The sequence below is a fragment of the Lutra lutra genome, chromosome 12 (assembly GCF_902655055.1).
Source record: "Lutra lutra chromosome 12, mLutLut1.2, whole genome shotgun sequence".
In the NCBI taxonomy this organism is placed as follows: domain Eukaryota; kingdom Metazoa; phylum Chordata; class Mammalia; order Carnivora; family Mustelidae; genus Lutra; species Lutra lutra.
Window position 1 is genome coordinate 23,726,702 of NC_062289.1, and position 140,630 is coordinate 23,867,331.

The following is a 140,630-nucleotide window of genomic DNA, read 5'->3' on the forward strand; positions in this document are numbered from 1 at the left end:
TGTCAGTAAAGGCTGCATGGAGAGCCTTGACCTCCCACCCCACCCGCCACATGATGGATGCTAGGTCCTCTCTGTACTTCCCTGCTGGGAGATGTAGAGCAAGCCTGATGGGGAGTCAGCCTAGCTGTAATGATGTCGTGGGTTGTCCCTGTGCAACATCATTGGAGAACACGCAGGAAGCAGTAGCAAGGAGCCTCTGCCCCTCCCAGCTAGGATATAACCGGTAGGCCTACCAGGAGCCCTGAACTCTCACCCCCACCAGCAGTAACAAGGAACCTCTCCCTCCAGGGGTCAGCACAGGCCAGTGGGGAACAGGGGCTTCTAACTATCCCGGGAATTAAGGAGGCAGTGTTTCTTTTCCCTGCCTGAGCAGTGTCCAAAACAAAACAGAACAAAAATAAAAACAAAAACAAAAGCAAAAACAAAACACCTGCTACCGCCATAGATTTGACTAAGATTCAGAGTCTCATCACACAAAATCCAAAACAACCAGGTTTCAGCTGAAAATCATTTGTCATAACAAGAACTGGGAAGATCTCTACTTGAATGAGAAAAAGGGGAGGGATACTGTTTTCAGCAAGATGGAAGAACAGGAGTTCCTGGGTCATGAAACGAGTCTTAACAAATTTGAAGGTTAAAACCATGCCAAGTAGCTTTTCTAACCACAGTGGATGGAAAGAAGAAACAATAACATAAGGAAAATGGAAAAATGCACAAATATATGGAAATTAAACGGCACACTATTCAATGAACATCGGGTCAAAGAAAAAACGCAAAGGGGGATTTTAAAAATACCTCAAGAAGGGGCACCAACCTGGTAGGTTAAGTGCCTGCCTTCGGCTCAGATTATGATCTCAGGGTCCTGGGATTAAGACTGACATCAGTCTCCTTGCTCGCGGGGAACCTGCTTCTCCCTCTCCTCCCTGCTTGCGTGCTCTTTTGCTATCTCTCCCTGTCTCAAATAAATAAATAAAATCTTAAGAATAAAAATACCTCAAGAAAAACTAAACTGATCACTTTGGGTTACCTGGGTTACCTGGTGCATCCCAGCCCCAACGACAAGCATCCTTATAAAAACAGGAGGGAATGCATGAACGGAGAAACAGCCCTGTGAAGGCAGAGGCAGAGATTGGAGGGTTGTAGCCACAAGCCAAGGAGTGCTTGGAGTCACGCGAACGTGGAAGAGGAAAGGAGAAACTCTCCCCTAGAGACTTCTAAGGGAGCAAGACCTTGCCGACCAGTTAATTTCAGATTTCTGACCTCCAGGACGGTGCAGGGGATTAATTTCTGTTGTCTTGAGCCACCAACTGCGTGGTAATTTATTGCCCTAGCTCTAGGAAACTGATTCAGGTGCCAACGCTGAGATGTTAGAGCTGCTGTAATTATCAGACAAGGATTCTAAAGCAATCCTTGCTTCATTGAGCAACTACCAAGACGCTTGACACAAAGGAAAAAAAGGAAAGTGTCCACAAGGAAGCAGAAAATATAAAGAAGAACCAAATGGAAATTTCAGAAGTGAAAAATACAATAACTGAAATAAAAAAAAAAAAGGATGAGCTTAGCAGCAGAATGGAGATGACAAAAGAATGAGTGAACTGGAAAATAAAATGATAAAAATCACCCAAAAGAAAAAAACAAAGGAGATTGAAAAAAGAATGAATGGGAGTGCCTGGGTGGCTCAGTTTGTTGAGCACCTGCCTTCTTTGGCTCAGGTTAGAATCCTGGGATTCTAGGATTGAGCTCCCTGATGGGCTCCTTGCTCAGTCAAGAGTCTGCTTCTCCTTCTCCCTCTCCTTCTCCCTCTGCCCCCTGCCCCCCTGCTCATCCTCTCTCTCTCAAGTAAATGGATAAAATCTTAAAAAAATTAAAAGAAAAAAAGCATGAACAGAGAGCGTTCCAGGGACCCATGGTACTATTATAAAAGACCTACTCTGTGTCATTGGAGTAACAAAAAGAGAGAAAGCAGGTGGAAGTAAATACCATTATAATTTTAAAACAAACAGGAAAAAATACTTCCTACGTAGTACAGACAAGAGTCACTCTTCCTGTGCAAGTTCTATTTTAGGTCCCTCTCCACCCACATTCCCTTCTAGGGGATCTTACACGCTCACAGACTCTCTTCCTCAGCCGATTCTGTTGAGACAGGGATGGTCACCCTGCGCTAGAGTAGTTTTCATCAGTTACCAGTGGCGGTGACACAATAAGGAGTAGGTGACAATTATCGGCTGAGCCAATCAGTTTCTCTTTAAATTTGTGGTATAAATCACAGGCTTTAGAAGTGAAAGTATCAGGTGGAGTTGGGGCTAAGATGAGCATAATGACTGAATTAAGATAAAACTTGCACATAACTGACAAGAAACTGTTAGGAACATACTGGTAAGTATTAAAAAAGAGGTATGAAAAGCCAAATGTACAGCATAATCCCATTTTGGGGAAAAATACATATATATCAAAAACATGAAGAGTGAAGCAGAGTTAAGTGAAGGGAAGAAATCACCAGAGATGCTCTGGGTTTTTTGTTTTGCTAACTTGTACCTTTTAATATCCAACAACAGGGGTGCCCGGGTGGCTCAGTTGGTTAAGTGGCTGCCTTCGGCTCAGGTCATGATCTCAGGGTCCTGGAATCAAGCCCCACATCAGGCTCCTTGCTCAGCAGAGAGCCTGCTTCTCCCTCTCCCTCTGCCTGCCTCTCTGCCTACTTGTACTCTCTCTCTATCTCTCTGTCAAATAAATAAAATCTTTTTAAAAAATTCAAACAATAAATATGTATAATTTTTAAAATAAAAATAAGAACTTGAAAAACTAGAATAACCTCTGTTTTGCTTTATTTGGGTTTGATTTTCATTACATAACCTATCAATTCTGGTCTGGTGTTACCTGAAAAATTAGCCAAATCTTAACTCTAAATATTGAGAAATATACTAATCAGAAATATCCACACACACACACACTGACCTGACACCATTTTTCTTAAGTTGTATGTTGTTCATACATACCGCACCATTTTTCTTAAGTTGTATGTTGTTCATTAAATTATTACTACCAGAGAAAATTATAAACAGTGCACAAACTAAAGGAGAACATGCTTGGAAGAATATTTGCTGGTTAAAAAAAATAATAATAAATAAATAAATATATATATATATATATATATATATATATATATATATATATGAGGTTGGGGAGTCTGGGTGGCTCAGTCGGTTGAGCAACCAACTCTTGGTTTTGGCTCAGGTCATGATCTCAAAATCTTGAGATCAAGCCCCCAAGGGGTTTGTGCACTCAGCAGGGAGTCAGCTTGGGATTCTCTCTCCCTCTGTCCTCCCCCTACTCACGCTCTAAATAAGTAAATAAATCTTTTTAGAGAATGAAGTTTACTTCATTTATTTTCTTCTTGACTATAACCAAATAACAGATTATGAGGTCAAATAGTAAAAGCAAAGTTGAGCCATGTGCCCACATGCATGCACACACATGCATACAAAACACACACACACACCCTCTTACACTGTTGGTGGGAATGCAAGTTGGTGCAGCCACTTTGGAGAACACTGGAGATTCCTCAAGAAATTAAAAATAGAGCTTCCCTATGAACTTGCAATTGCACTACTGGGTATTTACCCCAAAGATACAGATGTAGTGAAAAGAAGGGCCATCTGTACCCCAATGTTTATAGCAGCAATGGCCACGGTCGCCAAACTGTGGAAAGAACCAAGATGCCCTTCAACGGACGAATGGATAAGGAAGATGTGGTCCATATACACTATGGAGTATTATGCCTCCATCAGAAAGGATGAATACCCAACTTTTGTAGCAACATGGACAGGACTGGAAGAGATTATGCTGAGTGAAATAAGTCAAGCAGAGAGAGTCAATTATCATATGGTTTCACTTATTTGTGGAGCATAACAATAGCATGGAGGACAAGGGGAGTTAGAGAGGAGAAGGGAGTTGGGGGAAATTGGAAGGGGAGGTGAACCATGAGAGACTATGGACTCTGAAAAACAATCTGAGGGGTTTGAAGGGGTGGGGGGGTGGGAGGTTGGGGGAACCAGGTGGTGGGTGTTAGAGAGGGCATGGATTGTATGGAGCACTGGGTGTGGTGCAAAAACAATGAATACTGTTATGCTGAAAATAAATTAAACACACACACACACACAGAGGCCCAAGTGAACTATCTGTGTAACTTGGATGGATCCCAAGAATAGGACTCCCCTCAGACAACACCTATGTAGATTAAATGAAAGCAACTGAATCTGTTAAAAGTCAAGCTGTAGCTTCTACACAAGTTTTGTGGAGCCTTTCTAGGAATTCTTAAGACTAAAAAATCTCTTGCATGGCTAGAACGAAGCTGTCATGGATGCTAAGGTCACTGGCATGGTGGAAAGTGCTACTCCCAATAATTCACACTCAAATGCCATTTGTCCCTCTGTTGTAGGCATTGGCCCAAGTTACCCAGATAAATACATGAGCCTTTCCAGTTGTCTGGAACATGGCACATGCTTGGCGTTGTAAGAGAGTGAAGAAATGGATACAGGCTGAGAGGATGGCCAGGGTAACTGGAGCTTCCTGCATGTTAGATCTCTTAATCCCCACATTAACCCTTTGAGTTTTCCACTACTTCTTTTCTATAAAAGATGACAAAGGCTCAGAGCAAAGGAAGCTTAGGGAATAGAAGAATAGAATACAATAGAATAGAATAGAATAGAATAGAATAGAATAGAATAGAATAGAATAGAATAGAATAGGATAGGATTCAGTTGCACATAAGAAGAGCTCTCAGAGGGCACTAGGTGGCTCAGTCAACCTGCCTTCAGCTCAGGTCATGATTCTGGAGTCCTGGGATGGAGTGCCTTGTCGGGCTCCCTGCTCAGTGGTGAGTTTGCTTCTCCCTCTCCCTCTGCCCCTACACCTGCTCATACTCTTTCTCTCTCCCTAACAAAATCTTACACACACACACACACACACACACACACACACACACACACACACAAAAGCTCTCAGAAAAGCAAAGAAATTTAAAGAAGTCTTCAATATAGGCAGCTTCCAGGCTCCCCTGAGATGGCTTCCTGGATTGATGCTACTTGTCTCCCATCCTAAGCACCAGGTATGGTCCAGCAATCTCTCTCTGCCCTTATTAAAACTTGCTCCCAAGAAAAACTGCTGCATTTGGCTCTTTGAATTTTAGCAGGAATTTAAACCACCCCTCTTTCCTAGGGGAATCTACATTTTAATCCTTAGCTCCTTTTGGTTCCCAAGCAAAAGAAAGATAGGAAGCCACAGGGAAGAAAACAGCTCTTTTCAACCCTTCTGAAATCCTGCCAATAGAGGATCACCAATGAACATGGTGGGGTAAATGAGATTTTAGAAAACCCCACTCTCAGGATAGCCTACATAATTTGCAGGGCTTCATACAAAATAAAAATGCTGCATTCCTATTCAGAAATTCAGAATTTCAAGACTGCAACAGCAAAGTGTAAAACCAAGCAAAGGTTGCAGCCCATAAAGCTGGTCCTGCCCACACTGCACTTTTTAATACCATGGCCTGGGCCCCCTGCTTAGGCCCAGAGCTGCACCACGGGCTCTCTCTTCCTTGGAGCTATAGGCTCACATGCTCCCCCTGCCTTCCTCCCCTCTGCCTTGGCCACCCACCCACTTGAATCTCCATCTTCTCTGGCAATCCTGACTGCACACAAGAAAGGGCCTTCTCTTTCCCGCCCCCAAGGACAAGTGCATAAGCCCTTTTCATGTTAGGGATTTCACTCTTATTTCTGTGCTGCAACAGACAAGGGGCGACAAAGATAACAGAGGGGATATGGAGTTTACAAAAGTTCTCATCGTCAGACTCTCCAGGCTCCAGGTCCAGATTCCTTTCTCAGATGTGTCAACTGAGATGCCTCCAGCGTGTATTTCTAGAAGGGGAGCTCACAAACCAGCCCCACCCTGAGGGAAGTTCATCTAGAAGGCAGTTGAAGGAGTTCAGAACAAGCCTCCCCAAAACATGCCACTTTGGCATGTGGATTATTTTAAGCTAAAGAGAATGAAGGCCCAAAAGACCCAGGAAGAGCTTTTTACCTCCCTCTTAACTGCCTGTAAGAATTTAGATAGAGGGCCTGGCCCAGGAAGAGAGCTATCACCAGAGATCAAAGAGTGTGGTCTAGGTGTGGTAAGCTGGGGGGATTCTCAGCAGGGCTTACTTGTTTGAATTCTTCTCTGTGTCTACCTGTCTCTGCACAGCACAGTGAACATTTGTTTACCAAACATTTGCTCTTCCCATCTTCCTGTGAATTGTCTTCCTTCCCTGCAGAGCCCCAGACCCATTTCCCCTTCTTAGCTCAGGGTGGCATATTAGCATCAGTTGCCTAGCTCTGAGCCTCTGACGTCTTTGTAAGTCTCCCATATGTACAAAATTAAATTTATTTTTCTCCTATTAATCTCTTAAGTCAAAAGAACCTGGAAGGGTAGAGGAAAAATGTTTCCTCCCCTACACAGTGTTACCTAGTGATTACGGCATGGGATCCTAAAGCAAGGGAAACCTGGCTATGAATGCAAGTTCCACCATTAAGAATCTATCTGACTTTGGGCAAGTTACTTACTTACTTAACTTCCACAGGCCTCAGTCTCCTAATCTTTGATGTGGGGATAATGGCACACAATGAGCTGGGAAGTACAGTCCAAAGCCTAAGACTCACTTTGAGGAGGATGTAGCTAAAACCATAAACCCTGGAAGAATCAACCTCTCTCAAAACCTCCCCATCTAGGAGTCTCCACAATGTCCACAGTTTCTGATGAATAAGACAAAGGATGAAGAACAACAGAACTTGATTTTAGGATAACCGTGTAAGGGTTACCATTTGAAGCCCCCAAACAGCCTCCTGTGTCAGGCATCTGACCTGAAGCCAGAATAAGGAGGCTCCAAGAGGGTAGTTAATACGAATTTCAGAATTAAAGGTTAAATGTTATAGTTTGGCAGCCCCCCCTCCGCCATGGTACCAGCCCCTACAACATCTGAGTAAAAGTTAATACAGGGTTTCTCGTGGTAAGAAAGGTACTGAGCCCTTCTTGGTAGGACCTGGAGAGCGGGGAGTGCCAACACGTGCTGCAGTAGAAGCAGCAAAGAGGAACACTTGGCTTTAGAAGCTTCCCATACTATTTGTCTAGTCTGTGTTCCCCACCACTGCCTGACAGCCCAGAGCAGAGCAGGAGACTGGCCTACAGAGAGTACATTTGGAAAGAGATCCCAGGAAGCAGTCATAAGGGACAGGAAGAATGGAATAGGGGAGGAGCATTATGTTGTCAGGATTGCAGGTAACTGATGCTCCATCTCACTAGGTCCTTCTCAGGAGGCTTGTGAAATAGGTCTCAGAAGAGTCTGTCTGGCTAATGAAAAGGGGAAGCATCTATCTACTGACTCTTGTCCCCATTGGTCAGAGGTGGCCACATGAGCATTAACTCCTGAACTTCTGGGCTGAGTTTTGCATCCCAAGCCCAGATGTCAGAAAATCCTCAAGGTAGGAAGTAAGAGGTAGGAGGCTTAGGCCAAAATGGGGTTCCCTTTCAGTGCACATACACAAAATGGATTGAAGTTTGCTTTGAACTAGTAACTACCTTAGGGACTGATGCAAGATGTGAGACCCAGAGGATTTGCAGTGTCCAAAACAATACTCATCCAGGAGGGTTTCCATGGGGATGAAAAGGGGAAGGAGAAACAGAAACTCACTTAGCTCTGAACCTAGCACAAAGCAAGTGCACAAAGAATGTCAGCTGTTATTGCTCTAAGTGGTATTAGTCCTCAGATCCTTCCTTAAATCTGAAGATCTTACCTGTAGAGGGACACCTGGGTGGCTCATTTGGTTAAGCAACTGCCTTCAGCTCAGGCCATGATCCCAAAGTCCCAGGATCAAGTCCTGCATCAGGCTCCCAGCTCCACGGGGTGTCTGCTTCTCCCTCTGACCTTCTCACCTCTCATGCTCTCTCTTACTTGCTCTCTCTCAAATAAATAAATAAAATCTTTTTTAAAAAAATAATAAATAAATAAAAGATATGACCTGCAGAAAAGCAAGTGCCTCCTTCCCTCTGCTGGACAGTTTGGATCTTGGAGCACCTCCAGATTTGGTGACATCCAAGCCCGTGGACTCCTAGCTACTCCGATATGACCCCCCCGAGTACATGTCCTTGCAGAGTGATCATTCTTGTTGTTCTTGCCCTATGGAAAGCCCTATTTGAAAATAACCCAAAGAGCACAAAACACATGTGCAGTTGAGCAACTGGCTCAGAAGTGTTGGACTTCTTTTACCCCTTTCTTTCCTCTCTCAAGAAGGCAGCTATTAAAACAATGAGGTCATAATTACACAAAGATTTCTCAGGTCTAAATGCAAAGTAAAATAAATAACCCTCTGACTTGGGACCCAAAAGGGTATCCAGGAGGAAAATGAGAACGCTGACCAGCCCAAAAAGACCAAGAAAAGCTTCCAAGATGCAGCTTGAAAACCACAGGAGGCATAGTGATCATTCCCAACACTGTTACTCTGATGTGAAGAACTCATGTAAGGCATTTGATTTGAATTCAAAGTCAATAAAAACTTCAAGCACAAAGAAAGAGTCCCAATCCTAACAAGATAATTTATACTCAAAACCCTTGGGATGCTCAGAATTTGCACTGCTCATTCTCTTTCCCCAGAGCAACCCCCTTACTTTTTCCCTGTGGCATGTAAAACAGCAATTAATAGGAGCATATGGGGAATGGAGTGTTCTAGTTAATTGAATTTTCTAGTTAAAGAAAGGCTAGTTCCTAACAACCCATTCTGTCCCCTAAGTTTCCAAAACATCTGAATCCACTTTCCTACATTACAAAGTAGATTCTAGAGGACAGAATGGAATCTTTGTTTTAGGATCTGGTCCTATCTAGATTTTAGGCCCTCTCCAAACAATTAAGAGAAATAGTATGGTGAACAGGAGGCAAGATGGCTGAGAGTCAAACTTATATTCCAATCCTCAGCCTGTCACTTGCTAGCTAAATGGTGTGACCCAACTTATTAAACTCTCTGAGCCTCCCTTTTTGATTCATGTTTTTGATTACTTGTGAAATGGGGATAATGACATCTATATCATAGAGGTTCCATGTATCTGATACATGTGAGACACTCGATGAATGACAGCATCGTGATTTTCCATATGGCTCACTATTTAGAGCTACAGAGAAGATAAAGGAGGTGGAGGAGATGCTGCTGAATCTGTTTTGATGCCAGGAGGCCCCCCAGGAGTTTCTTTACCAAAATAAATAAATAAACAGAAACAGAAGGCAGCTTCCAGTCCATTGTGGCTTATAAAACCTGACAAGGCCCTACCTGTTCAAATATACCCTCCCCATATTACTTAAATCTCTTCTGTCGAGGTTATCCCTATGGGTTAAGGATCTATCGAAGGCTCCATTGGTTGCCAAAGAGAGAAACTTCTTCCTTCCAAAGATTTGCTCAAGAATTCGTTTACCATATTAACTAGTATTCAGGAGAAGCCTTGGTTGTCTGGTATTGCTTTAACCTGCACCCTGTCTAAAGTACCCTCATTTATACCCATGGCTTGGATCACCAATCTCAACTCCAGCCTAAGCAATTCCTCCAATGTCACACCCAGACGTTCAATGGCTTTAACATCTCCAGTCAAATGTCTTAAAACACTTCATAATAATCAGGCCCACACTACTCCCACACCCATCCTTCTCCAAGGTTCCCTATCTCAGTGCTTGGCACCACTGACCATCCAATTAATCAAGTCAGAGACTTAAGACACATCTTTATGAATACCTCTCCTTCATTTCCAAAGTATAAAGTCCTGCTGATTTTACCTTCTAAGGATCTCTGGTACCCACCCGCCACTCTGAATCTCCACTGTTATTCTTTTTTTTTTTTTTTAAGATTTTATTTATTTACCTGACAGAGAGAGAAATCACAAGTAGGCAGAGAGGCAGGCAGAGAGGGGGGGGGGGGGGGGGAAGCAGGCTCCCTGCCGAGCAGAGAGCCCGATGCGGGGCTCGATCCCAGGACCCTGAGATCATGACCTGAGCCGAAGGCAGAGGCTCAACCCACTGAGCCACCAGGTGCCCCTCTCCACTGTTACTCTTAAATCCAACCCAACATCAATGTCCTGCCTAGTCAGTCACCCTCCAAATGATATCCCCTGAAGTCTGCTCTCCACACTGGAGCCATATCTTGTTTTTATAAAAAATCAGATTAATCCATATCTCTCCTCAATTCAGATCATTCTATGACTTCCCACTGTTGCTAGGATAAAGTCCCAAATCTTCCACATGGCATGTTAGGTCCTATGGGATGGGGACTCTACCTGCATCCCCGGTCACATATCTCACCACTCTTCCCCTCTTTTTCCTCAGTCACTCTTGTCACCTTCCAGTTTCCCATACACATCATGCCCCCTCTCACTTAAAGGCCTTTGAAAAACTGTTCTTATTGTTTGAAATGTGTTTTCAATCCCATTCCTCTTTGTCTAATTAATTCCTGATCAAGCCCCAAATATTAGCTCGAACAGCACTTCTTTAAAAAATCTCCCATGGTCTCCCAAAGATGACCATTGATTTGGTGAGGGGAATAGAGTACACAACCATCAGGGGATATATTAGAATTGACTGGAGAATTTTTCAAAATATATGTATTTTGAAAGATTTATTTATTTATTTGAAAGAGAGAGAGCCTGAGGGGAGGATCAGAGGGAGAGAATCTTCAGGGAGACTCTCTGCTGAGCACAGAGCCCAATCCAGGGCTTGATCCCATGACCCACAAGATCACAACCTGAGCTGAAACCAAGAGGTGGATGCTCAACAAACTGAGCCACCCAGGTGCCCCAAAATATATTTTCAAAATATATGCGCCTCCTGACTCCACCCTGATTTCTCATTCATATTCTCTTTCCCTCCCCCCAACAAACACAAACACATACACACACACACACACACACATGCACTACCACTATCACCAGATTCTTATTTGATGTTCTCATATGCCCCCGTTAAGACACCATTAATTGGTATTATTATTAGCCATTATTATGAATGGGAGTGTGTTATGAGCCTCAGAAGCATGAAAGTGGAAAAAAATTGAGGATGGTCTGCAAGATGCCTTCCACTGCCCATCTGTAATTCTCTGATGTGCAAAGTATTATGTTCAGACCCATCAGCACTCCCCTGGAAGCGCTGGGCACTAACACAGTAGAGCTGGAGTTGCCGGATAAATGACAGGATATCACTTACATGTGAATTTCAGATAAACAATGACTCGTTTTTTAATATTGTTATGTCCCATGCAAAATTGAGGATATCCTCACACTAAAAAGTGTTTGGTTGCTTATCTAAAATTCAGATTTAGCTGGTATTCTATATTTTTATTTGCTCCATCTGACAACTCTACCTGGGGCAAATCTTTGATAAATGGGACATAGGTGGTGGTTAAATTTTTTTTCCTTCTCAAGGACTGTCCTGACACAGAGTAGCTCATACAGCATGATGTGTCCTGAGACAGAGTAGCTCATACAGCATGACACGTCCCACAAGATGAAGCAACCAGAAACCCTGGACAGCAAGCAGTGGCCAGCATCACTCATCACGTCAGCTCCCCTCCCTTCCTGACTCACCACTGTCTTTCTCTCTCGCTCTTGCTTCCCTGGGAGCAAACTCCCTAAGCAGCTTTGACTTCCATGGTAAGCTTGGGTCTTCGGTTCTGCTTCCTAGGAGACCCTGCCCATCAAGAGATGATAGAAAAATAAACTGTGGTTTATTCATATGATAAGAGAGAATATATATGAACTAGATTTATATATATCAACATGTATAGGTTTTGAAATTGATGTTAAGTAAAAATAGCAAATTGCCAAAGGGCACAGATGGTATTTTACTATCAATATGTCTTTCTTTTTTTTTTTTTTCTTTTTTTTTTTTTTTTTTTTTTTTATTTGACAGAGAGATCACAAGCAGGCAGAGAGGCAGGCAGAGAGAGAGGAGGAAGCAGGCTCCCCGAGAGAGCAGAGAGCCCGATGCGGGGCTCGATCCCAGGACTCCGAGATCATGACCTGAGCCGAAGGCAGCGGCTTAACCCACTGAGCCACCCAGGCGCCCCTCAATATGTCTTTCAATACAGAGAATAATACTTATACTATTTATGGAATATATTAAATAGAGTAAAGAATAAAATTATGGATAAGAACAAAAACAAACTCGAGGATGTTGGTATCTCTGGTAAGGGAAAGAGGGAGGGCACACAATGGGGATGGTTGTAGAAAGATTATAAAGGTAACATTTCATTTCTTAAAGAAAAAAAATCTATTGGAAGCAAATATTGCAAACTGTGAATATCCGTGAAGTATAAATTGTGGGTATAGGCTATATACATCCTTACATTTTTCTGTATGGTCTGCATTTCATCCTCTTTAAAAACCTAATTACATTTAAAATCAGCTGCTTCTAACTAAACAAAGGACAAAGCAAGTAGAAACGGATTTCAGCTACACACAGAAGACAAAAGAAAAGGTGCGGCACCAAAATTTAATTGCCCAGGGAGAATGTAGAGTCTCTTTTCTTCTCTCACCTAGCATCCATGGAACACCTCTCCAGCATAGGTACTTTGGAAGAGATGATTACATGTAAAACAGCCCAAGACCAAAAGTTGAAAATCTGGGTGGTCCTACTTACAAGAGAATTGTATTCTAAATATTTATTTGTAAGTCTGTTGGTTAGAATTGAAGCCTCAAGGAAGATTTCTCCATAGAGGAAAAAAACATTGTTATCAACTGTGGTTAAGTTCTTAAGTTAGCCCCCAAAAGGCCTACTTGTTCTATAATATAAAATTATTGAATTCCAAGGGTGGAAGGGATCTTAACATAATTGAAATTCTGCACATTTGCAATGAAAAATAGTAGAAAACAAGAAGTTTCGAAACTGGTAATGAAACAGCGCAGAAAAACAATAGAGTTGAATAAGAAATAGCTTTTTTCATTATCTTGAGTGCTGAAGTTTGAGGACAAGAAGAACTAATTAAAGGCAGGTTGGAAAGCAAGGGAAGCTTGCAGAAACAGGGGGGAGTCGTGGGCATTCCAAGGACTTTTAAGGTTGATGGCACTGGCTTTCTTGTCGTTTATACTCTCTACATTCACTTCAAACGAACAGCTGTTACTTCCCTTGGTAGTCACGTTATCACGGATGATCTCATACACACTGTTCTACCATAATTAGGAATCTATGATTCAATGAATCGAGACCAGAAAAGACAGTGTGTGCACATGTATTTGTGCTTGTGCGTGTGTGTGCATGTGAGTGTGTGTGTGTGTTAGTTAAAGAGATTGCTTTCGGGGGGTCTTAGCTAAATTCTGAGTGGAGCAGTGCAGGAAAAAGAACCAGCTGAAATGTACCATGGTTTTGGCACAATCCTCCTAAGGGAGGAAAAAAATAAGAAACAAATGTAAATCATACATGCCCTGCACTAGCCTGAGGCTTGTTTGAACAGAAATCAAGTACAGAATAAGCACACATCCCCCCAAAACTAAGAACATAATTACCACATGATCCAGCCATTCCTTCTCTGGGTACATATATTCAAAAGAATTGATGGGATGCCTGGGTGGCTCGGTTGGTTAAGCGTCTACCTTCTGCTCAGGTCATGATCCTGGGGTCCTGGGATTGAGCCCCATGTTGGGCTCCCTGCTTAGTGGACAGCCTGCTGCCCCCCTCCCTCTGCCCTGCTTCTGCTCTCTCTCTCTCTCTTTCTTTCAAATAAATACAGTCTTTAAAAAAAAAAAAAGTTGAAAGCAGGATCTCAAAAAGGTATTTATAGCAGCATTATTTACAACAGCCAAAAGGTAGAAGCAACTCAAGCATCCATTAGTGGATACACAAAATGTGGCATACATCTACAATGGGTTATCATACAGCCTTCAAAAGTAAGAAAATTTTAACCCATGCTACAATACGGGTGAACCTTAAGGACATGATGCTAAGTGAAATAAGTTAAAGAATCACCAAAAGACAAATACAGTATGATCTCACTTATATGTGGGACTTATCCTAGTCAAATTCATAGAGTCTGAAAATAGAATGGTGGTTGCGAGAGGCTGAGGGAGAGAGGAATGAGGAGTTATTGTTCGATGGATATTGAGTTTCTGTTTTGCAAGATGAAAAGCATTCTGGAGATGGATGGAAGTAGTGGCTTCCCAACAGCAAGAAGGTACATAACACTACTGAAAAGCACATCTAAAAATAGCTAAGATGGTAAATTTTATGTGATGTGTATTTTACAACAATTAAACATTTAAAAATAAACAATGAAAATAAAATAAATACGCCACAGTGTTGGGGAGATATTGGTGGGGCAAACGGAGTGGCCTTGAGGAAGATGACAAAGGGACTGAGAGCTATAGTATCAGGTGAAGCCTCCTACGAGACAATTACTACTTCCCTAACAGCACCTGCTGCTTTTTCTTCTTCACATTTATGATCATTGCAACCAGGTATTTGCACGGCAATGTTTTAACGTCTCTCTCCTATGGATCCCAAGGTCGATGAAGGTAGGAGCCATAACTGCTGTGCCCACTACTCCCTCCCAGGCCATCATTAATGACTGACACCTCATGAGACTTAGTAATACTTATGGAATGAATGCATTTGTAGTCACAGAAATAACCATCCCCTAAAAGTCCAATTATAGTAAAAGAAAGCAATTTCGAAAGATAGAATATAATGGAACAATAAATGCAAAAAATGGTAAGACACATGAGTACCAAAGTAAGCAATGGCATTGTGTCTTGGGAAGTTTGCATGGAGAAGGAGGACACTGACTCTAATCCTAACCCTGCCCCTGGCTCCACTTTGTGTGTGACCCCCAGCTGGGTTGTGGACACATCACTGCTATTCCATGCTGAATAGAACCCACCTGCTAATAATTAAATACAGACAATTCTACTTGCAAGATCCTCTGATTTTATTTGCAAAGTTTCTCTTTTGTCCTATGGGTCTGTGATTAAACAGGAGAAAATTAAAGTGATTAATAGGACATTTAAGTTCTGATTCTGCAATACCCATTTCTCTGAGCGGCACCTACTTCCTCTTTAAAACTGGCATGGCCCTAACATTAAACCTTTTGGCACCTGGGCCTGATGAATGTCTAAGAAAGTAAACTGAAGCTCTTTATAAATAAAATACATATATATGATGAGAATAACAGCTCGAATTTACACAACAGCTCCAAAAAGTGTGCTTTGTTTATCTACCGAAAGAGAGAGAGGGAAATAAACACTCTCTTTGGGTAGCAAATAGGTAAATATAAGCAGTAGTCTTGTCCTTGACTATAAAATGAATACGAGAGGCAAAGAAAGGTCAGGCAACTTGCCCAAGGTCACTCTGGAAGTCAGTGATGGAGACGAGAAAAGAACCCAGGCTTCCAGGTTCCCGGCCCAATGGTTTCTCTCAGGGCAATAAATTACAAGAGTAGTTAGGTTCCTAGAGTCTCCAGATGTTGCCATCCCCTCAACGTCCTTGCACCGCCACTCGATGCTTTCACATTTTTTATGGAGTTAGATGAAAGTCTCCCTCCTCCTGACAGCTTTATTACCCCAAGAAACCATTATCTCCCTCTAACTCAGAAAGTTATATGCAATTGTTGGTGCCGTAACCAAACAGGAGTCAAAGACATTTCTATGATTGATGTACCCTTCAGTGGAAAACAGCTGAAAATATTACTGCTTTGATATTCCCATTTTTTTTTTTCAGGCCTAAAGGTTAATCAGTTGACAATGTTACATGGGGAGTCTTTTTTAAAGCCCAGCAACAAAGAGTCTAAGTTGGAGAACACTTCCGAGGCTAGGAAGAGTGGTTAATCCCCAGAAGAGAAGATTGAACAAAACAGGGAAAGGTAAGTATTGTTAAATTCACAGGACCATTTGGTGGCCTTTGGTGCAAATGGAGAGGTCAGAATGGAAAGAGCACCAAGCAGGACTAAAGTTTCTGAAGAACAATGGCCAGTCCAAAGGGGAGAAGAAGAAAGCATATTTAAAATATAGGAAAAAGAGAGAGATTAAAAAATGAAGGAAGAAGAGAGAAAGAAGAGAAATATAAAAAGAAAGAGTAAAAGGAAAGAATTCATAGTATACGATATTCATAGTATTCATACTATGAATTCATAGTATATGAATTCATAGAATTCATAGTATACGATAGCTGTAATATTTACAGCTTATAAAAGGATTTCACATGTATCTCTTCATGTAATGCACTCTTGCACAGTAGATAATATCAGCCTGGTTTGAAGAATGAAGCTCAAATGCCAAGATCAGAAAGTTAGGAAATAAATAAAAGACAAACTGAAATACAGGACCCAAGGAAGCTTGTCCTAGGTCATACAAGGGGGAATTAAACCTAGACTCCGGTTGTGGCCCCAGGGACTATGTGGGAACCCTACCACACACCATAGTATAAAGAACCCCATGAGCCTTCACTCCAGACCCTGCATAAGTTCCACCTCCTCCAAGAATAAAAAATGCTCAGAGGAGGATAGCAGAGAGGCCTACTTCCTCAAAAATGGAAAGGAATAGAATAGAATTTTAAGTGTTCTTCTTTCAGAAAGAACAGCACATGCAAAGATCCCACAACACAAAATAATGTCCAATATTAGAGAGCCTGAGTGAAACATGGCAAAAGATGTCAAGTAGAAGATGATTCTGGCTAAGTGCTTGAGCGATGGGTCCGGGAATGCCCTAGAAACCACACTAAGGAACATAAGGTTTATCTTATTGGCAATGGGGAGACTTCAAAGGTTTAAAGACAAGAGGAAACATTGCAAATGACATCATCAAATCTGTCTTGAAAAAATTACCCTGACTACAATGTGGCAGAAGAGAACAGTGTCAGTGAAAGAAGAATGGGGTGAAATTCAAGCATGGCAATATGATCTTAAAGACAGGGGCATCTGGGGGACTCAGTCAGTTAAGTGTACAACCCTTGGTCTCAGCTCAGGTCTTGATCTCAGTGTCATGAGTTTGGGCCCCATGTTGGACTCCATGCTGGGTACAAAGCCTACTTTTAAAAAAATGAGAAAAAAGGGGACTCAGTCAGTTAAGTGTCCAACTCTTGACTTCAGCTCAGGTCGTGATCTCAGGGTTATGAGATTGAGCCCCACATCTGGCTCCATGCTAGGTGTGGAGTCTGCTTAAGATTCTCTCTCTCCCTCTCCCTCCAACCCCTGGGTTGGGTCCCTCCAACCCCTCCTCTTCAAAAAAAAAAAGGAGACATGTTCTAGAGATATTTTATTTTATTGGGGGTGTTATATTTTAGAAGTACAGTCAGTACATGGAGCCCAGGGAGGGAAGAAGTTAAAAGACGATTCTGGGAATTCTGGCTTCTATAAGCAGATAAAGTAAATATAATGGCACCCATCAAGACTGAGAAGATAAAAATAGTTTTTTAGGGCATATCGAATTTGATGTGTCTTTGGATATAGGTGTAATGTCAACTAAGCTGATGGAAAGATGGTCTGAAGCCCAAAAGAAAGTTAGCACTAATAAGATAAATTTGGGAATTGTCAGTATATAGATGATGGCAGAAGTCATGGCAGGAGAAGCAAACGTCAATAACCAGCCCATATGAACTTTCTGAAAATTCAGCCTTCAAACAGACCTTACGTTGGGATGCTTGAGTGGCTCAGTCAGTTAAGCATCCGCCTTCAGCTCAGATCATGATCCCAGGGTCCTGGGATAGAATCCTGCATCGGGCTCCTCGCTTAGCAGGGAGCCTTCTTCTCCCTCTCCCTCCCGCTTCCCCTGCTGTTGCTCATGATCTTGCTCTCTCTCTGTCTCTCTGACAAATAAAAAAACAAAATCTTTAAAAAAAAAAAAAAAAGGACCTTAAGTCATGTAACAAAGAAAGTGAAATGCCCACTAGATAATCAGCTTTCATAGCCATACCATACCGAAGATATAGTAACCATATAAGGGGTTTCTAACCAACTGGTTGCTAGACTCACCACTATTTATCTGCAACCCCTGTTCACTCTCCACTGTCTCCCCTGCATGCTTACAGAGTGGCACGCTACTTGTCATGCTTCTCAGGCTCTGGACCCACCTGCTTTGTTTCCCAAATTCTAGCTAACACTTTCTTCCAGCTGCAGGAGCTCCAAGGAATGATAATCCAGTGACTGCCCCAGTTATCCCATAGCGCATATACTCTTCTGGGGCAGCATGGACCTGCCTTGAACACCCTGAAACTAAAGAAGAAAAATCTCCACAGCCAAAAGGTAGAAACAACCCAAATGTCCACCAACAAATGAACAGATAAAACGTGTTATATCCATGCAATGGAGTATCACCCAGCCTAAATAAGAAAAGCAATTCTAAGACATGCTCCAAAATGGGGACATTCCAAATGCTACATTTGAGGACATTAATCTAAGTAAAATAAACCACTTATGAAAGACAAATACTGTATGATTTTGTTTATATGAAGTACCTAGAGAAGTCAAATTGATAGAAACAACAAATAGAACGGCGGTTGCCAGGAGCAAAAAGAAGGTAAATGGGTAGTTGGTGTTCAGTGGGGACAGAGTTTCTGTTTAGGAAGATAAGAAAGTTCTGGAGATGGACTGTGGTGGTGGTTATACAACAATGTGAAGGTACTTAATGCCACGGAATTGTACACGTAAAAGTGGTTAAAATGGTAAAATTTATGTTATATGTATTTTAACACAACAAAAAATGAGGCAACCAAAAACAAAAACGAAAAGGTATCCAACCTAAGAATAGCTGATTGTTTTATATTCACAACACAAAATACAACATAGCAGTGAAAAATGCTAGATACAAAGACATAAATGCATCTCACATACACAATGCAAAGCACAAAGAGCCAGATACAAAAGGGTACATATTATATCATTTCATCTATGAGAAGTTCAAGAATAGGCAAAACCGGTTTGTGGTGACAGAAGTCAGAACCGGGGTGCCCTAGAGGAGGGTTGTTTAGTGGAAGGGGTCAAGAGAGGACCTTCTGAGTGTTGATGTCCCACATCAGGCTCTGAGTCTGGCTACATAAGTGTGTTCATAGGTAAAGTTCATCAGGCTGAATACCTAAGATGTATGCATTGACTCTAGGTAAGTTATGTCTCAAATTTTTAAAATTTTAAAAAGGGGACCCTTGACAAAAAGTGTTTAAATGTTTCCATGTGTTCTCAACAGCAAGCCAAGAGCAGCAGCAGCACGGGAACCTGAGTTGTGATTGAAAGGGAAAGAAAGTAAGAATGGGGGGGGGGAGGTAGTACAAGGTACATCCCCTTTAGGTTTTGGAGGAAAAAGCACGGGAATTGCCATCACAGTGGTTACATGGCACAGAAAAGGAGGTCGGGGGTTACCATTTCACCTCAAAGTTCAGTTCAATAAAATCCAGTTAATAAAGAATGTATTGAGTACTTAGTGCCAAACACAATGCAAAGTTCTAGCGCAGTATCTCAAAGTAGGCCAAGGGCATGGGAATTGTGTCAGTCCTTTAAGTGAAGATTCCAGAGCCCCACCCCAGATCTACTTACTCAGGGGTTTGGGCCCTGGAATCTCTTTGCAACATCACCCCAGGGGACTCTACAAAGATGAATAATAAATACTTTGCTCCGCTCTAACCTCTCTGCCCTCAAGGGGGGTCAAGGGAATGGAAATGAAACAAACAGATAATTTCCATGTAATGCGGCAAAGACAATGATTAAGATACACAGAGACTGCCACGGGAGCTTGGAAGGAGTATCTGAGGGCGGAAGGAAGAGGAGGTCAAATCGGGTGAGCTCATACCTGTACTGAATCGAAGAGGCAGGGGAGCAATTAGCAGAGCAAATTAGGGTGAAGAAGGCGGAAAGGTTACTGGTTTGCAAAGTATGCTTTCCAGAAAGTAGAATCCGCATTGCCCAGGAACTTGTTTAAAATGCAAATTCTCAAACCCTATCCCAGACCAGCTGAATCCGAAGTTCTGGGGGTGGACCCAGCCATCCGTGCTTTCAAGCCCTCAGGGGATTCCGATGCCCACGTTGGGTTAACCGGAAGTGGCTGGCAGGGGGCTTCCAAGCCACGCTGCCTGGGTCCAAACGCAGGCTCTGCAGCTTCCTTGCTGGGTGATCTGGAGGGAATTGCTTAATCTCCTCAGGCCTCAGTTTCTTCACCTCTGTAATAATAGTGCTTAACTCAGAATCATTACACGTAAAGTGCCTGGCATGTACTAGGTGTTCATCTTTAGCAGCGGTGGTGGTGTGGGCAGAGGGACTGCAGCGCAGGGGCGAGGCTGTGTCTCAGGAAGCTGTGATCGGAGCCTCAGGCACCCAGGAGGGTGGGACAAGAGGTCAGCCGAGGACGGATGATGGCATTTCATGTTCAGAAAAGAAAAAGACACTGGGAACTTTTGCTTCCAAAAAGATGGACTCTGTGTACTTTTTCCTACTCCTCCCATCGAGTACAATGAAAACTCCTGGATAGTATACATCAGGCTCTGAAAAGTGGAGAGGAAAAGGCAGACCAGGGAGGGATCTCAGGTCCTGAGGAATGAATGACCCAGCGATGAGTTCAGTGGATTTTCTGTTTGTTTCTTTCAGCCTCGCATATCCCAGACTTGAGGCTGCTGTACCTGGCAACCCAGAACAGCAACCCCCCCCACCCCCATGCAGATAGTAGGAGTCCCGGCAAAGGCATGCTCTCTTAGCCAAAGGGCCAAGAAAGGGGCAGCCTAGAAAGATGACGTTTAGGCGATAACTGTTCTTCTAGAGCCAAACACCACAGAAAACCCTGTGGCCACCTATGCCAGCAAAGGCTAGGTAAGGAGGCCAGATTCCATTCCAGTCAGGCTGTAACATGTTGCCCCAAATCCAACACCAGGGAGCTGTCAGAGAGGCTGGGACCATGTTGCCATTAGGAAAGAATGAAACCCTCTGCATGGCGTCAGTGGAGACCACGTGGGGGCCAGGAGGAGCACCCACCTTCTCCTGCCAGGGGCATGTCCCCCTTCTGCATTACGTCAATATCAGATGGGGGGTACTGTACTCTAATTTTGCAAGAGGTACGGTTGGGGAGAACTTTACAAAAGTTACAGGGGCTCTCATGTTGTTCTTTAAAACTGCATGTGTATCTACAATGATCTCAAGATTGAATAATTTTTTAAAAACTCAAAAGAAAACTCTACCAAATCATACAGCCAAGGAGAGCTGTGGATTTTAAGCTCAAAGTTACAGATGAGATTTGTACCATCATCAACCATTTCTGAGTGCGGTTTCACAAAGGGCTCGGATCATGACAGCTTCCAAATATCACTGAAATTAACCTGAGCCTTTAGCACAGACGCCACTGCCTGCTCCAGAGAAAGAATCTTCCATTCGGCATCATCAGAGCTCATGGCTAGTCTCCCAAAGAGGAGCCAAAGGACAGTTTGAAGTTTCTGGATCGCTGGGGTGATGAACCTAAGCCTGTGGGAAGTCTTGAGGGAAATGCCCAGGGGGGCGGAGGAGGACATTACTTACAGAGAAGCAAGATCATGCTTTGAAAAGCTCTCGTTTCTGACAAATATGCTCGTGTACCAACTCTATTAGCTCCAGTAGGCTCTGGCAGTCTGAAAGGGTAAACACAAATCAGTATGATTGGGGACCAGAGGACGCTGTGGGACACTTTTCCAACAGGAGAGATTTTTGAAAATGAAAACCATCAGATGCTCCCTGTGCAATCAGTGTGTTTCCACTTGCACAGCTCTGGTTCCATCATCTCAAGCCTTGTACCCCAGTGGGATGAAGCGACCCTGGCCAGAAACAGGGGCCAGCATAGGGAGGAGAGGAAGAGAGCAGCTTGGTGATCAGTAAACACTTGTGGAACCCTGCAAAAGAAACAAACGACTTGATGAGTATTGAAGAAGGGAAGATTAGTCCGAGAGCACTTGAGCTCAAAGAAGAGGGAGCTCCCAACAGACCGGGGAAGTCAAGGTGGGCTTCTAGGAAGAGGTGGGGTTTGTGCAGAATCCTGAGAGAGACCAACACATGGGGCCTTAGGGAGGGAGGAAGGGATATGGAGTGGAACAGGAATTCACTGTTCCAGGTGTTTAAAACACAGGGTTTAAAACACAGTGCAAGGTGTTTAAAACACAGTGCATTGTGAAATTACGCCTTTTCAGCTCAGCTAGCAAAAACGTGAAGCTAATGATGCATGAATTGCAAAATGAATCTCTGAGGCGATTGGCTATGTGCAAAAAATAACAAAATTAGTAAATCAATTTAAAAAAAAAAAAAAAAAACCTGTTCAAGGTCACAGACTTGGCCCTGGAAATACAGATGGCTCAGCACAAACCCATACTCTCAATCCTGGCAGTGAAGGACCTCACATTCCCCGGTGGAGATGCACAACTACACGGGCGCAATGAGTAAGATGTTTTCTCCTGAAGGTGGGGTGAGGAAATGTCAACATTCTCATATAGAATCTAGAACAACGTGATTATGTCTTTCCTGTTTAAAGTGTAAGTTTTATTATTATTCAGGTATGGCGATGCCGGCAGATCAGGAGACAATTGCCACTAAAGAGATAGATTGTTACTCACGGTTTCTAAGATGAGGGGGCATCAACGTGCAGAGATTACTCTGGAGGCTGAGGAAGCAGGAGGAAAAAGTGGGCAAGAGCCTTTCCTGTGGTTTCCACAGGAAGGAATAGGCGAGGAGGGTATGCAGGTTTAAGCATTGGCGAGCTGCAATCATTTCAGCAGGCTCCAGGGGGCAGGGGCTGTCCTCTAGGTGTCTGGTACCTGGCCCGGGGGCGATCATGGCAGCAGGCTACCAGCAGAGTTGAAGAGCTGATAGAGGAAGTGAGGTGGGGAGGATGTGGGCTCTGGATTGCTTAGTTTACATATGAAAGGTGTTCTGAAAGTGAGTCTTGGCAGTCTCTAGGAATTGACTAGCCCACCAAGGGCCTGTTAGTCCCCAGATGTCAAAGTGTCAAAAACAGAAAATAAAAAAAGCACGCTTCATACGTTCACCAAATACCTGTCGGGCATCCTCTGCAAGCCCAGCATTGCCAGTTGTGGTTTTTCAGAAAACTTGTACACAGGACCTTCATTCCCCCTGGGAGAGCTAGTTCTACCTTAAGAGGTGGGAGGCAAACTCACAGAAGAATTAACAACTCAAGAACTAGTAATTTAAACAATGTATCGATATGAATACTGCAAATCAGTGTTTCCCAAACCTGAATAATGTATGGATCCCTTTTAAAGAAAGATATTTTTTGCAGATCCCCAGGGCTGACTTAAATTATGTTTGATAATAATGTAACTTACATCTGGACAAACATGAAAGTGGTTATAAACTTCTTGCTTACAGCTATTACAGGAAAATCAAAACAAAAAATGAAATACAAATAAAAATACAGAACCAAAGAAACTTAAAATGGCACTCATTTAATGTGATAATTGATGATATTTTACTTAAACTTGATTGATCCTGTGGGATTTAATAGTGGAAAAATATGCTTGAGCACATCCTATTTTACTTGTTACCGAGATGAGTCTCTGATTCTGAAAATGACAAATCATCATTTGAATTATTGTCGTTGAGTTCTCTGCCATCATACTGTGCTCGATTTCAATGACCTCACTTTTAACCACTGATGCACTACTTTGATAGACCAATCAACTTAACAAAATAATGCAAAAAATGAGGAAAAGATCTCCTTTGGTCTATTTTCTTTTATATATATATATATATATATATATATATATATATATATATATATTATTTATTTCTTTGAGAGAGAGAGAGAGAGCGCGCACAAGCTGGAGGGGCAGAGGAAAAACAGAGAGATTCTCAAGCAGACTCCACACTGGGTGTGGAGCCTGGTGTGGGGCTGGATCCCAGGACCCTGAGATCATGACCTAAGGCAGATACTTAACTGACTGAGCCACCCAGGTGCCCCTCCATTGGTCTATTTTCAAATCTACTTAGTGGTAGTGAAGTACTATAGTTAAGTGGATATAAGGAATGAATCCACCTAACAGATCTGCTCACAAGGCCAGCACAGTGCTGCATGCTGCTGCTCAAGTTCTCATACAGCTACATGCCCTCTAATCATTCCATGTCCTTCTACTCTTTTCTGTGCAACCTCCTTCAAAGCCATTGCTTATTCAGCCTGCCTGGACCTCATTTGGCCTTCAAGTGGCACCACTGAGGCACCAAAATCAAAATGAAACCCAAACAGGTGCCCCTAGACGATGGCCTAAGCTTAAGGTATTTTAAAACTTATCATTGAAATTGAAACATTTTGGGGGTGCCTGGGCAGCTCCATCAGAAAAGTATGTGACTCTTGGGGCGCCTGGGTGGCTCAGTGGGTTAAAGCCTCTGCCTTCAGCTCAGGTCATGATCCCAGGGTCCTGGGGAGCCTGCTTCCTCCTCTCTCTCTGCCTGTTTCTCTGCCTACTTGTGATCTCTGTCTGTCAAATAAATAAAGAAAAAAATCTTTAAAAAAAAAGAAAAGAAAAAGAAAAGTGTGTAACTCTTGATCTCAGAGCTGTGGGTTTGAGCCCCGCATTGGGTGTAGGGATTACTAGAAAAGTAAATAAACTTTAAAAAAAGAAAGAAGTTAAAACATTTTTGTGAAATCTGAGGATACCTCCCCAAAGATAAATCTGGGGGTCTCCAGAGATCCAGGGACCCCACTTCAAGGAAGGGAGCAGAATTGGGGAGGCAGAGGGAGATGCACAAAAGTGTTAAGGTGATGGAAGGCTTGGGGCAATGACATGATTGGAGCTGGTTGGGAAGATGGAAAAAGGACTTGGGAAGTCGAGGAGAAGAGAAGAATGAACCTTCGAGCAGGAGTTATGGTATCCGTGAATCAGCATCATCGGACCCCCCTCCTTTGGTTCCTCCCTGCTGTCTTCAGTTGCTGTAACAGACAGAACTGTCACTTCTCAAGCCTTCTCTAGTAATGTTTCTCTGGATGCCATTCTCAACACCCTACCTTTTCTGAAGCCTGGCTCCTTCTCTTCGATGAGGTCTTTATCCAAAACATTAGTTTTCCAAAAAGGTCTTCTTCACTAACCCCCTAATGTTAATAAGTTTCCTCACATCATTCTTCTTCTATTTAACCTATTCTTTGCCTTTGAAGTTTGTATTCATTTCCTATTGCCGCTGCAACAGAATAGCAGAGACTTAGTGATGAAACAATACACACCTAATGAAGGTCAGAAGACCTACAATCAAGGTGTCAGCAAAGCTGCATTCCTTGTGGAGGCTTCAGAGGAGAATCTGTGTCCTTCCCTGTTCCAGTTCCTAAAGGGGGCCTGCATTCCTTGGCTCATGGCCCCTTCCAGCTTCAAAGCCAGCAGCTCAGCATCCTCTAATCCATCTCTGTGCCCACCTTCACATCCCCTCCTCTGACTCTGACCCTCCTGCCTCCCTCTTACAAAGACCCTGATGATGACATTGGGCCTTCCGAGATAATCCAGGAAAATCTCCCCATCTCAAGAGCCTTCACTAACCACATTTGCAAAGTCCCTTTTGGCATGTAAGCATATTCACAGGTTCTGGGGATTAGGAAGTGGACATCTCTGGGCCCATTCTTTATTCTATAACAAGGCTCTTACTACAACTCAACTTGCTTACTTTGTTATTATCTATCTCACACATCAGACTGTAGGGCCCATGGGTTAAAGAACCATGACTCTATTAGGGTGCTGAGGACATAAGAAATGGTCATTAAATATTTAATAAATGAGAAGTGAGTAAAGAAATGGCAGGATATATGAAGATGGGGGACATGACTGAGATATCTTCTAAGGAAGGTGTACATGGCTGCTCTGTCTATTCCAGATTTCACTAAAAAATGGTAGAAAGCAAACCAGCCTTGCTCAAGACACCTTCCTTTCACATGCTCGAGGGTATATATATCAACCCTAGGGAAGGTCCCTAACTGGCCAGGGGATTCAAGTGTCCACCCCATTATGGACCTATCCTCATAGCCATGAAAATAAGGTGATGTGATTGTCAGGACCATCCCAGCCACTAGGCTGGAATTGGGGAGGGGTGTTTTCAAAAAAAGTTTACAGGGGCGCTGCTGCCAGACGAGGGGGAAAGGAATGTTGGATGGACATACAGAACAAATTCCTGCCTGACAACATCCAGGGACTCATTACCAATAAAAGCTATCACTAAATCATCTTGCATCTATTAACCCTCTCTCTTTCTGTATGTATGTATCTCCATCTCTAATGCTTTGTCTTTAGCCAATCTTTTCATGTCCTCCATCTTTATACTTTTTCCTTCTTTCCTCCAAAAGACATGGCTGACACATAAAGCAAAACTGTTTATTAAATGTGTTATGCCTACAAAACAAAGTTTTGTATTTCCAGCTCCAAATTTTAAAGCAAATGAGTTGGAACATTCTACACTCACGAGTGCAGTAAAGAGAGCTCCTGGTTAGACACCTGAGGTCTTCTGATCTGGCATTAATTCTCTAACTAGCTGTGTGAGGCGAAGTCACTTCCCGAGGCTCGGCTTTAAGTCTCTTTCTTTGAGGGCGCCTGGGTGGCTCAGTTGGTTAAGCATCTGCCTTTGGCTTGGGTCGTGATCCCAGGATCTTAGGATCAAGTCCCATGCTAGGCTTCCCATTCAGCAGGGAGTCTGCTTCTCCCTTGCCCTCTGCCTGTCTGTCCTGCTCATGCCTGTGCTCTCTCTCAATTAAATAAATAAAATCTTAGAAAAAAAGAATGTTTAATTTTAAAAAAATTTTTTAAATCTCTGTGAAATGAAGAAATGAGTCAAATGATTTCTAAGATTGGGAACATCTCTAAAATTCTATTACACAAAGGTAAAGAGTAACTAAAATGAGAGGAAGAATGTTCATAACCAGGAAGGTAGGTTGCACGTCATCATGGAGTGATGTTTTATTTCATTTTTAGGAATCATTGCCCTTCAATAATAACGGCAATAATAATAATAAGCTTACATTTATTGAATGATTACCATGTCCTAGACACTGTTCTAAGTAGCTTACATGTAGCAGCTTACTTAATCCCCAGCTGGGGATAACTAAAGCACAATGGACAAAAAGCTGCTCTGCCCCTGAATTATAGATCCCTGAAAACAGTCTCCCCATGACAGCAGATCCTTACATCAAGAAAAAGAAAGCTATCTATTGACCTGTCCCAAATGCTAGATTCGGACCGATCTCACTTAAGTCTTACAACAACCTACAAGATAAACATTCATGTATTTCTCCCTTTGGCTGGCAATCAGAAACTATTCAATAAAAGATGTTCCAGTTTGAGATAGTGATAGAAGATGATCCTGAATTCACCTCCTCCCAAGAACACACTGAATCTACAGCTGCATAGGAAACAACTTCCCCTGGAAAACAATCCCTAAAATCTGGCTGAGCAGCTCCTATGCAACAGACAAATGAAAGAAAGTCCATATCCAAGCAGGCAGGAGAGACAGTTTTGTCATAAACTTCACCCCCAGTGCAGTGACCCACACTCAGGAAGGAACACAAAACCCAGAAATTCTCCTTGAGGAGTGAAGGATTTGAACCCCACATCGTGCACACCAGTTTTTAAGACCTGCACCTGAGAGATGAGCCCCCCAATAGCTAGCTCTGAAATGCAATATGGCTCATGTCCACAAGATGCATAAGGCTATCAGAGTCTGAGAAAAGGCTCTCAAAATGGCTCATGCACTCTGACTCACCCACCCCAAGGCCTAGCGTGGAAGCCAATTGAGGGGCACTCAGATTTTGTGTGGGGAGGCTCCTTTGCTTGACTGGGAGCATCAGCCTGAGGGGCAGGCGTCTGATAAAAGGAGACATTATAGATTAAAGATGGCTGCCAATTTTTGCTGCTCTTCCCATTAAGAAGTGAGAACTACTTCCCTTTCTCTTGCACCTGGGCTGATCCCATGACTTACTCTAAACAATCAACAGTGATTAAATTTATACAGGACCAGTTCCTGGCTAAGGCCTTGCCCTGATGCCTACTCCTTTTGCATTCGGGGAAACCAGCAGCCATGCTGTAAGGAAGTCCAAGCTCTCCTGCTGGAGAGGCCCTGGAGATGAGACACGAGAGAGAGAGAGAGAGGAGAAACTTATCAATGTAGAGGAGTATTCTAGCTGACAATCAGCACCCAGACCCCAGATATGTAAAAGAGCCTTTCTTTCTCCCCTTTTTTTTTTTTTTTTTTTTTTTTTTTTTTTTTTTAGACTTTTGACCCTCTTCACCCATTTCTCCAAACCCCAACCCCTCACTCTGGTAACCACTAACCTGGTTTCTGTATCCCATTTACAACTGCATCAAAAATAATAAAATACCTAGGAATAAATTTAGCCAAGAAATGAAAAACCTATATATTGAAAACGACAAGACATTAATGAGAGAAATTGGAGAAGACACAAATACATGGAAAGATTTTCTGTGCTCATGGGTTGGAAGAATTAATATCATTAAATGTTCATACAACTCAAAGCAATCTACTGATTCAAGGCAATCCCTATCAAAATTCCAATGGCAAAAAAAAAAAAAAAAAAATTCCAATAGCATTAAAAAAAATAGAACAAATAATACTAAAGTTTGTATGGAACCACAAAAAACTAAATAGCCAAAGCAATCTTGAAAAACAAAGCTGGAGTTATGACACTTCCTGGTCCCAAAGTATATTACAAAGCCACAGTAATTAAAATTATATGGTATAGAGGGGGTGCCTGGGTGGCTCACTTGGTTGGGTGGCCAACTCTTGATTTCAGCTCAGGTCATGATCTCAGCATCCCAGGATCCAGCCCCACATCAGGCTCTGTGCTCAGCGGGAAGTCCACTTGAGGATTCTCTCTCTCCTCTTCCTCTGCCCCTCCCCCCACTCATGTGGGCTCTCTCTGTCTAAAATAGACAAATAAATCTTACAAAAAAAAAAAAAAAAACTATACTGTATTGACATAAAACAGATAACCAGGGTCAACAGAATAGAATACAGAACCCAGAAATGAACCCATGCGTATATGGCCAATTAACTGATGACAGAGAATATACAAGAATATACAGCGGAGCAAGGACCGTCTCTTCAATAAATGGTGTTGGGAAAACTGGAGAGCCACACAAAGAAGAATCAAACTTGACCAGTCTTACAAGATACAAAAAATCAACTTGTAATGGCTCCAAGATTAGAACATAAAACCTAAAGCCATAAAACTCCTACAAGAGAACATAGGCAGTAATTTCCTTGGTATAGGTCTTGGGGATGATTTTATAATCTCACACCAGAAGCAAAAGCAACAAAAGCCAAAATAAATAAGTGGGACTACATCATACTAAAAAGCCTCTGCATAGGGATGCCTGGGTGGCTCAGTCAGTTAAGTGTCTGCCTTTGGCTCAGGTCATGATCCTGGTGTCCTGGGATCGAGTCCCACACTGGGCTCCTTGCTTGGCGGGGAGCCTGCTTCTCCCTTTGCCTGCTCTGCCTGCTTTGCCTGCCACTCCCCCTGGTTGTGCTCTCTTTCTAACAAATAAATAAAATCTTTAAAAAAAAAAAAGTTCTGGGGGGGCACCTGAGTGGCTCCATCAGTTAAGCATCTGTCTTCATCTCAGGTCATGATCCCAGGGTTCTGGGACAGAGCCTGCATTGGGCTCCCTGCTCAGTGAGGAGCCTGTTTCTCCCTCTCCCTCCGCTGCTCCCCCTGCTTGTGTTTGCACTCACTCTCTCTGTCAGATAAATAAACAAAATCTTTTTTTTTTTTTTAAAGCTTCTGCATAGCAAAGGAACCCATCAACAAAACGAAGAGGCAACCTACCAAATGGGAGAAGCCTTCTCACATCTTCCAGCACCTAAGCCACCACCCGGATGAAGCCGTATGAAACACCTCAGAGGAGACCAGCAGAACTTCTGTCAGCCCTAAACTCATGAGAAATTATAAAGCACTGTTGCTTTAAGGCACTAAGAGTTGGGGTAGGTTGTTACACAGAATTATTTCTGTGAAACAGGAACAACGAACTCTTTCTCATTTCCTCTGTTACACAGGTGCTTTGACCCAGTGAGAAAATAAACGTTAGTTACTTAATGAAAGTTAGAGGATGGAATCCACCTCTTATGATACATGAGATTAGCTGTTCTCCCACAGAGTCCAAGAGTTTAGCCTTGAGTCAAATGGCACTAAGGTTAGGTCTTGCCAAGGCATGCAACCCTACGGACGGCAGCAAGGATGAATGGACGGATGTGGCCATCTCAACCATCAGAGCGAAATGACACATAGTCACTTTGGCTGTTACACTCAAGAGCCATCACAAAGAGAAGAAACAGCTGTTTGGCCTTGCTGTAGTCTCAGCAACCAATCATCCACTTAAGGGTCTCAGGGGACTGGCATCCCTGGGCCCACATGACTGTGGGTGACAGGCAGTAACACCTTAGTCACCCGCACACAGCAAAAGCTACAAGATTCAAGGTCCACCTTGGCATTTCTGCCTTGTGGAATTGTTCTCAATGCCTAAAATCCCTGGATTTAGATCTTTTATCTGTTCTGATCTGCATTTGCTGTGTGTTTTCCTGAATTCTAGTCCCATCTATCTGACGGTTCAGATTTAACGAGAGTATCAGGCTCTGGTTCAAACCTGCCTAGGGGGTGACTTCTTGTTCAGGCCTATACTACCCATGTCTGCATTGGTCACTTATCCCATAAACATGCTCTGAGCACCTCCTAAGTGCATCAAAGATAAAAGAAACATTGGACCTGACTCCTATCCGGACACCAAGAACTTCCAAATTGAAAAAGTCCTGTACTCCATCTCTCCCAAAAGAGTACAGGGTTCCACTTAATAAATACTTCAGTAAATAGAAAGTGATATCCCATACATGGACATCCAATTTGCAGTGAATCAGAAAACCATAAAATACAGCTGACACTAAAATTATTCTGCGCGGAAGTCAATCATTTTTTGAGAATTCATGAGATCCTTCAGGACCCTACAGAGTCTCTGGAACAGCATTATGACTATCAGTTATCCTTCTGCTTGCAAAGCAGAGAAATGCCAATTAGCAGAGATTTCCTATTGACAGAAAGACAGCTAAGCCAGCTCTCACTTGCGCAGAAAGAAAGACATTAGCAAAACAGAGAAAATAAGCAGAAATTAGAAAGTAGGAGAGAAAGCATACATTTTTTTCTTTTTAACCAAGGCAAACTTTGAACTTTCCAGTGCCCGACCTTGGAACAAGGTGGAGATAAAGAGGAGTTGGTGTTTCCAGTAAGTGTCATGTCCTTACCAGACCCTTGTTTCAGATTCAGACTGGGGTCGAGCTGGGGGAGGGCTCCTGTACTTTCTTCTTTGGGAACAAAGGCTTCTGGTTGTTGGGAAAAGAAGAAATCTTTCTCACATCCTAAAAGGAGCTGGGGAAGGTAATTATTCTAAGGAGATTTACACTTCAATGTTAAAAATAAAGAAGCCACTCCAAAGAGGGGTTTATAGATCACAATGCAACCAGAACCATCATGGGGAGTTGTTAATGGCACCCAGCTGAGTTCTGAAAATATGTTTCAGAGCAATGTCCAAAAACCAGAGTGAAGAATCAGTCTTCCCACAGAATTATTTAAGGCCTGTAATTTCTTGAGAAAGGAATTACTGGCTCAAGACTTTGCAAGGCTGCAGTAATTAAACTAACAAATTATAAGTACATTTATCTGGATGAAAGATATTCATCACCTAGAGGGTGTGACTGCCACATCCCACATGCTCTGAGTCCCTAATTCTTCCCATCAGGCACCTATCGGCTCTGCACTGTGGGAAAAGTTTGCTCAGAAAGGAAGGCTTTCACCTGCAACGCCGCTCACTCAGGGCCTGTGAATGGCAAACCCTGAATGACAGCCACATAGAAGGCTTCAGGTTGCAGGGGACGAGGGAAGGAGGGAGGGAGATCCTATCCATTTTAATGCCTGCAGCAGGAGGAAATTAAATCTCTGCTATGCAAAGCTCTGTAGCCAGCATAAGATATAAGAAGAAATATCTAAGTGTGGTTATAAACGAGAAAGGTCAAAAACTTATTTTTCTTCTTCACCTTTATGCAATTTATTGGGAAACTGGCATATCATTACTCAAAAAGATAGAAATGAGACCGTTACAGTTGCTTTTACTTTGCTGGCTGAGTCCAACTTTGCATTTCAGAGCAGTTCCTCATGGCAGGGGTGAGGGCATTTAGGCTGCCAGGTTTACCCAGGGGTGGGAATAAAAATGATTAAGTCCAGTCACCCTGTCTACATTCTTGGTTAATGATTTGCATGCTATTTAATGATGTCCACAATGTGTCACCGGCACACTCGACAGGCTCACTTGCTCGTCCATCATCCCGATCACTAAAATAATATTGAATAAGTACTAATGTAACCTTTGGGGTGACCCAGAGTGTAGAGAAGCTTCTTTTTAGGTGCAGACTCTGTCACTGGTTCCCTGACTCATGGCTGGATATTCTGGGGCCTCATCTCCTTGGAAATAAGAATGGGGAACAGAACCCAATACCTAGAATTGTAATGAACAGCATTTCCTTACTCTCTCCTGGGTTAGCTGTCCATCTGAACTCTGAGCTTCGACTAAGATGTCTAGTGCCTGCACCTCAGCAATCCTGCCCTGGGATTGTTGCCATTCCCCACCACGGCTATGCATGGGTGCCCACAAGCACATAGACACCTTCCATTGCTTGGTTGGTATTATGGGCTGAATTGTGTCGTCCTCCCGAAATTCATATGCTAAGGTCCTAATCCCTGGTACCTCCAAATGCAATTGTATTTGCAAATAGAGTCTTTAGAAAGGCAAAAGGAGGTCACCAGGGTAGGCCAGAATCTGATATGAGTGGGCACAGACATGGGCAGAATAGACCGGTAGAAGGCAGCCATCTGCAAGCCAAGAGGAGAGGCCTTGGAAGAAACCAACCCTGCCAACCTCTTGCTCTTGGACTGCTAACATCCAGAACTGTGAGAAAATAAATGTCTAGTCTTTAAGCCACCTGGTCTGTGGAACTTTGTCACGGAAGCCTGAGCAGAGTAATATAGTTGGTTCAGCCTTCACCATGCCCGGATGAGGTTTCTGTCCACGCAAAATGAACTGAGTGAGAAAGTAATTCCCGTCTCCTGGTTCCAAAGGGCAGGAGGACTAAATCAAAGTGGACCCCAGAGGACCAGAACGGGGGCACCATTCCTAGATGTTGAAGGAACCTGGATCATAAGCTTCTGCTGCACCTTCTCCTCCAGTAGCTGCTGGGCTGCTGGAGGGGTTACTGAAAAAGTCAGAGGGGTGGAGAGATGTGACTGATTGGATAGCTTACATGAGCTCCTGAAACCATGCACAAGAGCAAAAGGACCAAAGAAAAAATTCCAGGTGACTCTGTTAATTGGTTGTTTCAAAAACTTACAGTGTCATCAATGTAGTCAATGACATGGTTATGAAATCATTCTAATGAAAGCTTGGACTAAATCAATCAATATACAGTGTATAGAAGTAGGGAGGTGAAGCAGAGTCATATGCCTCAAAAATATTTTGCTCAGCTTAGTTCCAGGGGACTCATTTCAGCCAGATCATGAAAAACTAGAGAACAGCATATAACAAACTGTTATATGAAGCAGTTCTTGGAAATGGGTGTTTAGTCTCAAAGTGGGAGGTTTCAAAAGGGTACAAGACAGCTGCCTTTCCCACTTGAAAAGGCAATCTTGTGGTTGTGGGATTAGACTATTGGTATGATACCCCAGGGGGAAAACCAAGACCAAAAGAAAGATATTACTTAGAGGGACTTCAAGAAGTTTTAACAGTAATGTCCAGGAATCCTGGAGTTGAATTAGTTTTAAGTATGGGTGGATTTCCCTCTAATTAAAAGGTAACTTTGAAGTTAAAAAGCAAATATTCAATAAAGAAATATTTATCAAGCATCTACCACATGCAGAATTCTGGCTGACATATATAGGGGACTTCTGAGATTTTTGTCTGCCCATCATCCCCATTTTGCAGGGAGAATTGCCCACTGCATCTCCACTGGTCATACTGAGGCTGTCAGATACCAGTGCCCTAGCTCAAGACAACATAGAGTCACAAAGTAGGGCATGTGACCCTGTGCCTGCCCATCATCGCACCTCACACCCACAGCAAAAGCAAATGGTCAAGAATGAATAGTCCAAGCGGGTCCAATCAGGCCCTTCCCTAAATTTGTTTATAGATGTGACTAGACATCCATGTGTATGTGCACATGTGTGCACACATACACACGTACCTATTCCTGAAAAGTCTGCTAAGTTGGGAAGATGTGAAACTGTAGCTTTAAGTAACCATTGTTCTACCAGAAAGACATAGATGGCAAGGAGAGTAAAAGGCAGTCTGACAATATAGTTTAAGGTCCAAAATCTCACCAATGATTCACACACACACACACACACACACACACACACCTTTCCTTTCTCTTTTTGCTTTCATGCTATATCAAACTGGATTACCCTAACTTTTAACAGGAAGAGTTCGGCTTTAAAAAGCTGGTATTTGTTGAATAAATAGGCTGCTTTAGAGGAAAATGAGTGTAAGACAAGGTCCCTACATCAAAGATTTCATAAAATGACTTAAGGGGTGCATGGGTGGCTTAGTCGGTTAAACGTCCAACTCTCCATTTCAGCTCAGGTCATGATCTCGGGGTTGTGGGATGGAGCCCGGTGCTGGGCTCCACGCTGGGCAAGGAGCCTTCTTGGGATTCTCCTTCTCTCCCTCTGCCCCTCCCCAGCTCGCACTCTCTAAGTAAATAAATAAATAAGTAAAATCTTTAAAATAAATTCATTCATTTATTAAATAAAATGACTCAGTAAGTCCTTTTATTTTTTTTTCAGTAACACTGGATGACAAAACAGCCTTATTTATAATTTCTGAATCAAGAGCTAATGTCATAGAAATTTTTTTAAAGTACAAAGTGAGACTGTAAACATTTTCTTCTTCCTCTTCCTAAGTAAAAGCATCATATGTTCACTGCATGAGAGAAATAATGACTCTTTCAAAGCCATTTGAGCTAGTTCTGAGGAATTAAGCCAAGTAATCTCTAAGGATTTTGAAGTTGAGAAAACTTCCTTTTATTCTTTTTATTTAAATTCAATTAGCCAACATGCAGTACATCATTAGTTTCAGATGTAGTGTTCAATAATTTATCAGCTGCATATAACACCCAGTGCTCATCACATCACCACCTGCTCTTTTTTTTTTTTAAAGATTTTATTTATTTATTTATTTGTTAGAGAGAGAGAGAGAGAGAGCATGAGCACAGGCAGACAGAGTGGTAGGCAGAGGCAGAGGGAGAAGCAGGCTCCCCGCTGAGCAAGGAGCCCGATGTGGGACTCGATCCTAGGACGCTGGGATCATGACCTGAGCCGAAGGCAGTTGCTTAACCAACTGAGCCACCCAGGCGTCCCTCACCACCTGCTCTTAAAGACGATCGCCCAATTATCCCACCCCACCCCACCCTCAATAAGTCCTTTTAATTGAATAGACACGTGGATAAACAGAGGAGCAGTTGGAGGAGCAGACAGTAGGTGTAATAAGGTATGATGAGAGCCCAGAGAAAAGAGAAACTCTGTAACTTGTTGCTATTAGGGATGGCTACAAGAATAGGCACGCCCAATCTGAAGGTCCTTAAGGATACAGAGGAGCTGAAGATGCCCAGAGTGCATCTGGGGAAAGGAGAAGGTTACTCACCTCCAGCAGGGGGAACAGGTAGGAGCAAAGATCCAAGAAAGGACGCGGAGCATCTGCCGCTGGGAGAAGAGACCAGCCTCCTCCGGATTTGAGGGTTCATAGGGAAGATAAACGAAAGACAATATTGGAAAAGTGAGCTGAAGCGAACACTGGAATTCATCAAACACTAGATTAAGGTGTTTCAAGCCACTGTGAGTTCGTAAACAGGGAGGGGTGTGATGAAAGCAGAGCAGGAAGATGATAAACGTGAGCCCTGTGCAACCGGAAGCCCGGCTGGCAAGAGCAGCTGCGCCCCGTGCGCCCCGTGCGCCCCGTGCGCCCCGTGCGCCCCGTGCGCCCCGTGCGCCCCGTGCGCCCCGTGCGCCCCGTGCGCCCCGTGCGCCCCGTGCGCCCCGTGCGCCCCGTGCGCCCCGTGCGCCCCGTGCGCCCCGTGCGCCCCGTGCGCGGAAGAGATTCTGAGGCTGGTAACGAAGGCCGAAAGACAACTTAACCCGGAACTGAGTCCTCATCTTGCCTTTTAAAGACACACGGCTTTTAGTGACACACAAAAACCGCCGAAGGACGTAAGGTGAATGTTGTGTTAGCTCCTTCTGCCTAAGAACGGACTGTTTTTGCTCATTGCGTGATTGGAGCTGTCCGGCCTCCAGCAGGGCACAGCTCCCCATCATCTGACACGGACTCCCAAATACAGTCACATTTTTTTTTTTAAGATTTTTAATTTTTTTTTTATTTATTATCCTGACAGAGAGAGAGAGATCACAAGTAGGTAGAGAGGCAGGCAGAGAGAGAGAGAGGAGGAAGCAGGCTTCATGCTGAGCAGAGAGCCCGATGCGGGGCTTGATCCCAGGACCCTGGGATCATGACCTGAGCCGAAGGCAGAGGCTTAACCCACTGAGCCACCCAGGCGCCCCTACAGTCACGTTTTTAATCAGGAAAGGTCTATAGAGTATATTGGCCCCATGATTACGGATTTCATGTTCCTTTTCTGAGCAAAAACCCAGTGGGGTTTTTTCCTTGGGACTGTGGGGGGAAATAATTTAAATATTTTAAATATCACTTTGGAATTACCGTCTGAGAATGACTTGTGAATAACCACTCTCAGCCAAAATCCAGGGAAAATACGATTTGGATACCAGTCCAGGGTTTGGGAGCTGATTGAGAAAGAAGTGCTTCTGCATTCAGCCACTCAACAAGAAAACATTTATTTGCTGAAGGTATCTAGTGAGTTACACTAAAGTACTATGAAACACAGAGTAGAATATGGCTTCCAGAACGTTGTCATACACTTCACCTGATTGTACCCTTTCAATAAAACAGTCAGGGAGACTGAGCTGGTGTTATCATTTCAGTGCTTAGTTGAAGAAAATATGAGCCTCTGAGAAGTAAAAGGACTTTCCTAAAATAGGCAGTTGGTTGTGTTGAACCCAGGCAGGTAGTTCTTGCTTTGGCCTAGCCAGTATCCCTTTCTCTAATTACAGAACCTCTCTTTCTTATGGGAAACCCATTCCGGTGATTGGACAGGACCAGCACAACTGCCTTTAGCTACAGGGAAGGCATATCACGAAATGTGGTTAGTCAGAGCTTCCCATTCCCCTGGCCACAGTGATGGGTTCTGGAATGGTAGGGGACCACTGAAAAGCCAATCTAAACCCCTCCGAGAGGTCTGATATGTAGTAGATTCCAGAAGGAGAGAAAAGGTCTTTCTTCCTCTGCGGTTGGGGAAGCTCCAAAAGAAAAGGTTTATGAGAAAGAAACCAGGAAAAATTGAAGGAGAGTCAAATCTTGATGCTCCTCAATGTCCGGTCGCATGGGAATCTGGCTCCACTCGGACTTTCAATAAAGCCAATAAAGTCCCCACTGGACTTAACACAGTTAAATTTGGTTTCTGTCACTTACAACCGAGAGTCCTAACTAATTCAGATTGTTGCTAGGTAGACTGGAGCTCAGAACAGACCCAGCAGCCTGAGCACCAAGATAGATTCTTGTCTACCTGGAGCAGAAAAGGACCGAGGAGAACTCAGTATCTCGGCCGTGTTTTGGTGAGTGTGTAGCACATAACACCACAGCAAACAAAAGCAGAACAGGAGGATACCAGCAGAGGCTAGAGTCATTTGAAAGGACTATCTGCTAAGGGCCAAATTAAAAGCATATTGAGTTTTTAAATTGTGTTTTTCCTATAAAATGTATCTTATTTTATCCTTTCATAGTTTCTTTCCATATTAGAAAAAGCCATTTGCTCCAGCCAGGGGCTGGGATTTGGTGGTAATTCCAAAGGAAAGAATGAAAGTATCTTTCATCCCTCCACCACCAATTCCCCATGTAAACGCTGTCATCATGGTTCCAAAAACTGAACCTTTCTTATTACACTTGAGAAAGAGGAAATGAGTTTTGAGTTGCTGATGACTTGGGGCGCTGTTGCTTGAGCCATTATGCTGCTCTATACTTCATCAAGAATAAAATGATAGAAAAGAAGGGAAGAGGGCTTTTGCATATTGGAAGAATAAAGAAGATTTAGGCTAGAACCAAATAGAGTAGGGAGGGGCCCAATAGAAGAGATTCTGGGGCAAAGCTTAGAAACTTTGCCCTTGTTGGTAGGTGTCTCCTCTGGAAAATCAGAGTTGGCAGATAGGGAAAGAATGTGCTGGAAGGGATACTATCTGAGGGCCTGGAAGCCTGGCTGAGCCCAGACCTGACTGGCCACTTAGAACAGGGACACTCATCAGGTGAGTTGATGTCTGTAGTGAAAGGAGCATCATTTAGCTGCTTTCAGGAGGTCATCAACTGTCCAGGTCTAGTCTGAGATGCAGCCACACTGCCTGTGCCTGGAGTGTTCAGAAGCTACATCATCAGTTGCTGCGAAGATACTTCCCACACTGCCTCAAGCCAAGGAAACCATTGGGGATACTCCTTACTTAGAGAGGAGGAGGTTATGGAAAGCAGTTCCAATGCCTATACTTTCAGGCCACACTGGGTACGCTAGGTTGTCCAGAGACTAGATTGGACAAATAATTATCATACAATTATTAACAAAGCATGGACAACCAGAGGGTAATCAGGAAGCTACAGGCAATCCGCGCATTAATTTCAAGCTCTCATTACCTAAAGCAGTAGAATCCAATTTGTAACTGAAAACCCATTCAGCAAAAATTTTGAACATGTATATATAGGTGACCCTTGAACAACATGAGTTTGAATTGCACAGTTCACTTATATGTGGATTTTTAAAATAAATACAATACAGTATAAATGTATTTTCTCTCCCTTATGGCTTTCTTTTTTTTTTTTTTTAAGATTTTATTTATTTATTTGACAGAGAGAAATCACAAGTAGGCAGAGAGGCAGGCAGAGAGAGAGGAGGAAGCAGGCTCCCTGCTGAGCAGAAAGCCCGATGTGGGCCTTGAACCCAGGACCTGGGATCATGACCTGAGCCGAAGGCAGCAGCTTAACCCACTGAGCCACCCAGGCGCCCCCCCTTATGGCTTTCTTAATAAGATTTTCTTTTCCCCAAGCTTACTTTATTGTAAGAATACAGTACATAACACACGCAACCTACAAAATATGTGTTCACTGACAATTTATGTTGTTGGTAAGGCTTCTAGTCAACAGTAGGTTATTAGGAGTTAAGTTTTAGGGGAGTCAAAGTTATACATGGATTTTTGACTGTGTGGAGGTTCAGCACTATTAACCTCCATGTTTTTCAAGGGCCAACTGTATTCACTTATTTATGAATCATGTACATGAGCCATAGTTCTAATGTTTATTATAAAACACACTACCAAAACATGGTGTTTTAAAACACACAATAAAGATGTAAATAATATTCCTATTAAATGTATTACTGAGTATATATATAGTTAGGGTAAGGTTTGACATTAGCAACAGTGATATAAATTTATATTTTAAGTGATCTTCTCGATTTCAATTTTTTGGAATTGAATCCAACCTCTTATTGGATGATTATATTATCACTATTTTTACCTCATGTGTGTTTCACAAAAAACTTGCTTCTACATAGAAGTAGAACTGTTGGGCCCACCATCTGCCCATAGTTTGCTTGATGTCTACATTCTTAGTGCCACCTTAAACCCATAGTTCCATTTCAGAATTCCAAAGTCACTCATCTATTTTGTGAATGAGACATGATTTTTTAAATAATCTATAAGTCCATTTAATCAAGCAAATGTACAGAAAAATACACTAGAAACACACAAAGGGGTGCAGTCCCCATAAACAGCACCTCCACCTGATGGAAACTCCACCTACCTTTCAGGATTCCTCGGGTCCCATAAAGCATGTGGCCACACACTATATGGACCAAGTGAAATGAAGGTCCAGTATCACTCCATAGCGAAGTACCAGTAACTGTTTTATTTGCTTTTTAGATTATAAATAAATAAAAGAGAAATTCTATTTTTTCAACAGCCTGTTGGATGATTTGCCACAACCCCAACCATCTCACAGATCCCAATATAAAGATGACGACCCAAGATAGGTAGGAACTCTCCAAGGTATGTTGGTCCTACACAAGATAGGTGGTGTCCTATGACAGTGGCTGGGTCCCCTTCCAGCACTTCTCCCCCTTCTCACCCACTCTGCAGCTAGAGAAACCCAGCTCCTATCACTAAATTCTTCCATTTCCTGCCAGATCAAGTCCATATTCCTCAGCACAGCACAGAAACTTCTGCTCTGGATTGCTCTACTTTTCCAGCTTTATCCCTTTCTATCTCCCAAATAAACTCTATGGCCCACACCAGCAGGCACTTCTCTAACAGACCAGATTCCTTTAAATTTTGCAGTTGATCTTTTCTCTACCATGAATGTCTCCCTTTAACTTTGCCTTCCTGTAAATCTCCAATTTATCCTTCCAACTCCAAGCCATATGTTTTCCCCTCTGTAACCCATGGAATGAAACTTCAACTCAAGGTACAAGGACAATCACATGTCTTTTCTTTTTCCAGTTAATTATTTAAGCACGTTTTTCTCTTCAGACTTCCCTAAATCCCTTAATTTTTTTTTCTTAATTTGGACATAGACACACACACAAGGGAAGACAAATGTGAAGCCACAAGGAGAAGATGGCCATCTCCAAACCAAGGAAAGAAGCCTCAGAAGAAACCAATACTGCCAATACCTTGATCTTGGATTGCCAACCTCCAGAACCATGAGAAAAAAAATTTGGTTGTTTAAGCCACTCAGGCTATGCTACCTTGTTACTGCAACCCTAGCAAATTAATATAGATCAATTTTCCCTATTAGGGAGTAAAATCCTTGTTTGCTGGTTCTTATTCATCTCTGTAATTTCTAGGGCCTTGCCCAGTCCCTGTCATTTTACGTGCTCCCAGGGCATGTCTCTGAAAGGAGGCAAGGATGGGAGGGAACAGGGAAGAGAGCCAACAGAGGCTTGAACTCTGGGAATTATCACTTCATAGTCCATCTTCTGAGTTTTTTAAGCCGTGTTCCACTCATTTCAAAAAGAATCACTTGGCAATTTATGTTATTTTTCCTTTTCTCTGGCTTCTAACCACTCTTACGTAAATCATGGGTGAGTCAGAACACGTGGAAGGCTTACTGTGGGCAGACGACTGTTTTAAGAAGTGCAAGGGGACAGTTACCGCAGGATCTAGCAGTGCTACCCAAGAGCAACACAACCCACACTACATACACAATTTTTCATTTTCTAGTAGTCATATTGAAACATGTTTAAAGAAATAAATTTAATGAATTTTGGCATTATATTTTATTTAACTCAAAATATCTAAAATATTATCAGTTCAACGTGCAGTATTTTTTAAATATTAATGAGGTATTTTACATTCTTTTTTTGGTACCAAATGTTCAATATGTGGTGCGTATTTTACACTCACAGCAAATTCTGTACTGTGACTCTGACTAGCCACATTTCAAGTGCTAACTGCTCACACATGGCTAATGTTTACTGCACTGGAGAGCACTAGAGAGTCAGCACTTAATGACTCAGACTTCAGAATCAAGTGGACATGGGTTCGCATCCTGACCCATCACTGACTAAAGTAACCTCTTTGTGCTCGGATTCTGCATCTCTAAAATAGGAGCTACTACAGCCTGTGGCTAAGGTGAGGGTCTAATGCAGTAACCCAAGTAAAGTCCTCAGCAGCGTCTGACACAGCAGCATCCTGGTCACCATGTGCCAGGCTCTATGCTATTTATTCATATGATTCTACTCCATGAGCTGCCATGATGATCATTCTCAAAAATTAGTACTGAGGGGACAAAAACTAGAGCAATTTCTCCATCAGCCATCAGATGAATCTCTCTCCAGCTCTGTTTTTCAACTTATAAAATGGGAATAATGAATGCATCTACCACCAAAATTAAAAATGACCTTCCTATTTAAGCAACATGATACCTCAAAATATTCACATTAGTTTGGGCACCTTCAGCTTACAACACTGGACCACCGTGAAAAAAGGACAAAAGTTAGAATTCTATTTTTTTCTTTGCGTGTACTTTCTCATTAGCTCATTTCAATACACCTCTCGGCAGAGAAATTGCTCTAGTCATTCAAATCCCTGAGCTGATCTGAGTCCTGTGATGCTCATTTTTTTTTCTTTGAGAGAGAGCTTCTTCAAAACCTATTCAGCCACTATTTCTAAATTATGAGTGCATAAAAAGAGATACACCTTTTTTTGTGAGGTCTCATAACTCACCCTCACATAGCAAAGGTGATAAATGCAAGCAGGAGGCTCCCTGTTAAAATACGTGTAGTAGATATATTACTGCATCTACTGTATATTTTCATTTTGGCATGCAGGAGCTCTCCTTCATCTTACAATAATAAAATATATAACCTCGACCATAAGATAACTTTAAATAACAGGACACTAAATCATTGTAATGATATTTTGTGCACTGTAACCACTTTCAATTTTAGATCTCAAAGCACTTTACAAAGTAAATAGCTCTAGAATTACGAGATCAGTTTTTCCTGTCTTTACTGAGATACACTTGACAAATAAAAAGTATATATATTTAAGATTTACCTGATGCATTGATATATGTGTCTATTGTGAAACGATTGCAACAATCAAGCTAGTTAATATATCTATCATCCTACATAGCTTGTTTGGAGAGGGGTTGGTTTGTTTATGCAGTGAGAATACTTAAGTTCTCTCTTTGCAGATTTCACCTATACAATATTATTAACTCTAGTCACTATGCTGTACATTATGTCTCCAAAACTCACTCATCCCACATAACTAAAACTTTGTATCCTTTAACAATATCTCCCTATTTGCCCTAATTCTCAGTCCCTTGCAATCACCATTCTGCTTTTACAGGTGTGACCATTTTAGATTCCACATATAAGTGAACTTACATCATTTACCTTTTTGTGTCTGGCTTATTAAGCATAATGCACTCTAGGTTTATGCATGTTGTCACCAATGCCAAAATCTTCTTTTATAGGGCTAAATAATGTGTGTGTGTGTGTTATCTATTCAGATGTTAATAGATACTTAGGTTGTTTACAGGCTATTATACCTTAAAGCTAAAATGAGTCTCTTGTAAGTATTGTGTCTTGTTTTTGTTATCCATTCAGTCACTCTATATCTTTCACTTGAAGGATTTAATCCATTTGCATTTAAAGTAATTACTGATAGGTAAGAACTTACCCTTCCTATTTTGTTCACTGCTTTCTGTTTTGTAATTCTTTTGTTCCTTTCTCCCTCTCTTGCTGTTTCCTTTGTGACTTGATGATTTTTTTTTTTTTTTTTTTTTTGGTACTGATATACTCTGATTCCTTTCTCTTTCTATTTTGGGTATCTTCTAAAGGTCTTTTCCTTCAGATTACCATGAGACTTACCTAAAACATAACACTCTATTTTTTTTATATAAACATATAATGTATTATTAGCCCCAGGGGTACAGGTCTTTGAATCGCCAGGTTTACACACTTCACAGCACTCACCATAGCACATACCCTCCCCAAAGTCCATAACCCCACCCCCCTCCTCCCCGGCAACCCTCAGTTTGTCTTGTGACATTAAAAGTCTCTTATGGTTTGTCTCCCTCCCGATCCCATCTTGTTTCATTTGTTCTTTTCCTACCCGTCAAACCCCCATGTTGCATCTCCACTTCCTCATATCCGGGAGATTAAATGATAGTTGTCTGTCTCTGATTGACTTATTTCGCTAAGCATAATACCCTCTAGTTCCATCCACCTCGTCACAAATGGCAAGATTTCATAGTATTCCATCATAACACTCTATTTTAAGCTGATAACTTCATTGCATACAAAAATTCTACACTAAAAAAAAAAAATTCTACACTTTTCCCCACTCCTGCTCCCTCCATTTTCTTCTATTGATCCAACAATTTACATCTTTTTATACTCTGTATCCATTAACAATTATTGTAGCTATACATGTTTTTTTAAGTAAGCTCTGCACACAACATGGGGCTTGAACTTACGACCCTGAGATCCATTCCTGTGCTATACTGACTGAGCCAGCCACATATCCTTATAACTATAGGGATCCCTATAACTTTCAATATTTCTGTTTTTCAACTTTTATACTACAGTTAAAAGTGATTTATGCACCACCATTACAATATTAGATTATTCTGGAATTGACTATATACTTACCTTTCCCAGTAAGTTTTACACTTTCATATATTTTTATGTTACTAATTAGTGTTTTTTTTTTTTCAACTTAAACTCCTTTTAGCATTTCTTATAAGGCAGGTCTAGTGGTGATAAACTCTCTCAACTTTTATTTGTCTGAGAGAGTCCATCTCTCCATTTCTAAAGGATAGCCACACAGGGAAAGCCACACCTTCTGAAGAGGTTGCCACCATGGTCTCTAGTGCCCTACCCTGCAGAAAAACCCAGCAGCCTACACCACTGAGAAGCTCAACAGCTCTTACAGCTGCCACAGATCCTCCACAGCTTTTAGCATGGAGGATACCACAGTGTTTACCAACATGGACACGAGCAGCCTGCTCCACAGAGGATTCTACTAGTTTTTATCACTGAAGAAACCCACTACAGTCACTATGGACCTTCCTATAGCTTTCACCACTGAGAGATTCAGCTTTCACCACTGAGAGTCACCACACGTCCCATGCCCCATGAAAGCCACACCAGCCCACAACTCTCAATGCCCTGGCCCTGGGATCCATTGCAGCCATTGTGTGGGTGTCCACAACCAGCCCTGACCCCTGCTGCCACAGAAATGATCACTTCCAGCCTCCACAATCATGTACATACCTACCCATGGCCATCCTTAGCCTCCACTGCTGGGCCCCACCACAGCACACCATATACCTCCAGCCCTCAGCACGGCCACCACCCACATGGCCCCTACCTACCCAGGCACACTCACCACTGGATCTAGAGGCACTGCTGAGGAGAGCCTCCCAGCCACCACAAACCCACCATACCTTTTGCTACCAACAACCAGCTAGGGATTTCTTCAAATGGAGTCCAAAGCACACTGAAGAGCAACATGAAAGCAGATAAATGTATAAACCATATACATAAAGATAAATATATAGCCAAATACAGAATAAGATAACATTCTAACACAGAGAATACCCATAATCCTAAAATTTTAAAACAAAAGTATTAAGAATAACTATAGCCACAAAAATTCAATAATGGACTAACATTATAAAAAGAAGTAAACTCTGACTTCAATAACACAAAGTGTGTGGGGAGGGGTAAAACTGTAGAGTTTTTGTACGCAATTGAACTTAAGTTGTTACCAAACTAAAATAGACAGTCATAAATATAGGAAGATGTATATGAGCCTCATGAAAACCACAAGGGGAAAACTTTTAGTAAGTACACAAAAGATAAAAAGAAAATCATCAAGCCAAATCACTACCAAAAACAAAGAAAATAAAATAGAAAATAATAAAAGAAGACATCAAGAGAAGAAGAGAGGAACAAATGAACTGAAAAACAACAAAACAACTAACAAAATGGCAATAGGAAGTCCTTACCTATTAATAAGTACTTTAAATGTAAAGAGATTGAACTCTCTAATCAAAAGCATAGCTTAAGAGGCATGGAATGGCTAAACAGGTCTAAAAAACAAACAAACCAGATCCAATATTATACAGTCTACAAGAAACATACTTTAGACATAAAGACACGAATGAGGGGGCACCTGCATGGTTCATGGCCTCTGCCTCTGGCTCAGGTCATGATCTCAGGGTCCTGGGATCCAGCCTTGCATCAGGCTCTCTGCTCAGCAGGGAGCCTGCTTCCCCCTCTCTCTCTGCCTGCCTCTCTGCCTACTTGTGATCTCTCTCTCTGTCAAATAAATAATGTCTTAAAAAAAAAAAAAAAGACATGAATGAGCTGAAAAGGAAGCTATAGCAAAAAAATACTTCATGCAAATTTTAACCAAAAGATCAGGGGTATTTATACTTATAACAGACAAAATAGACTTTAAGTAAAAAACTTTAACTAGAGACAAAGGTTATTATATAATGATAAAAAGGTCAATTCAAGAAGAAGATATAACAGGGGCGCCTGGGTGGCTCAGTGGGTTAAGCCGCTGCCTTCGGCTCAGGTCATGATCTCGGAGTCCTGGGATCAAGTCCCGCATCGGGCTCTCTGCTCGGCAGGGAGCCTGCTTCCTCCTGTCTCTCTGCCTGCCTCTCTGCCTGCTTGTGATCTCTCTCTGTCAAATAAATAAATAAAATCTTTAAAAAAAAAAAAAAAGAAGATATAACAATTATAAGTATATATGCATTCAATCTCAGAGCAGCTAAATATATAAAAAATTATATATATAAATATATAAAATTTATATATTTTTATATATATATAAAAAATATATAATTCATATATTTTTATATACATATAAAAATATATAAAACAATACAACATATTGACAGATATGAAGAGAGAATTGACAGTAGCGATATAATAGTAAGAGACCAATACTCTCTTGTCAATAACAGAAAGAACATCCAGGCTGAACAGTAACAGAATACACATTCTTTTCAAGCACACACAGAACATTCTCCAGGATAAATCATATGTTAGGCCACAAAACAAGTATAAATAAATTTAAGAAGACTATTCATACCAAGTGTCTTCTTAGAGCACAGTGAAAAGAAACTAGAACTCAATAACAGAAAACACGAAAATTCGTAAATACATGGAAACTAAACAACACACTGTTGAACAACCACTTGGTAAAAGACGAAATCAAAATGGAATTTTTAAAGTACCTGAGACAAACAAAAACAAAAATACAACTTACCAAAACTTGTGGGATACAACGAAAGCAGTATTAAGAGGGAATTTTATAGCAATAAATGCCTATCTTGAAAAAGAAAGGATATCTCAAATAAACAACCTAACTTATAACTCAAGGAATTAGAAAAAGAAGAACAAAGTAAACTCAAAATTAGCAGACGAGAAATAATAAAGATTAGAGAAGAAATAGAAAATAGAAAAAAAATTTAAAATCAACAAAACTAAGATAAACAAAATCTGCAAACCCTTAGCTAGAAAGAAAGAAAAAGAAAGGGAGAAGACTCAAAATTTAAAAATGAAAGAGAAAACATTATGATGAATAACACAGATTTTTTAAAAAGGTCATAACTATTATGAATAATTTTATGCTAACAAATTGGATAACCTAGAGAAAAAATGGATAAATTTCCAGAAATATACAACCTACCAAGAATAACTCAAGAAGAAATAGAACAGACCAATATCAAACAAGGAGATTGAGTCAGTAACCAAACACCTTTCAACAAAGAAAAGCCCAGGGACATATGGCTTCACATGTGAATTCTACTAACATTCAAAGAAGAACTAACACCAATCTTTCTAAACTCTTCCAAAACATAGAAAAGGGAACATTTCCAAACTCATTTTATAAGGCCAGCATCACCCTGATTCCAAAGCCAGACAAAAACACAAGAAATGAAAGCTATAAGTAATACCCCTGATACACATAGACACAAAAATCCTGAATAAAATACTGCAAACCAATTTCAACAGCACTGTAAAATGATCATACACCATGACCAAGTGAACTTTATCCCTATGATGCAAGGATGGTTCAAAATATGAGAATCAATGTGATATATCACATTAATAGAATAAAAGAAAAAAAAACACATCATCATCTCAACAGATGCAGAAAGGGGATTTGATAAAAACTAACATTTTTACATGATGAAAACTCTTAACAAAAATAGGTATAAAAGGAATATACTTCAACAAAATAAAGGCCATCTAGGAAAAACCCACAGCTGACACCATAATCAATAGGGAGAAACTGAAAGCTTTTTCTCTAAGATCTGAAACAAGACAAGAATGTCTACTATCACTACTGCTATTCAACATAGTACTAGAAGTCCCCCCCAGACCATTCAGGCAAGTAAAAGTAATAAAAAATACCAAAAGAAGAAGTAAAGTTATCTGTTTGCAGATGACATGTTCATATATATTGAAAACTTGTTAGAACTAATAAATTAAGTAAAGTTGCAGGACACAAACTCGACATATAAAAATCAGTAATGTCAGGCATGTGGGTGGCTGAGTTGGATAGGCGACTGACTCTTAATTTCAGCTCAGGTCATGATCTCAGGGTCATGAGATCAAGGCCCACATTGGGTTCATGCAGGGTGTAGAGCCTGCTTGGGATTCTCTTTCCCTCTCCCTCTACCCTTGAACCCCAACACATGCATGCTCTCTCTCTCTCTCTCTCAAAAAAAAAAAAAAAAAATCAGTAATGTCACTATACACTAACAACAAACCATCTGAAAGAGAAATTAAGAAAACAATCTCACATTTGCAACAAAAATAATAAAATACTTAGGAATTAACTTAACCAAAGAGGTGAAAGACTTGTATACTGAAAGTTATAAAATATTGATGAAGGAAATTTTAAAAGCCACAAATAAATGGAAAAACATCCTATATTTATGGACTGGAAGAATTAATATTGTTAAAATTTCCATATCTCCCAAAGTAATCTGCAGATTCAATGCAATCCCTATCAAAATCCTAAAGATATTTTTTACAGAAATAGAAAAACAATCCTAAAATTCATGTGGAACTACAAAAGACCCCAAATTGTCAAAGCAATCTTGAACGAGAGCAACAATGGTGGAAGCATCACAATTTCTGATTTCAAATTATATTACAAAACTTCAGTAATTGAAAAGAGTATGGTGCTGGCATAAAGATAAAAATACAGACCAATGGAACAGAATAGCAAACCCAGAAGCAAATTCATGCATTTGCTGTCAACTGATGTTTGACAAGGGTGCCAAGAACATACAATGGGGAAAGGATAGTCTCTTCACCAAATGGTGCTGGGAAAACTAGAAATGTACATGCAAAAGAATGAAATTGGACCCTTAACTCATACCAGATTTAAGAATCAACTCAAAATAGAATAACGATGTAAACTTGAAACTATAAAACTCTTAGAAAAAAAAAATGGGAGAAAATCTTCTTGACATTGGCCTTGGCAATAATTTTTTGGATATAACATCAAAAGCATAAGCAACAGGGGTGCCTAGCTGGCTCAGTCATTAGAGCACGCAGCTTCTTATCTAGGGGTTGTGAGTTGTTAAGTTAAGTGGGTGTAGAGCCTACAAAGGCAAAAGCAAAAATAGACAAACAAGATTGAATCAAACCTAAAAGCTTCTGCACAGCAAAGGAAACAACAAAGTGAAAGCACAACCTACTGAATGGGAGAAAATACTTGCAAATCATATATCCAGTGAAGGGTTGATATCTAAAATATATAAGGGACTCATGTTTTTCAATACCAAAAATATAAATAACCTGTTTGAAAAGGGGGGTAAAGATCTAAATAGATACATCTCAAAAGAATTCAAATGGTATATGAAAATATGTTTAGTATCTCTCATCATCTGGGAAATGCTTATCAAAACCACAGTAATGAGATGGGATTGGGAGGGCAACAAACCATAAGAGACTCTTAAACTCACAAAACAAACTGAGGTGTCCCCGGGGGGAGGGGGGTAGGGAGACAGTGGTGGGGTTATGGACATGGGGGAGGGTATGTGACATGGTGAGTGCTGTGAAGTGTGTAAACCTGGCAATTCACAGACCTGTACCCCTGGGGCTAATAATACATTACATGTTAATAAAAAAAAAAGAAAGAATATATCTTGATACCTAATGGAAAAAAAATCACAATAATTATATCATCTCACACCTATTAGGATGGCTATTATCAATAAGACAAAGGGAAAAAAAAAAAAAAAAACAAGACGAAGGATAACAAATCCCAGTGGAGATGTGGAGAAAAGGGAGCTCTTGTACTCTGCTGGTGGAAAAGTAAATTAGTACAGCTATTATGGAAAATAGTATGAAGGTTCCTCAAAAAATTAAAAATAGAACTACCTCACACAGTACCCAGCAAGCCCACTTCTGGCTATATATCCAAAGGAAATGAAATCAATATCTCAATATCTGCACTCCCATGTTCATGGCAGTGTTATTCATAGTAGCAAATATATGGTAACAACCTAAATGTCCTTCAACAGATGAAGAAAGAAAATGTGGTCCCAAAGGACCACAAGTCATATGATTCCATTTATATGAAAAGTCCAGACCAGGCAAATCTGTAGAGACAGAGAGTAGATTAGTGGTTCTCCAGGGCTGTCGGGGGAAATGGGATACAATTGTTGATAGGAGCAGGGTTTCTTTTTATTGTGATGAAATGTTCTAAAATTAATTGTGAGTATACTAACAACCACTGATTAAAATAGTGAGTTATATGGTACGTCAATTACATCTCAATAAAGAATGTTATTTACAAAAAAAAATGAGGTTAAATGCAATAAGCTTTATCTTAAAAGAGAATAAGGACATAAAAACTAATGAAATCTGAGTAAAATCTGTAGACTAGTTAGTAGTAATACAATGATACTGGTTTCTTAGTTTTAACAAATGTACCATGGCAATGTGAGTTGGTAACAATAGGAGAAACTGGGAAAGGGGCCTGTAAGAATTCTCTGTAATATCTTCAAACTTGCTATAAACCTAAAATTATTCTAAAATAAAAAGATTTTTTAAATGTTAAACCAAGCAAAATACACAGAGAAAAAGATGATTTCACTGTAATAACATTCAAATTGCATTTACAAACATGAGAAACTACTATATATTGTTTGGGAACATAGTTTGAAATAGGATATGAAAATATTTATGGGCATGATAAACACCAAAATCAGGTCAGTGCTTACCTCTAAGCAGGAGGAGTGTGGAACAGAAACTGGAAGATATCGTAACACTTTCTTTTTTGATTAAAAAAGTAAATCTGAAGCAAATAGGACAAAATATTAAGTTAAACCTGATGGGGTGGATTCAGGCATTTGTCTTATTATTTTTTTTTAAGATTTTATTTATTTATTTGACAGACAGAGATCACAAGTAGGCAGAGAGGCAGGCAGAGAGAGAGGGGGAAGCAGGCTCCCCACTGAGCAGAGAGCCCTCGATGTGGGGCTCAATCCCAGGACCCTGAGATCATGACCCGAGCCGAAGGCAGAGGCTTAACCCTCTGGGCCACCCAGGCGCCCCTCATATTATTCTTTCTATGCCTTGATATGTTTGAAATATTCTCTTTTATGCAACTAATGAATCATTGAAACTAAAACTCTATACTTGATAATAAAAAATAAATAAAAGATATAGTCAAATTCCAAAAAAAAGAAAAGAAATATTCTCTTTTAGACAGTATGAATCGGGCAACATTTGAGAACACTCATGCTTCAGGTAGTAGTGTTTGTGGAGAGGAAAGGTAAGACAAATGATTGTATGTGACGAGGATTTGTGTAGGTAAGATGGCATATCACTACCAAGAATGGCTATTTACTCACAAGAAGAACACACAAATTTGTCATAATAGACCAATCGATTTTACAGTTAGGATACTCACTGCCTAAAACTGCACATGCTCTGACCTTGGGCAAGTCATCTAACCTCCCCCATGTCGGGTTCCTCCGTGGCCAAATGGAAATAATAATAGTGTCTTTTACACTATGATGGGAGGATTAAATGACAGCATCTATGCAGAGTGGTGGCTCTGTCTCCCAGAGGACATTTGGCAATGTCTGGAGATACTTTTTTTTATTGCCACCCATTGGGGCGGGATGCTACCAGCAGCCAGTGTGTAGAGGCCAGGGATGCTGAGGAACATCCTCAAATGCACAGACAGCCTCCCAGAGCAAAGAAGGATCTAGTCCCAAAAGTCAGTCGTGTTAAGGTGAAGAAACCCTAATACAGAACATTTAACACAGTGCCTCGTGCATGGACTATATGCGTGTTGTTGGCTGCCCTATTACCGCCATCATTAGTTCCTTAATATAATACCAGAAGAGACCCACACACACCAGTACCTGGATGTACCTTTTTTGGCCTTTTTCATGGGTGTTTAAATTGGCCCCGACACAGTCTGTACTACCCCTGGGAGGACTAGCTTCGCCAAGCATGCCTTTAGAATATCAGAGGTGTCATCCTTCTCTTTCACTTACAGTCTGCTCTTCCCTTCCTCGGTGCTGTCATTTTTTATTTCCACTTTGTAGCTGCATTAATTAACCCTGGGAAGTGTTCTGGACGCCCATTGATAGAAAGGACGTTTGCTTTCAAAGATAAAGCTGTATCATTATCAAGCCTCCTCCACACAGCCCAAGAAAACAGCCTTCGGAAAGAGCCGCTCTGGGAAAACAGTGGCAAATTATCCATTGTTAACCTTGGGCTGTCTTTAAAAAGAAAACATTTTAAAAGGAAAGAAAAGCAAAGACAAAGGAGACAGTAGTCAGACAAGTTTTGTATCCACTACCAGGACCCAGCCAGCATGTTAGCTGCTAAGCTAGTATACAGGAGGTCAGTCAACAACACATTGATATGGTATGAGTGGGTACATAATCAGTTTGCCCCACTACTTATAAAGAGAACCCTTCTCTATAAAACAAGCAAATCTTACAAGCAAACTTGCCAGCTCAAAAAAAAAAAAAAAAAAAAGGCATTTTAGACCATAAATGAAAGCGAATACCTTTGTAATCTTCAGAGAATATTTCCATCTCTCGTTTTGTACTTTCTCTCACAAACCACAGCCAGAAGTGTCCTGCAGGGCTTGCACCTATGAATTTTGATTAGATAACCTCCTACCGGGGTGGAGAAGTCCTAAACATGGGTTTTAAAGACAGCTAGGAGATCCTGAAATCACTTGAACATCAGCATCGCTATTAATTCTGTAACCAAATGGCTTTTCTATAGTAAGCAATCCACATCTTTCTTCCTTTTTTTGGTTCTAGAGGTGAGTGTAGCAGACAGTCCCTAAAAGGTCAACTCTACCCCTAATCACCAGGAGAAAGAATTCCCCAAAAGTTATTCATATGTTTTCCACAGAAGAGATGTCTGACATACCTAGAAAAAGGAGCTCAGAAATTCAATTCATGAATGGGAGAACCCAAAAAGGGGGAAGGGGAGTTATCTGAATGAAGATGAAGCCAATCCCAGTGAAGATGAAGCCAATCTCTCTAATTGGAAGGTCTACATGTGTGCTTTCCCACCAGAGTTGAAGGGAACCTGGTGACCACAGAATGTTCCTCAGTACACAGCCAAGATGGTCACCAAACAGAGTTAATTGATGTGGGGTTCTCTCCATTTCTGGGATGACAGTAGAATGAACTTCATACAACATGATCATTTGATGCCTGCATCCCTCCTCTCCTCCAGACATTCTCAGTCCTCCTGTCCTCCTCTCAATCTGATTCACCCTTCCTGACTCACAGGAAGCTGTCTGTAACCACCTTAGCTGAAACCATCGAGCTCTGCCACTCCCCAACATCCAGTACATTATTCTAAGTGATTATAGTGGAACTTGATTTTATTTGGCTTAGCAGTTGCTTATACACTGACCAGTTTCGTTCTCTGATTCTTTCTTGTCTATAAAACTTGTCTTCCCACATATTTCCAGATCAAGGATTATCTCTAATTTTTCTTTTTATTCCTTAGAGCACAGCGCTACCTTAAATACTTAATAAACATTTGACAAATTGCATTCAATTAAATAAGTCAGAAATCACATGGACTTGGCATGTATGTGGGCATAAGGGTATATAGATGTATTTCGGGGGGACAGAGGAGAACAAACAGTTTTTCAACTGCTGTCACAAACCCAGAAACTATCAGATTTCCAGGCCAAGAATTTCTGCCGTTAGGCCTCCTCCTCTGAAAATGAAGACATAATGACTAGTTATCAAAGGGAGTCAAAAGAGAGTGTTGGTACCCAGGAGAGGGAGGCACCCAGTTGCCGCCTCTTCTTCATCGCTTTCTTGAGCTCTTACCAGATAAGTGCTTTGTTTTGCTGTGATAGACACAATAAGAGACCTGAAAGATGTCCACATCCTAATCCCCAGAAACTATGAATAAGCTATGTTACACAGTAAAGGGGAATTAAGGTTGCACATGGAATTAAGGTTGCTTTTCAGATGACCTTAAAATAAGGAGATTATCTTGGAGAATCCAAGTGAGCCCCACATAATCACAGGGGTCCTTTACAATAGACAAGGAGAAATGAAGAGAAGTCAGAATCAGAGAGAGATTTGAAAATGCTATGGTGCTGGCTATGAGGATGGAGGAAGGGGCCACAAGCCATGGAATGGGGCTGGCTGGTAGAAGCTGAAAAAGGCAAAGAAAGAGATTGTCCCCTAAAGCCTCCAAAAGGAACACAGTGCGTGTGCCCTGCCTCCACCTTGATCTTAGCCCAGTGAAACCTATTTTGGACTTCTGATTTTTAGAACTAAAAGAGAATAATTTTGTGTTGTTTTAAGCTACTAAATTTGTAGTAATTTGTGAAAACAGCAGTAGGAAAATAGTACATTTTTTGGTCCATGAAACTCACCATGTCCCCATCTGAGTTCAAGGAGGAGGCCGGACATATGCAAGGCTACCTGGCCATCTGCATCAGAATCACCAGGGATGTTTGACTATAAAGACTATCGCAGGCCCACTCAGACCCACTTCATCAGAATCTCCGGAAGGTAGAACCCTGGAACTCCCATCATGAGTCTTACGCACACTAAAGTCTGAAAGCATCAGTGGTGGGAGTGCCTGAGAGACACAGGAGACCTCCCCTAACTAGTCATGGGCCAGTTCCCTCACCTTCTGAGATCTCTGATTTTTCTTCACAGCTTGAATACGCTCTACCACACTGTCTTCCCTATTTGTTCTTTTTTTTTTTTTTTAAGATTTTATTTATTTGACAGAGAGAGATCAGAAGTAGGCAGAGAGGCAGGCAGAGAGAGAGAAGGAAGCAGGCTCCCTGAGGAGCAGAGAGCCCGATGCGGGGCTCGATCCCAGGACCCTGGGATCACGACCCGAGCTGAAGGCAGAGGCTTTAACCCACTGAGCCACCCAGGCGCCCCCCCTATTTGTTCTTAATACTCCTATCGTGCAAAGTTGCAATTGAAACCTTACTTTTGCACAAAGATGTTTTGGTGTTTCTTTGTGCATGTGGCCTCTTTCTAGCTATATTGTAAACCATAATTCTGAACCTAGCAAAATATGGACCACAAGCACATGAAAAGATGTTCAACATCTGTAATCATTAGGGAAATGCAAATCAAAGCCACAATGAGATACCACCTCACAGCCATTAGGATGACTACTATTTGGAAAGAAAGGGGGGTAGGGAGAAGAAGAGGAAGAGGAAGCAATGAGGGAAAGAAAGAAGGGAGGAAGGGGGGAAGGGAGGGAGGGAGGAAAATAAATGAAAAAAGAAGGAGAGAAAGAGGAAGGAAGGAAGGAAGGAAGGAAGGAATATTCAGAGACGGAAAGGCAAATTCAGAGACAGAAAGAAAAATGGTGGTCGCCAGGGGCTGTAGGGAGAAGGGATAGGGAGTCAGTGATGGCTGGGGACCCAGTTTCAGTTTCACAGGAGGAAAAGAGTTCTGTGAGTGGACGGTGCCAAGGGGGACACAACAGTGTGAATGTATTTAATGCTGCTGAACTGTACACTTAAAATGGTTAAAATGTCAAATCATATGTTTATATAGATTTTACCAAAATTAAAAAAAATTTTAATGTAGTCCCCCAAGAAAGAGCTAAATAAATATAAATAAATATTAGTTGCCTGGAGGTAGAAAGAAAAGAAACAATAGGGGTGAGTTTTTCCTTCTCCCAAAATAACACAAAATGTGGCAGAACCCAAATCATACACCGCCATCATTATCACCTACAGATGGGGGCAAAGTTTTCTCCATGCTCCCTTGTCGCTCCCTTTAGTTCTGTATTTGTGGGTTATGTTGATTCATAGGAAATAAGTGCTTACTCCATATATGTGTGTGTGCATGTGTGTGTGTGTGTGTTGGGGGTGTGGAGAGACACAGCTTGAACCACGCCAGGTTTGTGTCCTTTGAAAGCACTACACTGGATGGCAATGACACTGGATGGAATTACTGTCCCCACCTCCCATCCCCCACCCCCAGCTCTCATCCCCACTCCCACTCCCCACTCTACCCCCCACCTCCTCAAGCCCAGACACTGCATTTATCAGTGAGCATGCAGGTGTAGTCACACCCCTGTTTTCTAATTAACCTCTTAGCTCTTCCAAGTTAAGAGGTAAATTTATTTAGACTCAAAGTAGACAGTGATACGCCTGCTTAATTAGACATTTTATCTATTATCTTCATTAAGTTTATCTTTGTTGGAGAGAGCTATTAATTTAATCACTCCCAATCACAACCAAACCAACTTCAATCACTGTAGATACTTCAGCCCACAGGGGAAGAGGGAAAATCTATAAATCTACAATGACCAATCCCGAGTGAGGTCGGTGAGTAAAGAAGAGAGGGGATTAGACCAACGTAGGCGATAGAGTAATGAAGTCCGGCTGAGCTGATGCTGGCGGGGCAGTGGTACTGAGACCTAACTGGGCTCTGCAAGTCTTTGCGCCACAGATGTTTCTTAGCCTTGGAGCCCATGTTGCTTAATCTCCACGTGGTTTCTGAGCACTAGAGACAACGCAGCAGAGGCTTCTTAGACAGCGGTCCCCACACCTGGAAGGGCCCCCAGAGAACATCTTGAAAATGGGAAAGTGAGGCCTGGAAACAGCGAGCAACTTGCCAAGTCTTGCCAAGGCACGCACAGTGACAGAGCTGGGGCCAGAGTTCAGGCCCCTAACCTTCACCCCAAGGCTATTTCTCTCCTACACTTCATTTATCATCTTCAGAAGCATCCAGTATTATACCATCCGACGCAAATCAGGAACAGGCGAGTGGTTTAATCATTCAACAACCATCTTCTGTGAGTTTATTCACACCCTCTGTCCCCCAGCAGGGACTCACCGACCAACTCTGCAGAAAGGCAGACACAGCTCTTTCGTTCCAGGGTCACCTTGGGAGCCAGACCTCAAAGATGCAAGAACTTTCTTCTAAGAAAATAGAGATGACAAGAATTTTCATTAATTAGAAAACAAGGGTGTGACTACACCTGCATTTTCCCACTTAGATCAGGGGAAAGAAGGTGGCCCAAAGTTTGCTCTGCTTGGTGGTTAGATCCTAACATGTGAGACAGGGAGCATCCACCAGAACCCTCACACCCCATCATCACAGAGCTGAAGAAACAGCATAGGAGGCCCCAGTCTTCCCCTTAACTCATGAGACATCTCTGCAGGCAGCAGGACAGGAACCTGATGAGAAGTCAGGAGTGTCGGATGAACACATCCCTGTGCTTTTCACCCATCAGCCCCACGTAATTGCTTTTCTAGGCTTCATTTCCAAAGAGTCAATTTCTTAAGATAGTGAATAGTTTGAGAAATCCACTATCCCAAGAATAGAAAGGAGTGTGTGTGTGTGTGTGTGTGTAAGAGAGAACAAGAAAGAGAGATCAAGGTGGCAGTTAAGATTCTAAAAAGCACATACTTAGAGCTAACTCACTGGCCTGAACCAAATGCTGGTAATCAAAGGGAATGCCATTAACGGGTAAGCTCACAGAGTTAATCAGAAATGTAGAACGTAAGGTCTGTATAATAGCCTTCACTCACCACACATTTCATGCTGCATTTTCAATTACCCTTTAGGCAATTAAGTGTGCAGCTTAAACGAAATGTGTGGAATTCAGGAGAGATTAAACCTAATACAGTCGGCTAGCAAAGCTTCAACATTCAGAAGTTTAATGAGGTGATAATGGGGAAGAAACTGCCCTCACCCTTGCTAAACTAGGCTGCACAAAATCTATCATGCATTGTCAAAAGCATGCAACAATCACACAGCCACCCCAGGGAGTGGATGGAAGTTGGGGACACTTAGTCTGGAAGCAGCTTTTTCTCATCCCTTCCTCTGCATCCCCTCCAGATCTCCCAGACCCTCCCAGGAATGACAGGAAAATGTAACCCTCCACAAACCTTAATATTTGGTTTTCTGGCTGTTTGGGTTAAGCTACTCCTGAGATTTTTTTTTTCCTCTCCCTAAGTATTCAACTTTTTCTTGACTTGTCTAAATTAGCAAACACGTGTTCTTCGTGAGGCAATTAATCGTTGTAACTGTGGACCACTGTGAATTATCCTTAAAGACAATGGGCTTCTTGAAATAGTATAGAGTGCAGATGTCAGAGATAAGGATTCTCTTTCAGTGTGACCCATCAAACGAGCTGCATGGTCTTACAAAAGTCACTCAACTGTATTTCCATCCTGTACTCATTCATGCAGCCAATATTTACTATAAACCTGCCATGGTAAAGAAGGCTGTGCTGGGTATCATCCACAGGGAGGCATGAAGATATATAGAGCAAGGCCTTGGTCCCCATGGAGATCAAAGTCTCTGTGTGGATCTCAGTATCTGCTAAGTGCCCAAAGTTGAGCGTAAATAAAGTGCAACAGGAATTCTGAGAGAAATCCCTTTGGCAGGAGCAGATCCCAAAAGGCTTAGTGCAGCCAGCCATGTTCAGGCCGGACTTTGAAAGACAAGTGAGATTCCCTAGACAGAAAAGAGGGTGAAAACTCGAGGGCAAAACCTGGAGCAGGACTCCACAAATGTGTTAACACAAATGTGTTCAGAGGAGAGGTCCAGTTCAGCCAAGACAGCAGAGCAAAAGTAGAGCAAAACCAACACACAAAAGTTTTTCAAGGCCAGGCTAAGGAGTTGAGAACTCACCCTCCTTCTGGCCTCAGGTTTCAGGTGGAATAAAAACCAAAGGAGAGATTAGAACTGGAGACTAGTTTGCAGGCCAGTGGACTAGGTCAGATGCAAGCTAATAAGACATGCACAGACATGAGGGTTATGGAAGCAGAAACAAATGGATTGAAGGAAGAAATATAACAAAAGAAATTTCCTTTCAGTTCTGGAGCTCACCTTGAGGATAAGGAGGATATTAAAGATGCCTGAGGTTTCCAGGAAGGCAGTGAGGATAATAATGGTAAGAATATTAAGAGCTAAAGCTGGTTGGACCGGGAGATTTTTTCGTTTTAGAGTATTTGAGATACTGGTGTTGACTAACTCTCCAGGGGGCGTGCCAACTAGAATTTAAATGAAGGACTGTAGTTTGAGAGAAATTGGAGCCCCTAACTCATTGTAAGTTGAAGGTTTAGACAAATCAGTAAATTCCCAATAATGGATCACATCCCGTAACAGAATCTCCTGGAACTTGCTGAGAGAACAGAAGTCCAGGTCATATCCCAGATCAACTAAGGTAGAATCCCTGAGAGGTGGGTTCTTGGTGGGCAAGTACCGGAGGGATGGTGCCTGCATGGCAACTTCCAGCCTTTTGATGGTTCTAGTTTCTCACCTTTTTCTGAACAAGACTGTTGGGGGGAAGGAAGCACAATAACTTTTACCCAAATCAACAAAGATTTACCTCAAGAATCCTCAACAGAGAGAAACACTTTACTAAGTGTTCCCAAGTGAAGGCTGGTCTCTATGTTCTATAGCCCCCACTGCCAGCATCTTTGTGTCCCCGCCCTGCCATCTACTACTACCACCACCACCAAGAGGGAGCTACATAAGAGTTAAGAAAGAAAGAAACCTAAGGAAGTCAGTGGGTTAGGAGGAAGGCCAAGGAAGGGTCTGGGTTAGGAAAGGTTGACCAGAAGTCTGGAATCCTGAGTTACTACAAATTGGGGTAGTTTGGGATCTGCACTGACTGGACACAATCATTTCTACATGATGGCCTTGAGAATGATCCTACAACATTCTTTATTCCTTATGGCTTGGAAATCTCTTTCCATCTATTTTCTCATTTGAGCCTTCAACCACCCTGTGGGCTAGACAAACTGGCATTATTAGCACTTTTTACAAATGCAGAAACAGAGGCCTGGAGATGGAAGTAGCCCTTGGCCCAAGAATCCCAGCTAGCAAAGCCAGGTTGGAAGGGACATAGTCCTCAGGCCAGAATTCTTCCCACCACATTCTGCTGCCTCTCCAGAATGGGGAATCTAGGGAATCTAATGGCGATGTAGGTAGAAGAATCAGGGGCAAGGACTTTTTTTTTTTTAAGATTTTATTTATTTATTTGACAGAGATCACAAGTAGGCAGAAAAGCAGGCAGAGGGAGGTGGGGGGAAGCAGACTCCCTGCCGAGCAGAGAGCCTGATGTGGGGCTCCATCCCAGGACCCTGAGATCATGACCTGAGCCGAAGGCAGAGGCCCAACCCACTGAGCCACCCAGGCACCCTGAGGCAATGACTTCTTAATTAAACATCCTCTTGGTCAGTTTATAAATGCTGTCCTCCACCAAACTTCAAACTCAACTCAAAGTATGAAGCAAGACTGGGTAGTTTTAATCTTTTTCCCTTCATCTCCTCTCTTCTTTCCTCTAAGCAGCAGCAGAGGTATGTAGGAGTCAACTCAATACAGAGCAGGAAGACAGAGAAGCAAGCAATATGCATCCTCCAAAAAGTGGGTAATACAACTATTCACCAGGATTTGTGGAGCAAATCACTGAATTCAGTGCTGACTGGAGGTAGTGTTGATATGTCCAACCATGAGATTGCTTCTGGCATGTGACAGGTCCTCACATATTTCCTGAACAAGAATCAGGGCTTCTACTCCGGAGCTAACAAAACGAAACAAAATACAATAAATTATATTCCATTTATACCCATTAACATGCCAAATATAAGCTGATACATACTCCCACAACCAGAGAGAATCATAAGGTCAAAACCACTCTCTCAGGAATCAGTGGGTTTCAGGGAACAGAAATTCATTCAAGCTAAAAAGACTGTGTTGTAGGATACACAGAAATCCCTGCACTGGAAACAGACCTCAGTCCCCTCTTAGGACTGATATTCTCTCTCTGAGCTCTTTTTCCTCTCCATTTCTCTTTGAAGGATTCCTCTGCATTACATCCACAAGCCTAACTCTTTCAGGATTACTTGGCTCTCTGTCTCCTATGTCAAATGCTCAAAAGAGAGAATTGAGTGCTGGCCAGCCAGTGGATTGGCTGGATTTGGGTCAAGTATTCACCACAGATCCAGTTAGGGGAGAGAAGGGTACACAGTGGAAACATGGCCCCCAGGGTCCCTACACACCTGCAACTGAAGCTATTGGTGAGGGGGAAGTAGTTTCCAGAAAGGAGGCTATGGGTAGACTAGGTATCCCCAACATATCTGTTATGGTCATTATCCTATATAATTGTGCTAAGAAGTTGTTTTAGCTCCACTACCTAAAGTAAGACCACATTGATGGGTCGCTGCTCCTTCATGAATCTTCACACTAACTCTCTGAGCATGAGTCTTATGCTGTATTTCCCAGTACGGATTATGGAGATGGGCCACTGTTTAAAGCTATTATATGTCTCAAGTGTGTTGGATTTTGAGTGTTGACTGCAGTAGATGGCTTTAACTTTTCAAAATGTCTCTTTGAAATTAAGTCTGCTTTTACTCATAATATTAATTAATATAAATGGTAAATAATTTAGAGGTTTGTTTTTCTGTCCAAAAACAGCTGTTTTTCTTAGCAACACAGTAGTAAGAAGTGCATGTCTGGAGAAGAACCCCTAAACCTTGTCGAGCAAATATTCCAGTACCATCCAAGTGCCAGGCACCATGCTACTAGGAATGAAATCCCTTCATCCTCCCAACCACCTGTCCAGGGAAGGTGTCATGGTCTCCCCTAAGCAAGCATGAAGAATTTAAAAAGAGCAATTTAGTGTAGTAGTTCAGTGCAGGCCCACAATCCCTGGGACTGTGTCACTTTGGGCAAGTAATTAACATCTCTCTGCCTCAGTTTCCTAATCTGTAACATAGCAGTAACATTCGTCCCTATCTCATGTGGTTTCTGTAAGAACTGAACAAGCCAACAAATGAAAAACACTTAGAAGAGAGCCTGGCATACAGAAAACGTTCACAAGTCCTACTGGCTATTGTCATGATTGGAATATAGTTTAGAACAGAGGCACCTGGGTGGCTCAGTGGGTTAAGCCTCTGCCTTCGGCTCAGGTCATGATCTCAGGGTCCTGGGATTGAGCCCCGAATCGGGCTCTCTGCTCAGCGGGGAAACCTGCTTCCCGCCCCCCCCCCCACCTGGCTCTCTGCCTACTTGTAATCTCTCTCTCTGTCAAATAAATAAATAAAATCTTAAAAAAAAAAAAAAGAATATAGTTTAGAACAATACACATGAAATAATAGCAAGGATCTTAAGACCACATATATTTATGTGCCAAGGTAAGTGCCACATTCAGAGAAGCAGGAAATGGGTGGAGGTGGCCAGCCTAGAAAGCTGAGACTTGAGCTAAGCCAGGTCTTAAAGGATGGAGGAGATTTGAGTAGGTGGGGAAGGTATGCAGCTTGCCCTGAAGTCACTGCGATGCAACCCCGGGACAGAGGTGAGGCGGAGCTGACCAGAACCAGCCACCCCCACCTCATCCCGATGACTCCTGTGTGTGGAGAGTGACGCATTAAATAGATGGGTAGGACGGAGCCAGATGGAGAGTCCAAACAAGTCATGAAGCTCTCTAGGAGCCCACCGTAGGCTCTCCAACAGAAGAGAGGCTGGGAGAGGATGTTCGGGAGAGAAGCAGAGTACAGGATAGATCAGAACAAAAGGAAAGGGCCCTCCCACCTCTGGTATGGCTTCATGGGCCATAGGGACAAGACCATGCCAAGCCAGAGGCAGTGCCTCACTTCCTGACATAGACAAGTTGGCTCGCCTCTCCAGGCCTCGGTTTTCTCATCTGCAAAATGTGGAGATAGGGACAGAGCCTGGGTTGGACAGCAAGCTCTGGGAAGGTAGCAGACGTGGCACATGACCGTCTTCCTCTTCCTGCACCACCTTTCACCCAGTCTCAGGATACTCCTCGGCACAAGTGAGAAGCGCAGCTCAAGTTTGCAAAATCATCTCAAGTCCTTGGTCTAAAGACTCTAGAGATAAAATGACCCTTCTCTCCTCCATCTCTGCCATCATTTCTGCCAATTCAAGGTATTTGTTGAAAGTCCTGGTGTCTCCACTTAGCGACCTGAGTACTGCGTGTGCGTCCTCAAGTTTCTGGGCCTCGGCATTGTCAACCATAAAGTAAGATAATAATACCGGAGCTGCTACTCACAAGAGGGCTGTGAGGATCCTGTGAAGCTCAAACACTCTGAAAACAAGAAGTCCCACAGGCCCTGGTGACCACGCGTGGGCCCCAGGGTCAGACCAGGGGCAATGAGGTTGCAGTTAGGTGTCCTGGGGTTCAGGCCTCTCCTCCTGGGACAAGCTGTGTGACCTTGAACAAAGCACTATTACACCTTGGTGTTCTCACCTGTGAAATGGACAAAAGATGCAAATCATAAGCCAGTTGACAGTTCAAGGTGGAGAGAGAAAGACCACGCTTAAGCTCATTTCGAATTAAATGTGGAGTCTGAATGTAAAACCTCAATAGTACTAATTCTTTGAAAATTCAAGTTGGAAAAAAATGTCTAAATGAAGATTCAGAAAGAATCTTGAAATTCAAGAACTTATTAATTCTTCAAAAATTCAAATAAGGAGGCATCTGGGTGGCTCAATGGGTTAAGCCTCTGCCTTTGGCTCAGATCCTGATCCTGGGATCGAGCCCCACATCGGGCTCTCTGCTCAGCAGGGAGCCTGCTTCCCCCTCTTTCTCTCTCTGCCTGCCCCTCTGTCTACTTGTAATCTCTCTCTCCGTCAAATAAATAAATAAAATCTTTTTTAAAAAAATTCGAATAGGAATAATGTATCTGATTTAGGAATCAGAATTGCAGAATGCAGGGAAGAGGGAACTTGATTTCCCAGGCTCAGGGCCTGTCCGGAGCTGCTCCGCCAGCTCATGGGCTGTGCAATAGAGAAGCCCCTCGAACAGTCAGGAAGAGGGAGAAGTGTGCCGAGAAGAGTGAGCATGGGAGTTGCGTGCAGCCCGGCAGCTAGAAGGATACGTGGCCTGAAGGCCACTCCGTAAACCTACGGGTGAAGAAGACAGATACGCAGCATTCAAGAGGGTAGCCCTGCCATTGGAGGGCCGGGTGTGTGTGCAAACCACGTGGCTTTATGAAGAGGCTGTCGTGAGCTAATCCCCACAAAAGCACTTGGCACAGTGCCTGGATCAGAGAAATCACTCAATACACATTAACTATCGATACTGGTTTGGTTCAAATAAACCTATTGAGTACTGCTGGATAAAAAGAGGAATAAATCCAGTCCTGGCCTCTGAGAAATCATGCACACAGAAAGTGTTGTGGAATCTACCTGCACACACACACTTACAACATTCCTGAGCTTGGCCAGTTAAGGAGAGTTGCCCAGCTATCATCAATGCTACACTTGTCTCCTCTCAATATACTTATAGGTGTCATGGCTGGAAAGCCCTTTCGACCACAGATATGCCACATATGCTATATGCCACTTCTGGTACGTGTTTTTTTAGACATCTACTATTAGATACAAATATTAAGTCCAAATGCTTAATAAAAAATATTCTTCTGGGAGAATTTTGTAGCATGGACTAGAATAGCTAAAGTATCTTAAAATAAGAATGTAAAGAAGGTTACACAAAGGAGAACATCTCCTCCTGGTAAATCTCCCTGAAGCAAGAGGAAAATTGTTGTTTTTTTTCCATCACTTCCAGGATTTTCAAACTGTAGTCAGAATCCTAAGTCATGTCTCTCCAAAACTTTTCCTTGCCCATTCAACATTCATGAATACCAGTGAAAATGTGTACATGCTGGGGAAGGTGATTTTTCCTGGAAAACTTCTTTGGTGATCTCCTTTCACAGACATCAAATGGTGACACTAACCTCTGGCTGATTCCAGCACTCTTCAATACTTCTTAACTATCAACGGACTAACGGACTCCTCTCAACTAAGCAACTTGCTAGATCACACAACTGGATACTTAGCACCGTGTCCCCGTGCCACAGCTGCAAAATGGGCATAATTCATAGACATAATCTCATGATCTCATGGGATAATCTGAGGATTATTATATGGAAAGTGTTCAGAACAGCACCTTGATAACAAATGCGTCGTGTTAGCTCCGATCCTTGTAACTATCATTTTCATTGCCAATTTGTCAGTTTTCTTCTATATTTGTACAGGCTGCCTGCTTCACATACTTCAAATGGGCCGATGAGCTCTGTTTCCTAACTCAACAGTCCATTCTCACTTTGCTTCTGCAGAAAATGTCTTTCTTTGATGTCTTACCAATCTACTCATATAACTTCAAAAGAAATTATATCTTTTTGCCAAAGTGCTTGGGAAAAAGGCACATGAAATTTTCTCCCTCATGAAGCAGCTCATTGGGTTTTTATCACCAATGGTTGCATTGAAAATCAGAGGGAGTTTTATTGGGATAGCAAATGCCAGAAAATCAGAAGGCCATGCACACAAGGGCAAAGCAGCCAAAGGAGATCAGTGACTGAGAGGCCCCAGCAGGTCCTGCTGGAAAGGGGCTTCCACAGGCATGTTGCTCTGGAACTTTCCATTCCACGCCCTTGCTACTCAAAATGCAGGCTGTGGGTCAGTGGCCTCAGGCTCACCTGGGAGCTGGTTAGAAACACAGAACCTCAGGCCCCCTGGGACCTGCTGAATCAGAATCTGCTTTGAACAAGGTCCCCTAAGGGGTTGTACACACAGGAAAGTTTGAGAAGCACCTATTTAGACAACTTCTTAAAAACCCCAATGCTCAGACTTCATTCTCCATGTCAATAAAATCAGATTTTCTGAGAGTGAAGCCTGGGTTTGGGTATTTTTTAAAAGCCCCTGGGTGACTCTTCTGCGCAGGTGGGGTTGAAAAGCCCACGGAAGAGGAAAGTAAACTGGGTATGACACTATGACCAGGCACCAACCTGTTGAAGAAGGAAAAGTAGGAGTATGTATGGAAAGGGTTAGAAAAGCAAGACATCCAGGAGTTTTTCATGGCAGAAACGTTAAGACTGAATTGTGGGAGATGAGGGTAGACGTACAGAAGACAGATCACGAAAGGTGAGGTACCACACTCTGGTGAGGACTTGGAACATATCCTGCCTAGGGAGCCGTTAGAGGGTTTTAACAACAACTCAATTTTATGTATCAGAAAGATCACTTTGTCTGCTGTAGCAGAAGGATTTAACGGGGACAAGGCCCAGGATAGGAAGACCTGTTACAAGATAATGAATCATTCTCGATAAAGACAAGAGGCCTAGATCAGACTAATCATACTGAAGTTAGAGACAGGGAGGCAGGTTCCAGAAGCAGCAGAGGCTGGGAATTCCCTCCCTCTGCACATTCACTCTTCAAGGTGCAGCTCAAGGCCTGCCCTGTCCGGGAAAGACCCCTGACCCCCCTTTCTAGAGTAACCTTCCCCTCGTCCTTCCTGCACTGAGCCAGCAACAGAGAACTTGATAGTGCAATGTCCTTGCAGGATTTCCTACCTGTCTGTAAGTGTTTTTACTCCAACAAGACTATGGATTCCTTGAAGTCAGGGACCAAGTCTTACTTCTTTTTTGTACAGAGCCTAGGACGATGGCCAGTAAGTTCTCTCTCATTTATTCCATTATTCTTCATTAGAAGGATTTTAGGTGGCAGATATGGTGCAGTGGACTTTTAAGTGGCCTATAGGACTTGTTGTTGGTAAGGGCCAAGAGACCGATAGGCAAGAATTTAAGAATTAGGCTCTAAATGCAAACTGATCTATGAATTTTATGTCTTCGAACCATATCTCTCTCCTTGTTCCTTACTCTAAAATGATAGAATTAGGGACGCCTGGGTGGCTCAGTTGGTTAAGTGTCTGCCTTCGGCTCAGGTCATGATCTCAGGATCCTAGAATTGAGCCCCGCATCAGGCTCTTTGCCCAGTGGGGAGCCAGCTTCTCCCTCTGCTCCTCCCCCTGCTTGTGCTTTCTCTCAAATAAATAAATAAAAACTTTTTAAACAAATAAATAAAATGATAGAATTAGGAGCAGCAACAGGCCTGACATGATTGACTACCCCTCGTTACCTTTCTGACCTCTCTCTCATCTATCATTCTCCCCCTTGCCCTCCAGACAACTGACCTCTCTGGTGTTCATTGGACATACCAAGTTTGTTTCCACTACCTCAGGGCCTTTGAACATTCTCCTCCATCAGCCTGGAAGCCCCTTCCCCAAACAGTCACTGTGCTTATTCACTTGGCTCCTTCAGAGCTTTTCTCAGAGGAGACCTTCCTGGTGAGGCCTTCTTGACCACTGTTTAAAATGACAACCCATCCACTTGTTCTTCCCCCAACACTATCTCCTTTCCCAACTTGATTTTTTTTTCCATAATGGATATCACCATGTCACATACTGTAAATTGTATTTCTTTATTTTATTTGTTATCAGTCCCTCCCCATAGAATGTAAGTTCCTTGAGAGCAGGAATTTCTGTAGGTTGAATTTATTGCTGAATTTCCACTGCCTGGAACAGTGCCTATTACCTTGTAGGCACTCAAATGTATTTGTCAAATGAATAAAAAGCAGAACTTTCCAAACTATGTTATGTGAGCCATTAGGTGGTATAGGAGGTGGCTTTAGAGGGCACATAGACCAATTTGTTCAGAGTCACATATTAAACAATATGTGCTTTAAAAATTAAACATCAGAAAGGATTCCCTGGATATCCTGTTTAATATGAAGCTAGTTTTTGAAAAGTAATGCGTTTCGAATTGTAATGGTAAATCGAAAATTATTTAAACAATTAAAATATGCAGTCACGGGACACCTGGGTGGCTCAGTCATTAAGCATCTGCCTTCAGCTTAGGTCGTGATCCCAGGGTCCTGCATTGGACTCCCTGCTCAGCAGGAGGCCTGCTTCTCCCTCTCCCACTCCCCCTGTTTGTGTCCCCCCTCTTGCTGAGTTTCTATCAAATAAATAAATAAATAAATAAGATCTTTTTTAAAAAATATGCAGTCACTAGTAAAGAAAAGTATTAGGTAAATAGAAATTAACTTCTACCCAGATGTTATAAAATCATGATGGGGTCTGCAAAAGACAGAAGTGTGACCGGAACTGGATTGATGAGACTTAAAAAGGAAAGAAAAAAATATAACAACCAAAATTGGGTAATATTTACTACTGCACAGTTTAGTTTGATACAATTTTTTGTACTTATTTATAAATTACAGTTTTATTTTATTTTATTTTTTTTAATTTACTTTTGCACAATTTAGTTGGATATAATTTTTGTATTTATTTACAAATTGCACTTTTATTTACTTTTTTCATTTGCTTTTGCATAATTTATTTGATTACAGTTTTTTCTCTTTCCCTGAGGACTTTATAACTATTGCCCTAGTCATTGCTCTGGACTTTTCTTACATTGACTAATACCTTGGAGAAGTGTAACATGCAAAGCTGGTCTGCATGCCAAACTTGGCTCTATGGATTCTTAATTCTTAATTTTCTTAAGAATCTATGGATTCTTAAATTAGGGGATTAGGGTTTTGTTAGTCTGAGAAATAGGAAATGATACCTTCTTGCAGTGTTATTTTGTATTATTATTCTTTTTATTATTTGCTATATGCATATATATTCATACTTACATATTCTCATATATTATATTTTGTATATTTGTTTGTCATTTAAAGCAAAGCTGACCATTTTTGTGTGTAGGGGTCCTTTTAGTCTACTTTTCTGTGAGCTGGTTATACATGTCCTTTGTCCATTTTTCTATTGGTTTCTAGGTCTTTCTCTTGATGATTTCTAGAAGTTCTTTATATACCAGAGTGATCAGCCCTTTGCAGCTCAAGACCTGTCTCCTCCAGGAAACCTCACTTGAGTTATATACTATGATGAACTAATAGTTCCAACAGGGTCTAATAGTTCCAACAGGGTCACAAACACAAAAGGGGCTTGACTCAGAGGACATAAAACAAGATAAATATAGCAAGGGAAGGAAAAGGTTAGCCATGTGCTTGATAGCTTTTATTTAGAAACTATGAAGTCTTTAGCCTCCGAGGGCAGAATTAACTTTATGTGTCCTAGATCTCATGCTCTGAGTCTGCCAGGTCCACAGCCCCCTGAAGAGGAAGGAACAAAACCAATAATTTGCCTTTGGTGCCAGGTCACCCACTACCCCAACTCAACAACAACAAGAAAAACCAGCCCTCTAAAATCTGGCAATCCAACAGAAATTATTTATGCTAGGTGGTAACTAACCTAACCAGTGAGATTCTCTTTTCATTGCTAGTCATGATATCTACAAAGAGGGAGACAGCAGATGTAAAGAAGCACACAGAGAGAAGAACAGAAGCAAATAAAAGCAGAGAGAGAATGTGGTGTCGATGTCAGAACATCTCAATGGCCAGACCGCCTAGGCAGTGAGTGGCCCAATGGCCAGGAGAACCACGCTGTGGCTTGCCCTGTGCTCCTTGTCTGTGGAGTCACACAAGGTGGTAGGTGTTTGTCAAAACACATCAAGTGGTAACTTTGAGATTTAAGTACTGTACTGTTTATAAATTTCACCTCAAAAGGGAGAAAAACCCATAAACAAAGATTGAATTCTCATATTATGTAGCTAGTGTCTAGGGGTGACGGGTTCTGATGCTTGTTCTTTCATGTAAAATGCATCCAAAAAGAAAGTGGTGTGATAGATAGAGAAAGAAAAGCATTCATGTGCATGGATACATGATAAAGTAAGTGTACTATCAGGTCAATGATGGAAACTGAGCGGCCGAGATACGGCTGTTCACCATAAAATTCCTTAAACTTTTCTTAGTGCTGTGAAAATCTGTGTAATAAAATATTATGGGCAAAAGCTGTGGGAACAGCCAACTCATGGAAAGAAAGGAAACAATTATGTCTAAATGAATCACAGAGGAGGAAAAGAAGACAACAGGGAGAGAAGGCCTGGGGAAATGAGGACCCTGGGTTCAGGGTGGAAGTAAAGGTAGAAAAAAACTGGGAGCTGTACGGAGACAACCACCAACAGAAACTGTGTAATTCTTAATAAAATTGCATCCATATGAAAAGAAACAGTCTAGAAATACATAAAAGTAGTAACATACACAAAGATAAACTTAAAATGGATGAAAGACCTCAAAGTGAGACAGGAATCCATCAAAATCCTGGAGGAGAACATAGGTAGTAACCTCTTTGACATTGGCCACAGCAATTTCTTTTAAGACACATATCCAAAGGCAAAGAAAACAAAAGTGAAAATGAACTTTTGGGACTTCATCAAGATCAAAAGCTTCTGCACGGTAAAGGAAACAGTCAACAAAACAAAGAGGCAACCCATGAAAGGGAGAAGATATTCATAAATGACACTACAGACAAAGGGCTGATATCCAAGATCTATAAAGAACTCCTCAAACTCAACACCCAAAAAACAGATAATCACGTCAAAAAATTGGGCAGAAGACATGAACAGATACTTCTCCAATGAAGACTTACAAATGGCTAACAGACACATGAAGAAATGTTCATCATCATTGGCCATCAGGGAAATTGAGATACCACCTTACACCACTTAGAATAGCAAAGATTAACAAGGCAGGAAACAACAACTGTTGGAGAGGATGTGGAGAAAGGGGAACCCTCTTACACTGCTGGTGGGTATGTAAATTAATGCAGCCATTTTGGAAAACAGTGTGGAGATTCCTCCAAAAATTAAAAACAGAGCTCCCCAATGACCTGGCAATTGCATTACTGGATATTTACCCCAAAGATACAGATGTAGTGAAAAGAAGGGCCATACATACCCCCATGTTCATGGCAGCGATGTCCACAATAACCAAAATGTGGAAAGAGCCAAGATGCCCTTCAACAGACAAATGGATAAAGAAGATGTTGTCCATATATACAATGGAATTTTACTCAGCCATCAGAAAGGATGATTACCCACTTTTTGCATCAATGTGAATGGTCTGGAGGAGATTATGCTGAGTGAAATTAGTCAAGCAGAAAAAGTCAACTATCATATGGTTTCACTTACTTGTGGAACGTAAGGAATAACATGGAAGACATTAGGAGAAGGAAAGGAAAAGTGAATTGGCATAAACTGGAGGGGGAAACGAAGCATGAGACTATGGATTCTGAGAAACAAACTGAGGGTTTTGGGGTAGGGGAAAGGTGAGCCTGGTGGTGGGTATTAAGAAGGGCACATATTGCATGGAGCACTGGGTTTTATACATAAACAATGAATCTTGGAACACAGTATCAAAAACTAATGATGTATTTTGGTTGGTGACTAACCAAAATACATTGGTGACTAACATAACACAATATAAATATATATATATATATATATATATATATATATATATATATATAGCAAGAGGGAAATAAAAGGTAGTAACATGGAAAATACTGGTGTTATAGTTGGTATAGCCCTGAGAAAGAAGAAACTATATGTGATTTTAGTACAAGAGATGAAGCTTAACACCTACAGAGAATTTTACTGAACATAAAGGGAGTAGGTTTAGGGGTCTTCTTGCAACTCAATAATAGAGAAAAGGAATCACATAGGAGAATTATAATGTATAAATTGAGGATGTTTAAAAAAAAAACAAAAAAGGGGCGCCTGGGTGGCTCAGTGGGTTAAGCCGCTGCCTTCAGCTCAGGTCATGATCTCAGGGTCCTGGGATCGAGTCCCACATCGGGCTCTCTGCTCAGCAAGAAGCCTGCTTCCCTCTCTCTCTCTCTCTCTCTCTGCCTTCCTCTCTGTCTACTTGTGATCTCTCTCTGTCAAAATAAATAAATAAATAAATAAATCTTTAAAAAATAAAAAAATAAAAAAAATAAATTGAGGATGTTTGAAGTAAAATCTCAGTTGCCAGATGTATATGTATAATGCTGTATGTGGATAGAAGTCTGGGAATAATAAAATGTGTTAACTATCTCCCAAAAGTAATCTTTCTTCCATACAAGAATATTTCAATGGTGTCTTTAAAGAGGCAGACACATGAGTAGTCATCAAAAATCAATCTATAATAAATAAGGTCTCTGGGAAGAGTTTGGGAGGCTAAATTGAAAAATTGATAACTGGGGCTCCCCAACTATCAGAAATCGAACACGTTTCTTCTCCGTGTTTGCTAATGATAGATAGTAAGTATTGGGGCAGAAAGGGGACCTATAAAGCTGCAAACATAATTTTGTAATAATGAATTTGGAGACCTTCTAAGCCTTTGTGTCCTGATCTATTAAATGGAAATAATTCTCATAATGTCTGACACATTACTAACCCTCAATAAGTATTTCTACTGATTTGCAAGAATACCTATATAAAGATCATTTACTTGTGTACATGTGACTGGGATATACATACCAGAAAGAGAAGTGAATTGGTACAGCTTTCTGGATTGTGACAGAGAAAGAACAGAGATTATGAAGTATAAGGTGTAAAATAACATTTTTTCAACATCCCATAGCAGTAGCTGAAATTAATTTTTCAGTATAATAAATTTGTCTGAATTTAGAATGAGCTAGATTTTATTAGATCAAGAAGGAATGTTTTAAATGCTAAAAGGAAGGTAGGAAGGAAGGAAGGCAATTCTCAGGACAGCAGCTTCAAACATCCTTTAGGATTTCAGAGAGAATGGTACTTGCTAAAATGGACACAACGGGTGGGGGAATAAAGTCATGTGCTTGCTTGCTAGCTATAAAGTGACATATGCTCATTGGTAAATATTCAAATAATACCAAAATGTATAAGGGAGAAAGTCAAAGTATCCACTTTCAATTAGGTAGGCTGGAGTTGATAAATAAAAGTAAATATTTCTCCTCTAATTCCCTGGGCAGCTTTTAATCCATGATTTGAATTTACCAATTCAATCAGATTTCTGGGGGTGGAGCCCTAGCATCCGGAGGTAAATCTCCCCAGGTGATTTCAATGTGCAGCCAAGGAGGAAAAGCAGGTCTTAGAGCAGTGGACCTTCAAGGATGGGGCTCAAATCAGCAGCATCAGCCACACCTAAAAATTTATTAGAAATGCAAATTCTTGGCCTCCCTACCCCAGACTCACTACTATAGGTGTTCTGAGCCTACTTTCCAATGTGGGGGCAGAGGGTACTCTCCACACCAACAAGGAGCAATTCTCAGGACAGCAGCAGGTCACAGTTAGTGCAGAAAACTCTGCTCGTTATGGATATCATCATCTCCATAACTTTGCAAAACAAAAATAAAACTTGGCTATGATAATCCTGGAAAAAGCAACAGCAGTTAGAGAGTCATATGCAACACCCAACACAACTTGGTTTAATAGGATGAAGAGATTTTTTTCAGAGAATATTAATGGGGATTCGATGTAAAGTTGGCAGAGGCTGTCATAATGAAACAGCTTACTTTAGAAGAGCCAGAGCAAACGTGTATGTTCAAACAGTGAAGACGAAAAATAAATCCAACTCAATTCTGACACCATCTACCCAGAGACAGAGTCAGATTATGTGGGTTACAGGCTCCATCCTACAAGACTGCCTGCTACCCCTCCTTCTGAAGCCAGTTGCAAGCCCATCTTATTACCTGCTCTTCCAACCCTCCGGCTACAGACTTTCCAGAGACCCCCTCCTTGGACTTCAGACACCAGCCTCAAGTCTAGGTCATTATCTGTTCTCCAGACCAACTGGCTATAAACAGGTTCCCAAGACCCCCTCATTGGGTTCAATTAATTTGCTAGAGCAGCTCACAGAACTCAAAACCCTTTACTTGCTGGATCACCAGTTTATATCAAAGGCTATAACTCAAGAAGAGGCAGATGGAAGAGTTGCAAGGACAAGGGACGGGGAACGGTAAGGAGCTTCCATGCTCTCTCCAGGGTACCCCCACTCTCCCAGAATCTCCACGTGCTCACCTACCCCAAAATTCTACAAACCCTCTGCTTTTGGGGTTTCATTATATAGGCACAACTGACTAAATCATTGGCCATTGGCAACTGATTCAACTGGCAGCCCCTCTCTCCTTCCTGAAGGCTGGGGATGGGACTGACAGTTCGCACACTCTAGTCACAGGGTGGATTTCTCAGACAACCAGTCCCCAGCCTCAGATGACTCAGGAGTCCTTCAAAAGTCACCTCATGGGGCACCTGGGTAGCTCAGTGGTTAAGCGGCTGCCTTCAGCTCAGGTCATGATCCCAGTGTCCTGGGATTGAGCACCGTATTGGGCTCCCTGCTCAGCGGGGAACCTACTTCACCCTCTCCAGCTCCCCCTTGCTTGTGTTCCCTCTCTCGCTATCTCTGTTATACATAAATAAAATCTTAAAAACAAAAAAGTCACCTCACTAATATAGAAAAAGATACCTTTGTTGCTCTCAGCTATTAGGAAATTCCCAGGCTTTTAGGAGCTCTGTGCCAGAAACAGGGACAAAGACCAAATATGTATGTCTTATTAGAAATCACAATATCACACAGTAAATGAAAACCCTGGGAATAGAGCCCCACAATTTGTGCTTTAGCAAACACTTCAGGCAATTCAATGCAGCTCAAGGTCAAGAACAACTCCTTCCAAGACGAGACTCCTCCTTCCCCTGCCAAAGCCCTGGGAGGTGGCAGGATGTCCCTCACAGTCCGGCACACAGGGAGAGAAGAGGGAAAGGGGTAAGGATGGGTAAAGAGGTTCCCTATGACTGATCAGTTATGCTCTCATGGCTGGGAAGGTAGACATTTAGAGCCACACCTTCACCCACATGGCTTTCTTGGGCTCACTGGCGGCCTCTCTGCTCAACCTCTCTGGCCAAGCTCCCACACGAGGGCCCTGCCTTCTGCTCCACAGGACACTGCTCCTTCTCACTCATGGCCCTCTGCAGTCCACTCCACAATGATTCTGTCAGGGCCTCCTATGCTGTCCCCTCACTGTCTCTAGGGGCAGGACAAGATGCTAAATGGCTTCAGCCCATTTCTCACTCCTGTGAGGCCAACCAACCTCTGACCCCCAGGAAATCTCCATATCCTCTCTCAGCCCCCCAGGTCCCTAGGAGTGTAAGCAATATACTTACCTTGCTGGCCCTACACTTCTATAACTTTCTCAGGCATGAATCAGGTACCCCCCAGGTCAGCTCTTGACCCACCTTCAGGGACACAGAGCAAGCTCTCAAAATGGTTCCCTTGAAATTACCCACCCTCACTGGACAGGTGGTGGGGATTTACATCGTGGCAATCATTCTTTCAAGAAAATTCCCTCACACATTCTCTGTCCTCTCCTCTTTCAAATTTTTATTATCTTCAAATAGGTGAGCAGTCCAAGAGAACTTGAATCAATTTGGAGCCATTGTATTTGTAAACGGTCCCTATGGTGATTTGGTTTTGGAATATAACATATCATGACTTGGTGTCTATATAGAAACTTCTATTTTAGTATTCTGTTACATAGCAAGGTTCTCATGTGAGGTGTGTAACGTGATTATCATTATCATCCAAGGTTATACATCTAAAAGAAACAAGGCAGAGACATGGAAGACTCAGCTCTTCCAGCTCCAAACTGCTCTTTCAACCCTCCCATGGGATAGAGAACACTTGCTGAAAGAGAAATAGGAGACAGACACAGAATCTGTGATCATTTATTAAAGCTGAAGTCCAACGTGAATTGACAGCCCCACAAGTTCAGAACCAAAAAGAGAGTGCTTCACAAACATATTCAAGAACCAGAAAATGTAAATAAAATGGTACCTTAGATAAACTTCTTTGGATGGCAGATCATAAAGACCAACTTAGAGCATTTACAATAAATGGCTATATTCACTATCTTGATTATGGTAATGGTTTTATGGATTTATACATATGTCAAAACTTACATCAATTATACCTCAAAAAATGGTAAAAACTCAAACAGAACAAACATTAAAATGGGTTAGAAGGGGACAGCAAATACACAACATGAGGGATGAAGACATTCTGGAGTAACAGAAACATAAAAACATTGGGGAGAATTAGAAGTACAAAACACATTTTATAAAACAAAATCACGAAACAAGGAAAAGGAGAAAGGAAAACATTTGGGGTTTATTATCCCCAAGATACTGACATTCAGTGTCTATGGAAGTTTTTTTGTTTGTTTGTTTGTTTGTTTGTTTAAGATTTTATTTGTTTATTTGACAGAGAGCTAGAGAGAGAGAGCACAAGTAAGCAGAGCGTCAGGGAGAGGGCAAGAGAGAGAAGCAGGCTCTCCGCTGAGCAGGGAGCCCGATGCAGGGCTCGATCCCAGGACCCTGGAATCATGACCCGAGCCAAAGGCAGCTGCTTAACCAACTGAGTCACCCAGGCGCCCTTGTCTATGGAAGTTTTATTGGCTTTGTTAGGTGATAGGATAAGAGTAGTAACTATTTAAATATATACTATGAAACAGATTTTACAGCAAAATTCTTTTAAAGATCAAATGAGACCCAAGTATATATTAGCATTTTGAAAGGCATACTCTGCTAGACAAATGTAAATCATTATCAATAATATGTTAATAGTTATTCCTGGTTAATTCATGTTTCCCCTTCTCTCTTCATGTAAAATTGAATATGAAGCATATCTTTCTCGTCTAAAGGCTGAGAACTTCTCAAAAAAGAGTGACATGGTGATGTACACACCATTAACCTCTTTAAGCCCAGCTACTGCCTAGCTCCTGGCATCCATCACCAGCAACAGTCACACCTGATGAGAGGAGGAGCAGGGGACACCTTGTGCTACAGCTGTGATGAGATGACTTAACTTGTCCAGCCATCTGTCACAGGGAAAGCAAGCTTCCCACACACATGTGTGAAGTCAACAGATGGAGGGCCGGGGATGGATTCAGTCCTTCAGGGAGAGGCAGAGCCTGTCTCCCTTCTCAGAGCAAACTTCCAAAAGGACTGCTGACTGTTCAAACACATTTCCCAGAGATCTTAACTCTCACAAACCACAAGCACAAGTCCCTTGCTTGGCTACTTCCAAACAGGGGACACTCACAGGAGAGCCAGGATTCTTGTCTAACATCCAGTGGCCATGCTTGATATCTTGTTCGACAGATGAGGAAGTGATGTTGGTCTGTGTCCCCAAGTGCCTAGGACATTGTCTGACATATGTTAGGAACTCAACAAGTAATTGTGGAAGGAAGGAAGGAAGATAGGGAGGGAGGGAAGAAGAGAGAGAGGGAGCAAGGTAAAAGACAGAAGTGAATAAGCCCTTTTAGGAAGCTGGGAACCCAGCAGAAATGCCCCTATGCAAATATACCAGTATTCTGGGGCATGGAAGAGGTTTGCAACATGTCCTTCACAAAAGGGGATTGAGTGCCTTGTGGAAATATGGACAATGGGACATTTCCATGATTCGGGTACACTGTCCTTTCTCCCAGACACCCCTGATGTGAAGGGATGGATTCCCATGGCAGACACTCTTCATTACCTATCCAGCATCCATTCTTACTTCTTCTTAACTAAGAGAAACATCAATTTATTTGGCAATATGCCATCTTATCTCCCTTAGCTTTCCTTGCAGGTAGGGAAGTGGCCATGTGACCTAGTTCTGGAAAATAAGAAATAAGTAGAAGCCTACATCCTGGACCTCCTGAGGAAACTTAGTTGTTTCCTTATTAGAAGGAAGGAAGGAGAAAGAAAGAGAGAGAAAGAGAAAGAAAGGAAAGAAGGAAGAAAGGAAGGAGGGGAGGAAGGAAGGAAAGAAGGAAGGACAACTTTGCCTTTTTACTGTTCTTTCTCCTCTTCCTCCTACCTGAAACAAAATGCGATTCCTATAGGTGACCTAGTCCTCTTTCTATGGTGAAGACAAAAGACATACACTATGGATAGCAAAGCAGAAAGAAAGAGGAAGCGGGAGTCCCTGACAGCATTGTGAATACTTCATATCAGCTCTAGACTACTTTCCACCAGACTTTTTATATGAGGAACATGAAACTTGTATTTGGTTCACCACCACTGGGTTTCTGTTATAAACTGTCAGATGTAATTATAACTGATGAGTCAGAAACACAACATGGATAAGTGCACACAAACTCTCCTGGAAACCAACCCACTGGGAGGAGAATTACAGCAGTGTACCACCATGGGTGCAATCCCATGAGTTAGGGTTATGTTACAGTTATGGTCTCTGAGACTCCTAAGTAAGGAGACAAACCAGATGAGGCAATGGAAGACCCCACTAAGGTCAGCTCAACAAGGTGGTCATGGAGTCAGTCATCTGCCCACCTGAAGACAAGATTGGCACCCTGAGGTGAGGGATGGAGCTGCTGAGTATAAGTAGCGACATAGGAAGACAGCTTTTCAAGGAGACAGTCAGATAGGTGGGTCAAGGGTCGGGGCCTCTCGTCAGAGTACCAGCAGATGAGCACCTGTGATTCAGGCTCTGACCAGGGTGGCAAAGTGATAAGAGATGATGGTAAAAGAGAGTGTGTCATGGGCTAGAACCAGGACCTCCACATTCCAGCAGAAAGCTTCCAAGCTACAGAGGAAACAGGCTGAGGTTGACAAGGGAAATGTGTTGGACTTCTGCATATTGCTGTCAATGGCCCTGATCAGATGTTTGAAGAACCATATCCCAGGGAAATAAGGAAGATGCTCTTGGTTGCCTACCCAACAAGCATCCCCTTGACCTTTCTTCCTCGCCAAGCGGCGCATCACCACTGCAGAGGTAAAAATGCCACTCACCCCTTCCCCCAGCTTCCCCTGCAGCTGAGGAATGAGTGTATGACCTAAACCTGGCCTGTGGGATCTGAGCAAAAGTTCACTGAAGGGCTTCTGAAAAGAGAGTTTCCTCCTAAATAATGTATTCTTTTTCGCTTGACACAGGTTGAGATTAATACTGTAGCTAACAGTACTCTTGAACTGGGGTATATGTGGTTGGCAGGTGAATATGGTTTTGCTCTTGGGACTTTATCCATCTGCCAATCTCAACACACACATTTTTTTAAGTTACCATTTTGTAAGAAGACTGGCCTCTAGTGCCCAGAAAACAGCAAACATTCTAAAAACCCTCACAGGTGTATCCAGGGGCTTCTTGCCGTCAGGAGAGGACAAGAAAGAGCAGCAAAGTGACTCCCCTGTGACCCACTCTACCTCCAGAGAGTTAAACAAGGAGCACATGCAACTTCCATATTGTCTGGAGTGAGTGTTCCTGCTGACATTATGCTATCCAGGGGCTAGCTGCGAGGGAATGGGGTTGGGGACTGCTGCCGTCTCCCCCATGACACCAGACTCACAGCCCCTCACACAGTTTCCATAGTCAGTTATTCCTTTCAGGTATCTGGGAACCAGCTCCTACCCAGGAGCCAAGCTTACCAACTCTAAAACACAGCCTTTCCCAAGTCTCTCTGCGCTGTGGAGAGCCCAAGGGACTGCCTTCAGCTGCCTCAGGGTTGTTGTGGAGAACAGAGGAGAGGGGCTTCTAGCCACCCAGACCACCCACCTGGATCTCCCTTCAACATCCCCCAGGTTCCTTTGCGGCAAGCAGTCCCACCTCGCAGACCACGGAGCGGCCACCACCACAGTCCCACACACAGTAAGGGAAGAAGTCAGGGGACCTCCAATGCATTTCCATGTTTGAACCAGATTTTGACAAGATCCCAAGTAGCACAGCCAGCTTGCTGTGCTCCTGCACTGGTAGTGAGAAGAACATCTTCTAGGTGTGAGAGTAATCTAGCTACAAAGGGGACATCGGTGAAAACGGTTCAGTCCGCCGTGTGTGGATCCTAACAGTGGGAGCTGAGACATGGTCCTCAGCGGGCTGGCAGCCTCCCAGGCAAGAAGCATGTCATAGCACAAGGGAGTTTGAGTTATTTTATCAGATGGATATTCCTGAATCCACTCCGAAGAATAAGAAGGGAATTATTTGTAAGCTACATTTAATGGTCATGAGGATCACATTACTCCTAATGGCCCTGATGGGTCTGTCCAGATCAGCCTTAGAGGAGGAAATTTTTAAATGGACTGTCTTCTAACCTCCTAGACACCGTAACATGAAGGAGGGAGCTTCCTGGGATCCATGTCAACTCAAGTCCTACTGAGTCACAGGGTGTCTCTCCTGCTCCGCACTGAGAAATCCCCAGAGGGTATTTTGTAAGAAGTGTCTGCCCCGTCAGAGAACCTGAAGTTACTTTTATGACGAGACTTTCAAACCGAAAGGGATAAAAGAATGATTACAGGCTGCTCCTGAAGTCCAGATGGAGGCCAGGAAGTGTGAATATCTGCCAACCCCCCTGCCCTGCCCCCAACATCTCTGCGCACCTCGCACTCAGCACCCAAGTCCTCCAGAGGCCTGGGGCTGTCCATCCCCCACAGTGCAGCCTTTCCCTTTTCATTGTTCCTGCTGCTACCTCACAACATGGCCTTCCCCTCCTCTTCTCTCTGCAAGACCCACCTCCTCTGTAGGACATTCTCTGTGATGTTCCTGGACGCTCCCATCTGAATGCTTGGCTCCTTCCACCAGACTCTCAGGGGCACTCATTCCTCAAACCAAGAGTTCCATACTACGGTTTGAGGGCACACGAGGAAATCAGAGGTGGATCTCCCCAGAGTTCATTATTCTTTGATAATATTTAGTACACGAGTAATACATATTTTTATGGTAAAGAAAAAGAAGGAAAGAAGGAAAGGGAGGGAGGAGGAAGAAAATAAAACCTTTAAGTACTCAATGACGCAAAAATCACTACATTTCCACCACCCAGAAATAGCAGGTGTCAACACATTTGTAAGCCTTCTTTCTAGAGCTTTGTCTACAAGGATATGGAGATAGAAGTGTAGATGTGACATATACAGAGAAATGGATAATGTTTCTATGAGAAGAAATGAAATAAGACTGCCCCATGCATCTCGTGAGCTGTTCTGTTTCCCTTGTCAGTGTCTGCTGAACATCTTTCCATGTCGAGACATAACCTGCCAACGTCAGGCGGGTCAGTGATTCACCCTAACACCCAGGCCATTTCCTCCATGGATCTGATACAGGAAAAGAAATCACCAACATAAAGAGCAGATCCCCCCCCACCCCAAGCCATTCCCTCAGAGAGGCTCTAGCTCAGCCCCTCTGCACCTGCCCAGCACCCAAAATCCCAGCTTGGGAGCTTCAACATCCAGGCCCACACTGACCTTCTGCTCATTCTAGCCTCAGCAAGGTTTGAATCCCAGATGCCTGGACAGTCTCACAGGTAAAGCAATCTGTGCCTCCTTTCTAGAGGGCTTCCCAGAAGACATGCCAGGGCGGGCAGTGCAACAGCTATGGCAAGCGGTCCTGAATCCAAAACTCGAGTTTGAGGGAAAGCTGCCCTGACTCTTCAACATCATGTTTACTCTTTCCAGAGTATTCTATGGTAAAAATGTATATTTGTGTTTGTTTATTATTTATCCAATTCTTGTTACCATACATTTGGGATATCTCTTTGTTATATTTTTAAATAAATCATATCACTCTGCCAGGTGTTTATGCACTGTCATGAATATCTCCTAAAAATAAACTTCTAGAGGGAGAACTGCTGGATCAAAGAGATTCACAGTTTTTAAGGCTTTCAAGTAGCTGAACTGGCCAAGGATATATTAATTTTAGACTTGTGTTTCAAAATGCTCAAAATGAATAATCAGTACCTCATCCTCACCTTCACCACCGCCAGACAAAAATAAGACAGGGAGGGGCAACCAATCCATCTTCTGTCTTTTTTTTTTTTCACCCAAAGATTGAACAAATAGGGGCTCCTCGGTGGCCCAGTGGGTTAAAGCCTCTGCCTTTGGCTCAGGTCATGATCCCAGGGTCCTGGGGATCGAGCCCCACATCGGGCTCTCTGCTCTGCAGGGAGCCTGCTTCCTCCTCTCTCTCTCTGCCTGCCTCTCTGCCTACTTGTGATCTCTGTCAAATAAATAAATAAAATCTTTAAAAAAAAAAAAAAAGTCTACCTTCAGCTCAGGTCGTGATCCCAGGTCAAGCCCCACATGAGGCTCCCTGTTTGGCATGGAGGCTGCTTCTCCCTCTCCCCCCACTCATGTTTGTGTGCTCACGCTCTCTCTCGCTCTCTCTCTCTCTCTCTGAAACAAATAAATAAAATCTTTTTTTAAAAAAAGATTGAACAAATACTATTCAATTTTAAAATTCTCAAGGGAATATAAGACACATTTTAAAAGTTAGGTGACTTCTGGGGCGCCTGGGTGGCTCAGTGGGTTAAGCCTCTGCCTTCGGCTCAGGTCATGATCTCAGGGTCCTGGGATCGAGCCCCGTTTTGGGCTCTCTGCTCAGTGGGGAGCCTGCTTCCCCCTCTCTCTCTGACTGCCTCTCTGCCTACTTGTGATCTCTGTCTCTCTCTCTCTGCCAAATAAATAAATAATAAATCTTAAAAATCTTTAAAAAAAAATTAGGTGACTTCTGCCTGTTGCCTCAATTCATATTTTTTAGCTGCCAGTGAGAGTAAATATTTCCAAAAATAGTTATAGATTCTTTTTATCCCTTGTTTTGTGAACGGAGAGTTCTTGACCTTTGCCCCAGACTCCCTGAGGTCCCGCCACGTGGACACCTTAGGCCAAAACAAAGGAAACACGGCTGTCTCCATGCTGGAGGCTTTGAAGAGTCGGTAGAGTAGTTCTCCAGTTCTCTTGGGGTCCGGCCCCACCCCAGCCTTCACCCCAGCCTCTGCCAGAATCTGGTTATAGAGGCCCAGAAGCATGGGCTTGGTCTGAAGAAAAAGCACAGGTTTTTTTCGGTCGCTAACTCTAGAACTCTGAAGTCACCCTACCTGAAGACTAATCTCCTCAAATGCAGCCCTTTCCCCATGATCTGCTAGCTCCCTCCTCTGCCCTTCACATAGAGTTCGGCCTCAGCCCCTCTAAGTGCGCCCCCAAATCATGCATCCTCAGTCCTTCTGCCCTAATACTCCCAGATGCTAGAAGACTGGGACTGAAGATGATGTGTGTCTCTGTGTGTCTGTGTGCGTCTGTGTGCATCTGTGTGTGTGTGTGTCTGCGTCTTGTGTCTGTGTCTGTGTGTCTGTATGTGTCTGTTTGTATATGTCTGTGTGTGTGTGTGTGTGTCTATATGTGCCTGTATGTGTGTCTGTGTGTGCATGTGTCCGTGAGTCCCTTTGGCAGAGCTGTACACCTGAGCCTTGCAGAGGCCTGTGCCCAGTGCTATGAGAGACGGACATCAAGAAAGAAAAGGCGTGGTCCCCGTCTTCAAGGAATTGACAAGCAAGCACAGGAGACCTATATTCAGATGACAGATAATAGTGACAAAAGGCAGCATTTTGTGGATCCTATAGCAGAGGTAAAGCCAATGGCTATATATGGGAGGCCAACTTCAGTTCTGGAACTCTGAGGAAGGCTTCATGGAGGAAGAGGAATTGAAGCCCATGGAGATGGGGAAAGTCAGTCCAGGAAGAAACCACAGCCTCAGCAAAGACAGAGAGGTGGGAAAGAGCGTTCAGGAGCCACTGAATTTTATTTAGTGGAGGGTAGCCTCCCTGAAGAGGAGGAACAGAGGATAAAGTCAGGCAGGAGGGCTGAGGCCAGACTCTAGAGGCGGGAAAGCCAGGCCAAGGAACAGGGGATTTTAGCAACAGCTTCTGAATAAGGAAGACACAGTCAGATTTGATCAGCTGTAAATTGCCTTCAGCTGTATTTATTCAGAGATGAGACAACTAACCAAGATAAGAAAGATATAAATTGCCTATTGTGCCTGAAAAAAATAACACTAATCCTTGTCATTGATGTGGGCAGGCTTCTGTTTTTCTGTGTATCATGCTGCATAATAATGGATCTGCATATGGTCCCACAGGTGTCATTTTCCTGTGGAATGCTGTCTGCTCACAACTTAGAAAGCTTGATATGGCCTCCATTTTCATGGTACATTAGTGTGACTCCCTCTGTGAACTGGTCCCCTCCAAAATTTCCAGGCACAAGGAAGGGCAGGTGCCCCTTCTGCACCCCCAATGCTCAAACACATCTGGGGAGCTTGTGTCTCCACTTCCACCCCCTGGTTTCAACCCCACAGGTGGGTCAGCCTGGAGCCCCTCTCTTTCCTCCTCCCCTGAGCTCCCAGCTCCTCCTCCAAGCCCAGGAAGAGTTTTTATAGTCTTCCTGTGTGATGGGAAAGCACCCTCTGTCACATCCTACCTAGTTCCCTCTTCTGTTGTTCCCTCATGTAAGCTAAACTCTAGTACCCCCGTGCTGGCTCCCACAGACCCCACAAACCCCATTTCTCTCAAAGAAGCTGGCTTTGTAGATAAAACTTCTACAAATGGAAATCACCAAGGTCGTCTCTGAAATGCACTCTGAAGGCCTATCTAGGAAGTCAGGGTCCAAAATTGGTCTCTATGTTTTCAGCCAGATTCTGAGAAGCTTCCAATGTGGTAAAGATTTTAACTCACCCTGAGACAGGTCTGCCCTTCACCTTTGGCCCCTGGGAAGGTTGTCTCTAAATGCCTGGAATTTCTTGCTTGATAAGAGTGCCTTCTCTTAGCCCGGGGGCTATGAACCACACCAGGAAGTCTAACAATGGGATTTAGAGTGTGGACTTTGAGTCCCAGTTATCTGTTCAGCTTCTGGAGGAGCTGGAACCCGAGGCGGGCCACCTGGGCAGGGAACCATGGAACTCCAATAAAAACGCTGGACACTGAGGTTCAGGTTAGCCTTCCTGGCTGGCGAAACTGCACAGACATTATCACTCATCCTTGCTGGAAAAGTAACACTGTTCATGACACTGGGACAGGACAACTGAAAGCTCTGTACCTGGAACGTTCCTAGGCATTGCCCCATGTGCCTCTTGACTGACCTAAATCTACATCCTTCCCCTATCAACATGAGTACCACAACTTGCATTGAATTCTTTTGGAACCTGAAGATGGTGTTGGGAACTTAACCGTTCATGTCAAAGTGAGGGCCGCCTTGGGAACTATTCCTCTAACTTTGTACCCCCTGACTCAGTAGATGCTTCGGCCTCAATGGACTGGAGAGCAAAAATATTGCCAGCAATGAAAATTATACCAGGTAACATTTGAAAATATTATCCAGTCACACATGTATTAAAGGGAAACCAACAGTGGACAGCAACCCATGGTAAATGCCCACGGCGAGTTGCTGACTCAGAATTCAGAAGAGGGACTAAGGACTGTAGGTGGAAGAGGTCGGGGCGGGGGGCGGACTCCACGGAGCTGGCAGGACTCGAGCTGGTATTTTCAGAAAGCAGAGAAATTAAACAGGCAGACTGAAGAACAGCATCCCAGGTAGGAAGGAATAGTTCATACCAGCTTGCTAAATTGGCATGCTATTTAGAAGTCCACGGAAGAAAGGCTACAATAGAAAATTAGGGTATGATTAGCCTCAAAAGCTTCTTATTTATTTCCCTGAACTTCCTCATTAGCCAGCCATCGTGAAAACCTTTTCAAAATACCAAATCATCACCTCGCTTGTTGGGAACATGGAGGCCGGGCTCCTATTCTTGATGCTGCTTTGATCTTTTCCACAGCCCATGCTAAACACATATATGAAAGGGTAAATTGGCCATGAGAAAAAATGGCGTCAGTGAAGACCCCCGTGGCCTTTGCACCCACAAGAAAGCCTTGTAATTAACAAGGCTGTTGTACCGCCCCATTCTGAGAGGTGCCGTTCACACAAGATGAAAGTGAACAGTGTCCTCTGCCGCTGTGTGATGTGGCTGTCCTCGTGGATAAGGAAGTGCTTTAAGGCTACAAGTCTGATATCGCTAATTATGATAAGAGGAAGTGCCAAATGTGGGCACCCATGCTGAAACCTGAGCTTCTAAATATTCCCACCTATCTTGATTCAGGCTGCTATGACAGAATACCACAGAATATGCAGTTCATAAACCACAAAATTTCATTTCTCGAAGCTCTAGAGGCTGGGAAGTCTACGGTCAGGGTATAGGCAGAGTCGGTGTCTGGCGTGGGCCCATTTCCGGGTTCATAGATGGACAACTCCTCCGTGTCCTCACACAGCAGAAAGGACAAGAGAGCTCTTGGGGGTCTGTTTAACAAGAACAGTAGTCCCATTCATGAGAGCTCTGCTTCATGACCTAATCACCTCCCAAAAGCTGCACACCTCCTAAAACAACCACAATTGAGGGTTAGGGTTTCAACACATGAATTTTGGCGGAACGTAGACATTCAGTGTGTTGCACCATCCCACCTGGATATCTGGACTTTTTTTCATCTGTTTCCTCCAAAACACTACAGAAAATAGAATTTCCTCTTTCAATAGGGCTTATTAATGTTTTTAGGAAGATGATGACCCACCCCAAGCATCTGGTAAAAGTCCTAAACTCTTACCCCAAACACATACACACACTCACAGAATTTTGTGCAGTACTCCAGACAACCAGAAGCCCATCCTTCAAACCCTACTGCCTCATACAACCAGAATGGGATCCTACTACACAATAAGAAATATCCTTTCCTTAGTAACACTCAAAACACTTTGTCTTTGTCGGGAGCTTTTGAATGTTAACTCTGCCACAGGGCCAGTGTGGTAATTTAAAGACTCCGGCTTGAACTATGTAATATGCAAGAGGTGATCAGTTAGCCTACGCAAAATCCTACATGAGAATCCACAATTCAGACGTGGCTAGCAAGCCCTCCAAATGTTGCTGCTCACATCTACTCCACAAGGTTTGTCAAATAGCACAAAAGATGTTAGAGATCATCTATCCTGGTGAATAAGTGGTAATTCAAGGAATATAGATGCTATTAAAATGACCCAGGCTCCTTGAAGACCTTAATGTGAACTGAAATCAGCCAGACACAAAAGAACAAATGGGATTCCACACTACCTGGAATAGTCGAGTTCAGAGACAGAAAGTAGGATGGTGATTGCCAGGGGCTGGGGGAAGGTTAGAATGTTGAATTGGTGTAGAGTTTCTGTTTGGGATGATGAAAAGTTTCTGGAGATGGATGGGGAGTGATGGCTGCAAAGCAACATGAATGATATACTTAATGCCTCTGAATTGTGACACTTAGGGGAAAAAAAGGTAGAATTTTAGGTTATGTATATTTTACCAAAACAAAAAAATACTTATGTATCCAGTCCCTTCCATGCTTACATAAATGAAGTAGAAGGATCAGGCAAGCCCAGGACCCAACATTACCTTTGGAGAAACCTGTCCCCTTGAGAAAAATCCTGTCCCCACACTTTAGGGACTCCAACAAGCACCTTGTGGGATTATCTTAATCCCATGCAGTTGCAGTGGTTTAGGATGACAAGGACGGCCAGTCTAGAACTTGGACTCTGAGTTTAACTTGACTCCAAAGTCATCAGAAATCGTAGCATTCACCTTGAGGTAATGCGCTCGAGAAGTCAACAAGGAGACCTTCCCCCAAGCTTACCAAGGCCAACTACATGATTCATTTTAAGCTAGCAGTCATGGCAGAATTCAGTCAAAGATTTGCTTTCTTTGTAACAGCCCAACCACGTTGTGGTTATCCATAGTCCCTTCTATTCGTCAGAAGCTGTTAGTCTTTAACCCAAGGAGACAGACAAGTGTTGAACAGACCAGATTTGCCCAAGCCACTTCCCAAATTTAGAAGAAACTCAGGGCTTGCCCTTCAGCCAAGAATGCAACAAAACAAACGGTAGCTCAGGCCTCCACCCCTGCCCCTGTAAAGCAGACAATTACCGAAGGGTTTACACCCAGCAGGGATTGCTTTGACTTTGAGAAAAGCCACAGGATGAATAGAGAATCCTGTCTTGTCTCCGCTCAGATTCAATAAGAGAAACTAGGCACACCAAGATGTTTTAGGAGTAGCTCCATAATATTTCACCAGCTCTTAGGGAATATAAGGAGGAAAAGGAAACATGGTATCTATTTAATTAAGGAGTTAACCCAATTATGAGGAAACATAAATGCATGCCCCAATATAAATACATACCTCAGCTATAAAGTGTTGAACTACGTCATAACCAAGCTAAAGCTTGTAAAAATTAGAAAAATTGTTAATTCTCAAAACTCAAAAGTGCTGTGTCCTAAAGAACAAGGAGTGAAATTGCAATGATCAACACAAGTGTGACCACATGCACTGCTGATATGAATTAATTTGTTCTTTCCGTTGTGCGCACATGTTTATTGAGTGGGTACATTACACTAAGCAGATTAGTGTAATGCAGATGAGAATGGCCTTGTCCTTTTTTTTTTTCTTTTCCCCTAGGAGTTCATAGTTATTTAAAGAGGAAGAAAAAAACAAAAACAAAATAATAATAATAATAAATTTTTTAAAAGACAAAAAAAAAATTTAGTGATGGAAGAATTTTTTTTTTTTCCCTTACTGAACTTCTGGCACCAAACATGGGCGTTTTCCACACCAACAAACCGATACTCTCTGATCTTACAATTCAATTCAACTCTGACACTAACTACCCAGAGAGGATGTAAGACTCCACAGGCTGAAGGACTCAGTCCCACAAGACTGTCCCCTACTTAGACACCGGTCACAGGCTTCGGGTCCCCAAATTATCCACACCGCTAACCAATTTGGTTACAAAGTCAGAGTTTCTGACAACCCCTCCTCAGTTTTGGCAATTTGCTAGAACAGATCCCAGATCTCAGGAAAGCACTTTACTTACATTTACTGGTTTATTATAAAGATACAACTTGTGAACAGCCACAGGGAAGAGACGCAGGGGGCCAGGTATGGGGAAGGGGCGCAGAGCTCCCTCACCCTCTCTGGAGGCAATGTCCTTCCAGCACCTCATAATGTTCACCAACCTGGAAGCTCTCTGATCTCTGTTCACTAGTTTTTCCAGAGCTCCCTCTCCAGCCCACTCTACCTTCCCAGAGGTCAGTGTGAGAGGCTGAAAGTTCCCAGTCCCCAGTCACTGGGTCTTTTTGATGACTGGTCCCAATCTGAGGCCATCTAGGGGCCCCATCTAAGTCTCCATTAGCATAAACACAGGTGTGGTGAAAAGGGCTCATTATGACTGGCAAAGTTGATCCTATCGGGAAATTGTTTCTCCTTACCAGGAACTGGGACAAAGTCCAAATATATTTTTGTATCATACCACAGTATTAAAATATTCGAAGCAGGTTTTCAAGGGGACACAAACAAGGTACTGAACAATTTTATTGGGGGCAATGAGTTAGGGAAAGCCTCAGACAGGAAGCCGTGGCTGCATCTTAAAACAGGGCAGGTGTTCACTCTGTAGACAATGAAGGAAATGACAAAGGGAACCAGAGACGGGCAATGGCCCAGCACTGAACCTTGGAGGACCAGCTCCTAGGTACTACTACAGGAGCTCTGACTGGTCTCCCTGATTCCTCTGTGGCCCCATCCTCCACCCAAAAGTCAGAGGAATCCTTTAGAAATGTACACCAAATCTTATCACTAGTTTGCTTTCAATTCTCCAAGGACTTTCTGTCCCACATTAAATAAAACCCAAACCCTTTGCCCCAGTCCACACAGCCCAGCTTGATCAGGCCCCACCTACTTCTCTGTCCTAAAGTAACAATGTTCCCCTTCCTTTGGATACCCCATTCGAGCCTGATGGGTTCTGGGGCAATTCCCTAACCCACGCTCCTTCCCACCTGGCTGGTTAATTTTACAGGTAGACTTGAGCAATCACAGGTTGGGTACCCAGATTAAGTCTTATTTCTGGATGTGGCTGGGAGGGTGTTTCCAGATGAGATGAACCTTCAAATCAGTAAACTCAGTAGATCGCACTTCCTCGTGGCAGGGAGGGGCATCACCCACAATTTGCTGAGGGCCTGAATAGAAACAAAGGTGGAGGAAAGAGGTATTCACCTCTTTTTTGTTTCCTGCCTGCCTGTTGAGCAATCACATCTCATCTTCTCCTGCCCTCAGGCTGGGCTTTACAACATTGGTTCTCTGGTCTTCATACTTGGACTGAATTCTACCGCCTGCTTTCTTGGGTCTCCAGCTTGCCCATGGCAGACTTTGGGCCTTCTCAGACTCCATAATCACACAAGCCAAGTCCTCATAATAACTTTTCTACATAAACAAATATATGCATACATACGTATATGCATACACGCATATATCCATCTCCGACTGGTTCTACTTCTCGGGAGAGCCCTGATACACCCTCCCAGCATCGTTGTGCCTATGGATCCCCTTGTTGACCACAGAGGGTGTCATCCATGGGGCTAAGAAGTCTGGAGACAGAGTGATGAAGTGATTGACAGCACAGGTCCTGACGTCAGATTGCCTTGGTTTGTGCTCTCGCTGTTCTTATTAGCTGTCTGAAATTATTTAACTCCTCTGTGCCTTGCTTTCCTCGTTCATGGGACAGAAATACTAAACAAAAATAGCGCCTCCATCTACAGAGTTATTCAAAGAATGAGTTAGTTCTTACAAAGCTTTTAGTATAGTACCTGGCACACAGCATAGACATTGTGACATTTCTTATTTTCCTTCAGGTGAAGGTAGAAGGCTGGAAGGTGTTACCTTAAAAATAAAAACTGCTAGGTGCTTTACCAGCAAAAATGGGTTTGTCTGGAAATAAAATGATTGCACTCAGGGAACAAACAAGCCCAGCAAAACTGTAGGCAGGTAGGGAGAACAAAAGAGAGGTATGCTTTTTTAAGGAGAAAGGGGGTAAGTTGGAAAGGGTATCCATTGGAGTAAACTGAGAGCTCTAAGAATAGTGGCTTCTCATTGGCTGGGTTGTTGCAGGGGTCGTGGGTCAAGGGGGTGGACAAGGAAAGCCTTTCTTCTCTAGCTGGAATAGTAAAGTAGCACCATGGGCAAGGTCAGGTTGGGTCTTCTTGTTGGGTCTTCCTGTTGGGTCTTCCTGTTGGGTCTGTAATTTACAAAGATTGGTAGGGCATGAGAGCTCCCCCTGCAGAGCTTCTGGACTCCGTTTTAGTGAGGTGTCCTTTTATTAATATTCACAAAGGGTTTTGAGCAAGTTGGTTATGAGATCCGGTTTCCACTTTTGAATGTCAGTCTGTGATTGAGGGAGGAAGAGGTGGATTTGACCAGTAAGGAGACTTCTACATTCCTTCATTCAGCAAACTGATGCTAGACAATCTGCTAGGGCACTGGGAGAGTCGCTGTTGTCAACCACGTAGCGATGGATTCTGCACCACGTCCCAGCCTGAATTTTTCCCAACTTTGTTAAGACTGTCTTTCCACAATCTGCTTCTCCAGGTGGATAGGCTCAGTTCCAGACCTGGATCTTTTTTAGTTACCCTGTAAGTAACACAGACACGGAACTGGAAGTTTAGACCTGGATTCTGATCCTCATCTGGAAACAGGGGCAGTCTCATCTGCCCTAAGGACCTCACAGAATTGCTGATGAACATAAAATAGAATACTTGACATGGGAGCTTGAGGAAAAACTAAACTCCTACTAAAGGTTATTTGGTTGTTTTGTTGTTTTTTGGTTGTGTGTGTGTTAAACAAAAGTAATATACCCACATGAACAAAAATTCAATAGTACAATGAGACAAAATTAGAAATTAAAGTCTCCTGCTCACTCCACCCTCGACCTACATTCTCTCCCCACAAAAGGTAGCCGTTGTTAACAACTTTTCATTTACCCTCCTGAAAAAGCTTCTTTTGCATATATCTGCATTTTACATGTATATGTATTTAAAAGTTTACACAAATGGTATCATGGAGCTTTTGATCCATAAACACGAAATCCCTTGACATTCTTCCCATCAAAAAGTGGAGTCTGAATCCCCTCCCCTTGAATCTGGGCGTATTGACAGCTCGACCAATAGAATATGGTAGAAGTGATACGGTGCCAGGTTCTTGGCACTTACGGTCTTGAGATGCTTGTTCTTGGAACCCAGCCACCATGCTGTGAGGAAGCCAAGAAACCACACAGAGAGGTCACATGTGGGCGTTCCAGATGACAGTCAACACCAACTGCCAGACATGTGAATGAGAAAACCTTCAGATGAGTCCAGCCCGCAAATGTCAGGTTGCCCCCAGTCTTGAAGCCATCTCAGCTGACTCGTGTGGATCAGAGACTGGCGGGCCCCATCAAACCCTCCCAACTTGCAGATTTGTGAGCAAACTCATGATTGCTGTAGTTTGAAGCCAATAAGTTTGGGATGGTCCTTCCACAACAACAGATAACTGGAGCAGTGATCATATTTTACCCACTGCTATGAAATTCCCTTTTTTGCTTTTAATAAAAAATCTTGGAGATTTTCCTACAATCCATACATGTCTAAATTGTTCATTTTAATGGTCTAATCCTCCATTTTATGATGTTTTGTATTAAATCAATCAACATCCTGTTGATGGGCATTTAGATGGTTTCCAGTTTTCTTTTTTTTCCATTTCAAACAATACTGCAATGAGCATTTTAATATATATGGGGTATAGCTATAGGATAAATTTCTAAGAGTTAAATGTTGGGTCCAAAGGAATCAACATGTGAAATCTCGATAACTATCACCAAATTCCATAAAATTCCAAATTCCCTTCCCCACAAAAGTAATAAAGTCTTCATCAGTTTACACTCTTACATGAATAAAACTGGGATTCTCTGAGGAAAAAAGATGAGGAGAAGCCTCTCCTGGGGCCATCCTACCTTTATGTATCTGAAGTGATGTATAGTTATTTTCCAAAATTAACTAAAACTGAATTTGTTTCATATATTTTCAAGGAATATGAACCAGAATGTGCTCAATAATAATTAAAGAAATCCAAACAAAAGAATAAATTTTAATATATCCATTTAAAATAACAATAACTTAAACATTTACATGCTAACATATTTTTATAAAAATAACTATATTTTTCAAAAAAAATTTAGTTAGCAAAAAGACATTCTATATTTTTGCAAATTAATTTCTGGCTCAATGGAAGAAAGTTGGACTTTCATCTCTGCTTCTGCATTCAACACGTTGCAATATGGGGGGGGTTGACATCAATTTTTAAAAATTCAACCCACACAAATAATGTACATGGAAAAGGGGAAAATATTTTAATAGCTTTTTCTAATAACTATAAGTACTTTTCTCTGACATTACACTAAAACTTGACCAGTGTTACAAACCCACAAGCTCAAAATGGAGTCACTTATGCTTGACCACATCACCAAACCAGGGCTCAATACTTGACCTACTCACAGTGTCAGGCTCCCTCAGGAATAGAATATTAACCGGTCAGTCTGGAATTTTCTGATCAGCACCGGTAAGGCAATCTGTCACATGTCCCCTCTCCATCCCTCAAAGGAAGATGAGATAATCTACCTAAGACCCTTTTGTCTGCAATGGAAGGTAATCTCACCCGAAATAAGCCTTTTTTCTGTTTATAACTTTCTTGTCCTGCTTTTATTTATTTACTTGAGAGAGAAAGAATGAGGAGAGAAAACATGAGAAGGGGAAGGGTCAGAGGGAGAAGCAGAGTCCCTGCCGAGCAGACAGCCCCATGCGGGACTCAATCCTAGGATTCCAGGATCATGACCTGAGCCTAAGGCAGTCGCTTAACCAACTGAGCCACCCAGGAGCCCTTGTCCTGCCTTTAGAAGCCCATCCCTTTCTGTAGCCCTTTGGAAGTCCTCCCTGTTTGCTAAATAAGATACTGCCCAATTCATGAATCATTTAATAAAGCCAATTAGATCTTTAAAATTTTAGTCAGCTGAATTTTTGCTACTGAACACAAGTGACCTTTTCTTAAAGGTTAGCTGTGATGTTAACACGTCTAATCTGAAATCAACTCACTAAATATTTTCATACTCTGTTACATTAAATTCCATTCATCTGTCTTGAACTTTGATCTTTTACCCATGCATGATTTTGTAACATCATGCATCAGTCATTTGAGACTTTGGTTTACTAAGCAATGCAGAGTTTCTACATGTTGGTGTGTTTCATTATACAGTATCAAAAAGAATCGCATTCATTTATATCATTACCATTCTTATCATAAAAGACTTTAAGGATTGGAAGCTGTCAAGATCACAGTGGCAGATACAAGCTTTTTTGGAATTCTTTTTTTTTTTTTTTGCACGAGACTCTAATTTTTTATCGGCAATAAACTTTGCTGTTGTCTTCCTTGAAGTAACAGGCTCACTTTGTTCATTTTCAAGAGTCTATCTGTCAAATACTCAAGTGTGAATAGCCATATTTTGTCTGACAATTGTTTTTTCAAGTAAAAATGCTGTTTCATGAGAAAAAGAAAAAAAAAAAGGCTGGTTCAACTTACAACCCAAACAATAGCAAAAGTGCTTTTCTCTGAGACAATCATCACACTTTGGTATACTTTACACAGAATATTTAAAATACCTGTGCCCAGGGATGGCAGTTTAACAAAATTCAGTTATTACCATTTTATTAATAGTTCTTAGGTACAACTGAGGTTTTTTTATTAACTACTAATATAATTTAATGTCACTACTATAATTCATAATAAAGTACCAGGACTTTTACCCACCATTAATCTTGCATCACCACCACTGGAAACATCAACACAGAGAACAAGGCAAATAACACCTTATTTATTATTATTATTATAAAACTAGTTTTAATCTTACAGAGCCCCTAGAATGATCTCAAGATCCTCAGAGGTACGCAGACTATACTTCAGGAACCTCTGGTCTAAGCAAATCCCAGTAAATCCATTTGCCTAGGTTTGATCAGTACAATTCCAGCCAAGGAAATATGAAGAGAAATCTTTGGGGATATCTTGGAAAAGCCCTCCTTACTCTTACTAGGGGTCTCAAGACTCAAAGACATATTTGTACACCGATGTCCACAGCAGCATTATTCACAATAGCCAAGAGATAGAAAAACCCAAATGTCCACTGATGGATAAACAGTGGTATATACACATAATAGGATACTACTCGGCCTTCAAAATGAAAGAAATTTTGACACATGTTACAGCAGATGAATCTTGAGGACATTAGGCCGTGTGAAATAAACCAGACACAAAAACAAATACTGTGTGATTTCACTTATATGGAATATCCAGAGTAGTAAAATTCATAGAGACAGAAAGTAGAATGGTGACTGCCAGAGCCTTGACATGGAAGGAATGGAGGATTGTTGTTTAATAGGTATAGAGTTTTAGTTTTGTGAGATGAATAAAATTTAGGGATTAGTTGCACAACAACGTGAACGTAACACTACTGGACTGTATGCTTAAAAACAAAAATGGTAAATTTTATGTTATGTGTATTTTAAATTTAATAAATTTAATTTAATTTTTAAATTAAATAAAATTTTTTAAAAGGGTCTCATGGATAAAACAGGGGATGGGGATAGAGGGGTGCGCTCGTGATGAACGCTGGGTGACTTGTAGAGTTTAGAATCACTGTATTGTATACCAGAAACTAACATAATACTGTATGTTAACTGGAATTAAGATAAAAGCTTAATTATAAAAAGGGTCATAAAATTGGGAAAGTCGATTTTTATTCTAGCCTTTGGTTGATGACGAGTCGTGAGGTGATACCAGAGCCAGACTGCAGTCATGAGAGGCTGAACACCAGCACTTGGAGGATGACAGAGCAGAAGGACGAAATAATGGAAGAGCCTGAATCCTTGATAACATGACTAAGACCCTAAATTAACCAACCTTGGAACCTCCTATAGCCAATCTTACTACATTAGTTAACACATTTTCCTTTTTCCTTAAGAAATTTTCACTGGGCTCTTCTTACGTGCAGCTAAAAGCGTCCTCACTGATAAGAAGAGGAAAGAATCAAAAAAGCACACAATGAGTTTAGCCAGTCCTCTGCCCCTCAGGCATGGTACAATCTTGGGGAAATCATTTCATTGTTCCCCTGCTGTGTAAGGTGGAAGGTGGGTTAGACATCAAGGGACACTTCCTATGACTTTTAACAGATTTGCTATTACATATGCTGGACATTTGGTATATCATAAAATTTGCTTATCCATGTGAGCCTTTTATGGCTAAGTAAACATGGAGATTTATTCTTGTCAGATCTAGGCAGTTTATCTGCCTGCCACTGGCTTTCCTGAACTACTCTGAGGAGTCACTTGTTTTAGAAGCTGGAAATGACAGGTATGGCTGCCTCGTGTCAGAGTACATGTTATGCAGAGGACTGCAACATGGGCAGGGTGAAGACCTCCTCTCCCCAAGAAATCTCCAAACTTGGGTGAGTTATAGCCTTTATCGTCCTACTGGGAAAGTTCTGAGACTTAAAGTGTGGAGGGTTATAACAAGTAGGATGCTAGAAGCATGTGTTTGAGGAAGTCTGCGTGGGGGGTAGACAATATTAAAACAGAGGATCTACAGAACTTAAAGAAAGCAAACAGTCCTTCCTTGCTACACCAAACTACTCTGGCCAATTTCACCTTAAATCACTATTGTTTTTCAGTGATTATTAAAGTCACTTAGCAGTGATTGCCTTTAGTTATTGTTATTATGAACCATCTTCCTTTTATTTTTACCTCTCAGGCACTTGGAACCAGGAGAATTTCCAAACTGAATATTGAATTCCATAAAATAGTGTCTCCATGAGAGGCACCCTGTTGGCTTAGTTGGTTAAGTGTCTGACTCTTGATTTTGGCTTAGGTCATGATCTCAGGGTTGTGGGTTCAAGCCTTGCTCTGTTGCTAGGCCAGGAGCCTGCTTGGGATTCTCTCCCTCCCTCTTCCTCACTCAATCCCCCCACACACTTGAGCTCTTTCTCAAAAAAAAAAAAAAAAAAAAAATAGTGTTGCCAGTCGCCACCAAAATTCCATAGAAACACACTTGACTGAGAGCACCCTTTTTTTTTTAAAGGATTTTATTTATTTATTTGACAGACAGAGATCACAAGTAGGCAGAGAGGCAGGCAGAGAGAGAGAGGAGGAAGCAGGCCTCCTGGTGAGCAGAGAGCCCGATGTGGGGCTCGATCCCAGGACCCTGGGATCATGACCTGAGCCAAAGGCAGAGGCTTTAAACCGCTGAGCCACCCAGGCACCCCCTGAGAACACCTTTTAAGAAATTAGATTTTTCAAACCATTACAGTATTATAAATGCTTGGTCACTGACAAGTTTAGTGTATAGTCAAGTTTTGCTAAGAAATTCTCCCAGCAAAACAGGAAGGTATTGATTCTTTTAGCTCTAGACATAGATGTTGACTCACAAAGGCCAGGAGAGTTAAGAGCTTTTCTTAATCAGAGAATCCCTGAAATTTCAGTCATCTCCCCTTACTGGCAAGATTCTTTGACTCGGTAGGTGTTCAATGTATCTTTGAGTTTCCTCCTCCCCATTTCCCTCACCTTACCTCCAGAGCAGAAGGACAACTAAATACGGCTGTTGTTGTGGCTGGAGTCAGACAGAATAAAGATGGTTCTCATTTTCATGGTAACTCCCAGCTCCTTTGGAAATACCTCAGGAATTTTATTTAAAATTTCCTGCAGGGGGCGCCTGGGTGGCTCAGTGGTTAAAGCCTCTGCCTTTGGCTCAGGTCATGATCCCAGAGTCCTGGGATCCAGCCCCATATCATATTGGACTCTCTGCTCAGTGGGGAGTCTCTTCCCTTCCTCTCTCTCTGCCTGCCTCTATGCCTACTTGTGATCTCTCTCTGTCAAATAAATAAATAAAATCTTTTAAAAATATAAAAAATAAAATAAAATAAAATTTCCTGCAGTTGGGGTACTCTAATAGCATAAGGTCTTAAAAGTTGACTCCCATATGATTTCTATTATAATTCTTTCCTTGTCCATCTCCTCCACCACACTGAGTTCCTTGAGAAAGGAAACTATATTTCTGTCTGGCACTATTTGGTCATAACAGAGAATCATTACATTTTTTGTTTAATAAATGAAAGTGTCTAAATTCATTAATGAATGAAAAAGCAAATCAGTTCCTTTGTAGAGGAATATCTGTTGTTTTCTTGTGCCCGGAATTTTCCCTTCTTTCAGTAGAAGCAACCTTCTTTCTCCTTTCCATGTGGTTCTGGTGGGGCTGCCATTCAGTACCCCACCCACCATCCAAGCTGGCCCACCATGGTAGTCCTTATCACTTGGCCACAGGGATTCCTCCAAGAAACAGACATGTGACTCAAGCAGAACCAATCAGTTTCCTAGTACTGAGGCTACCAGATTATATATTCCTGGAGATGCCCGTAGTCATCTTTTCTTGGACATGAAGTAGTCTATATTGTAGGATACAACACAGAAAACCCAGAGAGAAGCAAACAGGTGGAGAGTGGGGAGATGAGAATAAGAAAGACTGAGACTAAGAAAGAAAGAAAGAAAGAAAGAAAGAAAGAAAGAAAGAAAGAAAGAAAGAAAGAGACTCAATTATATTTCTTGTAACCCTGATCCTTTTGTCAATTCCCATCATCCCATCCTTTCCATGTTTTGCCTTCTGTTTTCCCCCTCCTAGTAGTCTGTGTGGGAATCAAATGGCTGCTTTTCTCCTTCAAGCCAACCTGATGCCACCCAGAATTTAAACCCTACTCAAAGGCATATGCTTTTTAAACCTGTTCCAGATGATGATGAGACAGTGAAAAAAGGGGAAAGAGAAGGAAAGCTTGGGAAGGATAGACCATGGAAGGAAATAGAAGAAATCAGATGCACTCTCCTACTTTACACTTTTATCTTAGGCCCAGCCAGTGAGAGTGAAAAGAAAAACAGAGATGGAAGAAGTCATGGGATTTTAGAGATGCTAGGGAATTGGGGTATTAGCTAGTCAGTCCAGGATTTCTCAACCTCAGCACTGTTAACTTTTGGGGCTGGGTAGTTGGGGGCAGGGATTCCGGTCCTGAGGCATAGGTGTACTCTAAGATGTTTAGCAGCATTCCTGGCCTCTACTCAGTACAGGTAGTGACAGACCAGGTATGACAACCAGAGTGTCTTCAGATACTGCCAAATGTCTATTGAAGGCCAAAATTGCCCTTGTTGAGCACCACTGAACTAATCTGACCTCTCCATTTTACAGATGAGGAAAACAAGGTCCAGTAGTGGGAGGAATTTTGCCCAAGGCTGCACAGAGTCAAGACAAGAATCTAGATTGTCAGGGTGCCTGGGTGGCTCAGTGGGTTAAGCCTCTGCCTTCAGCTCAGATCATGATCTCAGGGTCCTGGGATCGAGCCCCACATGGGGCTCCCTGCCCAGAGAGGAGCCTGCTTTCCCCCTCTATCTGCCCACCTCTCTGCCTACTCATGATCTCTCTCTCTGTCAAATAAATAAATACATTTAAAAAAAAAAAAGAATCTAGATTGTCCCCCAAAATCTGATTATTTGATCAGAAAGATCATGTTTCCAGACTTCTGTTTTGTATAAAGCTAACTCTGATGAAAAATAGTAAAAAAAATAAAGTGAAATAAAAAATTTTTAAAACATGCAGTATTTGGGGCACCTGGGTGGCTCAGTGGGTTGAGCCGCTGCCTTCGGCTCAGGTCATGATCTCAGGGTCCTGGGATCGAGTCCCACGTCGGGCTCTCTGCTCAGCAGGGAGCCTGCTTCCCTTCCTCTCTCTCTGCCTGCCTCTCTGCCTACTTGTGATCTCTCTCTGTCAAATGGATGAATAAAATCTTAAAAAAAAAAAAGAAAGAAAGAAAAAACATGCAGTATTTATAACACAGCAGAAGGTAAGAGAGAGCCATCTTTGGAGTAAGTGGGTACTGGGCCAATCTGCCCAAAGAGTGTTTACAATGGGTGAGGGCACCATGAACTACCAGCAGCAAAGGATATTGAGACAAAATACGTGAGTTTTCATTTTATTTGTATCAAACTCAGAAAAACTTCTAGGGGAGTACGCAAGTCAAGAAATATTACACAACCTTTAAAAAGAAGGAAGTTCTGTCACAAACTACAACGTGGATGAAACTTGAGAACGTTAGGCGAAGTGAAATAAGCCAGTCACAGAAGGACAAACACCACATGATTCTCCATATATGAAATACCTAAAGTAGTCAAACTCACAGAAACAGAAAGTACAATGGTGGTTGCCGTGCCTGGGGGACAGGGAAATAGGGAGTTGCTCTACAAGGAATATAGAGTTTCAATCATGCAAGAGGAGAAAGTTCTAGAGATCTCTGTACAACAGCAGTTAACCATATGTACTCTACACTTAAAAATTTGTTAACAGGGTAGAATTTATGCTATGCCTTTAGCACAATAAAAAAAAATTTTTTTTAAAAGGAACACAGGCCAAGGACTGTTACCATTCTGTCTCCCTCTCCTTCAGAGTCGGCCCCTATTTGGAAAAGTTTCTAGTGTTTGATTGATGACAACCTGGGAGCTGCTGGTCCTAAATCCCAGCCCTCATTTATTACACTCAAGTCTCTGCAAAGTTGCAGAATACAAAACGACTTTAAATCCAGTGTTAATTATCCCCAAAGACCCATATTTTCAAATACAAGTACAAATCTCATATCCTAAACAAAGCTATTTTTTATAAACATCATAGAATATTAATAGAGATCATATTGGTCCAATCCTTCCTCCGAGTGATAAGGGCCCTAAGACTCCAAGAAGTTTCAATTTTACCCAAGGTCATCCAGTTAGTTAGTGATAAAGTCCTGCACAAAAACCCAGGTCTCATGAACCCTAGCTCCAGACTTTCTCTGCTTTACCAAACTGCTCTCCTGCAATTCCAAGGACCCCAAATCTCCTACCTCCACTGGTATGAATTATTGAAATATTACTGCCATCCCAGAGAAGAATGAAAGGAGACCTTGATAAGGAAACTGTGGGGAGATGTCAAAGAGGAGAGAGGTGATGAAAAATAAGTGAAAACTGCAAAATTAAAAAAAAAAAAGTTGTAAAGAAAATTCAAAGGACTAGGGAAGGAAAATACCAGAGAATGAGAATCGGGCCCAAAAAAAAAAAAAAAAAAAAAAAAAGAGAGAGAGAGACATTCACAAAGATAAGCTTCTAGTTATTCTTGGTGCCCCAGGGAGTTCTTGAACTGCTGCCAAAATTGCTTTTGACCTAAATGGAGAATAAAAACTATTTTCTTTATCTACTGAGAGTAAAATCAAATTTCATGTTAGGAAGCATGGGTTTGGATAAGGTGAGTTAAAACTTTACAGAACAGAGTATTAATAGCCACCCCTCGCTTACCTGAGGCACTCGAGAAATGTTTATTGCTAAAAGAATATCTAGATCTGACTAATCCGTATTGGGTAACACTGTACGAGTTCATTATTTCAGTCTTTGCTTCTAAATAAACATCCTCCTCACCAACCCCCCACCATATTCCCACACGTACACCATTCACAACTTGTCTCCTTGGCTTTGCGTTTCTACACAAACGCACATGCATACACACGTGCGTGCACATACACACACACATTCACACATGTGAACTCTGAGCTTCCCCTTCCTCTCAGTCATTCCCCTTCATACACACCCCCAAGTAGAAATAACTTGTAGAAAACCCCTGTTTCCACTCCCACACCTATTTACTTGGTTGGTGTATGTACTGGTGATGGTACGTTCGGTTATAAGGGCGCACAACCCCAAATAAAAAGAGCTTTGAACAATAAATACATTTCTCCCCATATCAAGAAGTCCTGAGATAGCACTTCAAAGCACAGTAAATGTGTGCTGTCTTGAATTGTCCTGCAGCTCCTACTCTGCAGAGGATTAAAAGCACCCGTAAACTGTGGTCCTGGGGGGCTTACTGTGCAGTGGGGAGACATGTGTTCACAACCTCCAAACAAGGTAGTGTGACACATACCAACCAGCTGGTCTGGAATGTACATACTCCTGCACGTGTGAAAGGGGAATGGAGCTCTGTGACTGGAACGGACGAGATTTACCTCACAGGGGACACGAACATGGGGGGAGACTTCCCAGAATGGGAGAGATTTCAGTGAGTGCTGATGTTGACGTGAAGGAGCATTCAAGGCGTAGGAAAAGGTCAGAGTAGAAGAGAAGGTAGAGTTTCTGAAGCAGGCCAGTAAGTAAGCAGGCCAGAAAGGGGTAAGAGCTAGTACTGTTCTCCTCCAGCCATGAAGACCAGGGTCAAAACAAGTGAGAATCCCTCAAAAGGGAGGATTTGGAAGGCATCCCTGAAATGGCCCAAGGAGACCTGTAGAACAGAAAGGCAGACTATCTCAGAGAGGAAGCTACAGTCCTCACTGGGAGACCTCAGCTCCACCTAGTCTGAATTGCTAGGTTAAAAAGAGAACTGAAGGGACGCCTGGGTGGCTCAGTTGATTAAGCAGCTGCCTTCGGCTCAGGTCATGATCCCAGCGTCCTGGGATCGAGTCCCACATCGGGCTCCTTGCTTGGCGGGGAGCCTGCTTCTCCCTCTGCCTCTGCCTGCCATTCTGTCTGCCTGTGCTTGCTCTCTCTCCCTCTCTCTCTGACAAATAAATAAATTAAAAAAAAAAAGAGAGAGAGAGAGAGAACTGAAGACTCTAGAAGTGGACAGACTGAATTATGGGTATGTGTCCAGCAAACAATTCAAGGACACTGAGTTCTCCTCTACTGGAATGTCAGTGGCCCTGTGGAAGCAGGAACAAATGCTACAGGACTTACAAACAGCAGATGTGAGGAGCAGATCAGCAAGCTAGGAGAGTAAGATGTGGGATTTCCTATAGTTCTAACTCTTGCCTCTGTTCCCGAAGGGTTCGGAGGAGGGAGGGAGCTGTTATTTCCCCCCAGAGGCCGGGTTTGATTCAAGAAGGGCTATTGTATTGGTCAGGGTGCACGTAAAGCAAGACGGAAGTAATTGTGCATTCTTAAGTTTATTTTTAGAGATTATTAGATATATTATTTTATAATGCCTTCCAATTTTATAGAACAATAAACTGAGATATGGGAAGTTTCAAAGCTGATTGAGTGAATTCAGGGATGTCTGGGTTGTGGAGCAGCTCTGTTGTGATTCTTCTGGACTTCTCCCTCTGGACTGCAAAATGGCAGCAACGGCTTCCATTTTCAGGTGTTCACACTAGGTCCTCCAAAACAGGAAAGAGGATGAAGGGCTGTCTTTGTCTATCTCTCTATTTTAGTCTGGCGTCTTAGACCACTCAGCCATCCTGACACCTCTAATCTCTATTTTAGAAGGAGAGAAATTTTTACCAAATATGATCCTTTACCCTCCACTGCCGACTTCCATGGGCTTCATCCCCTCAGCCAGCGCCGCACACAAACCCACACTCTAGGACGGTCAAGGGAGCTGGGAAAGTGAGTATGTGAGCCTGGTAACCTCTCTAATTGCTGATGGGCTCCACCGGACAAAAAAGGAGTCAGAATGAACGCGGGCATGCAAGCAGCAGGACTCGTCACAGCCGTGGCAGAGGAGGGGTGACAGATGACGTCAGAATTCAGGCTCAGGTCGAATTATGAAGGACCTCAGTAGGAGTTTGGAATTTATTTTATAACCATGAGAAACCAGCACAAGTCTCTGTGGTGAAGAGAAGGCACTGACCAGTGCTGAGTTTTAGAGAAATAACTAGAAGTGAAGGTGGGAGAAGGTTAAAGAGGAATTGCACAGGTCAGATTAGGGCAAAGATTATAGGTAGTTAGGACACTTTGGGGACTCCTGGGGAAGGCTATCCCCCAACCTGGAAACATGTAACTAGATTGTCCCGGAATAACCAGTGTACAAATAGGTGGCAAAGAGCTGGGAAACTACACTGTAGGCCCACTGTAGGCTTCCTAGTAGGTCAATACCTAGCCCCTACCCCCAGCCTCAGGTTCCTCATCTCTAAAATGGGGCCCCTGGACTAAATGCACTCTGCATCCCTCCTTCCCCTAACAATCCAAGAATGCCAAGAATGGCCCTTTGTACGGATGTTTACTTAGGCAGATGCCGTCCACTGTCTGATAAGCAAGGAAAAGGGGCTGATCAGAGCAGAGTCATTCCCCACACTGCCACCAGCTGAGTGGTGCCCTGTTTGTTCCCCAACATCTGCTCCATCATTAGTAATGTCTATAGTTCCAAACACAATGGGGTTTATTATCATTAATGATAATTATTGTTATTGAAGAACTAGAGAAACTGTACCTCATACCGATCAGTTTTTTTCATGCCTTATATCAAATCTCTTTCTTCCCAACACATCTTTATTTTTCTTTAGAACACAGAAGAAAGGGCAGAAGAATAGACTGAGTTATATCAGGGTTCTTAACCAGGGGTGAACCTCAAAATCATAGGGGGCTTTTTTCAAAAAAAAAAAAAACAGATCTACAAACCCCAGCCTAGACCTAAAGAATCTGTGTCTGGGGGGTGGGTCTGGCAATGTAAATGTTGAAAACACTACCCAGGAGATTCTGATGGGCCCCCTAAATTCCCTTTATTAATTTGGCCAACAGATATTTGTTTAGGACCTCCTGTGGTTCAACATTCAAAGGTCTAAAGTAGGTAGAATTAAAAGATTTTATTTCTGCCCCTAAGGAGTTAGCAAAGGGTGAGGAAGAATGAACATGTAAGCAGACACAGACTGACTAGGATAAGCCTACAAAGATAGAAGCACTGATGTTATAGGAGATGCATGAGGGGCTCCAACTCAGCCAAACGGGGCAGGAAGTCATCTCAAAGAAGATAGCCTTGAATTAAGTTTTAAAGGACAATCAGAAGTTTGAGGAGGTGGGAAGAGGAATGCCACAGGGAAAGGTCCAGGATTCAGAACTACTGTTCAGGCAGAGAAAGCAGGGAGGAGGAGAAAGGATTAGAATAAAAAACAACAGAAACTCCCCATTTCTAATGCTCCTAGTAGCCATATCTGAAGACCTTCCGCCATCTCCCGCTTGACCTGCAATGTCAACCCTGGGAAATCTCAGAGAGGACCGGCTGCTGGTCTGGAGGTGAGAAGCCAGAGGATGAACAGCAGATGCTGCAGAAGAACCAGATGGCTGGGAGGGCTGTGGTACTGTGAGTTTTGTTGCAAACATATGAGGCCCCCTGTACAGAATCAGCAAGTAAATGGCAGCGAGAAGGACTAGGCTTTGCAGCCAAGTCTAGTGTCTTCCTCACCAGCCTCCCCCAACACCACCACCACCACCACACATACCCCTTAGGCTGCACTTAACCTTTGCACGAAGTCTCCATCCAACCTTTCTCAAGGCTGACTCTGGAAGCATCGCCTGATTAGACCTAGTCGGCAGACACACTGACTGTGGGGATGGGGGTCAATCCCACAATTACCGGCACCCCTTGAGGGTAGCATTTCTCTCAAGCTACTCAAGCCAGGTCCGAGCTGCACTGAGTGATCCTCTTTTCTGAACAGCAAACTGATTCAACGACCCACATTTCTCCGTTGCTCCCACGTCTGTCCTCCGCAGCTACTTAGCTCTGTGAATGAGCTCTCCTGGCCTCCACTGTTGAACAGGACTTCAATATCCTGTCACTCTACCCCTAGTGCTCTGTCTGACCAGCCCCACTGAGCGCTCCAGGACCTTGAAGTGAAGGCTGTCTATCCTGACACAGGCGGCCTAGAGCAAAAATTAGGGGCTTTAGAGTTTAGACTAAGGTAGGTTCCTCATAGTTGATTTACAGAGTCTTCTTGTCTCTCAAAAAGAAAAAAAAAATTTAGAGGAAACATTTCTCATAGGGTCGAACACCAATCTCTCCCAGAGCTTCAAAACACTTATTAGGCACCACTGTTTTCCAGGTAGCCAGTGTGAATATGTTTAAGACCAGAGCAAATACTGAGAAATGGAAACACACTCGCAGCTGCTAAGCCCGCTGTGGTCTTGGTCTGTAGCCCTCAGCTTACCACCTGCGGAGGGCTAGGATGGCACCTTTTTGGTCTACTGTCTGTCTTCTTTGGGAGGAAGATTTTGCTCCAGGAAGAAAATCTGTGCAACCCACCCAAAGTGGTTCTCAGTGGGAGGGGATTGTGCCTCCATTCCAGGGAATGTTTGGCAATGTCGGAAGACATTTTTGGTTTTCACAGCTGGAGGGGGAGGTGTCTTGCTGAACATCCTACAGTGGAGAGGCAGCCCCCAACAACAATTAATTATCTGGCCCCAAATGTCAATAAGTCCAAGACTGAAAAAGCCTTAGGATTAGACTATGTCAGGAAAAGGTCTATGCTCTTTCTTCCTGTGACTGGAGGCTACTGCCTCCGGTTATTTGCTTAGGAGAAGACGACTCACTACTGCTTGTCACTCCTCACAAATCCAGAGACTGGCTAAACCCATCCTTTACAGATGATGGGAAAACTTCCAGTGACTTTCCTGAAGTCGCACGAGTTAGCAGAGTAAGAACCTCGGTACTGAGCACCAACGCTGCTGAGCTCACACCATGGTCCCTCCACACTCTGCCATGTTCTTTCAAACCAAATCTAGTTACAGCCAAATTGTTGGTGTCACAAGTTACAAAATAAAGCTTCTTTTGGAAGGGACATTTTCTTCTTTTTCCAAAAACCTTGGGATTTTCCATTTGGAACTGTGTGCGTGTGTGTGTGTGTGTGTGTGTGTGTGTGTGTGTGTGTGTGTGTGTGTGTATTGGATGCCTCCAGGTAGCATAAGTCTGCCTCTAAGAGGGGAAGGATTTCAAGAGACTCCTTACCAGACCTCTGATTGCAGGCAGGATAATTTAAATGACTGCCCAAGGCCTTAACCAGGAGCTAATGAGGAGATTGAAAAACCTGATGCTTCTTTCAATTTCCAGTATTTCTGTTTTCATACTTCTACCCTGAGGGAAAACAAATAAAACAAAAGAAAGAAAGAAAGAAAGAACAGACGGACGGACGGAAGGAAGGAAGGAAGGAAAAGAAAGAAAGAAAGAAAGAAAGGAAGGAAGGAAGGAAGGAAGGAAGGAAACACAACAAATGGAATCACTGTGGAACAGCTCCTGGCTTTAAGCCTCCAGTCCTAGATCACCAATGTCTTATTCCTGCTTCTCTCTTCCAGTAGACAGAGGGACTAGAGAAAACCTCTGCTGATGCAGTATCTCTAGAGTGTGGCTGTGCCCTGTGGGGAATGGCCAGAAGGAAGAACCAGAATTCCAGCTGCCTCCATGATGGGGATGGAGGAAAGGGACAGTTGGGAAGGGCCACTGGAGTGGAAGATGAGACTGCTGGTTGACAAGGGGTGAGATAAACAGGTGTCTGCACCATAAGGTTTGAGAAATGCTGTTGGGAAGGAAGGGTGTGAACCAAGCTACTTGGAAGCAGAGTGCTAAGGAGCAGCTGCCCGAGGCAGTGGCAGCTGGACAACTCAGAGACAGTGGTCTCTGGTGAGGACATGGAACAGAAATACAGATGAAAGAGAATTCAACTTTAAGAGCCTGTTGAGTCCACTGACCATCCTCCAGACAAGACCACAGAACACAGCTGGGATGAGGGGACAGGTTACATAAAGGGATGGCTTGACAGATCCAGGGTTAAGACCCAAGAGTGTATGTGCAGTTGGTCATATAACCTATTGGCCTTCTGTATGTTCAGCAACAGCGAACCCTCTGTCTGCTGGTTCAGAGACCCTTAAACAGTGGTCTAGTGATAGCACCTGTTGTGCTAGATCCCGAGAACTCCTTGGGGAATCTTTAGAGACCACACAGTATAAGGGATCCACCTATGCATGGATCTGATGGCCTGGGTCACCTGATAGAAGCCAGAATTCCAGGAGGACAAAGGCTCCTGAGAGAAACATCTCCTGAGTGAGGGAGAAGTCTGGAATGGTGCCTTAGACCAGACTGCACAGCAAGGCTACAGTGCCAAATGGAAGTAATGGGTTCTCTCCAATGGGAGACTATTAATCTTCCTTCTCCCTGCTCCCCCCTCCCCCCATACTTTGCCTCTGCCCTGGTGTGTATGTGCTTCAGGGAGAAGAAACCCAAGAGGTCAGACTGAAGAACGGGTCATTCTGGGCTCTAGCTCCTCTGCTGGAGGACCCCTACAGGTTTCTCCTCTCTCATTCCTCCCCCCAAAAACAGACCTGGCCAATTTGAAGAGGAGGAAAATGGTTAATCCACTGAAAGAGAGAGAAAGGTTCACATGAGCTGGAAAGAGATGTTCGCAAACCCCAGGGGTCAAGATCCAGTTAGCGCCACTGTTAGAACTACTAACAACATGGGCTTTGGAATGAGACAGGACACACACACACACACACTAACCCTTTAACTAGCTAAACTGTTGCCCTTAAGACAGAAAGAACCACAGCTGACCTGCAGCCTAGTGCTAACCATTTTCCTCTGAGACCTTGATCATTCAGTTCTCTGAGCACTAGCTTCAGTTGTGAAATGGAGCTAATAACAACAACTTTAGAAGGCTGCCTTAAGGTTTAAATTTAAAATTAAATATGTGTATTTATATTAAATGGTATTATATGTTAAATTCTTACTGTAGGAATCAAATAACAAATGGTATCTACTATACAATAACCATTGAAAACATTATATAATTTTTTTAAAAAACACTTTACTGAGCTTTGACATGTAAAAAGCTGTACATATTTAAGGTGTACAACTGGATGAGTTTGGAGAGAACCACACACCTGCAAAATCATCACCACCATCAAGGCCATAGACATATCCATCTCTCCCCAAGTTTGCTCCAACTGTGTGTTTGTGTGTGTGTGTGTAAGAATGCTTCACATAAGATCTGTCACCTTAGAAAATTTTAAATATACAATGCAGTGTTGCTAGCTATAAGCACCATACTACGTAGTTGATCCCCAGAATTATTTCTCTTACATAAATGAAATTTTACACCTTTTGACCATCCCTGCTCCATTACCCTCTCCTCCCAGTCCCAGCAACCACCCTTCTACTCTCTGCTTCTGTGAGTTTCACTACTTTAGATTCCACATAAAAGTGAGATTATACAGTATTTGTCTTTCTGTGTCTGGCTTATTTCACTCAGCATATAGTCCTCCATGCCCACCCATGTTGTCCCAAATGACAGCATTGTCTTCCTCTTTAAAGCTTTATATAATCCTTGACTAAAAAATATTTTATGGCTTTTCCCCTTGTTAAACCAAATAAATTGGTCTATTTTCCTCAACACCAACTCCTTTTTCACTACATTACTGTATACCCAAATTAACCTTTCAATTTTCAGAGACTCTAGAATTATGTGGTTAACAAAAATTATTGGTAAGATATGAAGAAACCCACATCAGGGAAGACAGTAATCAAGATTCAATAAAAATATGATCCAGGAAAATAGCTATACAATGTCACCAACTCAGTTACTGGCATAATGGGAGAGGTGGGGGTCTACCCAATGTTCCATCTGTGCTCACAAATATACTTACTATCTAACCTGGCTGAGGAACAAAGTACCAAGAAGCATGAAGATGAAGAGGCTGATTTTCAGTGGTTCGTCTTCAAATAGGAGTTAACCTTCCTAGAAAAGCCTGGCTAATCAATTCAATAAACAATTGTTTAAGAACCTAGAATACCAAAGGAGTCAGAATATCAGAACTTTCTTCATTCTTCACATTTACAACATTGGTGGAAAATGGGGGTCCTTTAAAGAAAAATAATAATAAAACTGGGAAAGAGAAGAGGCATCATGAGCTACTCTTTGTCCTCAGTCTACACCGCTTCTCTTGCTACCTCTTCCCTCAAAGAACAAATCCACTACCAACATTTTCCCTGTCTCCTCTAGGCAGTGGACTCCTATATCTTCAGCCCTGTCTTCTTTCTTAAGCACAAACTGTCTGCTTAGGAGATATTTCTGCATGAATTGAACTGTTACCTTAAAATGAATGTTTTCTTAAAAAACATATTATCTTTCCTCTCTAGACTTTTTATGTCCATCAATTTTTATTATGTTGCTCTCCATCTCCTCCCAAACAGTCAGGCTCCTAACATTTGAGTCTGATCAATCACAATAGCCTTCTACATGGTTCTCCTACCTCCAGTACCTCCTACCCTCCAATGTACCATATGGGAGGAAAACTGTCCCCCCTACTCTCCTAGGTTCCATAGCTGAGTTTATGAAATAAACCAGCAATGGGCAAATTTAACAGTAGAAAAGGCATACAAATTTATTAATTTTGAATATTACATGCATGGGGGCATCACAGGAGGAAAAAGGGAATATGCAGAAAAGCAGTGAGATTCGAGAGTGTAAATACTGTCTTAGTGATGAAAGGGGGAATATAGGCAACTCAATGAGAGTAAACATTTTTTTAGGAAAGATAAAGGTACCCCTAGAAGAATAGATGGGATATATGATAGTTTTTGTGATAAAGTTTATCTGAGTATAGTGTCAAATCCAGTCTCCTCTCTTGTGATAAGAGTTAATCTTCCCTTGCTGGATGGAACTGCCAGGGAGGAGACTTAACCATAATCGTGTTGCTATTGAAGGACCTGCCTTTAGGCAGATAAAGGGAATTCAGAGAAAGCCCCTCCCTGAATTTGGTGATGTTCAAATGCCTTCAGTTCAAACTAATCCACATCCCAAAGAAGCATATTAGGGGGTGTAATGTCCTGACCTCTTCAGTTCCGTGCACCATGCAGACAGACAAACCCTCCCCTAACAAGCCCTTCATTCTCACTCTCTACTCAAAAGCCTTCATTGGCTTCCTAATGACCTGTACAATAAAGTCCAAAACACTTGTGAAGGCATTAAAGGTATGCTGTAAGGTGGCCATAACTTCCTCCATATCCAACCTTATTTCTCAGTATCTTCACAGCAGGATTTCTCAATCTCAGAACTATTGACACTTTGGACCTGATGATTTTTTTTTTGTTATCACAGACCATCCTGTGCAGGTGGAACTTGCGGTAGCATCCCCGGCCTTTACCTGCTACATACCAGTCACACTCCTCACCCCAATTAGGACAGTCAAAAATGTCTCCCCATGTTGTTAAGTGTCCTCTGGGGAGCAAAAATCACCCCAGTTGAGAGCCACCACCCTACAGGAATTCCACACATCCAAAGTTCCAGTCATTGTTGTTCTATTAAAAAAAAAAAAAGGCATTCATTCATTCAACTATATATTTATTTTTGTGTTCATGGTGCCTGTATATATGCATGTACCTCTTTGTTTCAGCACATCGCTTCCCCTTCCAGAATACCTCAAAGGGTTTTAGGCCCTTGGGGAAGTGACACTCTTCACTACCAGCAAGGTATAAAGATCAGATGATCCGTTACTCCGGCAATGTAAAGCCTTCCACCATCTGGCCCTGGATTTACTTCTTCTGCTTCATCTGCCACCAGCCATTCTCATACTCTCTGCTCTAGTCAGGCAGTTCCCTTGAGTACACCACAGTTTCTCAGCTTCCAGCCTCTGGTTACTTCCTCTGAGTTGCTGCTCAGACCATAGATTATCCTTCTCCAGTCCACTGAGGGTTCTGAGTACCAACTCCATGCTCTGCTGAACAGCCCGTGGCCCTGTGCATACCTCCATCAATATTCCTAGCATGTTCTACTGGAACTGTATGTTTATTTCTCTAAGTCCCCAAAGAGAACATGAGCAACTTAGGGGTTAACTCTGTATAATATTTTCCATCATTTCTATAAATGTAGGTCCAGTACCCCTGAAATATAGTCACAAAAAAAAAAAAATAGCCAACACATATTGAGTGCTTACTGCATGCTATATGATGTTAATCACTTCTAAAAAATACCTTCAGGAGCGCCCGGGTGGATCAGTTGGTTAGGTGTCTGCCTTCATCTCAAGTCATGATTCCGTGGTCCTGGAATTGAGACTCACATTGGGCTCCCTGCTTAGCGGGGAGCCTGCTTCTCCCTCTCCCTCTGCTGCTCCCTCTGCTTATGCTCTCTCGCTCTCTGTCAAATAAATGAATAAATAATCTTTTAAAAAATAAATAAAATAAAAATTAAAAATACCTTCAGAGCAACACCTAGAATAGTGTTTGACCAAACGATTAGGTATCATAGCCTGGCCAACTTGATGTGTAAAATTTACAGGCTTGAAGGTGGGCAATCCTAGTGCAAATAAGAACTAGTATATTCTATAACAACCGCTCCCTCTTCTGCATCTAATACTTAAAATTATCTATAGCATCCATTTGAGACATATCATACAGTGACTTGAGTTATTGTTTATCTTTGGTCTCTAACTGTCTTGTCTTATCAACTAAACTAAAAACTCCTTCAGGCAGGGAGCATATTTTGTAATTCTTAATTCCTTTTATTCCACAATGCCTTATTCAGAGATGAGCACACACCAGGCACTCACAATGTGTTAAATAAAAGAACTAGTTTAGCAACAATGATAAAAATAAAGTCAGAAATTCTTTGGGATAGATAATTCAATAGTGTTACCCTTGGTGCACTAAGAGAACACATTGTGGCCATTTGCCAGGGGACCCTTGTTTTAATCATAAAAGTAAACATCTTCATCTTCTGCCATCTCAAGAATACATTCCTAACTCCCAAGAACCGCTGAAGACTTTGAACATTGCCAAGGAGATGGTTCTGTCTAGAGGATCTGAGAGTAGAAGCCATATAGAATGGAGCAGGAAATTCCAAGGTGGTTTAGGACCCAGTGTTAATCAACAGAAAGAAAGTGTTATGGAGATTAGAGTACAGAAAATATAGGGCCTCTAACTGCAGGGCTCTAGAAGCAAAAGGAGCTTCCCTGGAATGACAATATTTTTAGATATGTGTCGTTCTTGATAGAATAGTTGAGTTCAAGAAATGATAAACAGGATCAGAATCCTCCTTGTTAGGTCAAGCCCAAGACTGTCAAGCTTTTCCTGAGCCTCCAGTCACATTTAGCAACCCTCCCCTCCACTGTGTTTTCCATTCGTTTCCATTATGTATGCACCATCATCATGCTGTATTGTAATTATTTGTCTTCTTGTCTGAGTCTCTCACTAAACGGCAAATTTCTAGAAATCAAAGCCCGCCTTGTTCATCGTCCTATCTCCTAACACCATGAACAATGACTGGAACCTAGTTGGTACTAAACATTTGTCTGTGGAATAAAAAAGGCTTGGAAAGAAAAGTAGAATGGAGCACACGTGCACACACACACACACACACACACACACACACACACACTCACCCACAGGAACATGGGACCTATTTCTGACCCATTCTGGGAGAATGAAAGTGAGCAGTGCACTTCAACTTACAGGGCTTCTGTTTTATCATTTGGAAGACAAGGAATTTATAGCTTTAGGATTATATGAGCATTCAAGGAAAATACACAGTTTAGAAGTCGGGTTTGTTTTTTTTTTTTTAATGTGGCTACACAAAACATAAATCTAAAATGGAGCAAAGACTTGATTATTTCAATTGAATAAAGGAGGGAGGGTGGAGGGGAGGGAGGGAGGAAAGGAGGGAAGGAGGAAGGGAGGAAAGTTGCCGCAATGTTACCTGAACTCTCAAGTTAATTGAAACTTGGTTAAAAGAATGTATGGGATAAGATGACTTGTCCTCAGCTAATTAGCTTAATTTTGAATGTGTAAATTAAAAAAATATATAGCTACACTTATAAAATACTAAGCATAACAAAATAGAAAATTTAAGGACCCAGAGGTTACAAACATGGGAATGCACAAGTAACTATACTTCAAAGAAAGAGTAAAGTCAATGCTACCTAGACACTTCTAAAGCATTAAAAAAAGTGGGTGGGGGGAGTCTGAGTTATTTACTAAGCATAATATGATAACTAACCCAAAGATGTCACGGCAAACTTCTCACCAATCTCACTTTTAGTATCAAAAATAATATATATTATAGCATATATATATTATAGTACTAAATATAATAAGTAAAATAGCAACTCAGGAAATATTTAACATACCATGGCTAAGTGGGATTTATTCTAGAAATGCAAGGATATTTCACTATTAAGAAATTTAACATATCATTTACCATGTCTGGGGAATGAAAAGAAAAAGCAGTCATGATTATTTCTATGGATTCTGAAAGTACATTGGATATTTGACAAAAATGTAATATCTACTCTTATTAAAATCTCTTACTAGATACTATCTTTCTTTTAATATAACTAAACAATTATTGAACGCTTACTGTATGCTAGGCACGGTTCTAGGCACTTGGCAGTGAATAAAGGAGGGAAAAACCTCTGCCCTTTTGAGGTTTACATTTTAGTGATGGAGACAGACAATAAAAATAAGCATAATGATTAATTACCTAGTATGTTAGAAGGCGGTACGTGGTATGGAAAATAAAGCAGAACAGGATGAGGAAAATCAGGAGAGCTAGAAATAGAGGCAATTGTGATTTTTTTTTTTTTAATTTGTTGTTTAGAGAGGAAGAGGAGGCGGGGGAGAGAGGCAGTGGGAGAGGAGAGAGAAAATCCCTAGTAGGGTCCATGCCCAGCTGGGAGCTGGACAAGGGGCTCAGTCCCACAACCCAGACATCACCACCAGAGCTGAAATCAAGAGTCAGACATTTAACCAACTGAGCAATCCAGGCACCCAGCAATTGTGACTTTAAGTAAAGTGTTAAAGATGACATTGTCAAAAATACTTTTAGGGGGTGAGACAGCACCTGCAGCTATCTGGGAAAGGGGAAAGAGAGCCTACCAGTTGAGTTCAAAAAGCAGCAAGGAGGACAGTGTAGCTGGCATATTTTGTAGTAGAACATGTGAGGTAAGGTGTGTTTTTGAAGATGTGACAACCACACCCTCATAGAACCACATCAAAAGACAGAAAGGATAATATCTCCTACCACATTTCTTTGTATGAGTGAAGAGTGTACATCCAGAAACCTTAGAAAAGACTTCATAACACCATCAAATCTCCCTAAATTAATCTATCAATTTAACACAATCCCATCTTAAAAAACCAACACAATATTTTTTAAAGGGCAAGCTGACTGTCAAGTTCACCTAAGAGAAAAAAACAAAACACAAAACTTCCGAAAGAGAAACACAAATAAAGGAAATGCACGTTATCAACTACTGAATAGCCATCTAAAAGAAAAGAAAGTTGGATGCCTACAACACACGTATTGCATACTGCATATAAACATACTGCAATAAAATCCAGATTGATTGAAGAGGGAAGAGATAAAGTTCTTAGAGACCGTGGTGGAGAGGAGGCTAAATTTTCACTGTAACCCTTTGCATCTTACAATTTGTAGTGCATGCATTGCATATTTAAAATTAATTGTTTGAAAACATAGCTCTTACATAAGCAATATAGTATAGTAGAAAGACCACAGACCTGAGAATCTGGTGGTGTTTTCAAGTCCTGATTTTGCACTAATTACATTGTAACCTTGGGCAAATCATTTCATCTGCACTTCCTCTCTAAAGTGGTCGATCAGATGGACTCCAGGCTCTTTGAATTCTAAAATTCTATTAGAACTATAAGCTTAAGCTTAAAAACTGACCCAAGAGTACTTTTATCTGCTATCCCTAGTTTTGACAGTTCCTCTAATAAAAAGCAGATGATCTACTGTGGAAGTTGGCATCAAACTTTATCAGTGCCCACTGCATTCATGCCATTACTGTTGAATAAAGACAGGTGCAGAGTGCACATGAGGGACAGGCCGGGAGCTTCTGGCCTGTTAGTCATGGAGATAGTTGGCTGTGCCACATACCAGACAAATGATAAGGATCACTTCATGGGATTGGATGCCTGGGATCATGAGGCCTGTGATTCATACCAGAGGGCACCAAAAGGATTCTACAGTCCACTGCCAATTCGGAGGCTGATAGTCTGTTTTGGGGTTTATTTGAATCTCTGATCTTTTCTGGGCCCCACCTCTTGGCCATCTTACAAAATAACCTCCATCAAAAAAGGGAAAAGGAAAATTTTTTAATTAAATTTTTAAAAATTTTTAAAATAAGATTTTAAAAAGGAAAAAGATAAAACATAAATCAGTCTGATTACTTCCTAACAACTATACTAAAGACTAGTGATTAGCTAGCTTAGCCAATAGGCTAATTATTTTATGGGTCTCAAGGAATTGAGTAGCGGAAAGGTATCTTAGTTATCAGCTAGTCTAACCACACATTTTACAGATGAGAAAGTGAAGCTGAGAAGGGTCAGCTTTTGTAGCATAAGGCACAGAGCCAGTTCCTGGCAAATTCTAGATAAAAATTCCAATATCCAGGCTCTTGGTCAAAAGCTGTTTCCACCTGTCATCTTTCATCCTTAATTTATCTTCCAAATTGCACTCACAGGTACCGCCTGCCAAAAGCGTGTTTTATTTCCAGTCATGTTTGGCATCATCTGCTGCATCTGGACCCTGATATTCTTTCGACCCAAGACCTAAGGAGCAGAGCTTCGGAGCGGGCACTGAGGGAGGAAGGCTAAAGGGAACATAGAAATTCCAGTTTCCACCTGCCCTTGAGAAACTGTCTCCTACCCAGCCCTCCCTCCACCCCGCCCCCGTCATCCATCTCCAATCACTTACTCAGGGGTACTTCTCATCAGATGCTTTTTAAAAAACCTTCAGGCCCTTCTTTTCTACTGCCATCCCCAGCCAAAATGATTCTTAGAACTTACAAGCTTCTCTCAGACACATGCCCAACCTACTTCTACCCAGGAACCAGCTGTCTGCAAATTTCCTTGGGGGTTTGTATTTCCCTGTAACTTAACTAGGTCACTGCTCCAAAGGAAGTGCAAAGATGGAATGAATGAAAATAAGCTGCTGGATTTGGCTTGTATGAGGTTTGTGGGGGAAAAAAAAGAAAAAAAAAAACGCAAGGAGATGGGCAGAGTGGCAGGGCTGGGCCATTTTAAAGGAAGTCCCCCCCTGTGAGCTTACAGCGTTACTAGTCAGACAAAGCAGAGTTAACACTGAAGGGATTTAATCATTAAGACGTGAAGTCACTGTCCTGCCTGGGTCTAGATGCATTTCTTCTGAAACAGAGGAGAGAGCTCAAGTTGGTACAAGAGATAAGCAATCTGGGAGATGCCCTTTCGTAAGCTGAAAAGAGGTGTTTGGGGTCAAAAAGAGGAAAATGTGTGACCTGAAACACAGAGGTCTTATCAATACAGCTGACTTCCTTCCAACAAAAATCAATGGGTGTGCGGGAGGCGGGGATCTATCTGTCATCTCTCCCAAGCTGTCCCATCTCCTTTGAAGAGTCCTGAGAACTCCTGTCCACAAAATAACCATCCCCAGTTGGATGCAGGGTGTGGGGTAGGACACCCTGTGGGATTAGGCTGGGTGAAATCAGAGTAAAATGACAAGGATGACCTCGTTGGGGAGAAAGGAGGGGAAAGTCACAGAAAGGGAACATCAGCATTGTAGAGAAGGGGGCACTGTCGGAGGGGAGCAGTTCTATTCTCTACATAAATACCAGGGCCCTTTCTGTCACAGCTAGCTCTCACCCTCTTCTTCTGAGACCACCTAGAAGCCTGCTTCCTGCCAAGTGCAGCAACGTCTGCTCTGCCACTACCGACCCACACCCTACCCCATCGCCCAATGAGGTCTGGTTTGCCATTGTTCACACCTGCCCGATACACCCACCAGGTTGCAGGCGTCTTCACTTCCACGACCAAGGAACATGCTGGAACCTCATTAAAATTATTGGTTGTATCATTGTTGCCCCTAAGACTTTGACCCTTAAGATATATAGTGACACAGGGATGCCTGAGTGGCTCAGTCAGTTTAGCATCTGCCTTCGCCTCAGGTCATGATCCCAGGGTCCTGATATCGAGTCCTACATCCAGCTCCCTGCGCAGTGGGGAGCCTGCTTCTCCCGCTGCCTGCCACCCCCCTTGTTTATGTTCTCTAACGAATAAATAAATAAAATCTTTTAAAAAGAGAGATATAGTGATATAGACTAGAAATCTGTGGATGAAGTGTTCCTTAAAGCTAGTCTACACTGTTGGAGTGCCTAGTTCCATCAATTCACTCATGTATTAAATTCACTCGTGTATTACATATCTGTGGAGCACCTACTAAGAAGCATCAGGCAGTGTGGGAGAGGACACAAGGATGAAAAAACTGCCAAACTGCCCCCTTGAACTCTATTCTCTAGTCTGGAGAAGAATTTACCAAGAGAAATAACAATGTGAGCCACATAGAATTCTGAATGTTCTAATGGCCATATTCACAAAAGGTAAAAAGAAACAGGTAAAATTGATTCTAATAATATAGTTACTTAACTCAAGAGATCTAACACTTCATTTTGACATGTAATCACTATTTTTAAATTACTGATGACATATTTTACCTTTATTGTATGGAGTTTTTGAAATCCAGTGTTTTATACTTAAAGCCAATCTCCATTCAGGCACTAAATTTTCATCAGAAGTATTTAGTCTATATTTAAATTCCATAAACTTACAGTTGATGAAGTCAATTCACACATGCAACTTTTTTCAAACATACTTAAAGTTTTTCTGCTAACTTTACTAGTTCTTGAACTTAATTTGTTAGGATTAATTAGAATTCAGCTCAATGGTGCATATATTAGTTTGCTGTGGGTATTATAACAAATTATTGTAAATTTGGTGAATTAAAACAATACGAATTTGTTTTGTGACTGTTCTGAAGTCCTAAAATTGAGGTGTTGATAGGGGTGCATTCCTTTGGAGAGCTCTAGGGAAGGACCTGTTGCCTTTCATTTTCCAGCTACTACAGGATACCTGCATTCCTTGACTGGCCTTCTGTTCCTTGTATCGTTCTGACCTCCTTCTCCAACTGATTTTCTCTGATTATCCTGCTTTGCAATTAAAAGGACCCTTGTGATTATATTGGGACTACCTGGATAATCCAGGAAAATCTCTCCATCTCATGATCCTTAACTTAACTACATCTACAAAGTCCATCTTGCCATACAAACCACACCAGAGGTTTTGGTGATTAGGTTGTAGACATCTTTGGGTGGCCATTATTCTGTCTCCCACAGTAGGTCAAGAAAGTGAAAGAAGGCTGTAATGGTAGATGGAAAGGCAAGAAGGCAACAGGGACAGTTATAGTGATGGCAAGCAAGGAAGGAGCCATATCAGCAAAGTTTTGTAGACCATGGCAGGGATTTTGTTCTGTATCTTAAGATCAATAGAATGTCATTGAATTTGCACTTTGAAAAATGTATTCTAACTAAAAAATTAAAAATAGACTGAAAGAAGGCAAAAAGCATTGAGAATCAGTTGAGACTTTGTGTTGTAATTAGATGACAGATGGTAATGGCTTGGACTAAGGAGGTGGCTGTAAAGGCGAAGAGAAACGGAAATATTTGAGAAATATTGAGGAAGTAAATCTTATAGGACTTGGCAATAGATAAGCTAAGCAATGGGGAGTAAGGGTCAAAGATAGTATGTAGGTATCCAACTTGCTGAAATAAATAGATAATGGTTCAGTTCACCAAAACTAAAAACACTGCTCAGACCAGGTTTGTTTGGGAGACAAGGGATGTGGTTTTGAACATGTTGAGTTTGAAGTGACTTTAAAAGAACAAAATAGAAAAGTCAGTGGGCAGTTGGAGATAGAAGTGCAGACTTTCCTCTCGTTTGCAGGGGAATTGTGAAGTTTTGGTTTTTAGGTGGTTAATAAAGCCTTGGGTACAAATGAAATCACTTATAATAGAAGACAGTTAGAAGAGTGCCTAGGACATAGCGTTGAGAGAGTTGAACATTCAAAGACCATATTAAAAAAGGACCTAGAGCCTACAACTTCACAAAAGCCAAGAAAATATTATTAAAAGAGATGTGGTCAATAAGGTTGATTGCACCTGAGAATTCAGTAAGTGAATGTCTGCAAAACCAATACCAATTCACCTACACTATTAGTCCATAAACTTCTAGTGGAGCAGTTTACATCAGTGAGGACAGCAGTACCTACCATGCCTTCCCACCAGTTTTAAGTAAATCATGGCCATGGTAACTGGTTTAGAGGTGGGCACATAAACACAGAGACCTAATGAGATCCATTTCTTGGAACTTCAAGGAAAGAAAGTATCATTCTTTCCCACTGTCCTGAAACTTGAGGAGATAAAGAGCCTGAAGCTGTTTCTACCATTTTGATACTAGTCTAGGACTCGAAGCAACACTTGGCAGAAAAGAAAGATGGTGGAAACCAAATATTTATGACACCTTTCTGGTTCTAAAACTCCAGCTATACTTGAAGCTTGATCTAGCCCTACACTTTCCACCTAGATGAGCCAATAAATCATTTTTTTGAATCAGCCAAGTAAATACAAAATGCCACTTACAAAAGGAGGATGCTAAATTCTATGACAGGATAAGTGAAATGTAACCTATGTTTAAGACCTTTAGAGAAACTGCCTTATATATTAAGATGATCAGATGTTGACTAAAATTCTCATCATAATCATAAGAGATTCTGAAAGCAGATAAGAGAATTTGAGAGCAAGAAAATAAAATAGATAGAAATACCAGAAGAGTTTCTATGTTCATGAGCTCCAATTTGTGATGTACTCAGAAATAAATAGGAATATATTAAATTAGAGTTAAAAATTATAGCCCCAGAGTGTCTTAAAGTAATTTCTTTATTGTGACCAGAAATCTGGTTCCAAGGTTTTCTTGTTCTCTTTTGTCTTGAGCTTATATTTTTCATGAGCCCTGAAATGGCAATTTTACAGATGCATGAATTATAATATTCATGATTTCCATGGCATTGTAATTGTACTCAGTAATTATAATTTTCATTGACACAAAAGTTACAGACTCCTGGGACTTGCTCAGTAGAACTTAAGACTGTTGCTAGGCACCTCACAAAAGTGATTATCCCCTTTATGGGAATTGAGGATTTTGACCTTGAATAACTTTTACATTGGGAACTTAAAATGTACTGGCCTTGGCTTCTCTGAACCCACTTATTTTTTTTTTATTTTAATTCCAGTATAGTTAACATACAGTGTTATATTAGCTCTAGGCATGCCACATAGTGATTCACCACTTCTGTACATCACCCAGTGCTCATCATCACAAATGCACTCCTTAATCCCCATCACCTATTTCGGCCATCCTCCCGCCCCACCACCTCCCCTCTTCGTAACTAACCACCAGTTTGTTCTCTATGGTTGAGGCTGTTTCTTGGTTTGTCTCTTTTTTCTCCTTTGTTTTATGTCTTGAATTCCACATCTGCATGAAATTCTATGGTATTTGTCTTTCTCTGACTTATTTCACTTAGCATTATACCTTTCAGCTCCATCCATGTTATTATAAATGGCAAGATTTCATTCTTTTATGGCTGAATAATATTCCATTTTATATATATATATAATATGTTCAAGCATCCCTCTGAATTAGTGCTTTCGTATTCTTTGGATAAATCCCTATACTGGATCAAGGGGTAGTTCTAGTTCTATTTTTAACTTTTTGAGGAACCTCTATACTGCTTTCCACAGTGGCTGCACCTGTTTGCATTCCCACCAATAGTGCAAGAGGACTCCTTTTTCTCCATATCCTTGCCAAAACCTATTGTTTCTTGTGTTTTTTATTTTAGCCATTCTGACAAATGTGAGGTGATATCTCATTGTAGTATTGATTCACATTTCCCTGATGATGAGTAATGTTGAGCATCTTTTCATGTGTCTGTTGTCCATCTGTATGTCTTCTTTGGAGAAATGTCTGTCGATGTTTTCTGCCCATTTTTTAACTGAATTATTTTGAGGGGATGTTGAGTTGTATAAGTTCTTTATATATTTTGGATACCAACCCTAATCTTCTCTGAACCCATTTATTAAAAATACAACAAAATGTGGGCCTGCCACAACTCAAGAGAATGGATCCAGTACGAAAAAATCTATGAACATCTACTAAGTACCCACCATATACAAGACAATATGCTAGGCACACTCAGAGGCTTGAGTCATTGTCCTTGTTCTCACAGAGCTTGAAAACTTGTGACAAATGCAGGACATACTCATCAAGAATCAAATATCAATATAAAGCAGCATATAAGTGATTAAAAAGAATTATGCAAACAATAAGAAGTTAGGTGCTAGAAGAATAAGAAATCAGCATGAGGTAGAATGCCTTGAGGGTAGGCACAAGTGAATGGGCAGAGTAAAGAGCTCCACAGACAGAAAGCTCTGTATTAACAAAGCAGCAGAGGGAAAGATGTTGGTAGGTAACTGTATTATAGAACGGTCCGCTGAAGCAATGATCCTTACAGAGTTTTAATTGGAGGGAGGGGAACTGCCTTGCTCTAGTATACGTAATAGACAAAATGTATGCAACCAAACTATTTCATAAATGCCAAATGATCTTACTCATGAAAAGTACCATTAATCATCTTTTGATTTAATGAGCATAGTATTGAGCTCCTAATATGTACCAGGTTTCAGCCTTCTGGAGGTACTGTGTGAAGAGATTGGAAAGTCATTAAATGATAACCTGTAAAATTTAGGTTCTATCTTATAAGAAATGAAGTATTAAAGACTACTGAAGACTAAGTCCATGGAAATAGACCATCTCTCTTCCTCAGTATCAAAGCCATCATAGCTATGAACATGAGAGCCTGGACTTGGTTTGTGTGTAAAATAAACTTTTTGTTGATCAACACAGTGTAAAATGAAAAGTGAGATATTGGAAGATAGGACTGGGTCATGGGAAATTGGGGCATTCTTCTGACAAAGCCAGATTTGCCTCTTGCTGTTAGCTGCTATGTGGAGGACGGATTTCACAGTGATGAGACCAAAAGGAGCCCAGGTAGAAGGCCATTGCAAAGCCCCAGGCAAGAGTCGTGGTGACCATAGGACTGGGGAGAAGGAGATGAGTTCAAGGGACAGTTAAAAGCAACATCATTAGGACTTGATGACCATCACTGACTGTCAGGGACGTTGGGAAGGGAGGATTCCAGAATGACTCTCAGGTTTCTGAATTGAGCGGACAAGGTGGGAAGTGGAACCATTAACCAGGATACCAGATGTGGTGTAGCTTTGGGAGAGAAAGATGATGGGTTCATTGTTGCATAGTGTGTAAACCAGGACTTACTGGCTGCAAGCCATGGAAACCCATGTCAAACTACCTTAGGCAATTTCACAGTTCATAAAACTGGATGATGGAAAGGTAGAGATAGCAAAGACTTCACAACTAAATCTAAAACCGTCAAGACTTGCTCTCTGTCCTGCGCTCTCTCTCTCACTTGACTTCTACCTGTAACTTAGGGCTCATTCTCTCAAGGCCCTCCAAGTGGCAAGGGACATGTCTGCCAGCAGTTCTGGAATCTAAGAAGAGAGCTACAGTTTTCACTGCTACATTAAAAAAAAAAATTCCAGGAAAAAGATCCCAAGGAATAAAAGAATGAATGAAATAATCTAAGTGTCTGGGGCACCTGGATGGCTCAGTGGGTTAAACCTCTGCCTTCAGCTCAGGTCATGATCTCGGGGTCCTGGGATCAAGCCCCGCATCGGGCTCCTTGCTTAGCGGGGAACATGCATCCCCCACCCCTCTCTCTGCCTGCCTCTCAGCCTACTTGTGATCTCTGTCTGTCAAACAAATAAATAAAAATCTTTAAAAGAAATAATCTAAGTCTCTGGTCTTGAGGAATTATGGTCATAAAAGCATAGAAACTTAAAAAAAAAAAAGCATAGAAACTTGAGACCATCTCTGGTACCTCCAGGAGGCTGAAACCTGGTGCATCTTAGGAGCTCGATATTATGCTCGTTAAATCAAAAGAGGACTAATGGCAGTTTTCATGAGTAAGATCATTTGGCATTTATGAAATAGTTTGGTTGCATACACTTTGTCTATTATGTAAATTAAAGCAAGGCAGTCCTCTGTCCCCACACCTAACTCATGAGTTAAAGTATAACACATATAGTAGAATTTTCTCTTTTTTTAAGATTTTATTTATTCATTTGAAAGAGAGAGAGAGCACAAGAAGGGGGAACAGCAAGCAAAGGGAAAGGGAGAAGCAGGCTCCCCGCTGAGCAGGGAGTCCGATGTGGGCCTCGATTCCAGGACCCTGGGATCATGACCTGAGCCGAAGGCAGCCGCTTAACCTTCTGAGCCACCCAGGCGCCCCCTCACAGGTGAAATTTTCAGGGCCACTTTCTGTCTGTGGTCATATTCCCCTCACAATGCCTGGGAGAGCTCCTTTTTGCTGCAGGAGTCAGAAGACATGTCATGCTTCTCATCAAAAATTCCTTCCTACCCACCACCAGCACCACCATGTCTATAACACCACTGAGATTTTCCCAACTTGCCCTCCACATTTTTACCCACCAGTTAGGAGAAAAGGTTCAGAGCCCTAGCAGACCGCTTTTAAACACCATAAAACAAACTTGAAACTATCACAGTAAAAGCTGGTTTCTCTTCATAACTGAGTGCCTTTGAAGGCAAAGATGGGGTGGACACACTCAACAGTTATAAAGGGAAACCAGCTTCCAGACCTACAGTCTTCAGTATTATGGCACATGACACTGCTTGTCTATTGTCTGAACCTCAACATTTTCTTTTAGTTAGTTGTATTTGCTTAGGCTGTCAGGAGCACTTACTGAGCGCTACTCTGTTATACATGATACCGTACTAAACACCAAAAGACATAGAAAAGCAGCCAGGCTTCCCCAGGGCACAATCCAAAGAGTGACGAGAATGGTAATTTTTTGCTAGATCTAGATCAGACCCCCTCCATCTCAGTGTCTAGATTCTGGTGCCCCTGAACCTCTTCCTTCTGATCCTATGGGACCCCGCACAGATTCCTAAGTGGCCACAATCATTTTTTTTCTCCTACTTTACGGTGGCTTTCAGTTCGCTCATCACTTTGAAAGTGTATCTGCTTTCCCTGCTGCTACTGTCACCCCTCCTGTCATCATCAGGTTGTCGTGGCCTTGGCTAGAGCCACACATTTATTTTGTTCTAGCTGAACAGTGGCATCTCACACACACACACACACACACACACACACACACACACACGTGATGTACTCTATTATGAGGCCACAAAATGACTCTACTTCCAGCCTTCCTTTCATAGAAAAGTCTAAAGATCTAGTGCTTCATTCCACTTGTTATTACAACCCAACGAAGCTGACACTTGTCTACAGACACTACCTTATCAATATGGGTGACCTCAGTCCATTAAGGGTCTGACTCTTGATTTCGGCTCAAGTCATGATCTCAGGTTTAGGAGATAGAGTCCCAACTCGGGCTCCAGGCTGAGCATGAAGCCTGCTTAAGACTCCCTCTCCCTCCCTCTGCCCCTCACCTACTCCCTCTCTAAAAACAGAGAAACAAACAAGCAAACAAAAACTGTTAAAATCTCTAGGGGCTGAGCCAGAAGACCTTCTAGAAACCTTCACTCCTACCATCCCTGAGCCTCCTGATTTCCTGTGTTCCTTCTTTCCTGCCTTAACACTTCCTCTCCCCATTCAGTCCTGTTATTTGCCTTTTAGGTACTCACTCTAAGGGGGCTTGTGGTTTCTCTAACAGCTCAGAAGTCTGGGGCCTGAGTGAGGGCAGAGTGAGCTATTCCCCTCTAAGGGGCCCACACCAGTCTGGATTCAGAGCAAACAATTTAGGCCTCTGCCCTGGGGTTCCCTCTACTCAAAGACAAGTTATGGTCAGCTGTTTGGAATACAGAGCCATTTTCCTAAGGAAAGAACCAAAAAGGAGTATGTAGGGGCCCAGAAGAACTCAGAAAAGTCCACTTGACTCCCATACCTCATCTGGAGTTCTAACTGTACTCTAGAACCTACCTAACAGTACACCATGGTTCCTATGGTTTCTAGGGAAAAATGAGTTCTGAATTCCAGCCGTGAACATAGCTCTGCCTCGGCCATCAGCAGGAGCAGCCCAGCATTCACCCTCCACAGCCTGCCAACCCAATGGTAGGGAAACGCCAGCAGCCTAGAGTGTTTTATTTTTAAGAAAGGAGTTGGGGTGAGGGGAACTCTGGGAGGTGGAACCAGGCTGTGGGGAATTGGGAGTCGGGTTCAGGGTGGGAGATCCCAGGTGCCTCTGGGTTTTAGGGTCCTCCAGAGACGCAGGCTTCTCCCCTGAGCTTTAACCCAGAAAACACGTCTGGCCTGCACTACAGCATTGCTGCCACAGAGAACAAGGGTTGGGGGGGCAAGGCTGTGGGGGGGCTTCCAGTGGAAGAGGGAAATGTGTCTGTGGGTTTCTGTGTGAGGTCAAATAAGGAATTTAAAAAAATAATACCTTTTAAAAACTAAAGCTAGATTGGTACTATGATCAGCACTATGTTAAGGAGGTCAGATCAAATTTAATACACTTTATCATAGCCTTCTGAAACACACAGCTCACAGAAACATTTAGTGTTGGTAAATCCCCTTGGATGTGACCCATTTGCAGACATGAGAGAACATTTGACTTCTACGTCCCATCTCTCTCTCTCTCATTTGCCCTTTAATTAATACTTGGCTTGTGTGGAGTCCGGGTAAATTTACTTACAAATAAAAAAATTTAAGTGTGGAGAAAACAAGTATGAACCTCTATTTTACTTCCCTGGATCTGTCTGAAAGGTCAAGAAAAAAAATGTTTCCCTGGGTTGTGGAGTAGGGAGATGTTTTCCATACAATAGTCCCACCTTATCCACTGGGAACAGGTTCCAAGACCCTGGGTGAATGCCTGAAACCACAGATAGCACTGAACCCGAAATAGGTTTTTTCGATACCTATGTACCTATGATAAAGTCTTTTTTATAACGGGCACAGTAACAAATTAAGAATAACTAATAATAAAAAGAACCATTATAAATTAATATAATGTAATAACAGTTAGGAGACCGTGATCTCTGTCTCTCAAAATATCTGTACTCACCCTTCTTGAGACGATGTGAGATGAGAACATGCCTACGTGATGAGAGGAAGTGGTGGGAGTGACACAGACGCTGTGTTGCAGCCGTAGGTGCTGTAACGTAAGGGTAAGCGACTAGGAACCTTCCGACTCCGCATCAGCAGGAGCACCACCTGCTTCCAGTTGGCTATTGATGGGGCTGAAATCAAGGGAAACAAAACCGTGGAGAGCAAAACCGCAGCTAAAGGGGGACTCCTGTATGTTTAATAATTCCTGTTCCCGGAGACTCAAAAAGGTACTTTTTAAAAAAGATTTTATTTATTTGATAAGAGACCTAGCAAGAGAGAGAACACAAGCAGTGGAAGTGGGAGAGGGAGAAGCAGGCTTCCCACCCAGCTGGGAGCCCGATGCAGGGCTCCATCCCAAGACCGTGGGACCATGACCTAAGCCAAAGGCAGATGCTTAATGACTGAGCCACCCAGGCACCCCAAAAGTACATTTAAATGACAACAGTAATATGTGTTTTTTTATTGCAAGTACAAACTGATTTATTTTTCTTTAATTCCAGTATAGTTAACACACAGTGTTATATTAGTTCCAGGGTACAATATAGTGATTCAACAACTCCATACATGGCTCAGTGCTCATCATCGTTAAGTGTACTCTTCAACTCCCATCATGAATTTCACCCATCCCCCCACCCACTGAGTGGATGTAAATAAGAATTGTTTTCTCTTACCTAAGTCCACTCTCCTATTCTACATGTTAGATATTCTGATGTCAAACTACTTTCATCTGACCACATACTAGAAGTGAAAAAGAGAAAAATGATTTAGAAAATTTACCAGATTCAGGAAAGGTTGGGTCCTATGGGCTATTTTATGCACCAGAATCCTAGTAGCTTTGGTAATGAATTAACAGATAAATAGTTCCATAACTTCTCAGATTCAATTAATTCCACAGTAATTTCTGAGACGATTATGTGCTAAACAATTTAGTGTGTGACATGGAGCTATACACAGAAACACACAGCACGGCCCCATCACCTGTGGAATTTATATACCTCTATTCAATTTACATGCATGAAAAAGTGGAGCGCTCTGTTTCACATGGAACCAACTCCCACACCAAGTGCCTCTTGCCCTCTGAAAGGAGAGAAGGGGCAGGAACCCAGGTGAGCTCTAGGAAATGGTTATTATTTGAATGGACTAAACGGCCACTTGGGAAAACCCACATAGGTTAAGCCTCGCCCCCAGACTGTAGAGAAACTGGCCAGCTTTTGAAGCAGGAGAGTGTTGGTCGTTGGAGAAGGATAGGGTAACGATGCGAGAGAGGGGGTGTTGTTTGGAAAGATGGTCCTGCCAGTGGTGTGGAGGTGAATAGGAGTCAAGTCACTAATTATGAGCTCACTGCAGTCTCTACAGGGAGGTGGGAGGGTCAGCACTGGCGTCATGGCATAAAAATGAAGAGAGGGAGACACGCAAAAGGCGTGTGTACATGGCTCTAACTAACACACAGCTCACTAGACCAAGAAGGAGTCAGTTCATTTCCCTGTAAAAGTTCTAATCTTGGGTCTTTTCTCTTGAGCCATTTCCTCTCCACCTTTCTTTTTTATATCTGCTTAAATTATTATAAAAATGCACATGTTTTTAAAAAACAAAAGTGCATGTGTTTTATTCTGGAAAATTTGAAAAATAGAAAATATCATGAAGGCATTGAAAAGCACCTGTCCTCTCACCACCCAGAGATGATCTCAGAGAACCATTTTGGTGTATATTTTCCCCGAGCCTTGAGCGAGGTAGAGTACAAAGATAAAACAGCTTGATTTTTTTCCCTCACCACTGCTTTCAAGTTTGCTTCCTCAGTTCTCCCTGCTCGGCCCTTCGCCATGATGCAGGCCGAGCTACACCTGCCCCCTCACTCCCTCACTGTCCGATACTGGAACCCTTGCATGCCCAGAAATGAATAAGTCCAGTGTGATCTACATCAAGGCAATGCTTTTCTCTTCCTGGAGCTGAGAAGCAGGCAATGGCCTGGTCTTTCCTGTTTCCTTGTCCCACCCGCACGGATCCCATGGGAAAATCCACATGCACTTACCCCAAAGGTAAAAGCAAGGCCTGGGTGCCCCTCCTGCCCCCCTGCCACCACCAGCAGCTGCCCAGCTTCAGATACCTCCAAGGGCAGCAGGTAGCATACTAGAATCTAACCCTATAAATTCACTTCAAATAATTCCTTCTGAAGAATCTCTTATATAGATTGTTCCTGGTGAGAGTGGTGAGTACTAGGCTTCTTTAATTTTTTTTTAATTTTTTTAAAGATTTTATTATTTTTTTTTTTAATTTATTTGACAGATAGATCACAAGTAGGCAGAGAGGCAGGCAGAGAGAGAAAGGGAAGCAGGCTCACTGCTGAGCAGAGAGCCCGATGCAGGGCTCGATCCCAGGACTCTGGGATCATGACCTGAGCCAAAGGCAGAGGCTTTAACCCCCTGAGCCACCCAGGCACCCCTTTTTTAAAATTTTTAATTAATTTTTTGAATTTAATTTTTAATTTTTTTAAATTGTTTTATTTTAAAAATTTATACTAAATACTGTGGGACTGTGTCTTAACCCCTTTCTTGAGAAGATGAGGATAGTCTTATCCACAGCTTCTGTCTATTCAGTAATAGACAAAAGAAAAAATTCCATTTCACATCCTAGTACCTACACACACACATACACACAATAATACTGACAACTGGAACCACATACATCATTTTGCATCCTACTTGAGTTCCATTAGTATCGTGTGGTGAGCATTTCCCATGTCGAAAAAGTATTTTCCAAAAATGTGATTTTTACTAGCTCCTAAGTTTTCATTATATGACTGTCCATTTCTCATTAGTTATTCATCCATCACCCAATTAGACATTTATAATTAGGCTAATATAATTATCACTGCAATAAACATCATTGCATGTAACCTTGTTCACATCTTTGATTATACCTTTAGGATAATTCCTGGAAGGAAAATGTTTCAATCAAAGGTTATGGAGATTTTTTTAAGGCCCTTGACACATAAAGCAGAGAAAAGCCAAGAGAAATGGAATACCACTCACACATATTGTACCCGAGCACTTTTACCATATTTTTCACCTTTGCAATTCGATTAGTGAAATAGAATATCTAACAGTTTTGAGGCAGATTCTTACTTATTGACTCTTTGTATTTTTTTCTTCCACAAGTGGTTCATGGCCTCATTTTTTTTTCTTGCAATGTTAGTATTTTCTTACTGATAAGTAAACTCTCTCCATGTAATAGGAATAGCTACCCTTTCAATTTTTGTCATATTGTATTTGTTACAAATGTTTCCCAATTTGTTTGGTTTGATTTTGTTTGTAATATTTTCTCTTGCAGAAACATTCAACTTCTGTTCAGTCAAATCTGTTGGTGTCTTTTTATAACCTAGCTTAAATGGAAAGGGATTTATCAGAAGTGGAGTAGTTAGCTCACAGAAATTTTAAAAGAAATTCTGCAGAAATCAGGGCAACTCTGTGGATTTTAGGAAATGAAACTAATCTCATCATCAAACCTATAAATCTGTCCTTCTGCTTCTCTCATTTCCTCTGGTTTCCATTTGGCTTTATATATTCCTGCCATCAATTTTCTCCAGATTGATAACCTTTTAGCTTCTATACCCAGAGAGGGCAAGAGGACTTATCTTGAGGTAGAGAAATCCTAAAGAAGGACTCTGGCTGGCTTAGCCATGTGCCAAACTCACCTCGAGACCAGTCACTGTGCCAAGAAAATAAAGGACTCTGGTTTGCCAAAGGGTTTATCAAGAGAGAACAGAGAAGTTAACCTGAAGGAAAGAGTGGATTGAAGCACTAGATAGACAAAGCAAAATAAAACAGAAACAAAAAACCACTTGTTCATTAGAGATTTTTCCTTAGTTCTTTCTTCTCCTAGAACGATGCTTCTTTCTTCATCCTGAAATCAAGAAATTTTTCTCCTGGATTTCATTTTTTACATTTGGCTCTATCTTCACCAAATCCCTCATCCCTCCTCCTGATAGTGTCTTCATCATTTCCACTGGCTTGGCCATGGCCTAGTTCAAGGTCCTGTGTGTTTGCGTACGATCCACTGAGCTCATTTTCCTGATTCCCCCCAACCGCTCACACATACAGGCTCCCCTTAATTCATGCTGCATCCCAGCATAAAATCGATGGTCCCAAAATACCACACCCATCCCTTTAATGATGTCGTCTTCCTCTTCCAAGCCTCCCTGTGCCCCACCCATTCACTAGAGAGGAGAGGACAACTAATGTGACAATAAAATGTCTCATGCAGCCTTCACAACTCTGCTTGGCAGATAAAATCTCCATGGGATAGAGGGGAAACGGAGGCTCAGAGAAGCAAAATTACTAAATAAAATGTTTGGATGTGGCGGAGCTGGGACATAATCTATGCTGCCTGAAACCTTACTCCAGAAACCAAACTCCTCACAGTGGACAGACCTCCAAGTGGAGTCTAAACACCTTAAACCTTTTCACATTTCCAGGCTTTGCTTCCTTTTGTTGCCACACCTCTATCTCTCACTTTCATCAAAGCTATTTGCCTCCCAGTCCCACCACCACTACTCCCAGGTCTTCTGGCTTCTCTTTTGCCTTCCTCTCTATACTTGGGGTAAAGAAGCACTTTCTCACCAACGCTCTGCCTATCCACCCCATACCCCTGCCCCCCTTTTCACCTACTGAGAGTTCACCTCCCCTGAGTCTCTGTTTAATTTCACTCCTTCCATAAAAATATTTCCTGATTATCTCACAAAAATAGTTCTTTCTCAAAATGCCTAAACTATGTTTCTCTGATACCCACTAATTTCTCTTTTTGCCCATTTATTTTTTAACTCTTGACCATCTTGCCAGCTAGATTGTGAGCCTCTGGGGATTAAGTCCATGCCTCATATGTCTTTGTATTCCCACATGCTTAATCCAAGGCCTTATAAGAAGAAATGAGTCAAGACTTTTTGATCCATGTCTGTCTCCCAAACTGCTGTATGAGGTGACATAATAATTCTGAAGGATTTTCCTCTTCTTTCTCTCCTCTTAGTTCAGTGTTAAGCCTTTCAAATCTTTGGCTTTTCCCATTAGGATTAGTAATTTTCATGAGTGAAGAGCATCAGTTATAAAATTCTGAGATTGTAAGGAAATATATCAGGAAATTTTCACTGGCATATATGTAGTTTACCTCCTCATAAACATGCAAAGGGAAACTGCTACCACAGTTACTGATATATCTTTTTTTAAGACTTTATTTATTTTTTTTTAAAGACTTTATTTATTTATTTGACAGAGAGACGACAAGAGAAGGAGGGAACACAAGCAGGGGGAGTGGGAGAGGAAGAAGCAGGCTTCCCGGTGAACAAGGAGCCCTATACGGGGCTTGATCCCAGGACCCCAGGATGATGACCTGAGCCAAAGGCAGACGCTTAACAACTGAGTCATCCAGGCACCCCAAGTTATTGATATATCTTAGTAATAGTTCATAACATCTAAATAGAGAGGAAATCAATTTTAAAGGACAGTGCATTAAACTTTTCATCCATTACTATTCACATTCTAGTAGATTTTATAATATTCTCTGATATAATAAATTAGCCATTTTGGGAAGACAATATTTTCAAAGAATGTAGAGAAATCACCAAAAGATTGTTTTATTTGATGGAGGTTTAGAACATCCATTTAAATTGCATTGCTTTGGAAATTGCAAGAAACTTTGGAAATTATAAATGTTTACAATTTGTATCCACATTGTTACTAACACAGTAGCCTGTTAAATCCCTTACCATGAATATGAACAGACTGTGGGCCATCCACATTTACCAAGAGGGAGACAGACATTATTCACAAATTTTAATTGCTCCTATGGCACCAACAGTCTGAAAATGAAGCATAAAAACATAGTCTTGGGGAAGTTTTGCCATGCAATGACTTTAGTGCAAACCTGACCACAGGCACCAATGCCTCTATCACAATTTTGTAGGGACCAGAATAAAACCAGTTTATCGTTTAACCCCAAGTGCTAGTGGACAGTTAGCATATTTTAAAACTCATCCTATCCACTACAAACTCAACAATTCCTACACATGACCCAAAATAAAGAAGTCAGAGATTAGACTGATAGGGAAAACGTATATCATGCTCACCCTTAAGAGGAGTTTCTCCTGATCAAGGTCCAAACATTCTACTAAAAATTGGAATTGTAAATCCTCCTTATTCCAGAAAAATTAACCCTCTGGTATTGCAAAATGAGTATCAAATTTGCTTCCAAAAATTGAATTATTATAAAATACAATTTTATTAAAAAAATTTTTTAAGAAAAAAAATGAATCTTGTGAAAAAATGGTAAGAAAAAGAATGAACTATTGGGAAGTTTTTGGTTGTTTGTTTCTGTTTCTGTGTTTTCCAACTAGGAAGCATTCATATTCCCTCAAGGACCAGTGTCCTGCTGGAGAAGGTTTAGCAGAGAGATTTACAATTAAGCACGTAGTATGAGAAGAACCAGCCAATATAGGCTGCCTGGAAAATTAGACTGATCTACCACCCTAAAGCTAAGATTTAAAGGGTTGCAAAGCTGAGGGGTGGATGAGAAGCAGGGATGGTGAGAAACACCAAGTCTGAGAAGAGCCACAAAAGAGGCTACCATCGATCGTGAATCTAAAAATACATTCCCAGTCTTGCCCTGACTGTGGCTTTCCCCACTGATGGCATCACTATAATTCTGATTGCTCAGGTCAAAACCACAAAGCCAGCTGGCAATGTCCTCAGAAATATGGACTGAATCCTACTGCATCTCATTACCCTGCTTCTGTCTGTCCCTCCTACAGAAAATTCTCAGCACCTTTGAAAACATCGCTTCTTTGCTTCTTTGCTTAACAGCAATGGTTTCCATTCCACACAAAGTGAGGCTAACATCCTTAAAATGGCCCCCAAATCTTTGGTATCATCTGCTCCCAACTTAGACCTTTACTGCAGATGTGTTGCTCTATCTGGCTCGTTCTTCCCCCACATTTCCACTTGGCTAACTTCTTAACCTACAAGTCTTTGCTCAGACGTCTCCTTCTCAATTAGGCCTACCTTGACCGCCCAGTTTAAAACAGCACCATGGCCTGGGACCGTGCAGTCCATACCATCTTCACTGTGTTCCACTTGTTTCTTTTTTATGGTATGATCACCTTCTAACATATTATGTAATTTATGTATTACATTTGTTTTTATGTTTTTATGCCCCTTCCCTTATAAAATCTGTAAGTCCTCAGGAACAGAGATCTTTCTTTTGTTCACTAATCCATTCCAGATACTTTGGAGCATCCGGGACATAGTAGAAGTTAATTAACTATCTTTTGAATGAATTAATAAATGGCTCCATAATTTATCTGTCAAGAAACTGAGGCAAGACAGTATAAGCAATTTGTCAAGATGAAAAGTAGCAAACTCCCCTTTGTTTGGCTCATGTTTCCCACTGTCTCCAGAAGACATACTCCATGGGTTAGAACTTGGTAGAGAAGCGGAGTTTTGAATGGATGAGCCTCCAAAGTTAGGAAAACCAACAGCACACAATAAATTTTAAAAGCAGGTGGATAATTGGAAGTGGAGTAGTATACAAGAGAGTGAAGAATCCTCCTGGATGCTGATATCACCCAAAATAAGGGCAAAAATTAAGAATGTAATTATTTACATGTTCGCCCATCAAACTTATTTACATAGTTTGACTATTTCTTAAACATGAATTTATAATCTATTAAAATCATGTTTTTTATTTGCAATATGAGTGTATAATCTGATTTCCTTTACAGTTTTATAAAGACATTTTCTTTAGCATCTCTTATCAACTAATATTTACTTACTTATTCCAGATTCATTCCAACATTTTTTCTTTCTTGTCTACAACTTGTATTTTACTTCCTCCTTTAGTTTTTCTCATTCTACCACTTATCAGTCTATTATTTTATATATTTTATGTGATATCTGCCACAGCTTATCTTTGCATTAACTCTTAGTTAACTTAACTTGTTAGCTAATTAAACTCTTCCTACCTTTTTCAACATTTTGGTACTTGTATGTCACTTTTTCTGACTGTACCTTTTTGTGATAACTACTCCTTTATAGTGAGACTTTTAACCCAGTTTGATATAAATTTGGTGATCAATGCTGCTGATTTCTCTTTGATTTTGAAACCAGAAATTTCTTATCGAGATGGTCTTTCCTTTTGGGTTTTCAACTTTCTCTTTATATTTGATAATTCCATCTAAATAGTCTTCCTTTCCAATCTGCATGTCTTTTGTTTCTTTCTCTTGCTTTATTGGTCTGGTTAAAACTCCCAGTACTACATTGAACAAGAACATGAAGAGTAGATATCTTTGTCTTGTTCTCAATCTTAAGAGAAAAACATTCAGTCTTTCACCATGAAGTATAATGTTAGTTATTGGTTTTTTGGTAGATTTTCTTTAGCAAGTTGAGGAAATGCCCCACTATGCCTAGTTTTCTGAGAATCTTTATCAGAAATGGGTATTGAATATTGTGATATGCTTTTTCTGTATCAATTGAGAGGATAATAAGATATTTCTTTAGACTGTTGATATGGTAGGTTACATTTATTGGCTTTTTAATTGAGAAATAATTAACATACAACATAATGCACACATTTAAAGCATAAAATTCTGGTGACTTAGTTGTTGAGTGTCTGCCTTGGGATTGGGTCCTGGGATCAAGCCCCCCATTGGGCTCCCTGCTCAGCAGGAAGCCTGCTTCTCCCTCTCCCACTCCTCCTGCTTGTGATCCCTCTCTCACTGTCTTTCTCTGTCAAATAAATAAAATCTTTAAAAAATAAAATAAAGCATAAAATTCCATGGCTTTCAATATATTCCCAAGGTTTTAAACCATCACCACTAATTCCAAAACATTTCATCACCCCAAAAAGAAACTCCATACCCTTCAGCAATCACTGCCTTTCTCCCCACTCCCTAGACCTTGGCAGTTGCTAATCTCATTCTGATTTTATGCATTTACCTATTCTGAATATTCAAATAAATGGAATCATACAGTACGTGGTCTTTTGTAACTGACTTCTTTCCCATAATGTTTTCAAGGCTCATCTATGTTGTAGCATATATCACTACTTTATTCATTTTTATGACTGAATAATATTCTCTCGGATGGATATAGTATATTTTGTTTATCCATTCACTGGTTCATAATATTTGGGTTGTTTCCACTTTTTGGTCATTATGAATAATGCTGCAATGAACATTCCTGGCAGGTTTTTCTATGAACATATGTTTTCCATTGATGAACTTTTAAATATTGAACCAGCTTTAAATAACTGAAGTAAATTCCACTTGGTGGTGATGTACATTTGCTTCTTTTTATATGCTGCTAGGTTTGATCTGATAAAATTTTATTGAGGTTTTTGTGTCTATCTATATTCATGGGTGATTTTGGCCTCTAGTTTTATTTTGTTTTCCTTACATTGTCTTTGTCTGGTTTTAGTATCTGTGCTGCCATCATAAAATGACTACAAAGTATTCCTTCCTCTCCTATTTTTTTGGAAGAAACTGTATAAAATTGGTCTTAATTCCTCTTTAAATATTTAGTAGAATTCTCCAGTGAAACCATCTGGTCCTGGAGATTTCTTTTTCAGTAGCTTTTCAATTATGAATTCAATTTTCTTACCAAGACACAGACTCTTAGCTATAGAGAACAAACTGGTGGTTACTAGTGGGGAGGTGGGTGGAGGGATAGGTTAAAGAGGTGAGAGGGATTAAAGAGTGCACTTGTCATGAGTACCGTGTATTCTATGGAAGTGTTGAATCACTAAATTATATGCTGAAACTAATATTACACTGAATGTTAGCTGGAATTTAAATAAAAACTAAAAAAAAGTTTCCATTTTCTTAATCATTATAGGATATTCAAATTGCCTATTTCATGGTGGTTGGTGGTTTGAGATTTTTGAGGAGATGGTTCATTTCTTTTAAGTTGTCAAATTTATGAACGTAACAATGTTTGTAGTATTCTCCTTTTCTCTTAATGACTGCAGGATCTGTAGTGATAGCCACTGTTTCATCGCTAATATTGGTGATCTGTGTCTTCTCTCTTATCTTTGTAAGTCTTGCTAATAACGGTGTATCAATTTTACTTGGGTTTATTTCACTCTTCTTTTTTTTTTCCTTAGGTAGGCACTTAGGTTACTGATTTGAGACCTTTCCTCTTTTCTAATAAAAGCATTTCATGCCAGAAATTACATTCACCTCTGCTTTATTGTGTCCCACGAATTTTGAAATATTGTGTTTACATTCTCATTCCATTCAATGTATTTTTTTAAATTTCCCATTGAGACTTCCTCACTGATTCATGAATTAATCAGAAGTGTGTCATATAGGGGTGCCTGGGTGGCTTGGTTGTTAAGCATCTGCCTTCAGCTCAGGTCATGATCCCAGAGTCCTGGGATCAAGCCCACATCAGGCTCCCTGCTTGGCAGGAAGCCTGCTTCTCTCTCTCCCACTCCCCTTGCTTGTGTTCCCTCTCTCATTGTGTCTCTCTCTGTCAAATAAATAGAATCCTTGAAAGAAAAAAAAAGAAGAAGAAGAAGTGTATCATATAATGTCCATGTATTTCAAAAAATTTTTTGTTCTCTGTTATTGATTTCTAGTCTGATTCTATTCTGGTCAGAGGCATACACTATATGATTTCAACTCTTCTAAATTTGTTGAGATTGGTTTCACAGCTCAGGATATGGTCTATGTATGTGAAAGATGCATGGGGAGTTGACAAAAATGTCTTTTCTGCTGTTGGTAGAATATGCTATAAATATCAATTAGATCCCTCTTGGTTGATAATATTATTCAGTTCTTCTACATTTTTTCTGATTTTTTTTTTCTGGTCTAGCAGTTTTAGCAATTGCTGAGAAATGGGTGTTGAAGGCCCCAAATATTATTGTGGATTTGTCTAATTCTCTTTTCAGTTTTATCAGAGTTTTTTGCTTTGCATCTATTTTGAAGCTCTGTTGTTTGGTGCATGCACTTTGAGGATTGCTGCATCACTTAGTGGATTGCTCCTTGTGTAAATAAATATTACCAGGTTCCAGGGGCACGTAGGTAGCTCAGCTGGTTAAGCATCTGACTCTTAGTTTTGAATCAGGTCATGATCTTGGGGTCACAGGATGCAGCCCCACATCGGGCTCCATGCTTTTCATGGAACCTGTTTGGCGTTCTCTCTATGCCCCTCCCCAGCTCATGCTCATTCTCTTTCTCTCCAAAATAAATAAATAAAATCTTTTATACACACACACACACACACACACACACACACACACACACGTATTTATTTATTCATTCATTCATTTATTTATTTATTCATTCATTTATTCATTTTATTCATTCATTCATGCTACGAGTGGGAACATTCCAGGCAGTCTGTGACTGAAGCATATCAGTAGTCAAACTAAATATTGTTGATGTGCAAAACAGGTTTAAAAACATTTTAATACACTGTATTTTTTAAATCAGTTTTAGGTTACCACAAAACTAAGCAGAAAGTACAGAGAGTTCCAGTATACACCCTGATTCTACACACATACCGCCTCCCCCTCTCTCATCCTGCACCAGAGTAGTACATTTGTTACAACCTATGAACCTGTGTTGACACATCATTATCACCCAGAGCCTATATAGCTCACATTAGAGTTCACTCTTGGCACTGTATATTTAATGGGTCTTGACAAACGTATGATGACAGAGATCCACTATTATAGTTACATACAGGATAGTTTCACTGCCCTAAAAATCCTCAGTGCTTCTCCTATTTATCTCTCCTCTCCCCTTAACCCCTGGTACCACTGATCATTCTACTATCTCTTTACACACCAGAGCCTTTTAACCTGACCTTTTATAGTAGTTAAAATAGGTTAACTGCTATAACACATGTACACAAAAATATACAATACTTCAGACTCAACAAAAATATTTTTCCTCTTACATAACCCTTGTATCTTACCTCTCACACACTTACATCTGATTTGAGGGCATGTCCCCTCCACATGGTGATCCAGACTCCTTTCATCTTGTGGATCCGACATCTTTAACATGTGGCTTCATGGGTATCATACTCATTGACACCGTAGATGGGAAAGAAACATGGAGGATAATATGTGAGGGATTTTTAAGGGTTTGGTCTGGAAATGGTGTAAAACTCAGTCTTACAGCTACTTCTAACTGCAGTGGAGGCCAGGAAATGTAGGTTCACTGTGTGCTCAGGAAGAAGGAAAACCAGCTTAGTGACCATCTCTCCAGTCTGTGTCACCTAAAGGGGTCTATGGATAGACTTCAGGGGTTTTTTTTTAGGAGTTCAGAAGATACATGCAAAGTGTGGCCTTGGATTGCATTTTCCTAGAGAAAGGGAAGGACTAGCCCTGAGCATATCAATTAGGAGAGCATGCTGGGAGAAGGTGAATTTAAGCTGAGGCTTAGCAATAGGTAGACAGAGAGGAGGGCTGGGATAGAAGGTAAGGGGAATCTGGACACAAAAACATCACAAGCAGAGGCACAAAGATGGAGATTACAATGTGTGTTTGAAAAATGGCCAAAAGCTCAGACTAGCTGAAGGATTGAGTCAGCAGGTTGATACTGGCAAGTCTATGTGCCAGGACCTATAGTAGACACTGGCACTATACGGGTGCAAACAGAGGAAGAGGGAACTTGGACAACTAGAGGTGGGTCATCCTGCTACAGACAGGGAGGATGCAATGAGACCCTGCTGCAAGGACACTCGCCTTACCCCTAGAAGATTAACAGAAATGATAGACAAGCTGAGCCCTAAAGGACAAGTGGGTGTTCACTAACAGTGGGCAGAGGAGAGCTGTATTCGGGGCCTGAAGGCATAATAAAGAATGTACAATATACACCAGAATGGCTGTTGGAAGGCCTCTGTGGCAGAGGCCAAGAATGCAAGGGGAAGAACGGCATGAAATCAGGCTAAAGCAGAAGGCGGGACTCAGAGAAGACCTTATCAATTATGTTAACAAATTGGGATGCTATTCTAAGGACAACAAGGATTTTTAAGCAGGTCAGTGGAAGGAGTAAAACTGAATTACAGTCATCCAAGCCACAGCATAGGAAATGAATTAGAGGACAGCAAGACTGGACATAAGAGTACAGTTTGGGGACTATTGGGATAGTTCATGATATAATTAATGGTGGCCTTGACTATGGGAATGGTGGTAAAAATGCAGAATGATAGACAGATTTGAGAGTTGAGAGGTATGACCCCCCAGGACTTGGTCTTTACTGGGTGTGCAGGTTAAAGGAGAAATCAAGAATGTTTCCCAGGTTTTTGGTCAGAGGAACTGAGTAGATAGTGGTGATATTGAATACTAAGCTAAAACCTGGATTTTTTATAAAATGAAAACCCTTACATTTATTTTTTTTAAAGGTTATTTTAGGAAGAGCAAGGGGGAAGGGGACAGGGAGAGGGAGGGAGAGAATCCTAAGCAGGCTCCATGCCCAGCCTGATTCAAGGCTCAATCTCAGGACCCTAAGCTGGTGACCTGAGCAGAAATCAAGAGTTGATGCTTAACTGACTAAGCCACCCCAGGTTCCCGGAAGAGACTGCTTTAAGGAGCAGTCGGTAGTGTCAAATCCTGCCAGGGAAAGGGTAAGCTGAGTAAGGATAAGCAGTGCTCATTGGATTCAGTGACAAAATGAGAATAATTTCAAGGAAGTAGCAAGAGCCCATGGGTCCACTGCAGTGTGCCCTAAAGAAGGGGAACAGATAGTGAATTCGGAGAAGAAAAAGTGGTGACAGTAGGGGCTGTGCCATCAAGGAAGAGTTCTTGTTTGCTATTGTAGGAGAGATTTTTATAATTTTACTTATTTGTCAGATGTTTGTATAGAGAGAGAGAGCACGCACAAGCAGAGGGTGCAGCAGGGAGAAGGAGAAGCAGGCTCCCCACTGAGCAAAGAGCCTGATGCCAGGCTCGATCCCATTCATGACCTGAGCTGAAGACAGACACTTAACTGACTTAGCAACCTGGGTGCCCCTAGTCTGTTTACTTGCTAGGACCAACATCTTTGTTAAGCTTTGTTTCATTTGCAGTTGTTCCAACCTTAAAATCATTACAATCTGACAGGTTTAAAGAGCTAGTTCAGCAGTCAGCCTGAGAGTTGATAACATGTAGCCAACTCTGTAGTTTTCTTTCTGTTCCGCGATCCT

General features: G+C 41.9%; 1 long non-coding RNA gene across 2 annotated transcripts; it reads right to left on the bottom strand.

Annotated features, from left to right (window-relative positions):
• Positions 1-18,475: 18,475 nt before the first annotated feature.
• LOC125082635 (uncharacterized) lies at positions 18,476-111,479 on the bottom strand. Of its 2 annotated transcripts, XR_007122028.1 has the most exons (4): positions 111,347-111,479; positions 63,249-63,446; positions 57,056-57,141; positions 18,476-21,877 (listed from the first exon to the last, which is right to left on the bottom strand). It is a non-coding gene; the product is annotated as an uncharacterized LOC125082635 (long non-coding RNA). The 2 variants fall into 2 exon arrangements; XR_007122027.1 differs by lacking the exon at positions 18,476-21,877 and having other exon boundaries at positions 56,315-57,141.
• Between the last annotated feature and the right edge of the window lie 29,151 nt (positions 111,480-140,630).